Source organism: Melozone crissalis, unplaced genomic scaffold (genome assembly GCF_028551555.1).
Source record: "Melozone crissalis strain CALT ecotype California unplaced genomic scaffold, PUWL_Pcris_2 ptg000008l_1, whole genome shotgun sequence".
Taxonomy (NCBI): domain Eukaryota; kingdom Metazoa; phylum Chordata; class Aves; order Passeriformes; family Passerellidae; genus Melozone; species Melozone crissalis.
Window position 1 is genome coordinate 2577716 of NW_026535786.1, and position 143363 is coordinate 2721078.

General features: G+C 42.8%; 3 protein-coding genes across 9 annotated transcripts; 2 read left to right on the forward strand and 1 right to left on the reverse strand.

Annotated features, from left to right (window-relative positions):
• Positions 1-604: 604 nt before the first annotated feature.
• Positions 605-62770, forward strand: MTMR2 (myotubularin related protein 2). 2 transcript variants are annotated; one of them, XM_054269683.1, is made up of 15 exons: positions 605-674; positions 22233-22338; positions 37908-37983; positions 41130-41224; positions 41402-41512; positions 43509-43610; positions 44302-44385; positions 51166-51315; positions 52108-52296; positions 54343-54528; positions 55382-55588; positions 57144-57236; positions 58595-58708; positions 60118-60294; positions 61279-62770. In XM_054269683.1, the coding sequence occupies exons 3-15, from the start codon at positions 37938-37940 to the stop codon at positions 61438-61440; spliced, it is 1716 nt and encodes a 571-aa protein (XP_054125658.1). In that variant the 5' UTR covers positions 605-674; positions 22233-22338; positions 37908-37937; the 3' UTR covers positions 61441-62770. The 2 variants fall into 2 exon arrangements, with proteins under 2 accessions (XP_054125658.1, XP_054125657.1); XM_054269682.1 differs by lacking the exons at positions 605-674; positions 22233-22338; positions 37908-37983 and having other exon boundaries at positions 41142-41224; positions 41421-41512.
• A 2110-nt stretch (positions 62771-64880) lies between these two features.
• CEP57 (centrosomal protein 57) lies at positions 64881-86752 on the reverse strand. 2 transcript variants are annotated; one of them, XM_054269680.1, is made up of 11 exons: positions 86646-86752; positions 81333-81489; positions 78219-78398; positions 77780-77901; positions 76759-76875; positions 72234-72311; positions 70992-71096; positions 70757-70834; positions 70169-70410; positions 66616-66760; positions 64881-65246 (listed from the first exon to the last, which is right to left on the reverse strand). In XM_054269680.1, exons 1-11 carry the CDS (start codon positions 86685-86687, stop codon positions 65010-65012), a joined length of 1503 nt encoding a protein of 500 aa, XP_054125655.1. In that variant the 5' UTR covers positions 86688-86752; the 3' UTR covers positions 64881-65009. The 2 variants fall into 2 exon arrangements, with proteins under 2 accessions (XP_054125655.1, XP_054125656.1); XM_054269681.1 differs by lacking the exon at positions 72234-72311.
• Positions 86753-87403: 651 nt separating this feature from the next.
• FAM76B (family with sequence similarity 76 member B) lies at positions 87404-98925 on the forward strand. 5 transcript variants are annotated; one of them, XM_054269741.1, is made up of 10 exons: positions 87404-87516; positions 87629-87693; positions 88174-88228; positions 89727-89882; positions 90739-90935; positions 92876-92923; positions 93121-93201; positions 93875-94010; positions 96641-96742; positions 97365-98925. In XM_054269741.1, the coding sequence occupies exons 1-10, from the start codon at positions 87412-87414 to the stop codon at positions 97452-97454; spliced, it is 1035 nt and encodes a 344-aa protein (XP_054125716.1). In that variant the 5' UTR covers positions 87404-87411; the 3' UTR covers positions 97455-98925. The 5 variants fall into 5 exon arrangements, with proteins under 5 accessions (XP_054125716.1, XP_054125717.1, XP_054125719.1 ...); XM_054269742.1 differs by having other exon boundaries at positions 93878-94010; XM_054269744.1 differs by lacking the exon at positions 93121-93201.
• Positions 98926-143363: the final 44438 nt, after the last annotated feature.

Sequence of the window (143363 nt, forward strand, 5' to 3'; positions counted from 1 at the left end):
ACTGGGCATACCATGGCTCTTCCTGCAGAACACTTGATACCGAACTGTGCCTGCAAAGCCCTCGGGACACAGATCGCCGTGGATGCATTGGCGCTGTCCGTCGGGTAACTTCGCAGAGAATGTGACTGTGACCTGCCACCTTCCACAGCCCCTGCTCCACCCTCTCGAGGGACAGACTCAGTGAGGATCCTCGAGCAGACAGGGGCAATTACAAATGTGAGCAGCGCAACTGTTTTAACTGTGGGTACACAAGCCAGCTGGAAAGCCTAACGCAGGTGAGCTGACTTCAAGAGCGATGCTTGAGACAGACCACTTCTTTGCCCTTAGGAACGACCACAGTGCTCCGAGGATGGAACCCGGGAGCTGATATCTTCCCTCGGTTCTCAAGAGGACATAAAGAGGGATCGCGGCCCACCCCGCACCCTCACGACCCAAGCCCCGCTCCCGCAGCCGGCGGCGGCTCGGCCCCCTCAGCGCCCCGCCTCGGCCCGCCCCCCGCGCGGCACGCCGGGCCAGCATGGCCGCTTCCCGCCCCGCCGGGCGCCGGGGCTGAGGGACGCGGGGACAGCGCCCGCCGCGGGGCCGCCCGCCATGGAGGGCAGCTCCAGCTGCGAGAGCCTGGGCGCCGGGCGGGCGGCGGCGGCGCGGCCGCCCAGCGGCGATTCCCTGTCCAGGTACCGCCCGCCGCAGAGCCATCGCCCCCGCCCGCGGGGCTCGGCGGCCGGGGAGCACCGCGGGGCGTGGGGCAGAGGGAGGGAGCGGGGAGGGGCCGCCAGGGGAAAGGAAACCGTGGGGATGGAATTGTTGCTGTTTGCTCCCTCCGTGGGCAGGAGGCTCCTGCGCTTCCCCGCGGTCGGGTCCGTCCTGCTGGGGTGTACCTGCGCTGGGGGTGGCAGTGGGGTGACGGAGCAGGAAGGCAGGCGTGGGCTCTGCTCGGCTGCGGCACAGGCGCTCTCTCTTTCAGGCCTTTAAGCAGGGCAGGAGATGGTGCCTGCACCGGGGTCTCCGTAAATCCCTGCATAGGCAGAGGGCTGCCCATGCCCTTGGTACCTGCGATGGAGGGCTTTGGGAGATGGGCAGCACAGGTGAGCGGTGCTGGCAGGGCAGGCGCGGCACCCGTCTGGGAGCTGCCTTTCAGCCCGCTGCCATGCCATCGCCAGGCCTTGTCCTCTTCAGGAGCAAATTTCCTGTGATGTCTTGAACCTCTGTGGTTTTGCCATCATGTTTTTTTTCTGAGAGCCTGACTTTTCGGTCTCAATGGCTTGTAATGCCATATGGGTAATATTCAAGGTCCTTAAGCCGTGGAAGCTGTAAGGAGACTTGTGTTCTTCTCACCGTCCGTGAGCTACCAGTGCAATTTGAATTTAGTGACTGCAAGCACATCCTGCTTGGGCCTTGTGTTTGGTGGAGAGGGTTGCAGTAGGGTAGCAAAGGCAGGCACTGAGAGACTGATAGGGCTGGTGGAGTGGGAAGCCCTGGTGTTGTGCTAGAGCCCAGGAGCTGGATATTCAGATGGCTGCTGAAGGTCGTTCTGTCCCATTCTGGCTGCCCTTGCCATGCCCAGTTTGTAGGATCACTGGATAACTCTGGGTGAAGAGATCACAGCATCCCTGAGTCCAGTTTCCCACTCATACCAGAGACAGCTTTAAGATCAGATCTTTTACCCAGTTTGATCTTGAAAACCTACAAAGATGAAGTGCACACAGACTCTCTGGACAGCCCATTGGCATCTCCTGTATATCTTCCAGTGGCACTGGGGCTGCCTTTTTGGTCCCCCTAAAGCAGTCTCTCCCCAGTCTTTCCACACAGGCAGGGTGCTTATCCTTAGCTTAGCCCTGCTATCCCAGTGGTGCTTCCCTTTACTCCCTCTAGCTCCCTAGTGACTTTCCTGCCTTGTGAGGCTAATACCTGGATGAAGCATTCCAGCAATGCTCAACTGAAATCTGAGCAGAGGGAGGTCCTTCCCTGGATCTCCTGGTTCTGCCTCTGTTCTTAGAGCCCAGGGTGCTGGTGGCCACTGTTGCCAGCGTCTCAAAACTCCCTTGCTTGGCTATTAGCCAGCTGCTCCTCAGACAGGCAATGCCCAGTTTGCACTCGGGTTTCTTCATTCTTGTGTCCTTCATGACTCCTGACCCTCATTTCACCCTTCTTCATCAAATTCTTCTGTTCCCTGCTCTCTGTACTGGTTTTCTTGTGCAGTTCTACCAGTGCCCTGCCAGAACCTGCAGGCTTCTTTCCCCCTCACCTAACTGACCCAATATATTCTTCTTTTTATCTCTGCATCAGCTCAGGCAACTTGGACCCATCTGGAGGTCATTCACTGTAAGAGCCTGTGGACACTAAAGAGAGCTTAACTCAGAAGAGCCAGTGGCTACAAGGAAGCTCCTGTTGAGCCTCGCGGCAGCGTGCCCTGCACAAATGGAACCGTGGGGAAATTGAGATGATAAATCTGTTTCTGTTGAGCATGCACAAGGCTGTGTCCTCCAAGCCCAGACTCTTAACAGATTCCTTGGGATGTAAAAAAGGCTTATTCAAAAGCTTTCAGAATCTCAAGTCTCTGCTTGAACATCTAGAGCCCGTAGAAGAAAGCTAGCCAGTTGGGAGGGTTTAACGTACTCCAAACAAAATATAGGTATTTGAAATAGATTGATGCTTTTTATCTGTAATTATTAATAAAAATACCCTCATCTTGAGTTGGTGTACGCTGTGAAACTTTTTAGTTGAAATGGTTCAAGGTTAGGGCAAAATTACAAGAAAATAAAACCAGGGTCTTGTAATGAGAGATGGCTGGTGACCTTCAGAATGTTTGTTATCAGCTTCTCTTGCAGTGATGCATATGCACAAATAAATATTTGTGTGTGGATTGGACAGTAGATTGATTATCATCAGGGTTTTTTTCCATTAAAGCTGTATTGGTATTTGATTTTATACATCTGAATAATTCTGAAGTTAATTGGACTATTTGTATGCATTGAAATATTTAATCTCTATGACTGTGATCTAACAGCTAGACCAGCTTCAAATTGTAGCCTATGACACATTTTCACCAAATGATTTTGTTTAAAAAGAAGAAGTTAGCTTTGGGGATGATGTGAGGAACACAATGAATCATGAGGATGCTGTCATCAGTTTTGATAATTTATTTTATTTAAAAGGAACAAAAATCAAAAAATGACTCAGAGGTCACTCATCCCAGAATCACCATTACCTAGCCATGTGAGGCTGTACTGAGTTGTAGTTACTGAATTGTTTTATGCAAGATTTAGAAGACTTGGAAAGGTGCTAATATGAAATACAGCAGTGCATTCTTTAGGTTGTCTCAGCTCTTGGTTGGAAGTGTTATTATTTCTGGAGGTATTTAAGATCTAGCTCCTCAAGGAGACATGCTTGATAGAGTTTACTTATGCATAGGGCTGCTCACATTTGAATAAGTGTCCTGAAGAACATTGTAAGTTTGTCTTTTAATAAAGCACATGAAATATGGCAATAAGGGCATTTGACAGTGAAAGTTGCTTTGCTATTTTAGTAGATCCTAGTAATGTGCAGTACTTATGGTCCTTGAGGAAGATGCAGGAATAATTAAACAAATGTCACCTACTTTCTGTCCCAACTAGAAAAACATTTGAAAAACTCGTAATGAGACTTACAGTGTAGTTGTTTGTACAGGGTAAAAATGGCCAGCTCTCTGTGAAAATACCGAGTTAGTTTCAGATGAGCAGGTCACAGCTAATTAACTCAGCTGCCCTCATGGTTGTGCTGAAGCAGCTGTTCTGCTTTTCAAGGCTCAGCCGTCTCACCCAGAGCTGGCTTTGTGTGGCACAGCACCGCATTCTGCGGCTCTCTGTGGTTTCCAGAGAGAGGAAACCTGACCCTAAGAGGTCAGCACTTAGGGTGGACATTCCCCTTCCGTCCTGTCCTCATGGAAGACACATGACTATGAGCCAGTTACTCATAAAGAGCTGTTATGGTATTTGACCAGCAGCTTGCAAGGAGTGCTTGTGTGTCTGCAGTGTCTGTCCAGGAACAACCCGTGAGACAGAAGAAGGAGTGAGGTAAAACACTGATTCAAATGTTTGATGAGCTACAGTATGGTTATGTCCAGAAGAGCTAGCTTTTCTCAATGTTATGGACTGCTTTTATATCTCTAGAATGGCCTGAGGATCCTAGGTGAGTGAGTGATAAACACCGTTCAGCTGTGCTGGTTATTCAGATTTCTTCCAAGACCATTCTTAAAATGAATTTGTGGGTGGGTTTGTTGTATTGTCGTTTTTGCAGATTTGAGGTTGCATACGGACCATCTGACCTCTGGAATTCAAAGGGACAGCCAACAAAATTCTACCATGATCTTTTCCTTTTGTGAAAAGAAAGCCAGACAGAGTTGTGTATGACTTTAGCAGAACACATGACTTTAGGCAAAAAAGTGGTAGCAAACTTCTTATATTTACTTTCCATGAGAAGTGATTAGGCATTTTGTTCGTGCAGCCCATGTGGTTATGTTCTGTAGTTTCTGAATGAGCATACATCTCTCTGTATTCCTCAGAAAAAGAAAGCATATTAGAGTTCATTGTGAACAATGGTCTAGTAAGATACTAAGAGGCTTTCTCTTAGGTCTGCTGAAGATAAATTTGTGTTGCCTGTGGAAGAGTGTGGAGGTGATGGTATGGTTAAAAAACTGCTATAGGAGATGTCAGTGATATTTCAACATCAGTATAAAATTAGATAAAGATAAGGCAGTGGGTAGATATTTCCCAGCAGCATGACTGTGGCAGTGCTTGATGTCACGGCTCTCTTGGTTGCTTGTTATCACCTTTGTTCTGGTGTTTATCATCCACAGAGGTCTGCAGGCGCGGTGGATCCAATGCACTGCACGTTTGCTGAGGCATATGAGAGCAATCATGCTCCTTGTCTTTATGTTTGCAGGGATAAGTCTGAAAACATAAACTCGGTGTAAATCAGTGCAGCGAGGTCTGTTGAACCAGTAACTCCATGAGGTATGAACTCCCCCCTTGTCTCAAATAAGGCTCTGTCAATACCTGCTCTGATTTAAGGCTGTGTTGAAGGAATTCTTTCCCCATGGGTGAGAGTGATGCTGGAAGGAGTAGGGTCTGTGAGCTGTTGGCTGAGGAGGGCTTTAGCTGTAGCACCACATTGCTACCAGATGTGTGAGCTTTGCTGATTGAGTTGTTCTGTGATGAGTCATTGAAGTTAGAGTTTGAAAGGGAAGATTTTTGCCAGTTCTGGTGTTTGGTGAAATGCGAGTAGCTGTCTTTTTCCTCATGGGCTTTGAGAGCATTTCTTGCATTTGATTTCTTATAAGTGCAAAGCAAGGTTGTTATATTAAAGACAAGTACATTGCTGGCTGAGTGTTGAACTGGTTTTGCATCTCAGGAACTTGACACTAAGCCTACAAACAATTAGCGACTCCAGATGGGCTCATTATTATTGATTTTAATAAATGAGTGATAATTTCTAACACTTACTTGCAACTGAAGTCCATTCTGAGACAGGGTTGTTTTTTCTGGTGTACTGTGTATTGTGAAGAGAAATAGCAGTTCTGCCTTCATATAGATCTGTAAAATGAGGAGAATCTTTTCAATAGTCTCAGGGTTTGGTGCAGAAAATAATGAAAATAACATTTAGTGAAAAGGACTTCAGAGCTTTTAATTTATAGCAGTGAAGAGAAACCATTGCCTCTAAAGAATTCACAAATTATTTTTACTAGCAGTCCTTGCCATGCACATTTCTGCTTCTGCATTCAACAGAAACCATTTCTACTGGTCCTGGAGTGTGAGACCTTCAGCTTAAAAGTTTTCCTCTGTCTGGCACATGCACATCTCTTGGTCCCAGTTCTGACTGTTCAATAAAATGCTTTTTATTGATGACAAAAATATTTGGGTTTAAGCATATTTTCCATTTGAGAATATAAAATACAAATGACACCCACCTGTTCATTGTGTTGTAATTAAGGTTACGCTGGTGTTTAAAAGCCTCACAGGAACTTGCAGTATTGTAGTTCTAGCTGCTGTACAGATGGTGATGCTTTCTGTGTTGAGGAGATGTGGACCAGCTATTTAATTTATTTTGTGCCTTAGCCAGGACTACTCTATTTTTAATAATGCCTGGTGGGTAATTTTACTAATTTTACTAAGCTCTTGGAAGTGCAGTTGAGTACTGAGACTCCTTGCTAAGAGATTGGGCACAGTGTGAGAATGTCTAAGGATGAACTGAGAAGCTGCAGTGGAGACATGAGGCAGGATCTGACAACTGGCAAGGAGCGGAGCTGGGCTCAGAACACGACTCTCCTGGGTCCCATCAAGCACTGCCTTCTCTGAAGAGAGATGGTAATGCTGTGCTGACTAGCAGTCCCTTTGCTAGACAGCGCGGAGTTGTACACGTAGTTCCTTAACTACAGGCTATTTACAGCAGGGCTGCAATCACAGAACCTGAATTTGAAGATTGTGGATGACCTGACAGTGTCAAGTTCCACAATTCCTATCTGTTGCATGATTGTGCTCCTGATAGGTTAACACCTGTCTCGAACATATTTTGTTACCTATTTCTGATGTTTTATCATCTCCTTTCCTTTGCTAATTCTTTTACACCTCGTGTGTACAGGCAAGAACTGCATTTGGAAAGGTCATAATACCTCTTTAATGGCTCAGCAGATCAATTGTCCACATCTTCTTTTTCATTAATCTTTTCCTGATGACCTGCTTTAATGTTATTGGTTTTTCAGTTCTGAGGGTATCAGCAGTGTAAAACGAGACCTGATCCATACACCAAAGGGCTTTTGTTGACTCAGGAGCTGGACTTGGTCCTTGTGGGTCCCTTCCAGTTCAGGATATTCTGTGTTACCAGAAAGCTCAATCAAGGAAAACAAACAACAGGCCTTCATAAAAAATGAAGGAAACAGTCCAGAGGTCACCTTGATATATGGGTGTTATGTATAAGTGCAGTTGTAATACAGCACATGAAAAAGTCTTTTTAATTGTCCATGGGAATCCCATTCACCATGAGGGAAGAGTGTGACAGGAAGGGAATTAAGTGTTTGGTTTCTGGAGATGTCTGGGATAACCCAGGGAAGTGAGAATATAGAAGAGACACTGTCACAGTAATTACCCCATCTTCATTTTTAACTGAAAGAACATCTTGCTTTTTTATTGCCCCAGTACTGGGAGCTAATTGAAGAAAAAAATCAGTGAAAGACAACAACAAAAAAATCAGTGGAACTTTTCAAGTATTTGCTTTTCCCTTTCCTACCATCTGTAGTTACTTTTGCCAGAGAATGTTCTCACTCAGTAATTTTCCATTGATTTCAAGGTAGCTCTTTTTTTTTATTTCTCTCTTGCTTCTCTGCTGTGTGAATTCTTTGCCATTGCTTTCTAAACCCTGATAGATTTGATGAAGAGAAAGTGTTAGCAGTTTTTGAGTCCATAACCCCTTCAGGTGATTTTCTAGTAATTTTGTTAGCTCCTTACAAATGCTCCCACTTTACAGATCTGGCTTCTGTAGTCTTCTGGCCATGGCTCCAGAACCATTAATGCTAGGTCACCCAATGATTCAAATCTGGTCTGGGTCAGGTATGGGTGCGTGATTGTATTTCTGCTGAAGTATTTGGAAAACCAGCAGTTTATAGGGGTTTTTTTTCCTTTGTTCTGGGAAGACTGGCAACACCTGTTTAGAATAAAACAACATTTTTATCTGGAGTTATTTACTGTGATGTGAAGACTGCATGTCCAGACAGAGTGTTACACTCAAAACCTTGTTCACAGCCAAAAAGGCAGTGTGTTTTTATATTGCAAAGAATTTATTCTTAGCGTAGCTGAATTTTTGGAAGTCTAATCACGATTAATCCAGATGTAATTATTACAGAAAAATAAAGAATAATAATGCAGTTAAAACTGTTGTACCTTTAGTTCTTGGTTTCTATCCCTCTTCCTGGTGTTAGGTTCACCCCTGTTCTGCTCCTCTGGGTTCCAAGGCTGCTGATTTTATTGTGGTAGTAGTGGGTGCTAGAGCAAATTGTCAGCATCTGGAATGCTTTCTTGGGAAAGGTATGAGGTTCTTCATGTTGCTTTCTCTCCTTTCTTTTCTCTCTCTCTCTCTCTCTTTTTCTCTCTTTCTCTTTCCTGTACGACCCACCTGAGGTCATTTTGGTATATTTGGTAAAACAACTTTACACCTGATTCTTTTCTTCATTGGTCTGCAGTTCCACATTGCATCTGAGTTTTTGCTATGCATAGTTGCTTTTTTGTTATTAGATACAATTCCTTTGTTCTCTTTGTTATCTCTGAGGCCAGTTTTGTCCAGCTCCAGGTCTGCATTTCTTTGGTTGACCATTGGTGATTTGTTTATGGCCATGGTCTCAGGTGCCAAGCCTGTGCCCTGTTTCTCACCCTGTGCCTCTACTCTTCTCAAGTCCTCTGCTGTGATACCTCTCTCTCTACAAAGTTACATTGGTGGTAAACATTCTGTATAGAATAGCTGCTTTTTACTGTTGTCTGTGCAAAACTGTGGTTGTACCACACACAAACAAAAATAAAACAGAGGGGATACACATGCCTGACCAGTTACAGGAATTGTAGTCACACCTAAACCAGTTAAACCAAAGCTACAAGCAGGCCAAGAAAAGGCAAAGCAAAAATGACACATCCCAAGCCCTTGAAAATTCACTGCAAAGCTTATGGCCTATGAAGAACAATGGCAGTACTGAATGGCAGGGCCAAAGGTTAACCCAGCTATTTTTTTCTGTACAAAATCTAACTGCTGGAGTGAATATACCTGTGACCATTGCTTGGTGTTTTGTGATCAAAGTGTTTGTTGTGTTTCTACCCCGGTACAAAATGAACTGAAATATGAAACTGAGCTGAACCACACCCTCATTCATACCTTCTGCCTTTAGTGAAAATAAAGCAGTTGTGCTGCTTTTATTGCTTTTTTAATGAATCTTATTGTTGACTTCAGTTGATATCACTGCTCAGTGATCTACTCAAAGAGAAAGATTGCACTCATTGCTGGTAGGATTGCCTTCATGAACAGATTGAGCTAAATCTGCTCAGGAAAGGGCTGGAGGCTGGAGTGAGTTTGGTGCAGGTATGAGATTGAAGGGCCTGTCTGCCTGCTGTGGAGAGCCGATGCTGAAGGTAAGGGCAGGTCACTGGGACCTGTAGTACCAGAGATGAACTGCTGAAGGGGGACTGTCAGAATCAGTTGATTTAACCAGCAGATAGATACTTTTAACAAATCAAAGTTGATCAGCATCTCACTTGTAAGTAGAACTTCTCTGAAAAGAAATTAAAAATGTGGGATCTTCTGTTCATATTTTACCCAAGTTGACTTTTGGAGTAGACTGTTCCTGAAAATTCAGGCTGTGTCTTCCAGTCTTAGAATTGGTATCTCACTCCCACACAGCAAATGAGCCCCCACACCTTATGAGGGAGTGCTTCCCAAGTCTTTTTCCTCAAAGGTGAAGCAGCATGCTAACAGAGTAGTCATTAAACACTGGGGTGTGAGGAGGAGAATGTGGGGGGACTGGTGTGGATGTGTCCAGGGTTTGTGCCAGCAGAGCAGTCTTGGGTTTTCAGTATTCCCACCTGTTTGGGTACAGCATGTGCTGATGATCACTGTCTCCAGCACCACAGAAAGACAGAGTTCACCTTTTTTTGTTAAGACATACTCTGATTTTAGATTACACATTCAGATTCCACTTTCTGTTTCCACCTTTCATAGAGAAAAATACAGGCATCCTGCATGAGATTTTTCTCATCTGATTGGATCAATACAGAGTTCTGGTAGTTTCTAGGTTGGTGGTTTTTCTTTTTTTTTCTTATTTTTTTATTTTTGAAGACAATGAAAAAGAATCAGTTTTGTAGACAATGAGTCATCTCAGTTTCTCCACAGTGGCTCTAAGTAGAGCCTACAGTGAGTAATTCAGATGTGACCACCTACACAGAGCTCCCTCCCCATCATTGTGGTAAGGGCAAAGAGAGCATTGAATTTGGGTTGTTCTCAACTCCAAAAAAGGAAGGAGCTATTTCTTAACTCACAGCATCCCTCTTTTTTACATGCTAACTAAATATATTCGTAACTGAGAAGAGAGCAGAGATTTGTAGCCTGGTTTCCTAAGCCATATTTCTCCATGTATGTGTATATATTTGTCTAATTTGTCCACTGATAATTTTTCTAACATTTAGACAGTTTTAGCCATGTGTTACAGAGGAGTGAAAATAGTAACTTGTGACAAGTTTTGCTTTTAAGCAAAAATGGATATAGGAAGGGAGGGCACAGCAGTTTTTCCTTTACAGAAAAAGTTAGTTTGATTTGCAGCACAAGGGAATACCCAGATGAGAAGGATATCATGAATATGTGCATGAATATGTCTTGGACAAGGCTTCTCTCAAGTTGAAGAAATACATTAAATTCTGTTAATTTTGCATTTTCTTCTTCCCATTTGCTTTCTCTGGTGTCTGCAAAAGGCTGTGTTCAGTTAAACATGCAGCAAATACAAACTACTCTGCCACAAGACACTGATCTTCAGGAAACTAGGGTAGGATCTGGTTCAGATTGCTATATCTCCATTGGAAGCAGGTATCTAAAACCTCTCTACCCTCAGCAGAATCAATAAACTCCACAAGTAATTCAGTAGAGCACAGGTAAGGATCCACTCCAGGAAGGCTGAATAGCTGTCTCAACTCCGCTGCCTGGGTTCCCCTTGGCTTAGTAGAAGCAAACACACCCATGTTATCCACAAGCCAGAGGCAAACTATTCTGACCTCATTGATCCTACTCCCTTTGAGTTACTTGTTTTTTCACATACACTGATTTCTGCTTGAGGAAGCAGAAGTGGCAGGAGGAAGTGGCTGTGGGTGATCTTAGTTTAGCCCTCATTTCAGATGAATGAGAACTGATGAACAGAAAATCCTCAGATGAGTTTGCATAGTTTGTATTCCTCATTTCACTGCAAGGCAGAAGAATTAAAAGACTTTTGTTTTCAACATGTACCCTAGAACTTCTTCCTCATGTTGGGATGGAGCTTCTTGTATTTTAGTTTATGACCCTTGCTCCTCACCCTGTTGCTTGGCACTACCAAAGTGAGTCTGGCACCATCCCCTTGGCAGCCACCTTGGAGATACTGCTGAGATCCCTTCCCAGTCTTCACTCCTCACACCAGTGCTCTGTGTTTCTGGAAGCATCTTGTGTTGGCCTAGGTGGAATTTCAGGAAACAAAGCTGCTAAATTACTGAATACTTGTCTGACTTGAGCTTTGAGATTTTGCTAGGGACTAATTTCATGCAGGGGCTGAACTGTCAACAGAATAAAGTGTTCCCACTCTTTTTTTCTGAGCTGAATGTGGCAGAGCACATGGCTGTGTAGTGTCTGTGAAAGCTTAGCAAGGTGTTACAGTTTTGCTAGGTGATACAAGACTCTTCACATTGGCTATATTTATACATTCTTTCCTCCTTCTTTTGATTTTTCCCAGGATGGAACAAGTAATGTCATTGATTAGTAAATCACTGGTATTTTTAATTCCTGTGGGTGTTAGGTTTATTGGAGTGAGGGGTTGTGTGGTATGTGTTTTAAAGAAAATCAGAAAGTTTAACAATATGTGTTATATTCTAAATAAGGTGTTTCTTAAATAGGAACATAGGAAGGAAACTAAAGAAAAAACTGAGACAGCACATGAACTGTGAGAAGTACACATATTAATCTTAATTAAATGTGGTTAATCTAAACACAACTGGTTCTTAGTACATAGCTAGAAATTGAGGTGCTGCCAGAGTACAAATTGTAAAAGACAAGTTACATCTGTCTTTTTATTGAGTTCTTGTTTCTGTCTTAAGGTAAGTACTCATTAATATAATTCTTGTTTCTCTTTCTTTCCTTTAACAAGTTAATAGACTTTTCCTAAAAAATAAAAATTAACAAGAAAACAAAAGATTTGTTGTTCTTTGTTTCCATTTTTTTTTTTCTTTCTCCTTGCTTTCTGGTTCTCGACTAATTTTTGCAACTTGGCAAGGGAATGTCTGAATTTGCATCAAAATCCTGATAGTTTTTTACTTGTGTGTCTTTCTCAGGCTTGATAAGTTTTTAAAGCAAGGATGTCAATGTTTATAAGGTAGATATAAATATTGATTAACTGCAAGGGTGATTTTGAATTGTATGTAGGATTTCCATCATGGCTTTTGTCTTTATTCAAAGTACTTGTGGAGACAGTTAGGTGTTGCTGGCTCTCTTTCTCCTGTGGGATGCAGTGGGAAATGCAAATTTGCTCTGATATAGGAGATAGTAGCAGCACCACCCAGGTGTCTTAGTTCTGTGCCACAGGATGTCCTGAGCTCTAGAATCAGTGTTTTCCACTGGCAGGGCTAGCAGACAGTGGGTGTTCTTGTACCACCAGGTGACACCTGAAGCTGGGTTAGTGAGGTCCCGTTCTGCCACAGCAGTCATGCAGCGTGGAGATTCCCTTGGCTGAGACAGCTGCCTGGGCTGTCTGAGGGAGAAAGCTGCAGGTCAGGACATGTGCTGCTTCATCACAGCCCGGGAGATCTCTTGCCAGACGTCTTGTCAATCAGCCATCTCCCTGATGGCAGTCTGTCTGTCCCTGTGCAGCACTGCTTCAGCCATCTGAAGCCTGAGGTGCTGGAATGTCTCCACCTCAGCCATATTTTTTTGACCTAGAAACAGTTTTCTCAGGGCAGGCAAGATCTTCATTTCTAGTTTAGTCCTGCCCTCTGTAGCATGTGATATTTGAAAACAAAGGCTCTGGCTTCTTCTGAACAATACCAGAGATGCTAAAAAGAAGCATAGCAATAACCCAGTGTGCAGGAAGCCACAGAGAAGACCAGGTGAGAGTGCTGTTCTCGTAGACGACCTTGTTTATGTTGGCAGTAAACAGGGTTGTGTTTTGAACCTCTCTTCATCCTATATCTTGATTTATCTTCAATGCTGAGGGCCTGTGCTGGTGGTTGGAAACCCATAAGCTTTGGAGCAGAGACCCAGACCTTCCTCCCAAGGGCCAGGGCAGAGGCAGATGGACGGGGCTGCCTTTGCATTGTGTGCCACCTGGGGAACTTGGGATGCCTGCCACTCCCTGCCCAGACTCCTAATGCTGCAAGCAAAAGGGCTTGTGCTGGGCTGGATTTTGCAATCCAAACATTTCCATTAGGAACTGGAATCAGACCAAAATACTGGATTATCAGCCTGCTTTCAGAAGGTAGGAACTAACTTTGCACTGCCTGGATATGGGCTGAAATTAAATTGGTAGAGCAGAGTCAAAATGTCAGTTCCCTGTGGAAGTCTAACAACTTCTTGAATATTTCTTTTCTTCTTTTCTCTTGTAGCTGAGGATCATCCCATACCAGCTGGGAGCTTGTTAGAAACTGAACTTCGCTTTTGTTCCTCTCATGAATACAGATCATTTTGTAGTTATCTTTCTTGTGCTGATCAGAGAATATTGATCCAGGGGTCTCAGAGCTCTTGTCCTTCCTGGTTTTTACCTTCTGGACTTTTGACTCATGAGAGCATGATACTGTGGGCTCCTTGCTGTTATTAATTACATGGTGCATATTGGTTTGTCTTTGGGCGTTGGTCTTTATTCTTGGAATCTTGCAAATATTTTAAACAGTCAGCCTATTGTTCAGCAAGTGCTCTACACACACTGTGAGCCTTTTGTGAATTTCAGTTTAAAAAAAAAAATAAAAGAATGACTAATGGAGCACGAACGGTGCTTGTGACACTGTAGTCCATTGTGTAACTATTGAGAGCAAAATTTGCATTCCTAGAAAAGCTTGTTCACAGTCAAAATATAGGGCATTTTCTTTATGGCTCCTGGGAAAAGATGTACTGTGTATTCAGCTCAGGATGCTACTTGGAAGGATCAACTTTTCAAAAATGTCATTTTCCTCCCTTGGAACATTGAAGTCAGACTGAGACCCGGCTTTGCTTGACAACAAAAGTGACTTCTTCATTCAGGCAAGTGACATGGGGGACTATTTTAGGTCTGTCACATACATGCACCATGATTTGTTTGCTAAAATGGCTTCTCTTTTAGATGATGGTCAACTTTGACATTGGTGGCCCTTTTAAATAGTGAGAGTGCAGTATTATATAATATAAATATATATGCCAGAGGCAGCCTGGCAGTCTGTGCTTTTCTTTCCTTCAAAAGCATATTTGTTTATGGCTTTTAGTTCTTCCCCTCTGAGGTTGTCACAGGTCAAGCAGAAGTTGAACTGGGATCTTTAAATGTTTAGAAAAATTGTGAGTTCCAGTCAACTCACCTGAAACTAATAGCTGTCTGTCCTGCATGTGCCAAAAAGATGGTACTGGGTGCTCAGAGGGGTAAGCATCTTACATATGCTATAGGTAGTTTCCTGTGGCATTTGTTGTCTAGGTAGAATTAGTCTGTTTTATTTCACTGTGAAGAATTAAGATCCAGTCACTGCTCACTGGAGATACCACTCCTTTGTCAGTCAGTGAAATCTCTGGGAAAGGCATTGCCTTTTATAATGGGCACACGTGGTGCCAGTCACTGTGGGATTCCTGTTCTGGGAGGGATGGTGTTAAAATGTTAAACTTAGTTTGCAGCAGCAGAGTGGAAGCCAGCAGAGAGTGCCCAGCTCCTGCTGCAAGGCCCTGGTTCCAGCAAGATGCCAACAGAGTTTTCAAGTGCTTGCCTGGAGAGGGGTGTATGAGGGACTTCTGAGGACCCTTAGGGGTATGTGTGTATACACAGATAAGGACTATGGGGACCACTTAGCCTTAGCACAGATCCACAGAGAGCTGCTGCAAATGGGAGAGTCTGATGTGGGCAACAGCTGGGTGTTCCAGCCAGTTCAGCCAGTGCTGGCTGGGACAGAGTCATATTCATGGGGAACAAGCACTGGTTTGTCTCCCTCTGCTCTGATGTGACCCAGGAGGTTTTTCAGTATTAGCTTTTTCTTCTCTTGAAGGAACAGGAGTGTTGGAAGTGTTGGGGAGGGAGTGTTGTCAGTCTGAATTTGGGAAGTGAGTGAGGAGTGCTCAATACCTCTGGAGCATTACACATGTAAGAAAACTGCCCAAGCGCTACAAGTGCTTCTATTCATGGCCCTGCTGTAAATTCAGATCAATTGGACCCAGCCCTCTTGGCATCTGGAGCTTCAAATTAAATTGTATTTGCCACTCGTCATCATTAATTTGCAGTTTTCACCTTGATTAATTTTTAGGAATGTACATAATGAGAAAATTCTAAAAAACAGGAAGAGAGGAAATGGAAATTTGCCTTCTACAGTGTTTTTCTCATTTATGACCACTGTGTCTGAAACGGTATTGCTCAGTGGTGCATTTTGTCACCTGTTTTCTGTGTCAGTTCAGTGACTATTGAAACAAAATATTCTGTTTGATACAGAAGAAATGGTGTGAGCAGCTCATGCCAATTAGTGTCTGAGTAATTGGCACATCTTTGTGAGCAATGAAGCAGCTGCTTGTTGTACTGACAGAGATAGAATATTCATAAAGAAGGTGCTGGAAGAGTGACTTTTTCATCACTGACTACTGATTTTGGTTGTGTTATTTATAGGAGTGAGCCAGGTTAGTTTTTATGACATTGGTACAAAAAATAGGTGTCCTCATGTCCTGTGCATGTACTGCAACTCAAAGTGGGCATATTATCCAGAGATGTGTTTCCCTTCTGTTCCATGAATTTTTTGGAGTGTTACGGGTATGAAATTCATATGCATATTCCTGCCCCTGGATTTAGGAAGGGAACTTTAGGGATCAGAACTTAATCTTACATTCTTCCTTTTGATGTTCTCTAGTTTTGAGGTTTGCTTTTTTTTGGTTTTGGTGGTTTTTTTTGGTTTTTTTTTGGTTTTTTTTTTGGTTGGTTTTTTTGGGTTTTTTTTTGTTTTGGTTTTTTTTTGGTTTTTTTTATACAGTGTCTTACTTTGAAGCAAGACAAAAGTCTCTTTTTACCCCCTGCCACGGGCAGAGACATCTTCCCCTAGACCAGGTTGCTCAAAACCCCATCCAACCTGGCCTTGCACACTTCCAGGAATGGGACATCCACAATTTCTCTGGGCAACCTGTGCCAGTGTCTCACCACCCTCATCGTATCCAGTCCCTTTCTGCACAGGATTTACTTGTCTTTGGAAAGGTGTATAGAATTTATGTTTTTGCTGATCAGAAGTATAGTAGAATGACTATATGTATACTTCATGTTTTTGCTGAACAGAATGAGGCACACTTCTAAGAGCTTGCTCAGAAATGACCATTCTCAGTAATTACAGGCTGAGATGGTTTAGCCAGATCACACCTCATATTCATTTTGTGACTTCTGTCTAAGATTTTGCCAGAAGTTGTTTGGTTTTAAGTGACACATGAAATTGGTTGTTGTGACTTTTCTTCTTGAGTCACACAATATAAGAGAAGAGGTTGCATAGAGTGGTCATCCTTAGGCTGATGTTCACAGAAAGCTTTTCACAGAGATCACAGAGTAGGAGTTTTTCTTTCCTCTGGAGTGTGAAGACAGCTAAGTAAAATATCCCGGCTTTGTAGTATGAAGAATGTTGTATTAAGTTCCCAACAACAGGGGTGAAGATATAGATAGAGGAGCTCAGTCCTTCAGAAATGGTGCATCGGTCTGCATCAAGTTAAAGCTTCAGGGTTTCATGGTTTGATTCTGGCAGTTTCTTTGCATCTTTGTGCTTTACTACTACCTGACTTGGGTTCATTGTCGTGCTCAGATTCTCACAAGGTCAAAGCACCCTCTTCAGAAGCTTGTACTTGTGCTTTCTTCTTCCAGGGAAAACTATTGCTTCTCTGTGCTTGGAAAGAAAGAACTTCATATTCAAACTCCTAGTGTAACAGTTGCCGGAACAAATGGCAACTTATGAATTTTGTTTCTCTTCGTGGGCTTTCTTATACATCACTTTTTTTACATTGCAGGGAGGTTACCTTGTATCATTAATGGCAAATGCCATTTAATGATACCTTTTGAAGTGGCTTAAGACATTACCACGGGTTTCCCCCAAAATATTTCCCCTGCATGTTCATAGTTTAACAGGTCAGGTTTGTGCATCACAGATACTTCTGTTTGCAGCTCCTTTCCGTCTTTGTTGACACTTTAAGCTCAGCATGCTGGCATGCCTTCAATTCTGCTACGGGTGCAGTAATACCTTTCAATTGCCTGAACACGAACCACCGGAGGGCATCTGTCTGAGTCTGAATTATGTTTGAAAACCACCTGGCATATTGTGAGATAGTCCTAATAATAACAATGAACACTTTATCAGGAGTTGAGTCACTGTGCTCAGTTTCCAGTTTTTACTCTGACTAGTTGCATGTATGCATTCCTTGTAGCCAAAGGGTTACTACTGCGTGCAGACATTGTATAAGACCATTGTGCCGATAGCTCGCACTTGGACCATTTATCATTCCAAATCTGGCTATAAAGAAAAACATCTAAATAATAAAAATAATTGCCAAGATGAAAGATAGATCACTGTTAGTTGCACCCTAGACCTGTTTCCTGCTTCTGCATGGGGGAGGAATGAGGAGAGGAGCAAATAGGGATGGCAGTCACAGGAGTAAGGTCCTTTCCCTGAAGGTGCTTTTGACCTGTTGAAGGGGTCTCTTTTCATACTTAACACAGACATCCATCAACATGGACAAGAAAGAGCTGTCTGGGCCTGAAGCATGGGGAAGAGAAAAGCTCCAGGAGGTCCTTGGTCATCTCTGATTCCTCACAGGAGCTCACTTATTTTTCTATAGGCAGACTCAAAGTATTTTGTGAATCTGAGTATATGCTGTTTTCCAGAACCTTAATGAAGTTCAGAGCCAATACCATAATTTTGCATGTTTAAGTAGTATTGCAGATAGCAGTGACTGGCATAGCCCTAGTGATTTCTAACCCTGGCTCAGATCTGTCCAAACTTACCTGTGTTCTCAGATGTTTGTCAGGTGCCCCCCAACCCAGCACTTAATTGTGTCCGTCATGCCCTGGCCATCCCTCAGTCTGCTCTGTGTTGCCTTACTGGTGAGATTCAGCTGTTGGGGGTTTGTCCCTGTGAGAACAGAATGTCCTCAGTGGGGTCTTCATCACATGAAGCTGATGCCAGACGTACCCATCAGGCTGCCAAAAGTGCTGCACGAGACAGCTTTAACTTCACATTGGCAAAAGCTGGGATAATGTGCAGAAGCCATGGCAGAGGCACAACTAAATGATTTGCTTGATTTGATGCAGAGGGGCTGGTGGCAAAGCATGGAGGGAGCTCTTGTGTCCTCACTCTGAGTTTGTGTGCCGGTCCCAGGATACTCTCCTGTTCTCCCTTATCCAAAGGCATATGAAACTGTGGTTTGAGGATCTTTGCTGTTGTATTGGCAGCAAAGGGGAGCTAAGATTGACTAAACCACTGAAACTAATAAACTTCTCATGTGCATGCAGGGACATCAGATTAATTAGTTTGCTAAGCAGTGGAGCTGGAGCTGTGCAGCTGCCTGACAACGATAAGAGGAGGGAGCCGCAAACCAGCGGCCTTTCTGCTGTTCTGCTCCTTCTTTCCATCTCAGCCCCCTGGAAATGGCAGATGAGGAGAAGAGAGGTAGCGAGCCAAACATATGCAACCTATGCATCCTGTGCTGAGCTGCATAATCCAGGGGTGTTGTTTGCTGCGTCTGCAGGCATTGCTTCCCAAAGGCTCCTACTGCTGTCACTGGAGAGAGGCTTCTCTGGTGGTTTCTGCAGGAACACAGGGACATTGGTGTGGGGACCTTTTGAAAATCTACTTCTAAAATGCAAATGCTTTTGTTCTTTAACAGCCACTTGAAGCCAAGCATGATCAATAAACAGAAAACACAGTCACAGCTCAGACATGCTGTGTATTATCATTCTCCCCCTTTTTCCTTTTCTTTTTCTCTTGCATAATGCTGTTTGGCCCTTAGTTTGAAAGTGAAATTAGTTAGCAATTTCATAAAAATCTTTGGTTTATAATGATTAGAAAATCACTGCTTGTGTATTAAGCAGTCACTGGGAATGCATCTAGGCAGACAAGTTGTGTCAGCAGGAAAACTGGTGAAATGTTGATCCTTTTGTTAGCACTCTCCCTCCCTGGGAGCTGTTCAGAGCAAGTTAGACAGACAGCTCTTGGGAACTGTTTGGGTCTAGCTTGTCCTCGCTTTGGGGCAGAGACTAGCACGCTCCACTAAACCTGTCCAGTCTCTCCAGCTCCCTTTTCTTTCTCTAAAGGACATTAAATTTTTGATGGAAATGGTTCTGCCAGTAGGTTACTGTGATTTTGCTGTGGTTGCTTGGTTGAGCAAGCTGTCCTGCTTGGGGTACAGGGCCAGGTCAGCTGCTGGTGTGCCCTGGCTTAGGTACTTACACCTGTGCTAAAGGATTCGTAAACTCAGCAGAGCTGCTGGCCTTTAAAATGCATTTAAATACACAAAAGAGTGGGCCCTGAAAGGGGAGGCAGCTAGAAGGCTTCTGGAGGCTTACCCTCAGCCTCTGGCTCCCCGGCTGGAGCTGGTGTGGGAGAAGGCACGGTGGGGACCCAGGGACAGGAGTCAGGCTTGTCACCCAACAATAACAGCATCTACAGTGTCTGCTTGGTCTTCATTGATGACTTTTGAGTACCTTAAAGTACACTCTAAGTACCATTTCCTTGTAGGTTGCTGTACAGTAAATGGGTGCTGCTCTGTGGAATATTTAAATTCTTTTTTTTTTTTAACATGCTTTTAAAAATCAAGTTAATTAAATGGGTGCAAAGGCGAAGGTGAAGACTGACTGTGCAGAAACCAGGCTGAAAGCAGTTTCAAGGGAGCACATAAGGGGTCTGAGCTCATTTAAGGAGAGTAATGTAAAAATGTGGTTTAGTGCTAAGCCTAATTTAGCATGCCTGCAGGCTGCTGTGCGCAAAGTGTTTTCAGCCTTCCTCATCATCTCCAGATACAGATTCCTTCCCTCTCTGTGTGCTGCATCTGATGATTTATATAGCCATGTAATGAATCCAGTCAGCCTTGTTACCCAACAGAAGACTCTCTTCATGTTTATTAATAGTTTACTGCCCTGTCAGAGCGGCAGATTGAGCCGTGCATCCCATGATGCCTGTCCAGCACAATGGAGATGGCAGCAATGTGCACTCTGGGTCCGGAGGAGAGAGGAATGTGAGCAGCCCAGCAGCAGCAGCAGCAGCAGCAGCAGCTTTATATCAGATGTGTTGTAATGTGGAACTATACCCAGATACAGTGCTTATATGAGGCCTTTTCCTTCACAAGAATGGGAGGTTTTACAGATTTGGTTCTTGCTGTTTTGGTGTAAGATGATTTTCTGCCTGAACAGAGGCTGTGGGGTGGCTGGAGCATGAGTTGTACGCACAAGCCACTGGCCATCCGGAATTATGTGAGTTTACCTGGCAACACCACAGGAGTTGAGCACATTGGAAAGCTGAGTGACTGGCTGTTGAACCTTGTACAACAAGTGCATTCAGTGGAATTGTGCTAATCGATTGGCACACCAGTGTAATTTGTTTTAAATAACTTTTTACTGTTCCTAAAGGTTCCATTTTGAAGTTTCTACTTCTCAGAATGAAAGAGGTGCCAGTGCTCTTTAATTCTTGAACAGACAGGACTAACTCCCAGCAAGAGCCCAATTTTTCTGTGGTCCTTTTTGTTTTTAACACTCCCTGTGCAATACTTTGCCAAACTCCAAAGAATAGAAATAAAAATGGAACATTTTGGCCTTTTGGTGGCTGTTTATCAGGAGCAAAACAATTTTCAGACAATAACCAAATCTCCAGGCCCTTTGGAAGCTCAGATACAGCTATTTCTAGGTTGTCACATGTCTAATTAACATAAGTAGTAACAGTTAATACTCCTGGTGGTATTCTGCTTCAGCCAAGGCTAGGCTTCCAAGTCTGATAGCTGATCCTTAAGAGTATCTTTACACCCAGATAATACCTTTGTGGGGTTGGTAAGAATTAATTGGCACAGGTAGTATTTATCTCTGTACAGTGACTTCAGGAAGTAACATTGTACCTCATAGGATCTTTATTTGCAGCCATCTGGGGTTTTAAAAGCCTTGGTATCAAATACTCATTTTAAGCAATTAGGGTTCTAGGAGAGGTTGCAGCATAAAAATGCTGTAAAATATAAGCTTATTTTAATTGTTTACAGCTATATTAGGAAAACTGTATAGAAAATGAAAATTTTTGTTTTGCTTTGTTATTTAGAGAATTGCATTTTATATCACCAGAGACATATGCTGGGAGAGTCTTTTTATTCTCCTCAGCTTTGCATGCATCCTTGAAGAAGAAAAGTTGTGTGCAATGAAAAGAGTTTTAATCCTGAATTTCTTCCCCGCTGTACAGCTGCGGTCGGGGCTGTGCTGGCACGCGTTCAGGAGTCTGTCTGTTTTCATCTCCTTGCAGCGCACTAATATCTCCCATCTGAAGGGCTGAAATGGAGGCCCTTAGCTCTGTAATTTAGGATTTGATCCAGTGCTAAGGAAACTTCCCCATCCAACCATCCAGGAGCCAGTCTGACAGTCGCTCTCTCAGCACCTGAGCGGGGAGCAAAGCCCCTTTGCAGCTGCACACCCTGCACTCACAGACAGACCAAGATGTGCTGCCATCTCCACCCCGAATTTCCCGCAGCAGGGTCTAAGATGACTCGATCCTTAAAACAACTTAATCTTGGTGCAGTAACTAAATAACAAAATTGCAGCTCAAGCTGGTGCCTCTGAGGAGGGACTCCAAACAAAGGAAGCCCTGGGCTCTTATACCCTGCCAGTGTAAATGCAGGAAGGTCTGGGGTCACTGGCTCCTGCCGTGTCTCTGGGTGTCCGCTCACCTGGCCGGGCCACAGGTCCCCAGGCCCTTGGCTGTGCAAAGGGTTGGCAGTTCTGGCCTCTTGGCTCAGGCTCTCATCACACACAGCTCAACCTGCAGTTCCACTGCAGCTGCTCACCCAGCTTTGGGCACTGAGTGGGTTCCTCTGCGCAAGGTGGTGGCTGTGGTTAATGTTGGCTCAGTCAGAGCTGAGTTTTAGTAAAGAGTTGTGTACGCTTTGGTAATGCCTGGTAATGGCAAGTAGAACAGGTTCTCTTACAGCACTGCTGAGGGCTGAATAACTGAGAGTGGAAAGGGAGGAACAGTGGGAAATGCCTGATATGACTGTAAGAGAGTGGCTGGACTTGTCAGCTTTTGAACTTTCTCGAGCACAGTTTTGATACCCTCTGGTGTTTCTCTTTATAGCGCTTCCACGTCGCAGTCGGACCATTCCACTCACACCAAATCTGCTTCTGCTTTGTCGTCTGACTCCATCTCCACCTCAGCAGACAACTTCTCTCCAGATTTAAGGGTATGTTTTGTTTAAAAAAAAAAATACAAAAATGTGACCTCCTTCAGAGGACATCTTGCTTCTGTGAGTTTGCTATGGTAAAATAATGTCAGTTTTCAGTAATGCCAAAATGTATTTAGCCAAGTTACTGAAAGGACCTGAAGTCAAACAGGTGAAATTGAAGTTTAATCTCTACCATATGATATGCTTCTTTATAAAGTTGTTTAATCTTGGAAAAGCTGACTCTGCAATCCTCACTTGGAGGTGAATTTTCAAAGTTGCTCCATTTTCTTTTAGGTGCTTTAAGTAAATGAAATCCTCAACCTGTCAGTTGTATATACTTTTTCCTCCTTATGTATGTATGTATGTATGTTATGTGTATGTATGTATACATGAGGTGTTCAGTCTTGAGAGCTTCTGCCTGTTTGTAAACACTGAGTCCTTGGAAGTGCCTTCTTTCAGAGCAAGATTGTAATCTCCGAGCTGATAAAAATATTCTTCTGTCACAATGAATTGCTCTGACATAAAAAAGGTCCAAACAGGGCTCTTTTAAGTCTGCTATTAGATTAGTTAATTATAAATTCAGATTTCTAATTCGGTGTCACAGGAGTTTTGAAAGCTCTTTGTATGTTTCTCTTATGAAGCCAAGGGGTTTTTTGATATATATTAGCTCTAAAAAAAAAGTCCCTGAGTATAAAACTGTTGGTAGTGGTACATTGTACTAGCAACTTCTGCATTTCTCAGCTGTGGTTGAGAATCTTTGTAAAATGTAAACACAGTAAAATTGCATAAAAATCTCTGAGTACAAAGCTAATTCCTTTGACAAGCATGGTGATTTTTCATCCCATGAGTGCTTTCTCAGTCATCCATAATTAATAACTGAGAGTCCACCTGTTCATGACAAGTATATGAATGTTTCTTTCTAAAGGCAGCTTATTAGCCAATTTTAAGCTAAGATTTGGAATTAATCAGTAGTTCATGTGCATTCTATGATAGTTTGCACCTTTTGCCTATGGAGACAAATAGTTATCTTCTGAACACGCCTGGGTGTGGAAATTTGTAATATGTCTGAAGTTGTCCCTCTGTGAAGTTAGGGTATTCAGTCACTCTAACATACAGGAAATATCATTTTTAGGCTGAGGCTAAGTGGCTTGTTGATAAGAATAAGATTGCAAATTGTTGATGAATAAGATTACAAATTCTGCTACAGCTGTAACTGTATAATATTATGTTATATATATGATATTATTAAAAAAAATTAAACTTACTTAACTTACTTTCTTTTTTTTTTTGTTTTTACTGAAGTTTGCATATGTGGAATTCTTTTTTCAGTTTTGATGTCCAACTTGTTTTCTCACAGTTTCTGTGGCACTTGAGGACTACCTGTAGAAATAGAGGCCAAGCCAATATTTCCTTTTTAGAACTGAAGTTGTCTTCCCTTCTGGTGGTTAAGATGGCTCAACATGTTTTCTTTGCAATCCCGATTGTGTCTTGTGACTCTTTCCTCCCTTTTGTCACCTTATCTGTGTGAACTGTAAGCTGTCTGGACAGGGATTCCAGCTCTCCTCAGCTTGTCTGGTTTCCTGTTCAACAGAGCCTCTGTACTCACTAGCAATGAAAAACAGTGTCCACAGAGGAATGTTCACTCAGCTGCATGAGAGATTTTTTTTGAGCAGAAGATGCCTGTGTGTTCCTGGAGGCCATTAGGAGCCCATAATTTCATGCTGTGCCACAGTTCCTATAATGTGCAGGAGAGATTTCTTCACAGCCTGCCTGCTTTTTTATTTCTAAGCAATCTAAAGTTCTGCCTTGGTTGTAACAAATGCAGTTCCTCTTTCATTTTAGAGTAGTTTTTCAGGAGAGATGGTAAAGCAGAGGATTACTTATTTACAATAGTGTCACTGCAGGCTAAGTGTGAGCACCTGCTTCTGCTGGCTTCTTGCTCTTCACCTGCATCAATACTGTGTGAGCACAATTTGGCACACGTCTTCTGTGCTTCACCTGAAGCTCACTCTTGCAGAGGTGCTGTGAGTGGCTGCAGTGCACCTGTGTGTAGCTGTAAACCTGGGCCATTCCTTTACACTCCAGTGGCTGCTTGTCAGTGGTAGGCAGACCTGGAGAAAATGCATTCCCATGCTCCTACTTGTATTAGAGTATAGGGAGAAAGAGACAGTTTCCAATGCTATAGATTGACTTAATTCTCCTCGAGGAACTCATGCATTCATCATTTCACTCCTCATTCCTGGGAGTGTCTTATGCTGGAGAGCAGTTCTTGGGGGTGAGATGATCTGTTCTCTGCCTATGTACAGCCTGTCATGCTGGTATTGCCAGTGCAACTGCAGACCCACCAGCTGCCCTCTAATCATTGCTGTCAGTGCTGGTGTGTTACTGTTTGCTCCCTGGGCTTCCTCTTGCAGCCTGGTGCCAGCTCCCAAAGGGAACGGTTGTTATGAGTGATGGCCAGCTAATGCTGGTTTCTTTCAGGTCTTAAGTTGAGGACGATGAACATTCTTTCCCTTGTCATTCTTTGCCTGGGTTTCTTTGAATTGACATCTCTGTGAGAACTTGTGTTCCACAAGTTTTGAAAGTCAGTTCTATGAGAGATCTTTTCAAGGTCCTGATTATTTTTGCTGTTTTCTTTGAACTTTCTGAGACGTGGCCTTGCCTTGGATATTGCAGATGAGGCAGTACCATTAACTGATACAGTGGCACGAGCATGTTCTCTGCTCTAGCTCTTTCCTTACATGCCTGAGTATCTTGTGCAGCTTTCATTGGCACAAGACAGCATGAATTCCCAAGTGTTACTTAGATTTGAGTACTCAGGTACTGAGATTTGAGCTAAGCATCTCACTACTGTGGGACGAAAAGAGGTCCCATTTTGTTCCTGAAAGAATGTAAGAGAACAAGCCCTAAAGAGGGAACTGATGCATTTTGTGGTAACTGTGGTATGGGTAGCAAATGCCTGGGCTGTGCAATGTTCTCACAGGAAGGTGTGGAATCAGTTAGCTTTAAGAGGCTGAAAATAAACTTTTCAAGATTTTAATGTGGATATGCCAGTTATGGGATTATTCTCTTGTTGTATGTTTAAATTTTCCCTGCACAGAATTGCTATGTGGATTCATCACCACTCCTACCTCTATTTGGTTTCTGCCTCTGCGTGTGCATTGGCTCAAATTTAGGAATTAAATTTCTGTGGCGATGGAAAAACACTTTGTGATAGCTACAATTAGCACTCTCTTCTTCTGTGGGGAATTTTTAGAAGAATAGTGGGCGTCCATTGGGAGGAGGGAACCAGGGGAAGGACCCACCTAATTTCTTGTAGTCTGTGCCTGCAGTTTTCTTTGGGAGTGCAATTAACACTCTGTATGTGCACGCACATGTGTGTAATGAGGTAAATGAGACAGCCACTAGGGATTCCTACTGAATGCATGTGCAGTATTTTTCCTAAATCTTTCTCCAAAGTATTTAATAATGACCTTTATGAAGGTTTGTTGTTGTTTTGTTTTTTTTTTTTAATGTATATTGAGCATGTCGGTATCTGGAACTGAGATTAAATTGCCTTTCCAGTAGAAAGTTTACAGAATTTTCACTTCATAAACTAACTCTAAATAACTTTTGGCTGCTTCAGTTAGTTTCATAGGGAAAAAAAACCAAAAGAAAAAAAACCCAGCAAACCAAAACCCCAACAGAAACGCAACAAAGCACTCTTAGGTTCTCCTTCCACCCCCCTTCCTTCCCTTTGGATCTTAAATCCAAAACTGTTTAGAATTGATTTAGGGTATATATATCTTGGAGGGATTTTTTAGCAAATACCCTGCCATATGTTTTAACATAAGTTATAGGTCAGGCAAGAACAGAATTGAAGTAGTTGGAAGTGAAAATGGATTTGGAAATCCATAGATACTTTGTAATTTGGGTTGAGATGTTAACAACACCTTAAAGCCAACTTTACCAAAGGGATTGGAGTGTATAAATAGCAGTTACAGATCTGGGAAGTTGGTGGTTAATAAAATACAGTGAGTTTCTTGCTCCTAAGTCCTGTAGGCAGTATTTTCTCCTGTGCAAATGAGGAGACATGTCTGTGCATTTTATAGTACTTAAGTCTTCTTGCTGATGCTCTATCTTTTATCAGTAGGGATTTTCATTTTTAGGTAGCTGTTGCTTTATAGGATAATGCCTGAAGCTTACCATGTTCAAAGCTTTGAAATGGCCCTTATAAAAGGTTGGATCCTGTTCATTTGCAGTTGAGAAGCAGTGGATAAAGCCCTAGAGTCTGCTACCACTTCCCTTAAGAGCAGTACCTTTGCCTGATCATTTGTTAAGGCCTATTGTGTTTGCTTTTGGATTGCATGCAGCAAAAGCTTAAGCCAAACTCATATGTTGTTTTGTTTATATTGCTTCTTGCACCTAGAAAGAAGGAAACTGCAGCAGATCTGTGTCACCTGCCTAGTTGTGCAGCCTTCAGAAAAAGTGGTTTAAATCCTTGTTGTTAGCATTGTTGTTGCGACCACTAAACTGTTCTGCCCTTTAAGGGCAACGAGATCCACAATTCCTGATACTCCTCTGACTCCAGACAAAACAAGCATATGACCATTCATGACTGTTTGTTCCCTACATAATGATTTTCTTTAATATACAAGGAATTGGTGGATTTACAGTAAGTAGGTTAATGCATGAGGTGCAAGAATATTGTTGTAGCATTCCCAGGACTTGAAGGTTAGAAATGGGAAGAAACAGAGTGGCTTGTAACTTTAATTTATTCTCTATTATGTGTATGGTTAAAGACTGTAGACAAGCCCATGTGGTTTATTTTGTAAGATGCATAACTGGTGCATGACAAAAGGTGTATGAAGGAGTGTTTCCTTCCAAGACAGTAAATGGATACTGTTGCTGTCTCCTTAGGTTTCCTAGATTAAATCTGTTTGGGCAAGTCTGCATTGAAGCTAGCCAACCACAATTCCTTTACATTCAGTAGAAGGACATAGATCATTTATGATCTGATCTATCTCAGCTTTAAGGATATGTCCATGTTAGGTGAGAATGTAGTGGAGTTGAGCTAGAGAAGTCCTTGGTGCAGTTGTTGGGAGCATACTTTGAGGGGCTTCAAGTGATTTCTGTGGATCCCAGCTTTAACTGGACTCAAGTAAATGTGCAATTTTATCTGCTTTGAGGACCTAATGTATTTCTCTTCTGACTGTGGAGAGAGTGCAGAGTAGTATCTCCAGATATAGACTTGTAAAATAGAGGTAAATCCTGTCCCTCAGATGATATTGGGCAGGATTGATGGAAATGCCAGTCACTGACTTTGCCACCTTTGCTTTACTCTAGCTTTAGTACAAAGTAGCTTAGACTAGCTTTTTGTAGGACACGTATATTGTTAGTAGAAAAACATATTGAAGAAAGATGTTATTCCCCCCCCTCCATGCTTTGCTGTAAATCACTAAAACTAGCCTCAGTGAGCTTTTCCATTACTATCTCCCTGCCAATGCAGGAAGTGTGTCAGGCTTTGGTTATGTGTAACACATGTTCAACAAGAGCTGGGTTTAGAGAGTCACATAACATTTTAAACTCTGAGCACTCATTTAAGCAATGTTTTGCAGTTTTGATTTTAAGGGACTTTTCAGTTAGTGAGTGATGCTAGCTTGGAAGCTCTAAATCATGACAAAATCTCTGCCTAAGCTCCTCCATGCTGTTTGAAGACCTTCGGCCCTGTCAGTCAGCTCCGTGATAATATATAGAGATAAATATTCCTGTTTCAGACTAGCCCTTGACTCTTTGCATGCGGCTGCCTGCAAGCAGCAGTTGTTCATAGCAAATGCAAAGGTGTCTTCCATGCTGGGAGCTTTTCTTCCCGGTGCACTGGACTGTGACTGCTATTAAGTTACAGACTGTATTGCACAAGCCACCAGATGGTGAACATAATTGACCTGTGGTCACAAAACACTTGGCTAGATGTGAGCTGGTGATGCAGCAGTGAAATTGAGTAAACTGTTCATCTTTTTACTGTCACTGTATGAAGACTTGACTGTGTATTTCTCTGCATCATTGCTTAGTTCTGGTTCTCTTCTCACATGGAGGTGCACTTCACGTTTTCATGTGTCTGTACAGGAGTGGAAGCTATGCAGGCAGAAGTGGCCTTCACCTGACCTGCCAGTTGTATTTCCATAGGTCCCTTTGTACACAGGGACAAAGTCCAAGGGCCAAATCTAAGAACAGGCAGTGCTTTATGTTGTCAAAGGTGTCAAACAGAGGAACTTTAAGAGCAGCGGAAGAGAAGTAAGGAAGTGTTACAGGGAAACATATTTTAACTATCTCGAAATTCTGATTTTGACCATACGAATTGCATTTGTGTGCCTGGGGAAAATGGGCTTCCTTTCTTTGGAGCATTAAGCTGTTGATGAACAAAGGCACAAAGGACTGGCTCTGGAGAATGAATGATGCTCTTGTCCATAAGCATGGTCATATCAGGACAGCCCTGTCAGTGACTGGAATTTAGCCCCTGTCACATTTTTCAAGAACTCAAGTTTATAGTAAGTGCTGCATATTTCATAAGAATTATAGTAATTTTCATTTTGAAATATCCCAAGAGATGGAAGATCTCGATTCCCTCCTTGCACCTCTCCCCAGTAAGTCCTTTTTGCACCTCCCCCTTTCAAGGAAACAAACCCACAGAGTAGCCAACCTCTGGGTTGCAAAATATTGATTTCATGCAAATTAGATAGGGAAAAAAGCCAGATGCAGTCAGTTTTCTGTCTCCTTTACATGGAAATAATACTCCCCAAGTGCTCATCTAGTTAGAAAAGAGCAAAGACAGCAAACATTGCTAATTTTTCCTTTATAGAGGTACCTAAAGGCTTGAATGTGGAGTAACGCACAGAAATCTCTGGAAGCATTTATGATTGCCATCTATTAGGAATGGAAAGCTAAGGAGAATGAGCAAATGGCCTTCATATGTTCTCAAAAATATTTTCATCTCTTCGTAATTGACTGCCATATTTCTCCTAGCTACAAAGTACAAGAATGTTTTTGTTGAGTAAAACCAGGTAAGAGGTGGCTTCCCCCCCTGCCCCCTGTTAGTTATAGTTTTGTAAACTGAAGGACAGATCAGGCAGGAATGAACAAGCATGGTATTTAAAGGGAGTACATGGATTTGTGATTGCATGCAGTGCCTGCCAAGATTTGATTTTCTGTAGATGTTTTTGCACGGAATGAAACATCTTTGTTCCCTTCTGTATGATTGTTTGCTCATTATAAATATATAATTATCTGTATCAAACTGAAAAGTGAAATTCTCAGTAATGGAGGCAGTATTCTGTGACTTATTTTAGTTGGTAGAATTTATAACCCTGGTTTTGGTCAGCGTTTTTCTGTCACTTAAGACTATTGATATGAAATTCACTGAACTAGTTTAATGGTTTCCTTGAAACTTTTAATATTCTTTTTGCATGTAAGTTGTTTGTTAAACAAAATTCAGTAAAAATAAAGGATAGAGTCAAGCTAATGTGCTGTCCAAAGTTTTTGAGCAGCCCATGGAGAACAGAGGCGTTGTGGTTTGAGACGTATGTGGAACCCTTGGCAGTGAAGAAGGTTCTGTATTAAAAAATGTTGGATGTGTCTGAATAGATAATATCTGCAACCTTCTGTGCCAGGGAGCGTTGCTGAGTTGAGTCAATGACGACTTTCTGTCAGAGCCTAATGAGAGAATTGTCTTGAGGCACCAAGCCATACAAACTTGAAGAGACAAGCCAGCCGTGGTTGAACGAGTGGCCCTCAACAATGTGTTCCTTTGAGCTTCTGAGCTTTGCCTTGCAGTTGTGCAGTGAGGGCCCAGGAGATTCACCAGCCCAGGGAACCCAGAGAGGCTGTTCTTTGTCACTGGACATTTGGGTCTGAGTGGAGAAGAACATCATGGAAAAAACAAAGCAGAAAACCCCAGGGAAGCACTGCGTGGTGGCTGCTTCCTCCTGCAGAAGAGTCTCTTTATAGTACTTTAGGGACTGTATTTCTTTTTTTTAAATACAATAACCTTCAGCTTCTTTTTAAAGATTTTCAAGACAGTGGTAAGTAAGCAAGTGATTTCTCAAGGACTTTTATGCTTTCTCAAAATGTATATGGTAGGCAGAGATCACAGTTTGTGATTTGTTTTTTTTAGTTGTGTCGGGAAGGAGTAGTTAAAAGTAGTTGCAGTGTACTTTGTATGTTATTACTGTCTTTAGAGTAGTGTAATACGTGATCTGTTGTCAGAACATTTTTGATAACTTAAGAACTTCTTGTGTTTTGTTTTTTTTAACGAGCTAGGAGGCTGCTTTTGGCCAAGTGCTCTCTTAGGAGCTGAATGGGCTTGCTGAGGTCTTTCGACGGTATATTTGATTCTTTGTGTACTCTCCTGAAATGATCCATGTGTCCACGGTGTTTTGTCTTTTACCCTATGAACTTCTAATATCCCAAAGGAATAAGGCATAAAGCATTTCCCTGCAATTAATATCTTGCAGCTCTGAATGTCTCTAACATAGTTTTTCAAGCCATCTGGTCATAATCCTCAGAAAAGTCCCTGTGCCTCAGTCAGGCAGAGATATTTCTGTTCTTTCCCATAGTCTTTCTCCTGTGGTATTCTTGATGATTCAAAAATAATCAACAAAGTCCATTTACTTGCTTGATTTATGTTTTATTGAATTTCCAGTAGAATTCTTAGCACACAAATCTTCTCCAAGTACACTTGAAATAGCCATAAATGGCAGCTGAAATTCTCCTCAGTGTAGTGCAGTGTTTGCAGTCAAGTAAGCATGGCTTCTGTTCCATGGTCCTGATGGTTGAGCACTGAGAGGACAGAAGCACCTTAGCAGTGAAATGCTAGGAAAAATGTGCCCTTTTTCCTGTTGTAAGAAATGTCTCATTTAGAGAAGAAACCTGTCCACCTGTGAAAAACTGTCCTACAGAAGCATACTCATCTTGTTTCTGCACAGATCTGTGTCAGTTCTGCATCCTCTGTCAATGTCAGCTGGACAGAATTAGACCGCTGTGGGGATTTTTTTCTGGCATGAATGGAAAGAGCTTCTCTGTCTGTTTTGTTTCAGACATTTTTACACCATCCCTGGAATAATGATAAATCTTGATGCACCTGCTGTAGTGTCACTGTCCTTCATTGATTGACTGGTGGGAACAGCCATTAAAGAGGAAAGGGATGAAGTGGTAGGGCAATTCAGGGGAAGGAATAGGTGAACATGGTTTGAAACCCCCCAAAAGGCATTTAAAGCAGAGAAGCATTAGTTATGTAAGTGTATATGTTTTGCTATTAATTTACAAATAAAGTAACTAAGTTAATCAAATATGTAAAAGTAATCCTATGGCTAAGTCTTTGCAGGAAGGCTGACTTCCCTTATGTGGTTCTTTGTGACAGCAGACAAGAGCCAGCTCTGACACAAAAGCTGTCTTTTATACCTCAGCTAAGACAACCTGTCTTACAGGCTTTGGAGTCATGCTGTTTTAAATTAAATCCATGCAGTATTTGTATCTGACTTGGGCTCATTCCCTGCTGCCTCTCAGCACACAGCACATTTGTACTTCTCTGAAAACATAGGATAGAACTGCTCAGTTGTTGGGAATGTCCAGGAGATTGGGTTTTGCTATGCTGACCACAAGGAAGGACCAGAATTGGGATTTGCCCTTCCAGATCTGCGCTGACATTCCTTTACCCTAGTTCTTAGCCTTCAGTGGGAGGAAGGGTCCTTATCCTAAAGGTGCATCTCCTAGGTATCCTGCTTTCCACTGACTGCTACACAGTGCCTAGGAGGACCAGCACAGATCTCCAGTTTCAGGTGAAATTGTATTTCTGCAGCTTACTGACTACACTGCCTGTAAAGTTGCAAAAATGGTGATTAAGGAGGGCATTTAATCATTTTCCGTTTCTTGAGACAAAGACATTAAAAAAAAAAGGGAGCAAAGGAAAGTTTAGATATGTTAAGTACAACCAGAATATTCCCAGGTAGTCCTTTAAGTGTAAAGTATCAGAGAGATATTTTCCTATAGGAGATTAAACCTCGTACTTGGCTTTTGAGTTTCAATTCCATATTTGAAAAGATAGATTTTTTTAAACACTACTCATTCTCTCTGTGTGTTTTTGTACACTTACAACACATGCATTCCTGTCCCTGCAGCATGTCTTTCAGCTGTTGCTGCTGACCAGTGCGTGCTCACAAGGTAGACAGAGACAGGCCAAATCTGAGTTCAGGGGCTGCAGAAGCAAGGGGACTTGGTGTGTGTATAATATTTGTCTGTACAGGCTGGTTATATGTGTTTATGTCAAGGGACCAGTTAAGTGACCGCCCTCCTGCTGTAGGAAACAAAACAGGACTGTGTAGCTGGAGCAAAAGCAGTTCCCAGCTTGGAGAGCTTGTCTTCTCAGTAGATGGAGCAGACATGGGGAGAGGTTTTGGGGAAAGGAGTAATGCAGGAGCGAGGTGTTCATGCTGTCGGATTGAACGTGTCAAACCAGTGCTGTGGCTTTATGCACAACAACTCTGTTCAAAATGTGCAAAGTGACTTGGAGTGTGTAGGAGGTTACCAAGGAGAGATTAACTCAGAGGAAAGGAAAAAAATTACAAAAAAGGGTACATTTTAATATTGTCTAAGCCAAAAAAGATTCCTTTTGCTCATTTTTATTGTGATTCAGGATAGAATAATCTTTGCAGACTTATGAAAACTGTTACACAACAATTTGGTAACATAAGCCTCTCTCCCCTTAAGTTGTGTAAAGCCAAACAATCTGACCTTTGTGGGTTTCAGGACTCAAACATTCAGGAGAAAGTTACAAAAGAATAACTGGTAGATGGCTAGAAGAGACCTCAGGTGCTCTCCTCATGCATCTTCATTATCAGGAGGCTTGTGAAGTGTCCAGGGATAAAATGACTCTCTCCCTGGTTGGTTCAAGCTGCCCCCTCTCTCCTGCCTGGGTTTTGCTTGCCTTCACTCCTGCAGTCATACTCTAAGCTAGTCCTGGCAAAATGATCCAGGTTATGGGAAAACTTCCATTATAAAAGTCATAAAGCGGACCCTGGGCATCTTGAGTGAGCTGGACACTAAAGCAGTGACAGGAGGAGGCAGTCCTGGCTTGGCCTCAGGCAGCCCAGGACAGGATTGTCAGCCAGGCTGTGCAGCATCGCTGGCAGGCAAGCGCCTCCCCAGGCAGTACAGCAGGAAAGCACATCGGCTGTTTCCTTCATGGTCAGAAAGCAAACTCAGAATTTAGGGTGTCGTGTACCCTCTCAGATCTTTCTAGAACAGTGTTCAGTGGGGCACAGAGCTCTAAGACCTGTGCATAGAGTGTGCTTACCGCCCCTGTTGGCAGCAGCTGCTCAGGATGAGCTGTGTGAACAAATTGTGCAGGAACATCGTCCAGGAGAGGGATTTTTGTAGCAGCATGCTGGCTGCTGTGTTAGGAGGCAGTGTGAACATGTGGTTGGAGACACTTGCCAGAACTGCAGTACCCTGAAGCACAGCAGTCTTACCTTTTTAGCAGGTCCTAAGTATCTTTCCCTGACCCCATACAGGCAAGCAAAGGAGATCATTATTTTGTTGCTTAGATCTTGAGGTTGCCTCAACAGAACTGCAGTTTCCCTGCGTTAGGGGCAGTAGTTGGGAGGGCATGAGAGAGCTCTGCACCTTCAGCTAGGCATGACTGCTGGAGCTTACACAAGGTGGGATCCTGGAGTAGAGAAGTGGTTGTTGAATGTAGCAGTGTGGGTTTGTTCTGCCAAGTTGCTGCTTGAGCAGAGGACAAAGGTAGGTGGTGGCACAAAGTCCTCACACCCTCTGAGCTGAGCCAGGACATGTGTTTAGGTTCTAAGGTACTCCCATTCTCAGTCTCTTAGCTGTTTCATCTAGAGGGAGAGCTGCTGACAGGTGGGTTGGGTACATGATGTTACTTGGTAAAAGAAGACAGAAATAAAGGCTGTTCTGGTGTGTAACAGGACTTCATTCCTCCAGAGATTCAGTTACCAAGCATAACATTTTTGTGGGGAGAAGATAATGAAGACCGGGTTCGGCTTAGAGGCAAGGCAGAGTATTCCACTGGTTTTTGGTCATTGTATCTGTTTCTTACAGAAACCATCTTAGTGATGACTGTGATAGAAAGAGCCATGTGAAACTCTAAGTCATTGTGGTCCTATTCTTAAGTAATAATGATTTGCCCAGCACTGGCGTGTTCTGCATTGCAGATACCGAAGAATTCTTTGGTTTTAGTCCCACTGAACAATTTCAAAGGCTGAGGCACACGGAGGTGGCACATTTCAGCTGCAGGCATATGTGGTACCTGCCTGAGTAGCATTTATGTATCAGCAGCTGCTGTCCCCCCCTGCAGCCAGGCTGCCACAGTCGTGTCCCTGGCTCCATTCCCTGCTTCCTTGCCTTATTGGTGCTCTTAATTTAATTTTGTAAGGTTTGCAGAGGGCTAAATTTGGGCCCAAGAGTGTTATTTTTAGAGTCTTGAAAATAGGCTAATGTACAAAAAAAGATTTTTCTCACAGTTTAATGAACCGTTTTTGGATTTTGAGGGGGAGAGGAGGATTGGCAGTAAGATGGAAGGGCTTTTCATGTCACCTCCTTAGTCATGTAAGGCGCAAAGGGCCCATTTATGACACTGACGTAATCTCAGAGCTTCATGTGCTTTGTCCCATACCATTCTTTCTCCTTGATCTGTTTCCAAAACTCCTCTTCTCTTATCCACCCACTTTTCTTACCTGCTGGTGGTCCCTGTCCTTGGCTGGTGCTGCATATGTCTTCTCCTGCCTGCTGCTTGCATTTTCAGCCCCACACAGATTGTATTTCTCTGAATCAATTTTAAGGAGCCATTGATGGAAGTGTGTTTCAGGAAAATGCCTACCATTCATTTCTTGGTTTCTGCCAGGTTGGGTTTCAAGTGCCCAACTAGAGGCTCATTCAAAATCTGCTGCTGAGCAGACAGTGCAGCGACTGGCACAACAGAGAGAAGTGTTTGTCCTGGGCCTTCTGACCATGTCTGTCTCAGCCTCGTGGAAAGGATGGCAGTTTTCCAGGGGTTATGTGCTTGTACCTTTGAGATCACCATGGAGTCAGTGCTTTGTTACCTGAGACAGGTACTGTGCTGAAGTCACTTGAGGGGTGGTGAAAATAAGTTTAGTCCTCAAGACTGTAGCAAAACCCCCCCAGAATAGTAAGAGGGGAGGCAAGGAGGCTGACCTTGAGGTGCTGTGCTTCCAGGAAGCCAGCCATCTGCTGCCCTGGGTTAAAGTGAGCACAGGTTTGTATTGCTAACCCTTTCCTCTGATCCTGGGGACATTTCAGAGAAGTGTGAGTGAGCAGATGGATTTTATTAGACCTAGAAGAGACACTTTTTAAATTGAAAAGGCTTTCAACCTTGTCTTCAGAGAATGATGTTGACATGGAGATCCTTGTCTTTCATACTGCTAGCCTATTCCCTCCTTCTCTCCCCCACTTGCAGGACAGGGTTTAAAACCCACCTGAGCAGCACCCACCTCCGCCACCTCAGCAGATGTTTGTCATACCGAGTGCTTTCTATGTGTCTTACTTCATATTTGTTTTGGCTTGAGATAGAACCCAGTTTCCCAAATGTTTACTGCTGGACGTGCTCCCACTGACATCTGCAGGAGAGCAGTGAGTCCAGCTGTTGACCCAAGTGATCCTGGCAGCAGCTGCTGCCCGTGTGGGGTAGGGACCTTCTCAAAGAAGCTGTGATCATGTTCTGAATGCAGAGGGTATTTTCACTCATGTCCTTCCAAGATAAAAGGCCAAAAAGATGACCACCACTTATGGGCTGATTAGCCAGAAGCTTTCATCTCATTTATCATAATCCAGATGTTACCCTGCTAATTTCAGGGCTGTTACTCAAGCGCATAATTGGAGACACAGGAGTTGAGAGTGGGTCTACATCACAGGCTTTTGTCAGGGAGGCCCTCAGTCAGGGCTTTGATGGGGTGTGTGATCTTTGGCCAACACAGCTGTGCTGAAAATAAGTCCTCAACATCGATTTCTGCTCATTATACCAGCAAAACCTTATTTTTACTGATGTTGCTGCTGTGGGGGAAGAGAAGCTTCCTGGCAAGATACTGCCAGTGTGAGTTCTGTCAGTGGTGACCTCTCCTTACTCATCCTGTGGACCTCAGCCCAACTGCTCTGACAGCCTCCCTGGTAAGACCTGATCTAAGTGGGTGCAGTTGGGAGGTTTCTGTTACGAAGCCACGACTGTACTTGCTTTTATTATTAATTTTCTTAAAGAGTCTTTTGAATGCATTTTTTAAAATGTACATCTTGTTCTCAAGAAGGCTTTGATCTTGTTAATCTTTTCATCTATGCATCAATCTGTTGTGTGAAAATGCTGGAATGTGCTCTTATTGTGGCAAGGGCTTTCTTTGGGTTTGTTTCCAATTTTTTTTGCATGGTTTAGGGAATTTTTCTTCCCTGAGGCTCTCCCTCTGGCTTGATCCTACATGAAAGTTGACCACAGACGTGTCAGGTTCTAGAATGCCACTTTAGGCTATGTCTTTGAATTTTCTTTGCAGGGATTTCCTGATACCAATTTGAAGCAATTTTTTTTCCCCTTTCCTTGCATTATGATAAAAAAAACCCCATTTTTGGGTGAGCCTGCACATTCAGCTGTGAGCAGCAGCGAGCTCCCTCTGCCTGTCTTCAGCAGGTGGGACACACACCAGCCCTGAACTCAGAGTTTTGTGGTTGCTATATCATGAAGCAGTCTGGACTAACTTACCTGCTCTCTGTCTGTTTTAAGAGGTTGAGCAAACTCTACTGCTGAGGTTGTGGTCATTTGTCCAGTTCGAGACAGGGACAACATGATTAAATCCATCTGCATTTGGCCACACAGACTTAGCCTTAACCTTGGTCACTTATATTTGCATTTCTCTCCTAGTTCTTATAGATTTAGACCCCAGGTTATGCTTTCCTAGTTACAGCCATGCTTTCCTAAAATGCCCATCTGCTCATGATAGCAGCTGTTCTTGTGGAAACCTTTGTGTAAATGCAGTCATAGGTCTGAGAAGTCATGCTCTGTGGTATAACATGAACCCAAGAAAAGTGAAGAAGGGGTCATTTGGCAGCCAAAAATAAAGAAATCAAAACTGTACCTCCTCTACATACCTGTCAAAATAGTACCTTTGTAACTGAGTCAAGTCAGGACTTTTGCAGCTGTGGGACCCTCACTGAGCAGAGTGGAGTGACCAAGGTGTCCTTTTCAGTTTTCCTCTGTGTAAACTAGAAATTGCTCTGCTGAATATTGATGTCATTGTAGTAATCAGTGAGCACTTCAGCTGGGAGAGGAACGGATTCCTTTTGCTCTGTCCATAACTGTGCAGGAATTTGACTTGTGAAAGTGGCCTGGGCAAGAGGAGTTTGGAGCATGAAAGGACACCTTGGAAGTGTGCTGCCAAGGTACAGAGCCTGGTGTTGTCCTCTGAAGAGACCCTAGGCAGTACTTCAAGATCTTTGAATATTTGTTGTCCTTGATACTGTTGACCTGTAAGTGTAAACTTCTTGGTTTATGAAAACATAATGAATTTCTGTTTGTACTTGTGTCTTTTGCCTAGGTGCTGAGGGAGGCAAATAAATTGGCTGAAATGGAAGAGCCACCTTTGCTGCCAGGGGAAACCATTAAAGACATGGGTACGTGAAGAGGAAATTCCTTATTGTTTGCTGACAAACAGTAGAATATCCATAGAGCAAAATATCTTGGCAGTTACTGACCAACAACAGCACATTGCAGATGTTTTGGGAGCCATGATGAGATTGTTTCATTAATTGAGCAATTGCACAGCACATGGGCCAAGGTAACTGTGTCTTCTTTTAGCAGTAGCAAGTACAAAGCAATTCAACGCTCTTGCCGTGAGTGATGGGGTGTGAGTTGTAGAGCTCTGCATTTGCTGCCCCCTGAGAGGACATGGATCAACTGTTTCAGTTTGTCCTTGCCACAGGGTAACTTCCTAGGCTGACACAGCAGAACTATGTGTCAAATCTCTGTCATGGGCTCTAGGAAAGGATACACTGCTTCTGCAGGGACTTCACTGTGATGGGGGATGGGTTTTTTCTTTTTTTATCTGGAGGTTCTGACGTGCATCAGATTTGCTGATGCACTCCATTCTGAAGGCTTGAGTAAGCCTCTTGATTAATTTTCTGTGAAAGATTTTGCATTTGCTTTTTTAACATGTTGCCTTCCTCTTAAAATGGTAAGGAAGAGTGCAACTTCAGTCCTAAACATAAAAAATCAAAAAATGAAAACTGAAAATACTTCACAAAAAAAAATGCACCCATCAACAGCAATATAAAAACAAGGAAGAAAACCTCCAAGCAACCTGCCTCTATAATTAATCTTTTTCTCAACCTCTTTCCTCAGAGTCCTAAGGACTTTGAATTCATACTCTCACCATACACTGCAGACTGATATCTAACTCTCTCCACAAATGCTATTAGCTCTAACAGTGAGGCAGTATTTTGAAGGGTTCTTAGGGAATGGTTTAAGAGGTCAGAGTTACCAGTGCTTTATCTGATGGCAAATGGTGTGATGAGACACGTAAATCTATAAGACTGGATGGCTTTTGGAGTAGCCCAGACAGCAGCTGCCTGTTCCAGCAAGAAGCTAAAGGCAGCAAAAAGGAAATCTTTGTTATTCATCAGCAATAATTGTTTCCTGTTAAAAGTGTGAAGAAAGGCAAATGTAATTCTCCTTGTATTTTCCAGGGAAGGGAAGAAAAAATATTTTCAGCCAACCCAATAATCTAGGGTAAGATTGGCCTGTAAAAGACAGGAATTCCACAAGCAGGGGAATTAGTAAATGTGGTTTCCAGTTTCTTTCTCCCATATGTATTCTCTTATACATACCAAAGGCTGAGCTCATTAGGCTTTCCCGTGGTGATAGCACCACTACAACCTCTCTATTATACCTGGCATTCGTTCTCACAAACAGTGAAGCACTTTAATGCCTTGGAAATCCCTGTTTATCAAGTAGAGGCTGCTGAAATCATACAGCAGTGGCAGGGTGAAGGTCAGACAAGCCATGTGTGTAGGTACATTTGTATATGCGCAGTGTAATTAAGTAAAATTGTTTCCTTAGGAAACCAGGCTAATAAAATGCAAATGTGAAAGGTGGTGTGGCTTACGTGCTGGCAAGGCCAGTGTTTGAGATCGTGCCTGGGGTTCCTTACCTGGAAAACATTTTTCTAGCACCTTTCCTCTTTACCCAGAAATCCTGTTCCTTTTCAGATGTAAATGCATGCTTTTCTTATTAGTGGATTTTGCTGGGTTTTTTTTAAGCATTTCAAAATTACATTTTGAATAATGGGAACTCCAGTGGAAAAACTAGGCAGGCTGCCTTCACCCTTGTTATGCTTCCTGAGTCTGCTTTCAAACCTCTGTCAAACTAGCCTTTGAAAAGAAGTGATTAATAATTGGACACTAATGAAACACTTGGTTTAATTAGAAATGGCTATAAGCATTTTGTGTTTAATTGTCCTTCAAACAAATACATATAAATTTGTATAAATAAATAAATAATGGAATTACTAGCATGTTTATTATAGTTATGTATATTTTATTTCTTTTTAACCAGATATTGTGTGCTACATATTTTGCTGCAAATTAGTCACTTCTAAAGTTTTAAGGATCTTTCTCTACATCCAGATTTTAAGAGTCAATGAAGACAATGCAGAAGCAGAGCTGACTTGAGGATGATTTAGTTATATGAGTTGCCAGTGCCCTGGAATAAGGCAGACTTCTTCTCTCTCCCCCTCTGGGCTAAATCTCATGGGATAAAGGTAGAAGAAATTTAGGTTCCCATTCTGATCTCCCAGTAGCCTCACACCTCACGCTCATGGTGGCTGTCTCCTGGGTGGGAGGTGAGCCGTCCTCCTGACACAGCCCTTGCAAAATGAGTCCCCTAGGGCTTGGAGGCTTGAGGTTATTCAGATGGTCCAGGGAGTTTTTTCATGGATCTGGCACCTCAGTGGGTCTCCTCTGTGTTTTTGAGGGGTGTTATTACTTCTTGGTGATAGTGCAAACCATTGCCACAACACAACTGCTTCAGTGGCAGAAGAAGTGATAGGCAGCAGAGCTGGGGAGGCAACAACCTAAATCTTGACATTTTTAAGTGATATAAAACAGAAGGGCAGTTAGAGGTGTTTGCTGTGGAAAGCCAGCAGCACCTCTTTCCCTTTGCTGGAGCAAGTGAGAAATGTTTGAGGCCATTTAAGAAGGGGACTGTTTTGAGTCACCATCACTCAGGCTCAAAAATAATTGAATTGTGCAGAGTAACTTGATCGCTGACTTCAGACCTAAGATCACCAGCAGCTGGCTGCTACACAGATTCATGGCTCCTGCAAATCACTGTAGCTCTGCTGGCTTTAGCATGAGGGCCTTCATCCCAGGGCTGACTCCACATGCAAAGGTGTACAGAAGGACCCAAGCATCTGAAAAACCACACATATGATGTATGAGAACTGCCTTCTCCTGCCCCTGGTGGCACAAACCATCTTGGGCACAATCCTTAGCTTCTATGCACATTGTTGTCAGCTTCAAATGTGTGCATCCAGGCACGAGTGGTCTCCTCTTTTCATGCATGACATTCTCAGCTACTGGCAGTAAGAGCAAACAGTTTGCACTGAACACTGGCCTGTTGACACGGGTAGCAGTTTTGTGCAAATGTAGGATTCTGGGTGATGGTACTGTACAGCCCACAAATATTGTTGCTGGCATAATTTTTCTCCCATAAATTAACTGTGAAATTTACATTTTCTTTCCTTTTTTTTTTTTTTCTTAAGCTAAGGATGTTACTTACATCTGCCCCTTCACTGGAGCAATCAGAGGAACCCTTACTGTTACCAATTATAGACTGTATTTTAAAAGCATGGAACGGGTAAGCTTTTGAAATAATCTACTTTTGCTGCCGTTTCAATCTTTAGATCTGGGTGTTGTTTGAGAGTATTTCTGTGTGAAATGTGGCTCTTTGTTTGGGAATATAGACATAAGGGAGCAAGAGCTGGGGATTTTTCCCCCTCCCCTTTTTAAACTCACAAATTTCAACTGTCTACAGGACCCTCCTTTTGTCCTAGATGCATCTTTAGGTGTAATCAACAGAGTGGAGAAAATTGGTGGTGCTTCCAGTCGTGGTGAAAATTCCTATGGCCTGGAGATTGTGTGCAAGGTAAACTTTTATCTGTGTTTTACAATAGGGGAAAGGGAACATATATTTTTTAAAGGTTGTCTCTGTGGTACTGCAGGAAGTTCTGCAAAATGTTTCAGGCAGTATGACTTCACTGGTGTCAAAAACCATTATTTTAAAAGTAGTTTTCAGTATTCGCCAGCTCCACTCATTTGAGAAGAGATCCAAACCTTTTTTCAGGCTTTGTGCTGGGCAATAGTTTTCTTTGATCATGGAAGTATAGATCTGCATCCTCATTTCTCAGGGTTGCCCACCTGACTTATTCTAGGTAGACTCCAGTTACTGTGGATTTCAGTAGGCTTTTCATTTATTTGCATTTCAAGAGCAAGAAAGGGGCACTTCTCCCCCTAAATCATTAGCTCATGTCCTGCTGCAGTGCTTTGCCATGAGAGACTGGTGAGTAGCCATCAGTCCTCATCAGGGCTGTTCTTTCATTTCTTTCAAGGCAGTACATATTTCACATGTGCCTCTCAAGAACCCTTGGAATAACGGCAAATACAAAAATTAACGATTTGCCTCCTCATGTCTGCTTACTGTAGACCCACAAAGTAGATAAAACCACCATCTCTCCTCCTAAATCCCTATCTCTGGATGGCATGGCCCTTCTGCTTCCTTCAGTGAGCACATAGGAAGAGCTGGATTCAGAACCTTGTAAGTCTTGGGCTGTTTAGAGCTTGTCAGAGCCCCTCAATGCTAAAAGGATGTTGGATAAGAGCAGATGGAGGAATGAATAGGAATCCCAAAGTGCTCTGGTCACTGCTGTGATTTTGAGGCAGCAGGAAGCTAAGCAGACTGTCAAGCTGTGGGTGTGCTGAGTCAAGACCAGTTACTGCAATCTGTACCAAATAATCCAGCTGCTCCTTTGTCCTGTGAGAGTCATAATCCGCCCTGGCTAACACAGGGTGGGGTGCTTGTGCTGGCAAGCTAATTTGTTCCCTGTTTTGATCTGGATTCCTGGTCCTCAGCCATTTTGTCTGTAAGCACACTTGGTCAGGTTTGGAGTGAACTGTATCATTTCCCTTTATGGGAAGCTCAGGCACAAACTATAGGATGACCCTTTATTGCCTATTTATATATTTTAGCCTGCTTCACCAGGATATGCACAGCAGCTTAGTGTAATAACAGAGTGGTACAGGTGCAACTTATCTATCCTGAAAAGTTCTCTGTCTGAGACCAGCCATGTAATCCCTGTGAGGAAGCAAAGTCTTCAGCTGTTTATCTTGTTCTCTGACTTGCTCTACTATCTTCATGTACTTGAACTTGATAGCTCATTTCCTGTTGATGAGTTTTAGACTCTTTACTGCAAGCATTTAACTTGCAGGCTTGGCTGGAAAAACTTGGAGATGTTTTATTTAATTTCCAAATTTGGTTTTGTAGATGACTATGGAAAGGAGGTCCTGAATGACCCCTTTTTGTCTAAACTGTGCTGCTGTGCAAAGTGGAGGAGTTCTTGGTTTCAAGACATCCCCTTGAGTGCTCTGAGAGGTGGAAGCTTTGAAGGGAGATGGCATTGGATGCTTTGCACCCAGCTGGCTGTTCTTGGGGCCTCTATGTGCAGTAGCTCTGTGGAGGTACTTTGTTAGGCCATCCCCTCCAGTGGTCTTATGGCACTGCTTGGCATGAGAGCTCAGTGAGAGCCAAGGATGTCTGTCTCACAAAGTCCTGCTGGTCAAACATAGCTTCTTCCTGAGCAGGGCTCTCCCAAAGACTTTCAGCAGGTGGAGAGCTTCATGTGAAGGCAAGATGCTGTCGTCAGACACAGCTGTGCCCTCCCTCAGCTGCTCTGCTGTTGTTGGAGGCTGCAGACAACCCCCTCAACCAAACCCAACGTTGCAGCACAACATTGTTCAAAGTATTAAATCAGTGCTAGAGGGAGCATTGTCATGTGACCCCATTTTGAATTCTGGCTTTTGGATTTTCCTTGGATTTTGAAGTGCTTCAGAAATTTGCAACATGATTTCCCTCTTTTTTCCCCTAGGATATTCGAAACTTGCGGTTTGCTCATAAGCCTGAGGGGAGAACTAGACGATCTATATTTGAGAACCTAATGAAATATGCTTTTCCAGTTTCAAATAATCTGGTGAGTGTTTTCTCTTCAGCTTTTGCCAAAAGACACAGAGTAGCAGTAAGCTCTTTTGTTCTGTCCCATCTACTGAATACAGCATTTTTTGAGGGATGAGAAGTGCTGGTTTTCAAATCTGTTTTAAACTTAATTCTGTAGGAGTTTAGATCATATAGGAAACAGGAAAAATCTACTACAGTGCCTTCTTTCATGCATGGGGGATGACCTACTGATAAAGCCTTGTAACAGAGAGAAAGTACTCAAATAGAGGGAAAGTACTCAAATCACAGTGACATCCATCGGGGGTTCACAGCTAATGGTGACCGCAGTGCCCCAAATCTGGAATGCAGTCCCCATGTTCTCTAGTGTTATGACACTGCAATTGTTTCAAATGCTGGTTGAAAGGCTCTGGTTGTTAATCTGTAAGAGCATTCTTGCCTAAGTAGTTTTATCTTCTCTCCTTAATAACAAACTTCTTTTGTCTGTGAAGTACTAGCTAATAGCCAAGCAAGATCAGGGACATATTGGAAGGTATATTGTTGTACTAATGACCTGCTACAGTGAGAGTGTTAATCTTTTTTATAAAACCCTGAAAGAAAAGTGATGGTGGGGAAAAAGAAGGGTCAGTCATGAATTACTATTTGAGATATCAAACATTGTATAAATGGGCTCTGAGTGGGCTCTTAAAGGTAAATTTTCTTTCTTTCAGCCACTTTTTGCCTTTGAGTACAAAGAGGTTTTCCCAGAAAATGGATGGAAAGTGTATGACCCAACTTGGGAGTACAGAAGACAGGTGGGTATTGTGCCACATCCTTCCTCATCCTCTACTCTTCAGAAACAAGGGTCTGTGCAGTGATAAAATGACAGGTTACATGGAGCAGAGACTGATTCTGCTGAAAAATGCTGTGCAGGCTTGGTTGGGACGTTGTTTTTCACACTGCAGTGCTTGTTGAGAACAGTACAGCTTTAGAGATAGAGGCATCCACTGCTGGACATCAGCTCAGGTGGCAGAGAGCTGACTTCAGGCTCTACTAGAAAGCACTAATGCTCTGGCTTGGTGATCAGGTACTGCTGGCAGTGGGGAATGGAGGGTGCATGTTCCAGGTACATGCATCCCATTGTTGAGTTTCACATCTCAGTGCTTGCTTGTATTGGTTTTAATTCTTTTCCTGTCTGAAACTGCAACTTGGGAGGAAAAAAATTAGGTGTGGAATGCCTTCACTATCTTAGGCATGGGCAAGGCATCCCTTCTCAGCATAGGGATCAGCCTAGAGAGTACTGTTATTTACAGTTTAGTGTGTCCAGAGTAGACGGATCAAAGGTGTTAATGATTATGTAGTGACAGGCTGTGGATTAGGAATACTGTGCTGAAAATTTGAGTAGTCCTCTTTGGAGTAAAAGATGGGTGAATTTTGATTTTTTATAATGAAATCACTCCTGTCATAAAATTCTCAAGTAGAAAAACGAGCATGATTTGGTGGCACGTTTGCCCTGGATACAATAAGCTTCTGTCTCCTCCAGATCCCTCAGGATAAAACCACTTTTCTATTGTAAAATTAAGAAATGTTAAACCATTTCTTAAAAATCAAATCAAACAAAACCAGACCTCTGTCCCAGCCTAGTTATTCATCTGATTCCTGGAATCCAAAATCTGAGGATTCATTTTTCTAGTTCTAGCCTTCTAAAAGCTGGGCATGCCTTCTAAATTGGTTATCGAGGCCTGTCATTAACAGATGGGAGAGAGTGCTTCGCTGTTGGGGGTGATTTGTTCTCTCCTAAAATAGCTGCCTAAGATAGATTGCTGGCTTCTAGACTGCTAATGGGAAGTGAGATGTATCTTACTGTATCCTACTGAATGCTGCCTTCAGTGCAAAGGAGTGTATTTTGCAATGAGATGCCACAATCTAAAATCCTGGTCAAGACAAACTCCAATCGTTTGTAATCACTTTTTGACTAAGGTCAACTTGAACATAAGATCAGATAATGCAGCAATTATTGCTTTGTTTAGACTTTAGCTCCTTCTTGGTAGTTATTTTATGGGAAGATTTGCTTGTAGAGAAGGATTTGCAGCCCAAGCTATTTGAGCAAGACACTTCTTTGTAGGGCTGAAAATTTTGGAGTAACAACTAAAAGAATACCTGTGCTATCAAAATAATTTCCCCTGGAAAGCTCAGCATTCACTCAGCCAAGCATCAGTCAAAACAGGTGAAGTACAAAAGACATTTTTACAACACCTGGAAAGAGGAAATTAGATAATTTCAATGTAGATTATTCCACTTTCTAATTCCTGGCATGTCAGTTTTTATGATAGAAGCTCTTCTGTCCATATTAGTTTTTTTTCTGTCCATATTAGTTTTTTTTTTTAAGGTGCAACAAATCACCATATTGTGATTTGGTGCACCTTAAATTTGTCAGGAATTTGGTGACATGGTGAAAGAATACATGTGTTTGCATACCTGTGATTTGCAGCTCTTCGTGGCCTTTCTGGAAAGAAATGGGTGTAAGATGTGACACAGCTGAGGCACTGCTGCAGTGTGTACTTCTGCTGTGGCCTGCTTCTTTGTTGTTTAATTTTTTGTGAGTGGGAAGAACAAACTTGCCTGAGTGTTTCTATGTCAAGAAACCAGCGTCCAAGTGCCGAAGCCCGTGGTCATTTCCTTACAGTGTTAACTGCAAAAGCAAATTCTAAGCAGGATTTTTTGCAGCCACAGCCCTTCTGAGTTTTACCCATGATGGTCCACAGTCACTACCATTCCAGATCACACAATCCATCTGCTCCAGTTCCTTATCTTCAAAAGTGACCAACACCAGCTGCTGAAGAAGAAGCAAGCCATACTGCAGTAGATGTTTATGTTGTGATCTGGCCAGGAGGAGAATTTCATCCCTTTTGTTGGATTGATTTAGGTCCTGCAGCACGATGCTTTAAGTCCACTCCAAAACTTTTAGGTATTTCAGTCTGTTTATTTAATTCCAGTGTTTGTAACTATGGATGTTCAATTTATCTGTGTGAGTGTCATAGCCTTTTTTCTCAATCCAACCAGGTTCTGCTAAAGCAATAACAAATACTACAGTAAATCAGGATTATGTCTTGAAATGGCAGCAGGGATTCGTTAACAGTGAAACAAAACTGGCATCATCAAATCAGATAATGGGATTACCTGTCTCTGACTCTGTGAATTGTGATCAGAAATAGAAAAGCAGGACATGTGCACTGTCAGCAGGACCTTCTGGAATTGGTTTAGAAACTGTTAGAGAAGGGCTGGCCTAGGGCATCAGCAGCTCAGCAGGATGGCCAGGCATTAACTTGCTGTATCTTAGGCCAGGTCAGTCTTTTCCCTGTGGGAGCAGGGACATGTGGGGAGGGGAGTGGAGCAAAAGTACACTCCAACTACCAGGCATCCAGAAAAGACTTTTAGACCAGGATCCATGGTAATTTCTATGTCCACACTGGTAGACATGTCAAGTTTGAGGGTGCTATTGTTTATTTATTACAATTTTTATTAAAATTAATAGAAATATGTTGAGATCATAGCAATTGTAGCAATTAGGAAAGATACTCAGTAAACCCCTAACTTCCCCGTTAGCATTCTTGGGAAGGATGGAAATATGTAACTTATTAAAAATCTGTGATTGTGTAAAACTATGGGGAGTAATAAACAACCTGTAGAGAACAAAAGGAACTCAGAGAGGTTTGAGATTTAGTTGGTAAATGGAATCACATGTGGCAAATGAAATTTAAAACTGAAATTGCTCCCTGATTTTTATTACACATGGGCTGGCAGAATATAAAACAGAATTGCAAAGTGAATAAGACTCACTTGAAACCAAAAGTCCTTAAGATGCCTTTGGAGTAACTTAAAGCTTTATTTTCCTTAATAAGGTGGGGAGCATTTGGAAAATATTACAAGAGGTTGTGAAGTTGTGTGATGTTTCCCTACAAAAGTCATTCTTGTCTAATATCCTTTGCTCTGGTCATATCTACTGGGGAGCCACAGAGTAGGGCTGTGGTTGCTGCTTGTGGAGAAAACATGTAGAAACTAATATCTCAGAAGAACTGACCTGTTTTGGGGATTAAAGAGGTGCCCAGCATTAGTATACATGCAGAGTGGGAAAGGTAGAGCTTGGTAACATCATCCTCCAGAGGATTGTTGGGTGTAACTTGGGGAGCAAAATGAGGATTGAGTGTTAAATGTCCCGTGGTTTAACTGAGGTCCTGCTTATGCTGTATATGTCTCTGCTGCCGAACAGATCCCAGCTCTCTGGGGCTGAGTGGGCACAGCCTGGGCTCAGTAAATGGCAGAGGGACCAGTTTGGCTCTGCAGCTGCATCCTGTGCTGCCTGCTGCAGATCAAGGTGCACTTACATGTATAAGCTGAGAGTGGATCTCTGAGATCCACAGAGAGATGGATTCTCTCTCCGTAGAGAGGTGTGACTGCGTGTAACTACAGCAAGGAATTTTTTTTTTCCTGTCAGTGGAGGATCCTCTTGTGCTTAACCTTAACCATGTGGTTTGCAAGGTGGTGATGTCGGTGCTGTGCTGGATTTAAAAAACTGTGGCTTCAACAGTTTTTTCCTGCAAACAAATCTTCTGCAGCATCAAGTGTAGATCAAGTCATAACCAAATCCAAGTCATTACAGTAAGGCATGAAGGTCTTACCTAGAGGGAAACCAAGCCTAGTTTGTGTGTGTGGAGGACACAAAGGCTGTGTCTCTATGGTTAGATGATACAGCTGTAAGGAGTGTTCCCAAGCACAGGGGCAGGCTTCAGGCATAGCTACAGACCAGGCTGTTACTATCCATCTTTTGAGTGAGTGTGTTTGAGCATCTTCAGCCATGCACAAAGGTCCTGTGGTGCAAGTTAAGGATCACTAGTGGCTTTTTGGACAAAATATCCTGTTTGGAGGATAAATGAGTTTATTAGTACAGATGTGAGGTGTGTTGGTTCACCTGGGCTCAGTGAGAATGGTCATGGGTATTTTTAATTTATGACTGTACATGTGGCTTTGCTGCCTTCCTTAGTTTGCCCTCTGGCAGCCACCAGACATACGCATTCCCCTAGAATCAGGGGCTGCTAGCAGCATTAATTTACCTGAAGAAGACAGACCCATGCAGAAGTATCTGGTCACTAATGTGGACATGCCATGTGCCCTGGCAGCTTCAGGATGATCGCAGCCTGCTTCTAGGGAGGCATGCCCGAGTTCCTCCTGCAGGTGCACGGGCAGGTAGCATCCCGAGCCACTCCTTACCCTGCAGAGGCCAATTGAGTTACATCTGTAACAGTTTTGTTTCGTAGTGGGCTTTTGGGTGCTTACAACTTACCGGGAAGCAGTGAAATGCTTCTCAGATGAGGAAATACCAGTGTGCCTTATATTACGTTTAACTTTTTCTATTGATTCCAGCTGGAGAAAGGGCAAATCTGAAGGAGCACGAATAAATGCAGAAGCTACACTGCATTATGGCAAACATCCAGGGAAGATGCAAATTCAGCTTCTCTTCTAGCCCACTTGGCTTATTTCTGTTAGCTTCCAGTCCTTAGAGAAAGTCACGATCTGAATCCGAAGTGTTCTGGATGGTGCTGTGATTCAAGGTTCCTGGGCCAGGGAAAAGCAGACATTCCCCACGAGGCACAAGAAATTTGAATGCTGACACACGGCATCTTTTCTTTCTTTGGGAGCTCATCATGGACTTTTCAGGTCTGGGCTATTGAAGAGAAAAGATTTCCTTCAAATTTGTCAGTGTGGCAGCTGAAAGACCTAGAGTTTTGGGGAGCTTTAGAGCTCAGTTCTGGCCCAAGCAGTATGTTCTGAAGCCACTCTGTGAAGGAGGTGCTTTCCAGTGCCCGCTCCTTGGTCTTCTCCAAAGGCATTGGTAGAGCTGCTGGGTAAAATGAAAAGGAGCCTTTCTTTTGTGTAGCTGCTTGTTAGCTCCCATTTTTCTTGCCAGGACTGTGCTGACAGTGTAATTTTCATTCAGATTTGGGGGAGGTGAAATTTTCAGGAATTCCTTATGGATCATGTGCTTCTTAGGACAGGACTGAGAACTAATTAGCCATTAGTCCACTTCCAGGTAGTAAACAGATTGGTGACTGGCAATAATCTAGCTATTCCCTGGCTGATAGCAGAGCTGGTGGGCCCAGCAGACTCCATCCTTGCTGTGTACAGCAGGTAGACCTCTGAGCATGTTTTACCCATCAGTAAGCTTGAACTGTGCATACACACTGCTTGACGTCTGGTTCTGCCAATTCTCCAGCTTCAGACTGGGCCAAAAATAGCTTTCCTTCAGGCTTTTGGGGTGATCCTTGTAGTAACATTGCCTTCCCAGGGAGGGCCAAAGGACAGCAGTGGTTCACAGAGCAGAGTGTGTGACTGATACTAGACAGAAGGTCTGGCTTCCCCTCTGATTTCTGACCATGACCTCTTTTGGCAGCGTGACTCACCACTGGGATGGGAGACCGGCCGCAGTCTGTGTGGGTCAGCTGTAATTATCACAGCTCGTCTGACCCGTGTTAGATGTGCTGTTGATTTCCTGTGGGAGCTGTGACAGTGGTGATCAGTGTCCCACCACCCTGCTTTAAAATGGAGTACTGTTTATTAGAACAGAGGCATGTTTTGTGTAAGGAGTTGGTGTTCCCCTAAAACACACTCGGTGCTTCAGAGCCTGGCCATGTTTGCTGCAGCAGATGTGTCTTCCCCACAGAGATGCTTTGTGTCACTGCTCACCCCTGCTGCAGTAGGGGTCTGTTTAAATCTCTCCTTGCAGGCAGCTGCACCAGCCACTCCTTGTTGGTCTGTTCTCTCCCACCTTCAGCCACACCACGTCTGCAGGTTGTCAGGGCCATGCCCATTGTGCCTCAGGTGTTACTTGGAGATTGTTGTCTGGGAAGCTGTTGAGTGGCTTCCCCATGTGTGGAGATTCCTTGCTCTCCCAGCCCAAGTCCTCGGTTCAACCAGAGAGCTTAGTGTGATGGAAACATGGGAGTTGCACATCACATACAGTCATGCAGACAGAGACACACAATTGTTGAGCTTTTGGTGTTTTTTGAGGTTTCCACGGTTGTGCCACATACACTGAGCTAAGCCCAAATCAGGTTCATTTTTGGGGTGTTTTACTGCCTGTTCTCCCTTCTCCCCCTTCCCTCCATCCTGTCTGGTAACTCCACTTTGTATCCCCAGTTTTCACTCAACACATTTGAACTAAGTGCCATGAGGGGACTGAGTTGGTCACCCATTCTGTCCTGCTCCTGCCCCTCCTGTAAGCCCGTAATGAGACCGGGAGATATCTTAAAGTTGGGCTCAGGGTGACCATCTGTGTTGCTACATTTGTAGCCTCCACAATTCCTTTGCCATAGGTGACCCTGCCTGAAGCCCACTTTCCCTGCTCTTCAGTGACTTGAGCAAAACATCCACCTCTCTGGGAAGAGACATGAAATGCAAGTTACCAAGATAATGCATTCCCAGGTGCCAGCCCTAAATGACCTTCATTAACAAAAGTTGCCTTGAATTTCAGGTCTGGGGATTTGTCTGTGCTGAGGTCTCAGAGCAACTCGTTTGCTAAGCTGCATTTTCCTCTTTAGGGAATTCCCAATGAGAGCTGGAGGCTGACCAAGATTAACGAGCGCTACGAGCTGTGCGATACGTACCCTGCCATTCTAGCCGTGCCTGTAAACATTCCCGACGAGGAGTTAAAGAGAGTGGCATCCTTCAGGTCCAGAGGACGCATACCAGTGAGTGGGACAGAAGAAGCCACTTTGATGTGGTTTTGTTACACATAGCTTTGGGCAATAAGTAATACCAAGATCAGGCTGAGTCAATTCCAGGGAGCAAATAAACGGTCGGAAGATAATAAAAGTGACAACAACGTGTTTGAGGACATAGAAAACAACAGTATCTGCTGAAACTACTGTTGAGAAAGAGATGTAGACTAAACCAAAACTAGAAGATAAGATAATTTAGCGCAGCTCAGACCAAATCTCAGTTCAGTTCCTGGGAAACACAAGGCAGCCCTGTTTGGCTGTTTACAATTGTCTGGCCTACTCTGACTTTCAGGACAGAGAAATACGTAGTGATAGTCTTGATGAGAGCATTTATTTAATGAAATTAAGACAAAGCACATTGTTATGATGATTATTTCAGAGATAACTGAAAAGGTACTGGTTTACTCCTCAAGTCTATAGGAAATTCAGTCTGTTCTCAAAGTGCTTAACTTTTACATGGTGTAACATAAAGACATAGCCCACATACTGACTCACACAACAGCCAGAAAAAACAGTCTGCATCATATTTAAAAGTCAGACTCAAATAATTTGATCACCTTTTGTTTGTTCAAACTTTGGGAATGCCACCAGAATGAACAAAGACAGAAGGGTTCTTTCTTTCATTCAGTTGTGATGTAATAAAATCCAGCCTTCTGGACCTCCCCTGATAGAGAATCCCAGAGCAAGCCATTACAGGTAATTCATTCCATTAGTTTAATGAATCCCATTTTTCCTTTATTTATTTCCCATTTGTTTCTGAAGGTCTTGTCATGGATTCACCCAGAAAGCCAAGCAACGATCACGCGCTGCAGCCAGCCCATGGTGGGAGTGAGTGGCAAGCGGAGCAAGGAAGATGAAAAGTACCTTCAAGCCATCATGGATTCCAATGCCCAGTCCCATAAAATTTTCATATTTGATGCAAGGCCTAGTGTGAATGCTGTAGCCAATAAGGTTGGGTACTTTTTCCTCTGTCTAAATCTGGGAATGTAATAATTTAGAGCACATTTCCCACCACCATTTCATATTATTCTTAAGGATCACAAGGGTTTACCAGTGTAGAAGAAGTCTGAATGCAGTGATCTGATTCTCTAGACAGACTTTTATACCTTCACTGGTATCTGTAAGATATCAAGTGTGACTGCTGATGATCCATTACATTAATTTACAATGGGAAATGACATTGGAAAGGAAAAAAAATTGAAGTAGTACTGAGGTCAGACTCTAGCACCCTAGACCTTGTGTATCACCATTTTTCAATTCACATGGTTGAAAGACTGTTTCCTCTAACAGGGCTCAGAGCCCTGTCCAATCTGACCTTGAATGTTTCCAGGAATGAGACATCTACCACTGTTCTGGAAAACCTGCTCCAGTGTTTTACCACCCTTACTGTGAAAAAATTCTTCTTTATATCTAGTCTGAATCTATCCTCTATTACTTTCAAACCATTACCCCTTGTCCTATCACAACAGGCCCAACTAAAACATCTATCCCCATCTTTCTTATAAGCTTCTTTTAAGTACTGGAAGGCTGCTATAAGGTGTCTCCAGGACCTTCCCTTCTCAGCCTTTCTTCACAGGAGACGTGCTCCAGACCTCTGATCATCTTTGTGGATTTGATCCAACAGGACCTTGTCTTTCCTGTGCTGGTTCCCCAGAGCTGGACACAGCCCTGCAGGTGGGGTCTCAGCAGAGCAGAGCAGAGGGGCAGAATCCCCTCCCTGGCCCTGCTGCCCACAGTGCTTTGGATGCAGCCCAGGACAGGATTGGCTCTCTGGGCTGGGAGTGCCCGTGGCTGGGTCATGTCCAGCCTCTCAGCCACCAGCACCCCCCAGTCCTTTTGGGCAGGGCTGCTCTGACCTGTTCATCCCCAGCCTGAGCTGATGCAAGGGGTTACCCCAGGTGCAGCACCTTGCACTTGATCTTGTTAAACTTCATGGGGTTCCCATGGACCCACTTCCTGAGCTTGTCCAGGTCCCTCTGGATGGCACCCCATCCTTCAGGAGTGTCAGCTCCTGTACCACTCAGCTGGGTGTCATCTGCACACCTGATGAGAGTGCACTTGATCTTTTTGTTTGTGTCACTGATGAAGATATTAAAGAGCTCTAGTCCCAGTTCAGACTCCTCAGGGATGCCACTTGTCACTGCCTGGGCATTGAGCAATTGGCCACTACCCTCTGGATGTGATTATCCAATTTCTCATCCATCAGACTGTCTGTCCATTATCTCCAGTCTAGAAAGAAGGATGTTGTGGGGAGCTGTGGCTTTACAGAAGTCCAGGTAGATGACACCCGTAGCCCTTCCCTTGTCCGCTGCTGAAGTCTCTCCATCATGAAGGCCACTGGGCTGCTCAGGCAGGATTTGCCCTTGGTGAAGCTGTGCTGGCTATCCTGAATCACCTCCCTGTCCTCCACATGCCCTAGCATATCTTCTAGAAGGATCTGTTCCATGATCCTGCCAGGCACAGAGGTGAGGCTGACATTTCAGTAGTTCCCAGGGTCCATCATTCTACCCTTCTAAAAATTGTGTTCCATGCCATCACTTTAAGCTTTGTTTTAATGGTGGAGCTGCTTTGTTGCAGTAAAGATCTTTTTTTTTTTTTTTTTAATCTGCCTTTCCCACTACATAGGGAAGGCAATTAGTGTGTGGGTTATCCTCCTCTGTAATAGTATGGTAAATTTTTAAATGATAGATTAGCGAATGTAATGAGTTAACAGCTTGAATGAGGATAAATTATAATTACAGAGGAAAAGAAGGCTTGTAATGTGATATTCTTTGGTAAAAATTACAGCATTCATTAGGTATTGCAGAAGAGAGACACAAAGTGTGTGCCTGTACATGTTTGCTCCCAGCTGTAAGATAAAGCCAATGGTTTTTGCCTGCTTTAGATAGCCCAGCCACTGTAGTATTTTGTCAGCTGCTATTTGCTCAGGACAAATGACTGGGATAAAGTACAAAATATGGTTTTCCTAATGATTTGTATGTGAATTTTGTTCTTCAGGCTAAAGGAGGGGGCTATGAGAGTGAGGATGCCTATCAGAATGCAGAATTAGTGTTCCTGGACATTCACAACATTCATGTTATGAGAGAGTCGCTGAGAAAACTGAAAGAAATTGTGTATCCCAATATCGAGGAGACTCATTGGCTGTCTAATTTAGAGTCCACTCACTGGCTGGAGCATATCAAGGTATGCATGTCTGCATCCCCTGCACGTGGCTGAGCAACCACAAGTCCTTACCAGTCTGGGAAAGATATCCAGAGTCAGCTCCAGGGTTTTCAGTTCCTTGTTAATGTAAAGACTTATAATTTGTTTTCTATTTATAAGCATTTAAAACTGCGGTTCTTGGCGTGAGGAATCTTAAGGAGATGAAAAGAGGGACAAGGGAGGGGGCTGAAATACTGAAAGATGGTGTTTTGGAAGTGAGGGATGTTCCTGGGTGACATGTAACTGTGAAAGCTCTGCTTAGAACTCAGGAGTCACAGAGTTTCCAAGTTCTTGGCTCAGCTCCTTGACATCCTGGCATTATTGTGTGGGCCAGACAAGCAAATGCTGGGAATTTGGGGCCTCTCAGCCTTTCAGGAATCAAAGCAGAGTCAGAATAAGGAGGCAAAATACTTTGGCTTCTCCAGATGCTGGTTTTCAAATAATGTTCTTTTCTAAAAATGTCCAGCTTACATTGTTGCTCTGCTGATGCAGGCAGGGGTAGATCTGCACCTGGGGCAGCTGCAGGGTGATAGCCTTTCCTATCAGACACAACACACCCCTGCATTTAAATATTGATTTGTCCAAGGACTGAGTTTCATGCAAGGGTTCTTCTACAGTTGTGCCTACACTACACTTGAGATGTGTCGTCACCTTGCTGGGACAGAAAATGTGTTCACCAGTTTTGCCATCCTAGTTATAAAGTTGTTGGAACCAATTTACCATTCTCCTTGAGGCAAGCGGTGCCCTTGGTTTGTCCTGTGCTGTCACTAGCCATTTTTCATTTCTAGTTTCTGTTCCAAAGAGATTTTGTAATTTGTTTCTTTCCTTGTCCTAGCTCATTCTTGCTGGAGCCCTTCGGATTGCTGACAAAGTGGAGTCGGGGAAGACGTCGGTGGTGGTGCACTGCAGCGACGGCTGGGACCGCACGGCGCAGCTCACCTCGCTGGCCCTGCTCATGCTCGACGGCTACTACCGCACCATCCGCGGCTTCGAGGTGCTCGTGGAGAAGGAGTGGCTCAGCTTCGGCCACAGATTCCAGCTGGTGAGTCCCTAGCCATGGAGGGCACGGGACAGAAAGTTCTTGTCCCTCTTGAAGGATTTCAGAGGAGTTTAACATTTCCTGTGGGAAGTTTCCTGGCTGAACTCACTGAAGAGAGGTGATTGCTGATGTTATTGTTTTCTACCTATAATTCCATTCATCTCTTAACCTCCTTGGGATATATTGGTTAGATACAGGGAACAGGTGGTATTTAAATGTCTCAGGTGTCTGACTGATAATGTCATGTTCCCATGCTTAGGCTTAAACTAGCAGTGTGCTTTGGGTTCAGTGCTGGCATTTCTGCTGGCAGAGACCACTGGGCATTTTTTGTCTTTATTTCCACTTCAGTCCATTTTCTCAGGGTACTTGGGCACCATCATCTAAGAAATACTTTTGTATTGAAGAGGTTTGGGAATTTGTTTATAGCCTTGACCTCACATTTTCTTCAAGCACATTTTATTTTTGGAGAGGCTTCTAATTATTTAGGTGAAAGAGCAGCAGCTTGAGCCTGGACCAAGAGTAGTTTGTGGTTGTGCCCTAGCAGTTGGCAGAGAGGCAGCTTTGTGGGCTTGTGACACAGCAGTTTGTTATGGTTTGCTCTAATGGGAATTGAGAGAGCCTTTCAGTAGTATCCTTTCAGTCTTGTTCCCATTGTGTTTTGCTCGTAGCTGTTCTCTAGTGGTTGTTAATTTTGCAAGGGCTAGAACAAAGTCTGTGTGCAGCACTTGCAGTGGTGGGCTGCACTGTCAAATGCTCTGAGGAAGGTGGGGAAACTGAGGCACGAATGTGACTGAGGTTCTGCTGCAGCAAAACTTGTTATCTGGTATTTGAGCAATGAGTGTTTTAGCTTCTTCACTGTCTAGGCAAGGTAGATACCAACAGCAATTTCCTTTGGTGAGGGGAGAACAGTTTTAGGGATCTCTGTTACTTACAGGTTCTTGTTCTATCTTTGTGCAGTACTTGGGCTCCCAGGTAATATGTAATCATTAACGAGTACTGTGCTAGTTCTGAGGAGTCGTGCCTCACATGTGTTGGCCACATAGCACGGTCAGGGCTGGAGGCTGCCTCTGGGAGTGCTGTCATTGCTGCCTCTCTGGAGGTGGCAGGAGATGGGCTGGGCTGGTGTTTGTACAGCTCTTGGAAGCCGCGAGGTGTTGCGTGACGGGTATCGCCGCATGCCGTGCCTGTAGGTAGTGTTTGCATCCAGCACCCTCCACTACTGAAGTAGCCAGGACAACAGCTGCAACTGAAGCAAAAAGCATTCTCATTTTTCTTCCTTCTGAACTTTAGCTATTAACTGAAATCAGTGCCAGCATAGCATCTGGAGCCTCTACTCAAACAACTCTTGTTTTAACTTAGCATGAAAATATCCCCATAAAGAATTTTCACTTCAAAGACAAAGAGAGTAGCTGTCCTTTACTCCTTCACCCACTGATATGGACAAAGCAGTATCAGGACTCACTTGAAGTTTTTTAAAGCTGTTGGTAAAGGTTTAGGTGACTGAGAGCAGGCCCCACGAAGCCCTGTGTGACTCGTGTTCTTTGTCCTGCTGTTTCAGAGGGTCGGCCACGGGGACAAGAACCACGCGGACGCGGATCGCTCTCCCGTCTTCCTGCAGTTCATCGACTGCGTCTGGCAAATGACGAGACAGGTACACTGCTGGGTGGCACCCGTGTCCTCAGAGCCATGCACAGTGCACCAACACATTATCTGGTGTCTGGACACTGGAATGGTTTCCAAACTGACCTGTGCAGGCTCTCCTTCCTGGGCTTGTACTGTTGCTTCGATTGTGGCAGCAGGCTTTTTGGGAGTCTGTTTAGCACAGAGAAAGCACTTGCTAATGCAAGTCCCTAGCACAGTGGGTGTAACAGATCCCTGTTGCCCCTGCTCAAGCTGATCCTGTAACATGTTCCATTTTAACTTCTTCTGAAGGCAAATGTACTGCTCCCAATTCATAATGTCAGGTGCAGAGGTGAGTGCCTCACTTCAGACCTGGCATGGCAAAGGTACAATCCAGGAGAGATCCCCTGTGTCTGTGAGATTTTTCCCCAGGCACATGGAACCTGGAAGATTTTTTTTGATCTTCTGTGACACAAAAGTCAGCTATGATCAGGCAATTCATTGAAAAAAAGCTGGGCTCACCCTGGGTTAAACCAGGAGGAGTGGAAGAGAAGGATGGCACTATATATGGAAGAAAAGGATGCCACTGCATATGGCACTGTACCACATCGATGCAGGCTTTACCATCATCAAAAGTCACTTTCATTGTGGTCTCCTTGGATTGCTTCTACAGCTGGGCATCCTGACTTGCAGCTGATGAGGTCAGGATGTCACAACTGGGGCAGCCTGGGAAGAGGAGTGTGGTTGTGAGGGAGGAAGGCCTCCTGCTCTCCTCTCCCATCACCCCTGCATGTCTTTGCAGTTCACTGCATTTATTCTTATTGGCCCTCTGAGGAGCTTCAGTTGTCCCTGTCTCAGGTCAGATTGATTCTGCACAGAACTCAGCAACAAACATGGCCTGTGCCCATAGACCTTCTGCTCCTGCTGACCTCTGTCACCAGGTGCCTCCCTGCTGTTCCTCTGGGAAGTGCTGTGTTGGGCACCCAGGTTATTTCCATTTGGCCCTGGGAAATTTCCATTTTTTGAATGTATTTATTTCACGTGTGCCTTTTGTTCACAGTCAGGCTGCATGGCTTGTCATGAGGGACAGGCATAGCAGAGCAAGCTTCAGTTTTAAGCAGCACTGAGTGTACATAAACACAATGCTCCAACCCGTCAGACCTCTGGCTTTTGCTCAAAATTCTTCTGAACATGCAAAGCAGCTTTCCAAGAGGGAAACTCTTGCTCCTGGAAGGAGCAAATATGACCCTGAATATCCAGCCAGGCAGGGAACGGGGACAGATCCTGTTCTACAAATCAAGAAGCCAACTCCTTACCAAGACCACAGCATGAGAGAAAGTTTGTTTTCCTGTTTTAAAACCTAAAGTAATTTTCTATTTCTGTCTAAAGTTTCCTACAGCATTTGAGTTCAATGAGTACTTCCTGATCACCATCCTGGATCATCTGTACAGCTGTTTGTTTGGGACCTTCCTGTGCAGCAGTGAGCAGCAGAGAGTGAAGGAGGTAAGACAGCTTCTCCCCGAGATAAAAGCCTGTTCCTGATTGCTTTAGCTGGCCAGATATTGCTACAGAAGCTGGTTCCTCACTCAGAGATAGTTGTAGATGTGAGGCTGGAAATGCCAAGCCCCCTTCTCAATAGCTGGGACTTGGGGGATTTTCCTCTTTGCATAAACTGCTGTCTCTTGGAGGCTTCATGTTTCAGAGGAGCACCATCTCCTTTCTGGACACGCGGTCTACTTCCAGTTAGTCACTAGTGGTTGAATAGCTCCTGGTACTCCCAGGCAGTGGAAATGCAGCTTTGCTTTGGACTTCAGTTTACTGTGACCTTCTCTGTGGGAACTGGTGCTTTTTTGTCATGCCTTGTCTTGAGGTGATCCCTTTAGGGTGCTTTTAACTAGCTAGTGTGTGCTGTCATTCTGCACACAGAGGTTACAGCAAGTAACTGGTCTGTATGTGCGTTCTTGCTGTGCTTGCATCTTCCCAGGAGAGGACAACTCTCCTACTATTATTAAGGACATGCCTCTCTGTCCTGCCACAAGCCAGCTCTGCCCTGCAGTCTGGCCAAGGTTTGTTTGCCCAGGGAGGAGCGTAGAGAAGTGTTCATCCAGACCCAGTCTGGAATTAGGAGGAAAACAGTGGCACTCATTCTGTCTCACCTACCTAAAGATGAAGCATTCTGTCACCAAAGGCTGCAGCCTAACAGCAAGGAGGTACATGATGGCAGTGCTGTGTGGACCTGATGTGATTACACGTGATAGAAAATCAGTTAAAAAGAATCATAAAAACTAGATGGAAAATAACAGTGATAGCATTGTACTGTAGTGAAATCAGTGTCCCTGTTTCTCTGGAGTCCACAGTGATTCAATAATTGTCATTTCAAGGAAATAAAATCTGCATGCTGTTTGCACATGAGTTTTGTTTTTTTTTTAAAGGCCTCAGCCTAGTGAAGTACTTAATCTAGAAAGTACTTCAGCACTGGTTTCAGTGGGAGTATTCACAGGCATAATTATTCCACTAGATCAGGGCCTAAGTCAAATGTTTTCTTTTTTTCCTTTGCAATTAAATACTCCAGCAAGTCCTCCAGGAGCACTTCAGAGAAGTGAAGTTTAACTAAAGCACCAGGAGTTCACATGCCAGTGTCCCCTCGCTGTAGCAGTGGTGATTCCTGATCTGTGTTGACAGCTGGGTGGGTCAGAGGGGTTGTTCCGTGCCAGGGCATGTGTGCCTGCCTGCATCCATGTGCTCTGAGTACAATAACCACATCAAAAGAACAGTTTTGGGGTTGTTTTTTTAAAGCTACAAAAAACAGCCAGCTCCATATTAATGACAGGCATATGTCTATGCTGCTACAGTTTGTAGATAGCTGGGATTTGTACAGGAAATAAAGCCTCCTCCACCCCCTTCCCTTACAGAGCCTTCCAAAAAAGACTGTATCACTTTGGTCTTACATCAACAGCCAACTGGAAGACTTTACTAACCCCTTGTACGTGAGCTACTCCAACCATGTCCTGTATCCCGTGGCCAGCATGCGCCACCTCGAGCTGTGGGTCGGCTACTACATCCGCTGGAACCCCAGGATGAAGCCTCAGGTACGCCTCTTCCCGCTCCTGCTTCCCTCTCTGCTAGTGCCAGTACTGCTTCTTTGGAGGTCAAGAGCTTCAGGTAATGTACAAACTTATGCTTAAATCTGAAAACAAACACCTAAATTCAAATGCCAGCAAGAGCAAGCACCACCTTGAGCTGCCTAATGCAGGTGCCCAGCTGGACATCACCACCTTGTGAAATCTGCAGGAGCGGAAGATTCTCAGCAATCTGGGAGATTTCTTACTTAGAATGTGGGAAAAATTATCTGAGTTCTCTTTACAAAAGATCTTAAAACCCCTAAGACTTCTCTGAATGTGGGGTTCTATATAGGAATTTTGGGGCTGTATTTAAATTACTGGTGATGGGAACCTGTTGCTTGCTCTGGCTGCCTGAGGGACCCCAGCCAGCAGGGAAGGTGACCAGCAGGGAAGCTGGCTTGCCCAGGGCAGGCACCTCAGACTAGCAGTCTGAGCAAGACCCTGAATGCTGACATCACTTTTTAGTAGAAAGGGACAAAAAATCCCAATTGCTTCAGTGCCTGTCTGCAGGTAGCAGTTTTGCAGATCTGCAGCGTTAAAGACAGGAACCCAGCAAACACTTTGCAGTACTGACTGTTCGACAGTCAGAACTATGTGAAAATATTTAGAAGAATCTGGCTGGGTTTTTTCCTCCCAAGCCACTGAAATTATGTCCAGGCTGAGATGCCATGGCCAGTGCCCCCCGGAAATGTCAGAGATCAGAGTCTAGCAACTGTCATCTTTCAAAATACATACAGACTGTTTTGTTTAGCCACCATTGCACTGTGCATATTGGAGCCAAATGAGCAGCCAGGAGCCAGAGCAAGCATTTAGGTACCTGTGGGCTGGAGACTGATGACACTCATCTGCCTCCTTCCCCCATCGCTGTCTGTAAGGTCAGCAGCAGCTTTGTGCTTCAGCCTCCCTCTTCCACGCTCACCTGCCAGTGCTCAGCCACACATTTCCTTGCAGGAACCGGTTCACAATCGCTACAAGGAGCTTCTGGCCAAGCGGGCTGAGCTGCAGAAGAAAGTGGAGGAGCTGCAGAGAGAGATCACCAACCGTTCCACCTCATCCTCGGAGCGCGCCGGCTCTCCCGCGCAGTGCGTCGCTCCCGTACAGACAGTTGTATAACAGGGACTTGTTCTTGCTGACTACCTTCCCAGGACCGTGGGGGGCAGCTTTTCTGAAACCTCCTGGATTTCCAACGTGGTGCCTGGGAGATGCCAACTTATTTATTTATTTCTCTCCAGGGTAATTTATTAGTACTGTAGCACTAGAGAAAGCTTAAAGCAAAAACCAACACAGACAAGACCCCCTATGCAATTACCCTTCTCAGTGGCTAGCTTATATTGCACTTGCCACCTGCAAGAAGCCTGGAGCTTGCTCTTTGTTCACTGATGTGCTGGAAATCACTTGGCTTGAAAGAGTCTGTACACGAGCATGAAGTACTGTGGAGGAAAAACGTCTGCTCAGAAGTTTGAAAGGCCAAACCTGACTTTGTATTGGAGCCTCAGATGCAGCTGTGCCATCACACACCCTCCTGCACAGCAGAGTCAATGAGGGCGTTTGCCAGCACGCCTGGAAAGAAGCAACAGCAGTGTCTGAAACAAGTCATTCCCTTCACCTCAACCTAGGTCATAGGAAGCCATGCAAATGATGCCTTATTTAAAGAAAGGGCAGCTTCTCCCAATAAAACACTGCGGTAGAGGAATAACAATATAGGACATGATTTTGTGGGACAGTGTTTACTTCCATCTCTGCAACTTCAGAATCTCACTTATGGTTTACAGTGGGTGTGCCAGGATGCAACTTAAGGACCTGTATTTCAGAGGGGGAGCAGAGTGGGCTCCCCTGCCTTCCCACAGCTCCTCTGGCCTCCAGTGCCTCACAGTCATCAGGGGGAAAGGTAATGGAATACCAAGGGGCACATGTGAACTGCTGGAATCAGCCACTACATTTGCTTGGGTAAGCATAATCAGCAATTTTAATGCTTCTGTGCAGGGTTATTGTGGTGTACTTATGGTATTTCAGCTTTCTGCTAACTAATGGAAGCAACTGTGCATCAACCAAAGACGCCTTTCTGCCTGCATTGCAACTGCTGCTTTAGGTTTTTCTGGCAGACTGAACAGCTTAGCCATTTTCTAAACCCTACCTTTTTCCTCATAGTCTGCTTCAAGAATTGGTGTCACTCAACTAAACTCAAGCTGAAATTGAATTTTAATACAAAAATTTACTGTAGGGGATACAACACATACTTGGTGAAACCATGACTGCCCCTTTGCTCTTCCAAACAGGTAAGCACAGGGTTGCAGAGGAGGGCTCTTGGAGCAAAGGCAGTTCAGTATGTGCAAGGCTGCTTCTCCCCCTCTGCTGAGGAGCAGAAGTACTGCTTGGTGTGGGTTCCTGTGTTGCTCTTTTAGGATTGGATCCCAGACTGGTCACCTGCTTAATATACCTGTCAGCTGCTATTCCACTAGAGAGGGATTTTTGGGGGGAGCATAAGAGCAGGCCTATTCCCACCTAAGAAATGGCCTTTCAAAAGCCACATTCCTTCCAAGGCAGTTAGCAGTCACTTCCTCCTGCAGTCTCCAGTTCTGCCTGCTCTACTGCTGCAATCACCACTCCGACCACTCCGTGCTTACAGAGAAATCCAGGGCCACCTGGTGACAGGGTGAGTAACAGGCTGCACAGCATCACCATGGCTGTTAAGGGGTGGCCTGTCACAGAATGGTTCAAAACTGTAAAGAATCCACACAAAACACTTCCTCATTTGCTGTGAGGGCAGGTCTGCTCTTACCTACAATCACTATATAAGATGGTTTAAAGCATTATTCTGTATTAGCAAATTGACTATGTGTGTATATTTTGTTTCTTGATGAAGGCTGTTTGGTTTCCTTAACGCTAATAAAAACAGAAAAATGGATGAAGTTCCTGTGCTCTTGTTTTCAACTATGTGGTTTTTCAAAGGACTTGCAAGACATGCAGACATGAAATAAATAGCACTGCAAGTTCAGTGTGTGAAATCCAAACCTCTCTCATTCGCCTGCAGAGGGTCTTTCAAGTTGTTAATATTCAAACTCTGAGGCCTAGAATGACAGAAAACCAAGATTCATCTTTGGACAAGTTTCATTTACCCTGTACAGACCAGCACTTAGCTGTCAGCATTATAAAAACAGAGTCACAGAACGGTTTGAGTTGGAAAGCACCATCAAAGATCATCCAGTTCCAACCCCCCTGATTGGCAGAGACACATTCCACTAGACCAGTGCTCAAAGCCCCATCAAACCTGGCCTTGAATACTTTCAAGGACAGGGCTCTCTCCAGAGGTCCTTCCCAAGTAAAATGACCAAGTGTAAGTTTCAGCTACTGATTTTTCAGGACTCCCAGCATGAGCTGCTCTTTAAGTGGTTGCTGTCACTATACCTGGTTAGCAGCATCTAACAGCAGCTAACCCCTTATGTGCAAGGAGACAAGCTGGTTGGATCCCCTACAGGCAACAAACTCAACTCCCTTCTGCCTGTGTTGACCCTGCAGAATTCCCTGCCTGCTGAGCTACAGGCAAGGGTGGACTGCTCTGACTCTGCCCTTCCCTGCAGCTCTCATTCATCACCCTGACCAGGGAGAAGTCTCCTTGCCATAAAAAGCCAACTGGCTGTGGCACAGTGCTGCAGCAAACTCCCAGCTAATACAGAGGAAGTGCAGCTTTCCCACAATTCATTCAACAGGCAAGCTGGCTTTATTATTTTTCAACTGTATATACAGGTGATCTGGGTCTTCTATACATTCCATTGACAGGAAACTTTACATTATTAACATAATAAATAACATTTAATCAGCTGTGCAAGTCAGAGCACAAACTTCATTGCACTACTACCAAAGCTGATAGCTCATCAAAGCACATCCTTAAGTTAAAAGCAAGATGCCAGGACCAAATGGCACGATTGAGGCACTTGCAGTTTAAAACACCTGTGTGGTTTCTCTCACTCCTCTACCACCCAAAGCTGTCAGCTAGAGACAGGGTATTGCCCTCTACCCTACAGCATTTTCCTAAGGCAGGATTTCTGTAGAAAAATTTTCACTTGATCATTAAGCAATGTAATTCATAACCTACTTTGCTCCTTTTCTAAGCACTCAAACATCCACCCCCACTGATGCTAATGCAATGTAGCAGATCAAGAACCAGGGATGCCTTTTGAAGAGAGCCCCACAGAACACATTTGAAGGGGTGTACCTGTTCTCCCTCAGACACTCCCAGAGATGGAGCCATTGCAGCTGCACACAGAACAGAACTGACAAAAGCCCTCTACACCCAGGACTGCAGCACTGGTTTCACACAAGATGCATCCTGAGAGGCCTCCCAGATCAACAGCAGCAAATGGCATTGGCACATCACACACACCCCAAACCACGTACATGTGCAGTGCTTGGTGTGCTGGAACAAAACAGAAGGACTGCTGGAACCATAACACAGGGAACTGGGGGAACCCTACTGTTAAGATTCACTGGCCATGTACCTTGAAAATAGAATGTGATTTAAACTAGACCACAATATATACAATCAAATGCAGGGATGGAGAGCCAAGAGCCTGTAAGCCTATATTTCAAAAGTGTGCTTAGCATACAGTAGTCTCTTCCACACAGCAGGAAAGGCAGAATGTAAGTTTGGCCAGGATGCTTCAGGAACATCTCCTGCAGAAGAGTCAGTAGTCCCAGCTGACATCATCTTTCTGTAGAGAAGTCTGTATGGTCTGCATGTCTCTCAGCAACTGAAGATTTTTCCGACTCTTTTCTCCAGGCTTCACTTTGATGGGACCTGCATTCTTTCCTTTCGTGGTTACTGTAGTTGTTACTTTAACCTCACTGACTGGGAACTTGCTGTCTTTTATTTGTTTAGCAGAAGTCTTTCTGGGCTTGCATTCTCTCTTAAGTCTCTCTAGCTGAAAGAGAAACCCAAAGAAAAACATTAAGAAGTGATCTTCAGTTTTATGTTCAGCAATTCTTCCAATCAGCTGAAATATCCCACCACATATCTCACCCAGGTAAGCAAATGGTTGTTTCCAAGTCCCACTGAACAATAAATACTTTACTTTCCTTACAAAGCATTGTTATATTTGCATCTTTAGAGCTGTGTTTAGCTTACAGTGATGTACCTCCTCTCTAAAAATTGACATGTTCATTATGGGGGAACATTGCCATCAGGAATGTAACATAAAAAGAGGCAGATGAAGAAAGCTGATTTATCACTGTTACCATCCAGTGATCAGAAAAGAAAGCAAGAGCTTTTTACATACATACTACTAATTGTAATAGCTAGTCACTGTCAGAGATGTGGGTTTGAAAGAATACCAGAGCTCTGCTGAGGTGAAAAGGTGGTGCCCACACACAGCTCTGTAACATCACAGCATGTGAGTCAGTCTCAGTACTCCCCAGCAAAGACTGAAAGGGGAACTGGACAGTCTGAGGTTCAGGCACATTCATACACCCAAACCACACCACAGGTGGCTTCTGTAGCTCCCTCACTGCAGGTGGTCATGCTCTCTTCTTCTAGCTGACAGCATGCAACAATTTTCCTAAACCCCAGCTCCTAAAACTTTTGCCAACAGCACATGCAGCATCATTACTGCTGAGAACTACAGCACATCTCTGCAGCAGTTCCTCTGAAGATCACAGGATATCAAAAGTGAGTAATGCTTCTAACAGCAAGTATTTCACAGGTCCATTCTGGATGTCAGGTCTCAGCATGTGTTTTGTGTATAAGTTACATCAGGTGAGGCTTGAATCGTGGTTTGTATGAACTGAACCAGATTAAATACATGGGGTTAAGCTCTTTGGAAGAAATTCACTAAAATTAATGAAGACAAAAGAAAACAGGAAATCAGTATGTTTTATAGCTTTGAATGAAAAGGCTACACAATCCAAAACATTCTGAAAGTTATAAAATAGGCAAAACAGGTATTTTGAGTCTTAAAAGATGCAAATCCAAATATAAATAGGTCATTTAGTCCAAGTGAATGGAAACTGTTCAGCAATGTTCAAGAGACAAGAGCAATGTAAAATGCAATGTGAGAACAGATGCAAAAGCCCTGTCCAGGACAGTGAAGAGTGTGCACAAGGGTGACAGAAAGGATGTTTTTGCAAAAATACTGGGATGGATGGAGGTATGCAGACTAACTTTGGGACATCAAAGGTAGAATTAACTCTAGTTATTTCTGCTTTATGCAATTGCTGCTAGATTAGGATATAACATAAACTCCTACTTAAGTCAGCAACTCTACATAAGTATGATCACAGGCAAAAGAGACTCACCTGCAAACGATGCTTCCGAACTTTGCTGATTTGGTCTGCCTTTGCTTCCATCCTTTCCACTAGTGCATCCAGCTCCTTCTCCAGCTCTTCCCTCACTGCAGCACTTGGGGCCTCCAGGATGAGCTTTGACAGCTGCTGGTGATCACTAGCACACAATTCAGACAGAACAAGCTTGCATCAGTTTCCACTGGCTTCTATATCATGTACCCAGTTCAGAAATAACACTTCTAGGAAACCATAGCACCAGCAGCCAGACATGTTCAGCACACCATAACAAACCAGTAAGAACAGTTTTGCTGGTTTGCAGCATTATTACAGTAGCACATTGTAGTGACAGGCTGCTGCAACACTGATAACTTAAGTAGCTTCCAACTACAAGATGCATATTCAAAATGACCACATAACCATTTGAGAGCTTGATCTCAGCACTCACTCAGTTAATATTTTGTGTATTTGTGCCTACTGCAGCTGTGCAGTACAGTAACAATTCACGTTCTGTTAACCAGGACAAGCACAATACCCAGCAAAGCTATCCTCTAATGGACTATTTGTCCAGATCCTGCTTTTGGCTAGGATAGAGTTTTCATTTTTAGTAGCTGTTACATTGCTGCATTTTGGATTCAGTACAAAAATAATGTTGATAACACTGATGTTTTCATTGTTGCTCAGCAGTGTATAAGCCTAAGCCAAGGGCTTTTCAGTGTCTTAGCCTAAGCAAGGGCTTTTCAGTGTCTCCTGCTATGCTAGGGAGCAGGGGCACAAGAAGCTGAGACAGGGAGATACCTGGGATAGCTGATTCAAACTGGCCAAAGGGTTATTCCATACCACAGAACATCGTGCCCAGTATTATAGACCAGGGGGAGTTAGCCATGAGGGGACAATTGCTGCTGGGGATGAGCATCTGTCAGCAGGTGGTGAACAACTGTACTGTGCATCACGTGATTTTTTACCTTTGATTTTATCTCTCTCCCTTTTTCATTACATTTTACTTTATTTCAGTTACTAACCTGTCCTTGTTTCAGCCCCTGGCTTTTTCCTTTTCCTAATTTCCCTCCCCATCCCACCAGAGCAGAGGGCAGGAAAGCAGCTGCATGGTGCTTAGCCACCAGCCAGGGTTAAACCAAGACAGTATTTTCTGGCACCCAACATGGCCCGTGAGGGGTGAATGGCAGGTCTGACCAGAGTGTGTGAAGACAAATCTTTTCTAGGCACCGTTGCATTGGTTTAGTGGTGGCAGGTAGCAATGCTGGTTCATGGTGCCGCGGAATCCCTGCCCGTGACATTCCCGGGGAACGGGAGCCATCTCCTGGGGAATCCGTGTAACTACACCTTGCTCCTTCCCGGCTCGGCAGCCAAGCACAGGGGAGACCCGGTCCCACACCTTCCCTGCTGCTCCGGGCTAATTACAGCAGCCTTGGAGAACACGCAATATCCCGCCCAAGCTCAAACCAGCGTGGTCCCAGTGCTAGGATCAGCATGGTGCTGAAGGGGGTGCAAATCAGGGCAGGATTTGTGTCTGGGGGCAGTGAGTGAGCAGCTCATGGGACTGAGTTGCTGGTCAAACCACAGCAGAGAAAGCTTCCTTGTGCACTAAAGACGGGCTAGTGAGGCTACACACCACAGGGAATCCCGAGTTTCTCCTCTGGGACCATAGGGAGAACATCAAGGGGGATGGAAAACCTGTGCCTCAACCCTAGAGGCACAGGTATGCAAATTGCAGGCAAAAAACAAGCACAAAAAGGAATTCGTCCAGGGAAGTTGCTGCTTAAGTCTTCAATGGGCAGCTCCCAGACAGAGTGGCAGGGCCGATGTTATTCCTGATCCTATGGAAAAGAATTCTAATTCTCTTTTACAGGAAATGGAGAATCCTAGGACCAGTATTAGAGGAGGACAACCAGGTTACTGGACTGTGTGGCTCAGATGGCCTGGGCACATCAGCCTCACGGGAGCACAAGGCTTGAGCAGACCCTGGTGCAGTGCACCCTAATGCCATCAAGCTGTACAGGGGCAGAACCCACTTGTATTTCTGGAGTGACAGGGACATCCCAACAGCTGATGGTCTCAGAGGCTGAAACCAGCCTGACAAAATGACTGGCAGAAGCACCCCACTGTGACTGGCCCAGAGGCTCTGTGCACCCTTGGCAGAGACTGTCTTGGCCATTTTAAGGACTCAACGGGGTGGGCTCTCCACATAGCTGCCATGGAGACAAAGGAAATGAAGCATCTGTGTACCCTGCCTTGTCTCTCAGAGAACCCTTCTGATGTGGTGCTGCTGAAGGTCAAAGAACAAGAGGTGACAGAATGATTTGGGTTGGAAGGGACCTTAAAAATCACTGAGTTCCAAACTCCTTTGCGCGGGGGCATAGCATAAGCAGGGCCATTTTCAACTGGCTGCCCAGAGCCTCATCCAACCTGACATTTATGTCTCCAGGAATGAGAATCCACACCTTCCCTGAACAACCTGTTCCAGTGCCTCACCATCCTCACAGTAAAGAATTTCTTCCTAATATCTCATCTAGGTCTACCCTCTTTCAGTTTAAAGCCATTACCCTCAGGCAAACACTATATACCCTTGTAAAAAGTCCCTCTATTGTAGCCTCCTCTGAAAGGCCCCCAGTGAGGTCTCTCTGGAGCCTTCTCTTCTCCAGGCTGAACAAGCCCAGCTCTCAGCCTGTCTTCAAAGGAAAGGTGCCTTCTGATTGTCTTTGTTGGCCTCCTCTGGACTCACTCAAGCAGTCCCACATCCTTCTTGGGTAGGGGGTTCCAGAGCTGGACACAGCCCTGCAGGTGGGGTCTCAGCAGAGCAGAGCAGAGGGGCAGAATCCCCTCCCTGGCCCTGCTGCCCATGCTGCTCTGGATGCAGCCCAGGACATGTGTGGCTTCCTGGGCTGGGAGTGCCCACGGCTGGGCCATGTCCAGCCTCTCAGCCACCAGCACCCCCAAGTCACTTCAGCCATTAGCTACCCACCCACCACCTTTTCCTGCCCTGAAAGACTGCCCTGACAGCTGAGTCCAAAGTCATGGACTACGTTAACTCAATGGCCTAGTAAAGGGATAGTCCATAGACTACAGAATGGTATCTGTGTGTACCTACATCAAAAGGCTGGAAAGGTGATGGTGGTTATCTGGGACGTACTGGAAAGTGTGGGGCTTGGGCAGGATGTAACTGGTACAGTGTAAGGGGTGAATCCTGCCCATCCCAACACAGGGGAAGGCCAGGTGTGGGGGCTGTGAGTGGCAGCAGGGTCCTGTGCTGGCTGGCTCCACACCTCAACAGTCCACTGCACTGGGGCTGTGAGCACACTTCTCCCTCACCTCTTCTGAAATCAATACTGCTGCACATAAGCACAGGGCTGGTGTTCAAACTGTTTAGCAGAGACTCTAACTGCAAGGACAATTGACAGCCCCTGCAGTCAGCAAGACAAAGATTACATTCAAGAGATTTCCTAAATTAAGAACTTTCTCAGGCAAAACCTTCCAAGTTCAAAGCAACAAGGCAAAAATATGAAACATTGGCATTCATAATCTGCAGAAGAAAATACGCCACACTCACAAACTCATCTGTCCAAATTCATCTTGTAAAGTCATCAACACTTCTGAGAGCTCTTCCTGAGACGAGGACGAGTCCATTGTCAGGGATGGCCTTCTGCTTTTGCAGGCAGGATGACCAGAGCTGGTGGGTTTGGCTGGAGGATCGTTCAGCACATGCCTGTTACACAAAGCTTTGCTGTGATGTTTCATCAGGTGCAGCACATGCTGCACGTTGGCACAAACCGAATGACTGGGACTGGTAGACTGAAAGGAAAGAGATTTCTGTTAAATAGGATTATCAACAACTTGGTAATACTGGAGAGCATTCAAAAGCAGTGCCACTTTTGTTTTGCTGACAAGAATGTAATTTTTGTTTGAATTAATATGCAGTAACAAGAACATCTTGTCAAGCAGCATAGTGCAGGCCTATTTTTGGTAATACCAGCTCAGCTAGTTGTCAATATCCAACAAGTACTTCAAAGACAAACTGTATGAAAAGTGTCAAAGAAAATTAAGTGATCTGACCACTGGGTGTCAGAAGTGCACCAACCCAAAGTCCCTTAAGGAGCTGCACCTACTGGGCTCTAAGCTTTGGAATTAATCAGCTCACCTTCCCAGCCACAAAGGGTACATCATCCAGACACAACCTGTAGTGGGGCTGCACAGTGGAATGTCTGACAAAGCATTTCTGGAAAGAAAGAAGAGAAAGTATTTAGCAAAAATTCTAATACAGCCAAAACCCTTTCCCTTTACTTTGTAGTAAAAGAGGCAATCAGCTCCCTGATCACATGTACACAACCTTATTTAACTCCTCAGTAACTGCCCTTCTCTTCCCCATATCTTACCTTCTCTGGCTGCTTAGCTTTTTTCCTGGGTTGCCTTACTTTTGGAGAAAGCAGTGGTGATGCTGCTTGAATCAGTAGTCTGTTGGTTTCCAGGCCTGTCTGAAGCTACAATTGAGGGAATAAGGGGAGTTACTGAAAATATATTAATAAATAATCAGAGACAGTGCAAGCAGAGCACCGCAAGAATTTTTAAAGCATAGGCTTTCCAGAAGCAAGGGCTGCAAATTTTTAGGGTATTTTTGCAGTCAAAGGCCAACTTAAACATTAAATACTTCCTCTGTTAGCACTACTAATCAGTAATCCTAGTAAATTAGAGAATTAGCCTTAGTCCATTAGTACCATGCAGGCAAGTGCCAAAACATCAGCTGTGCTTTACACTTGGCAAGGAATTGGGGAGCTCAAGCCACACAACTGTGATCAATTGATCCCATGACATATAGTTACTAGGCAACTACTCCTTCTGTTCTATTAAATATGACAGTAAGAAAAACCTACAAACAAACAAACAAAAACCACCTAAATAAACAAACTAACCACCAAACCAGCTGTTGAAAGAGTTAAGGTTAGAACTTCCTGTCCACACTGAGAATCCTAACACACTTTGCTGTTCAAGAGGCAGATACTGCATGGCTTTAGAAATTGTGCCCTGAAGAAGCATTCACAGCACAGTTTTTCATTATTAATTTGAGGTACCCCTTTCCCCATCACACCAGACTTACGGCCAAGGTTAATGTTAGAGCCTGACGCATTACCTCCATAATCCTCCAGCATACAATGAATGCTTAATGAACAGCACACTTTCAGGTTAGAAGATCCAGCATCCTTAAGGGCTCATAATCAAGAGTATGTTGCCTCTTTTTTGCTTTCCTGTACAGCATTTTAGTTACAATTATGAACAAGGGGGCCCATTTGTTGACTTTAATGTATTGAAAGGTTGCCATGCATACTCAATTTTGGATTAGTCTGAATTTCTACTCCTCTTCTCCAACTTTTAGTAAAGAAGTCAAAGTTGCAGTGCACATGTGGTGATAGGTTTCCAAAAAGCTCAGAAAACTTCAGAACATTTAGTACCTCAGGCAGAAGGAAAAACAAAAAAAGAAGGAAAAAAAGACTAAAACCAGGATTCACAAGTCTGTGAGGCATATGGGGGGCACTCTCAGTAAGCTTAGCTAGAAAGTTGATAAAAAGGAAAAGAGCTAATTACAGTGCATACCAGTACAAAAGAAATTTCCTGTTGGTTACCTCAGCTGCTTTTTCCTGAACAAGCTTCCTTGCATGTTCTTCCTCATAAAGCTTCTGTTCCAGCTCTTTCATTTTTTTCTAGTCAAAGTTAAATCAAAATAATAGTGTTACTAATGAAACCATTATTTTTTCTTCCTGAAGCCTACAATATTGAGCTTGCACAAAACCGTGAGTTCATCTTACAACTTAAGGCTAAATGGAGACTTGAGCATTAGAATGACTGCTGATGCTTTGCCTGTACAGGCATAAATACAGCAGTCAAAAGCTTATGCTTATCATTTAAATTGATCTTGCTATTCTTACTTTCACAATGGGTATCTGAACTCAGGTCACAGCCAAACACACACAGCAATACACAAGGCCCTTTCTCTTCAATTGTAAAAACACCCTAGACAGTAGGTTGCTTTGTGTACATGATCCTCCAAGATTCTGCACTACAAAAGAGCTAACAAAGACAGGTCATTATAAGGCAACAGAAGACTTGCTTTATTTAGACCACTAATGGTATTTTTGCTAAAATCTGTAACTTACACTCTTACAAGAAAAGAATTTTTGAACATCTAGCCACCTTCCTAGTAAATGAGGAAAGGTTGTATGATGCCCCTGAGATACCTTTAAATAAAACTGAAGTAATTTCATCTTTTAATCACAAAAACTTTAAGACCACTTTTGAAAGTCTTTTTCAAATGAAAAGGTTAACAGGGAAAGCACACATCTCTTTGTAAACCTCCAACAAGATGAAAACATTGTTTAAACAAGATACACTGAAATTCCCAATGTGAAAGTTATCAAATAACTTTCTGGCTTTATACAGCAGTGAAAAACAACCTGGAGCTCCAGTCTCCAAAACAATTTCCCTTCTCTTCCCCCAAAGACTGATAATTCACAGAGCCACTAATCAAACTTGAGGCAGAAAAGCATGTTATACAGAGTGACAGCTGTGTTTGCACACTTGTTTGTTTATAAACCCACTACATAGAGGTACTAAATATTTCAGTTCTGCTTTACTTAAGCATTAACTGCAAGAATAATGTAATGAGCTGTTATACAAAGGTGTTAAAAGGCAAAAGCCTGGATAAACATTGAGGACAAAGGCACTATATATAGGAACCAACTTTTTCTTTTGAATGAAAGAATCATTCTGATGAATTTTTTTCATTCAAAACAAAGGTATTCCAGGTAACTTAAAATCATCTTCTGCCCTTTACAGTTATTGGCACAACTCTTTGTATTTTTGTGGTCAGTCTCAAAGCCCTTTTATTAACCTTTTAAGTCTGACAGAATTTTTAGTATGAAAGTACTAAGGAAAACATTCTGTTTAAACTAAAGATTGACATGAAGCTGGGCCAAGGCTTTTATTCTGAAATGAATGTTCCCTCAGCTACCTGTTCAGCTGCAGGGTGCAGCTCAAACTACACAGCAAGAATGTATCTTACTCTATCATCTGTGACAAATCCTGTTAGAAATTATATATCCAACTTATATACCTAAATATTAAATATTTAGATTCCCTAAATATTTTTTGTTGTTTATAGCAGAAAGTATTATGCAGATTACTGGACTGTCACTGAGAGGCCACAGAGCCAAGCAAACAGCCCCTGCCCAGCAGTGCTGCCCATCATGTAAGACAGCACTGCAAAGGCAGCAAGCAGGCTGCAGGTCAGCACTGGGCTGCCTGAACACCCACTCAAGCACCAGGAGCCACTGCAAAAAACTTTATTGACAAAATAGAAAAAAAATATTTCAATGTCTATTTTTGACCTGTTTTCTAACAGAAAATGAATTTCATGCAACCACCTACCCAGAGAATCCCAGAATCACAGGGTGGTTTAGGTTGAAAGGGACCTCTCCACTAAACCAGGTGGTTGAGAGCCTTCTCCAAACTCATCTCGAATGTTTCCAGGAACAGGGCATCTGCCATCTCTGCAGACAATCTGTTCCAGTGTTTTGCCCAAGCCACAGAATTGGGGGAGTGTGGTTTTAATCTCACTGTCGGCATTAAGATCAATTACTATAAACTCCACACACACATTCAAATTCGGGCCATAAACAAGACCACAGTCCAAACTGCACTTTTAGGGAACAGCCACGTTTCTTACTCTATCTCCAGACACAGACACGTTCAGATCTTCTCAGTCAACTGTCCAGAGAGTGCACTGCAGGACTACAGTTGAACTAAAGATGCCTCAAAAGCATTTCCAGGGTAAGTACTCCACATAAAAAGCAATCTCAGCATTTCTTTTTCACAGCCACTACTGACATTAGTGAATTACTTGAAGACAATACTTATAGGGCTAGTAGTTCTCTGGGGAGATTAAATGCTCTCAGTAAGACCCTCACACAACCTGTGCTCTGGCACTGTCTGAACAGAGGCAGGATACATCTCTGCTCACTCATGAGCCATCACCTCACCACTTGCCATCCATTTCAGCACACCATGTATGAAACAGTCTCTCTTATTTCTTGCTTCAAATTCAACTTGAAAATGTTCCTACAATCTTGCCACAACTACAGCGAAGATCAAAGAGGGAACAGATGCAACACTTCTGAGTAGAGAGTGCAGGCACTCTTTGAAGATATTCAGCTAATACCTATCACACAGATGCTCACACACAAACACAGCTTATAACCACAGAGGCAGGCAGACCTGACAACCAGAAAATGGCTCATAACTACATAATGATGACAAGAAAAATGAATTCACATCACAGCTTAATCCACATTTATTTTAGGTCCTGGAATTGCTTCAAAATTGTGTGAATTTAACACTCAAATCCTCTAAAACATATTTAATTGTGGCAGCTACTAATTCCTAAAGATAAAGAATCAAAGACCTCTGGTTTGATCCAGAAGAGAACACAAAAAGAACCATAAGGTTGAAATTATTTTCGCTAGCCAAGCACAGAAAGACAAGCAACCCAGTCTCACCAAACTTCAGCTACTACCAGTCAAAAACCTAGTAAAACTCTTTCAGAGGGAATGCCAGCTGCTGAACATGTTATTTCAACTCCAGTCCTGGAGGAAGTCACTGCTACTTTCAGAGTACAAAACCCAGCAGACTCCTATTTTTCTTTTTACAAGTGTTTGGCCTAAGTAAACAATGCAGCCACTTGTACTTTACAACTGCAGCTCACCACAACAGGGTGTCAAGACCTTAAAAAGCTGCTTTGGCTCAGGGACTTCCAAGAAGAGTTGCAGCATCTAAGTTTCCTGCAGCAAGCCAAGCAGCTAAAGATTTACTACCAAACATCATCTTATGTACTTCTGGAGAAACACCATCTATTTCACCACCTGAAGTAAGGGCTGGTGTACAAAGTGGGAAGCCCGTGATTTTGACAGAATCCAGAACTGCCAACCTCAATATTACAATCTGATCATGGGGTATCTGGTCCTTTTTGGGGGAATAGGGGAGAAATCTGCAGAAGGAAGCCTCTCCCTGGTTAAGCCCTCAGTAGTTTCCAGGCTTGGGAGACGTGTGGTGTCTCTTACAGTATCAGAAAGAGGTATGTGGATGAGCATCAGAGGCCAGCACCACAGAGGGTGCACAGAGATGTATGGGGTTTGTGTGGTAGCTATGGGGCTACAGGGGTGGCTTCTCTGAGGAGCTGCCAGAAACCTCCCCATGCCAACAGAGCCAATGCCAGCTGGCTCCAAGACAGATCCACCACTGGCCAATGCTGAGCCCAACATCAATGGCAGTAGCACCTCCCTACAGACAGGGAGGGGGAAAAAACCTGTGGGGAGCTGCTGCCAGAAGCAAGGAGTGAGAATGTTTGAAAGCAGAAGCCTTGCAGACCCTAAGGTCAACAAGGGAGGGGGAGAAGGTACTCCAGGTGCCAGAGCAGAGATTCCCTTGCAGCCCATGGTGAGACTGAGTCTAATTTCTCACCATAAAATTAGAAAAATTATAAAACTTCAAGGGTGAACCCACCACAACAGAATATGACCAAACACAGTCACATAGAGTTTGTAGAAGCTACTGATCCAAACAGAGCCCTGAGAAGGCAGACTGACTCCAACCCACAGGGAGTCACCCAGTGCTAGAGGCCTTGCAACATGAGAGCACAGCAGTCTGCACACAAAATAACTAGTAATAATTGTGTTTCTTAAGGAGGGCTAAGAGGAAAAAATCCCATCAAATTCATACAAGTCAGGGTGAATCTCAATAATAACAGGAAATAACTATTAGCATTCAGTAGGATGGAAAGCAAGTCAAGATCTTAGGAATGGCTGCAATCTTACAATGCCTAGGCATCAACTAAGTACAAAAGAGGATCACCAAAAGACTGTTAAGGCATAATTAAAATCCAACTCTTGCAATGCAGTGCCCCAAAGCCTACCTGGACATGTACACTTGCAGCAATAACTTCAAGTTTCCACAACCCATCAGCTTAAAACAAAGTTTAGTTGCTGTCTTACTCTAAAGCACTAAGTTTTGCTCAGCTCTGCTATTGCCATAAGCTATGAAGTACAGATTACAATAAACAAGATACATATGATACAGTATCCAAGACAAATGCCAGACCTCTGCTGTGGACTGCATTGCAGTTAGTCTGTTGTACTCTTTTTCCAGCATATCCAGCTTTTCCAATTTCGACTGAACATGCGATTGGTCAAGAAGCCGATCTCTCACCAAGGAGCCCTCGAATGGAGAAGTGAAAAGAAAGACAATTATAAGCACAAGAAAACAAGATCATCTATAGCAAGCATCTGTGTAACATCTTTGTGTCTGGAGCACTAAGGAGATCCATAAACAGTCCAAAGGAACTACTAATTCCTCCGTGCAATTTTAGATGGTGGGACAATCAGGGAAAAAACTGCACCACTGGTCCACCAATGTTGGGAAGCCAGACATTTAACCACATCTGAGAGGGGATTCTGCAGTCTCTCCTTCCTCCCAGCTCAAAATATTAAAAAAAAATTATGCAGAAATTAGAAATAACTCTCTTGATTTTTTTTTCCTTCTATTTAACAGACTGAAATAGAATAGCCACAGAGACCAGTGAGCAGACAGCTCTAGGTGACCCATATGCTTATAAAACAAAATTCAAGTTCATTTTAGATATAGGCAAAATCATCATCACTGATGATTGGGAATAATTGGGTGATGATGGGAAATAGAAATTTTACTGCTATTTCTACAGAATCAGTACTTCAGGCCCAGTTTAACAAGAGCAGTGCTAGTAAAGACAATCCCCAAAGGCCTGAAGACTGTAAACACAAAAGGGAGGTTGTTTCCCAGTGGCACACAGGTATAGAACTGAAGGATAAGGATGAGCCACTGCAGTGAGCCAATCATGCAGAAGCAAACAATTCATATTAATGCCAGAGCCTGCTACTGCCTTAGAAACAGGTGAATAAAGAAAATACCAGGGTCATGAGAAGACTGGGAAATTTAAGTAGGGAAGCTATCCATACCTAAGAATATGAAGGCCAGCTGAAGTAGACACCCACACTTAAAAGTATAAAAATTACAGTAACTATGAAAAATCATGACATAATTAATTGACTTTTATGATTTAACCGAGATAGCTTTGGGAACACACCTGTTTCTCCAAGAGATGCGACTTCTCATTTTCCGCATGCTGGATCATATGTCTCATGTAGTCCAGCTGTTTCTCTAGAAGTCTGCATCGAGACTCAGCAGCTGCCAGCTGAGAAGTCAGTTCTGAAGATAACAGAAGGCAGAAAGTAGAAATCATGCCTTGCTTGTTTCTGGGATTTTTTTTTTGTTGTTGTTTTCAGGACAGTTTCAAAACAAACAAGAAAAGGACCATCTAAGAAACTTACATATTATGCTGAATGAACTTTTGTATAAAAACCCCTAAAATTAAGAATGCCTTAAAATTCTTTCTTTGTAATTCCCCAAGTCACCCCATTAAAAGATACTGAACAAAGTAAATTAAAATTAGTTTATGCATTTATAGGAATAAAGCTTCATCCACATCAATGTTCTGTAGTATCTATAGACACTTTGCAAACAACCTTGATTTTTCTTTGACACTTCAGTCTTGTCCCGTTCTTTGTGCTGCATTTGTTCACTCAGCATTTTTTTAAAGTTTGCTGTTTCCCTGCTGAGGTGTTTCACATTCTCCTCTGCCTCAAACCGTTCCAACTCCAGTTGATGAATTTTCTCCTGGAGATTCTTCAGAGCAGAAAATATTGCTGCAATTGAACAAGTACCTTTTGTTAGATACCATTAAATCACCACTTCAATACAACATAAAACTTGAAATGTTATTATAAAAGCATGTTATGTAAGAAGGTCAGAGTGTTCCTTAGCAGCATCCAAGAGTCTTTCCAGGGATTAGGACCTATTTCCCTTTAAACCATAACTGATTCTAAAGCTAGTCTCAAACAGATAGATGCCATTAGTGCACAACCTTCACCCGACACATTTAGGAAAGATACAACTATTTCCCAGAACAAGGCATATAAATGTGTCAACTGAGAACAAACAGAGTATCCTCTGACCCTTTATCAAAAGGAAGTGAAAAGTCTCAGATAGTGAAAACAGCAGCAACTCTCCATATTAATATTATTCCTACCACAACAAATACACAAACAGTGTTCCCATGAATGGCCACACAGCACTATAAAGGTTAACAATGAGAAGAGCTATAAAAGTGCTTATAAATAAGCAGACTTCTCTTTTAATTCTTCTGGTTTTTGTGTTCCCCTCCTCCATCTACAAACATACATCTCTTTAGTGCTGAACCATTTTGCCTTTCTGCTGCACTCCCAGCTTTAGCAGTCAGTAAACAAAGCCTTTCTATATTCTTCACCACAAAAAGAAAAGCAGCTATAATAGAACACGCATCACCCTGCAATTAGACCATCTGCTGGTAATCTGATGTATTACCTGTCTCTTAGCTGGCTGTTTAATTCCATGAAGGGAACCATAACCATAAGCCCTTTCCCCTGTACAGTGCTGCTGAAGTTAAACATAAGAACATCTGTACACACAGCTCAAATAGCAGACTAATCTGCAAGGCCACATTAGCCTACTCTTTTGTGCTTAAATCCACTCCAGAGAAAGAATGTACCTGTAATATAGCATGCTTGAGCACTTAAAGAGTTGGGACTGCATATTGGTTTATCCATCAGATAACACAAAAAAATGAAAAATATTATCAAATCTTGAAGCGAGTAAGAGCACATGAGAGTATCACACCAATGCAAGCCTGTTAAGTACATAAGAAGTAGCAGGAGCAGTCACAGTTAAGGGGAAGTTATTGACAATTTGGCCCTATTTGCAATATCAGAATCACCAATTGCACCCTCTTCTGTATTTACTGTTCCTTGGATTCACTTGAAATGGGCATAGCTGAAACAATGAACAGGTTTGTTACTATTATTGTTAAAGGCTACATTGAAATCTCAGTATATACACAATAATGACTAGCAAAACACAGTAATGAAGCAACTCAAGCAGTGAATAGATGAAGGTGAAACCCAACAGAGCAATTATTATTCAATCACATTGGAGTATTAAAGCCAACTGTGCGTGCTGACACACATATACAACACAAAGACATTAAACCCAAAATAAACAGAATTTACTATACTCAATTTCAGGATTTTTCAATAAGATTTATTTAATATGGGGAATGGGAAGAGCAATGAGGACCCTCAAGAACAACCAAATCAATTTTGCCACTTGAAATTAATTCCCACATCCTTAAATTTACTAAAATATACACCACAGAACATTTCTGCATTTTTAAAAGCTATGCAAAAAGAGAAACATACTGGATCATCCATGCGTTGGATTAAATTTTCAGTACATACCCACATTCACTTGCACTTCATTTAAGCATTTTTTGGAAATAAAAAATTTGCTAGTTTCTAAAACAGGATAGGATATAATTTATCAGATTGTCTTCCACCACCCATCCTTATTTCAGAGGAGGCAGAGTCACTGTTAGAAAAAAAATTGCCAAGTGAAAACTTGGAAGTCAAAACTTTATTGCTAATGCAACATGCAGCACACTCTACAAAAATACACCTGCATCAGTAATTCATAAGGAAGCTCTTTCCTGCACATCCAATTTTTCATCTGTAAAGATTGTTTTAGTTTTGTGTCAACAGCACTCTCAAAACTGATGGCCTTGAGAGTACACTCTGCATTTTAAATAGTGCTGCAAGAACTGAGATTTCATCTTTAAGGTCATTAACACACAAGTCTCTAGTAACTCAGACATGAATTGTGTTTTGGAGCAGACACTTGAGGCTATCCTCCTGATTTTTTACTTAGTTTTGGGTAATATTAGGATTCATCCTAAGCATTTCTCACTTTTCTCCATAAGGAAAAAAATATCAAGCAGTTCATAGTTTTATCCTCCATAACACTCCAATCTTACAGGGAGCATTTCTGCAATGACCCTGAGCCAAACAGCTCTTCAAAGGATCAGTCCTGCTCTGTCTCCCAACTCCTCATGATGCACCCTGCATGTACCCCAAGGCAGCTCTGCAGTAAGTCTCACTACATGACAAGCTAATTCACTAAAACAACAGAAAACTAACCAAGAATAGTTTTATTGTTCATGTCCAGCATGGAAAGGAGAAGGAATGGCCTAGAAACAAGAAGAATAAATGGGAGTAAAATTGGCTCCATTTTTTGGTGTTGTGAGCTCTCAGTTCAGCACTTTGCTGAAGCCTTCTCCATATCCTTTAAGTCTTCACTGAAAAGATAAATACAACACCTCCTTCATCCATGACAAGCCTTCCAACTTTAACAGGACCAAACCTCTTCCTTTTCTCCAAGCCATTCTGGGGACTAAAATTTCCTTGTTTCTAACTCAGGAGAGGAAGACTGAAGAAGGGACACAAGACCTGAATAGTTCATGAATTTGTACTGACAGACAATTTTACAAATCTCTACTACCAAAGAGGAGAGTATTTCTCCATTTGTAAGGTGACCTTCATCAACAGGTGCTCTTTGGAAAGAGAAGTGCCAAGGACCTACAAAACATCACTGGACATCACTGGGAATTGATAAAAGCATAAAAAGACTGCAACCTTCATAGGTGTGGAAGGCATACAGTATTCTACCACAATTTGGAAACATGTAGGAAAACAACTTTGCTGAACTATTACCTCTGCTGTGGCTTTCAGGATATGGAACTACTGGTTTCTGTGAGGAACGCTGTAGATCTGAATTAATAAATGGCTTGTGCTTTGGATATTCTATAAATGAAGCTGAGGAGAGTCCATCTGTGGCTGATGTAGAGCTCTGAGTGTTACGCAGATCATCCTGAAAACAAAAGAAAGCTGTTATTCAGCACATTTGTTTCTTTGTCACAACAACAAAAATAAAGAAAAGTAAGTGTCGCTATAAGACACGAAACAACACGACACAAATGCACAGCTCTTTCCAAGGTGAAAAAAGGATCTTTATTTTTCTGACTTCAACATTTATAGATTTCCAAAAGTGACAGTAGATTGGAGGGTGAAAGTGCCACCTCTCCAATGACACTGGACAAACCAACAGTCCATCAAATTTCTCCTCCTCCATAAAAGGATGTAAAACAATAAGTTATATACAAAAAGCGTGTGAAAAAGTTCATTACAAGAATGTAAACATCAGAAGGCTTAGAAAATTTAAAAAATCAGGGTAACAAGTAGGATTCTATCAGATGATGTGTAGAAGGACTCCTACAGGAGACTCGTATCTCAAAAGCTGTACTTCCTTCTTTATAGACTAAGGATGTGTCATTTTACATGCAACTCCCCTCCACTAAAAACTGTATCAAACAGAAGAATGTCTTTCCCATACTAGTTTCTGATTTAGCCTTTTTCTTTTCCATTTACTTGTACTGTCTACTACTTATTAGAAGAAGGCAACCCACAACCAGTTGGAAAACAACCACCTTCTTAATTACTGGTTCCATTTACTGCACAAGATACTGCACTAAGGTGGCCAAACCTGGTAAGGCACACCCAGGCCCGTGGTCCTGCGCCCCGATGTAACACAAGGGCTCACTGACTGCACATGGGGCACAGGACACTCTGCAGCTGGGAAGGTGAGCTTACAGTCCCAATCCTTCCAACTCCACTTGCTTATAGTCATTCTCCTTATCTTTCCATTAGCAGGTGGAACTTCACAAGACACATCCAGATGAGTTTATGCTACAGGTGATTAGGGGTATCAGCAGTGGAAAACCAGGAGATCACAGCCAGGAAAGAACTCCTGCCTCTAAGCAGTGATGGACTCTAAAATCAGCTTCAGACTGTTCTGGAAAACGCGGCTATAGAAATCACGGATTTCCCAGCAGTCTGCACCAATTTTGCAAACACCTGCTGTGCTTTGGATGTTGCAATGACCTGAAAGGAAAACCTAGCTGGGAAGATGCCCTTCTAAATAGAGGAAACATGGCAGAATTGTGTGTTTAGGGTTTTGACTCAAAAACTGGCCTAAGGTTTACAATCTGTATATACAAATTAAACAAAATGCTTATTTTTAACTTCTGTCAACTGCACCCATCACTAAACATCTCAGTGATAGAATTGGAAAGCACCCTAAGAGAGGTGGGCTGCAGGCAGATGTAAAGCTCCCACAGCTTCCCTGTCCATGAGTAAGTAAAAGGAGCAATTGCAGATCTTGGCAGGGTGTTTTTATGCTTTGCATACCAATCATTAGGAGCACATCATGACCAAAATTAAAATACAGAAAGTATTAAGTATCTCATAGCAAATTACACAATAGTCCAAAATGCATTACAAGGAGCCAAATATGGGGAAAAATTAAGAAAAAATTTAAGTTATTTAAAGTCCATACACAGCTGATTTCCTCTTATAAACACAGTGATTCATTGTGAGCAAGAAAATTAGGATCTTAACTACTCTGTGTGTATCAATTGGTGTTTCTAAGCACAGTTTTATGACTGCTTTGCAGTTTGTGTTTATAACATTTTCCCACACAACATAATGGCTGTTCTCAAAATAACTGCATTTGCACATGCATTTTCTACCACAGAAAGCAAATTGAAACACTAACTCCTAATTAAGAATATTTTAATAAAACTATTTTTACAGGTGTTTTATGCATAAACACACTGTTTCACACTCAGCAGCCTCACAAGCCTAAGCAGAGCACATGAATCCATCTGATCAAAAGCCTGTTAGGTGCTAACATCAAAAATGGCATCAGCATTACAGGATACGGCATTGATGAGCACAGGATACCAAGACCAAATGATGGAGTGAAAATGAACCAAGCAAAACACAGCACTTGTGCAGCAGGCAGTACAGGAACAGCAGCAACAAAAGCCTCAGCAACCCAAACAGCAGCTATCGATTCAAATATCAATATCCTGTCTGCTACTGATTCAAACCAAAGGTGCTCCATCAAACAGACAAAGCAAAAAGGTAATCAGCCTGAAGCCAAAGTAGGGCTGACAGCATCACAATCCTTCTAGATGTCACTATCATCTTTTATGTCTTTACAGGTAAACTCTTGTCTGAGAATTAAATGTAACTGCATAAAAACACCAAAGTAAAGGAATTCTCCTGTTTGATTTTGCTGCCATTAGTAACATCTTTCTAGCCAACAGCAGACTAGCTGAAAGAAAAAGCTGGTGTACTCAAAGCCCTGGAGCACCAAAGTCACACGAAGCAAAGCAAATCGAGGCTCTTGTCTATTACATGTCTTCTAAATTCCACCTGGATGCAGGCAATAGGCACTAATTTGAACAGTCAGTAATAGCAACTTGCAATAATAATTTGATTAGTGTAGTAGTCAGTAAGATATCTGCTTCAAATAGCTACTGAGAAAAATTGTGCTGGAATATGATCTGTTACATAGGTAATCATTCTTTTTCAGCCTAAATAATAATTTGCTACCACATATGTTTTTCTTACCTATTTTTAAGCAAAAGAGTGGCTTATTTTCAGTTTCATAAATAGCAACTTTAAATAATTTGACTGAATACTTTGGGAAAGTTTATAAAACAGTATCAAGGAATTTCCCTTCACAAAGCTCAAACATCACAGTGATTCTCTGCTCTTCTCCCCTATCTCTCAAGTCATTAAAAATCACTGAAATTTGTTCCTGCTCTTGGAAGATCTCACACGGAGTATCATGCTCGATGCCCAGGAAAATTGTGAAAAATAAAAGAAAAAATCAGGAAACTCTATATATTTGTTCTGAATCTCAGCTACGTCATGTTTGCTAACTACATCTCCTTTCTTTCAGGGCACTCCTCATAGTCTTCTGTAATCCCCACTAAAGCCTCAGAGTAGTAAATGAAGAAGCTTAACAGTTCCACAAAGAGCCAAGTGCACCGTGTTACATAACAGTGAGCTGAGTGTGTTTTATCTGCACAGGTCAGAGAACACTGCCTTCCAAAACTCACTGCTTCCACCCCTGCATATCAGCTGCCTACTCACGCAGAAAGAAGGGAATATGGAATACACAAACCAGAGATAACACATCACCAGCACAGGGACCTCCCGAAGCTCTCAAAGGCTAAACACAGTGGGAGGGGGAAAAAAGACAAGCTCATACAGAAAGTTTTTTAAAAAAGGATTAAATTAGAATGGGTGCTACTGCAAGTTCTCATCTGGGTGCTCACAACCAAAAAACAAAGAGAAAAAAAAGATTAATACCTGGCAAGGCTTTAAGTGACACACAGTGGTCTTTGCACATGGTTTAAAAAAAAAAGGCCAGGAAAATTACATAGGGAACGAGAAAAAATATCCCAAAATAATGAGATACTGAATGTAGTGATTATAGAACACCTGAGTACCCAGTTATTCAAACTTTCATAGCCATTTTGGAGGGACAGTCTCAATTGGCAGAACACCCTCCCTCCTTACTGCAGTACTAGGAAAGTGGGGAAGGAAGGACAGCCCCTATCACCCACAGGCCAAATTAAGTGCTGGCTGTGCCTCCCTGATACAGGCTGATTCAGGAGCATTTTACATTTCAATATCATCCCATAAAAAAAAGTTAACTTAGTGAAGCAATTACATCAAATGGGGAGGAAAAAATGTCTGCCATAGAGTGCCAGACATATTAAAAGCAACTACTTTGAAAGTTTAGAAAAGTATAGAGTTTTTTGTTTCTTTTTTTGAACACACAGAGAAAATCTACAGTGGGCAACTTTTACCCCAAAAAGTTTTGGTTTTTTTTTTGCTAACTAAATTGATTAAGCAGCCTACATTTACCTACTGAAGACTAAAACGAGTCTTCTGACAGAGTTTCCATGCTAGAAACAAAAGTAGAAATAAGGGTTCTCATATTCCCCTTGCTGGCCCAGGTGTAAGTATGGGAGCACTTACTGCAGGGCAGGAGTCACAAAAGACAGAGCCCCACGATGGGTGCTCACCACCCAGCCAGTGAGACCCCAAACCATGCATCCCCCAACAGTGACCTCGCACTCCCTGCAGCCCATCCTAGTGCAGCCTTCTCCCCATCTCTGCTCCTCCAAAGCACGTGTAAGACACCGTTTCTCATGCAAAAAAAGCCAAAACAACTAAAAACAACTAAAAACACAGCTTATTCCAGAAAGCTGCAAACACCACGCCAAAACTCCAAACAAGAACCCCGACTGGGACCTGTTTGAGGTGCCAACCTGGCGGGCACAGGGAGCACTCCATGAGCCCAGCCCAGGCTCCCTCCCGTGTCGCCTGCCGCCAGCCGAGCCACGTGTCCCGGGCTCCTCCACACCCAGCGCCCTCCCGGGAGCAACGCGGGCCGGGAATCCCGCTTCCCGGCGGGAATGTGGGTGCTGACCTGTCCCGGCCCGCCAGGCGCTCCTGCACTCGCCCAAGGGCACGGGCACCGACTAAAGCAAAAGCTCGGCTTAAGGCAGCGCTTCCAGGCAGCAAAGAGAAACACCCAAGGCGCGGGCACCGCCAGCTCTGCCCCGGGAGCTGCGGGCGGGCCCGGCACGGCACGGACTAGACCCGCCTGCAGCTGTGTGCAAAGCCAGGGCATGCCTGGGGACAAACCAAAGCCAGCATTTCATTCCCATTCCCTTACAAACAGCATCTCCAGACACCGATATGGGGACAGCAAGATACTCAATAGCAGAGCATCTTTTTTTCCGTCGCTTCAGAAAACACATGTGAATGCATCATAGGTTTACACGCACATATATATAGATATCTACACACACACACGCACGTGTGTATACACACATGTATATACACACACATACATACGTAAACACACGAATGAATAAATACATATATACACACACAGACACGTACACACACATATAAACACCTATATACACGTATAGATACACACACACACATCATCTAACAGACAACCCAGCTTCCACAGCCTGTACAGCTCCCGGCACGCAAGCCGCCGGCCCCGCACTGCCCGGCCGCTACCCCTCGGATCTCACAAGCTGCCCGCCCGTGCAGCTCCTCACCGCGGGGACGCACTGCGAGCCTCACCGTGAGCGGATAGCCGCTCCCAGCTGCCGCCATGTCGGCCATAAGGGAGCCCGCTCAGCCCATGTCACTTTAAGGCTCGGCACTCGCGCGGCGGCTCGCTGGCTCGCTTGACTGCTATCCCAGCCTGCCAATGAGAAGGGAGGACTGGGTGTAAGGCCCGCCCCCTCTCCATCTCAGAATTGATTGACGTGGCACTTGTCCAATAAAAGAAGAGCGAGGGCGCCGCTCAGCCAATCGAGAGGTACCGGCGGCGGGCGGGCCCCTGAAGCCAGCGGCGCAGGCGGGGGGCGGCGCGTGGGCACGCGCGGAGGGAGGAGGGCGGAAGAGGCCGGCCTTTGTCAGAGGGAGCCCCCGCGCCTCGGCCAATCGCAGCGCAGGGGCGCCGCCGCCGCCCGGCGCAGGGCAGGGCGCCCGCGGCGGGATTGGCGGCGGCGGGGCCGGCGGGGGCGGCGATTGGGCGGCGGCGTTCGAAGGCAGGTTTGGCGCGGGGCGGCGATTGGCTGCGCGGGCGCAGCGCGAGCCCGGGCCCGGGGCGGAGGGAGGGAAGGGCGGGGGGCGCGCGCGGGGTGACGCCGCTGCCGCCGACACAAGGGGGACGCGGGCGGGCGGCGCGCGGGGCCCAGGGCGGCACCGGCGGCAGCGGCACCGGGACGGCGGCGGCGGCGGCCCCGGCTCCTCCTCGGCGGCCCCGGCGGCCGCTCCGTCCCTCGCCCCGGCGGCACCTCCCCATTCCCCTCCCTCGGCCCGCCCGTGTCCGCCCCGCCGGATGGCGGCGGCGGGCGCGGCGGCCGCCCCGGCGCTGTATGCGTGCACCAAGTGCAACCAGCGGTACCCGTTCGAGGAGCTCTCGCAGGGCCAGCAGCTGTGCAAGGTGCGGCGGCGGCGGCGGGGCGGCCCCGGCCGGGGCTGTTGGCGGGGCGGCGGGCGGGGGCGGAGCGCGGGCCGGGGCCCGGCCGGGCAGTAACGCGGCGCTTCCCCCGCAGGAGTGCCGCATCGCCCACCCCATCGTGAAGTGCACCTACTGCCGCTCCGAGTTCCAGCAAGAGAGGTACGGAGAGCGCTGCTCGGGGCCCCGCGGCTGCGGGAGCTGGGCCTGGCCGCTCCGGGAAAGCGGGCTGAGGGGGATCTCATCAATGCTTATAAATATCTCCGAGGCCGGTGCCAAGGGGATGGCGCCAGGCTCTTTTCGCTGGTGCCCAGTGACGGGACGGGGAGCCGTGGCCATAAACTAAACCAGGAGATGTTTCACCTCCACATGAGGAAGAACTTATTTACACTGAGGGTGCAGAGCACTGGAACAGGCTGCCCAGGGAGGTGATGGGCTCTCCCTCTCTGGAGACACTCAGCATTTGCCTGCACACGTTCCTGTGTCACCTGCTCTAGGTGACTCTGCCTTGGCAGGGGGATTGGACCCGAGGTCCCTTCCAACCCAACTTTTCTGATTCCTTTTCCAACTAATTGCATGGGGAGGAATATCAAAGTGTGTGTTCGTCACCTAATTCAATGTTGTTCCATTTTATCTCTTTAGCAAAACCAACACAATATGCAAGAAATGTGCCCAAAACGTGAAGCAGTTTGGAACGGTGAGTAGTTACTTGGTTCTTTATGCTGAAGTTGAGCTTGTTTGTGCTTCAAACCAAAAACAAAGTTCTCTTGCAACTAATCCTCTTATTTTCTTTTGAGAAAAACAAACCCAAAACCAGGCCCACACTATAGATTGCCATCCAGAAAAGTGATGGAAAAGCCTGAGATCTCTTTATTTCCTCTGTGGGTTACCATTTCTTTTCCCAAATTGAAATCCCTTTGGGTTATATATAGCTTAACAGTTAAGAATAATTTCAATATAGCTATTTGTAACAAAGCAATGTTATTTCATGCCAGACACGGTAAGTTATTCCTTGCATATTCTCATAAGCACATGCTTCGTGGCAGGAACACCATTAGCTCTCCTTGTTCTTAATGAGTGGTAAATATGAAAATCTAGTAATACCACATACTTCATATTATGTAAGTCTTCAAAAATGCATGTTAATCATGTTGACCTAATAAGTAGAAAAGATTTTGAGTATTATCTGCATCCCTGTTTCTTTGCATTTTCTCGTATTGAATTTTAGCTTCAGTTCTGTTGGAAAAATGAATTTTTCTATTGTGTGAATGCACACATTGTATCTGAGCTGCCCTGCAGATAGGGGTTTTGGGAGGTATCAAGATAATCTTGTTGTGAAACAAAGAAGCCATGACTTTCGGATACTTGACATAAACCATATTAGTTGAAATTCAACTTATTTGAGAAACATAATAGCTGTTGGTATGTAGTCAGGCACTTTGTGAATGTGTATGTAAACTGAACAAAGAAATGCTTTCAAAAGCTTAAAATGTAGCAAAATGAATTGCAGAACAGAGCCATCAATGACTTTATCAGTGGTTCATCAAACAGAACTGCACTGAAGATAATCAGCCACTTTTAACCTATGAAAACTGACATCAGTTTTCTTTTTCAGCACTCTATAAAAGTTGATAACCTGACATGATAGTTCAGACTAAATAGACCTGAACTTGGCTTTTGTTTGGTGGTGGGGCTTTTTTGGTTTAAGTTTCCTGCAGAATTGCAGGGATTAGGATACTAATCTTGGAACTGTAGGGTTATTGAATCCCTGAGCTGTGCAAAGGAGAAGGATGCCATCAGAAACTTCCAATCTAAAAAAAAAAATCACTTGGTTACTCTTCTTTCAGAGTTCTGTGAGTAATTTCTTAAGTAGCATAGTAAAACTGAGAGAAATTGTCAACATATTTAAAAACATAAAAAGCAGTAAGTATAGAGATTAGTAACCAGATAGATGTGTGTGTTTCTTTTATTGTGTTTGGGTTTTCATGGAAAGTCCAGGCTGGTTTTAACCTTTGAAGAAGCATCATTTTAGAGGAAAGGTTTGGCACTGAAGATAGAAATGGTAGGGAAAAGGTTCTTTAAGGTAGGTTATTTGAAGCCCTACTGGTTTTGAGGCATCATCGTGTGAATTGAAATACCTGTGTTCATTACTGCAAATACAAATGTATTGACTTCAGTTCAACTTTTTTTTTCAGCCCAAGCCTTGTCAGTATTGTAACATTATTGCAGCATTTATTGGCACAAAATGCCAGCGTTGCACCAACTCAGAGAAGAAGTATGGCCCGCCCCAGACCTGTGAGCAGTGCAAACAGCAATGTGCTTTTGATCGAAAAGAGGAGGGAAGAAGGAAGGTAGGCTTTGTTCCACATCTCTCATGGCTTAGGCTGACAATAGTGTTCCTCTTTCAGAAGAGAAAGATTAACAGGAATGTATCTGAAGGTCTCTAATACTGGATTAAAGTTGCTTATCTGTGCTTTATAATATTTGAATTAAGTTTTGTAACTTGCAATTGTTATTTTAGCTACTGAGCTAACTTTTAATTAAATCACTCTTTCTAAAAATAGGAATTAGTTTTAGCAGACATTTGTAGCTGGGGAACAGCAGTTAAGCAGCTCAACAGTTTCTTGTTTTGATATTTATTTTACTTTTATTTTCCTATCAATTGGATCTCGTGTATGTTCATAACTTGAATCTGTCACTTTACCTCTTCTTATTTGCCTGCTTTGCCTTTTAAGTAGAGCACCAGAGAGGTAGACTGTTCTGAGCAGCCCTTTGTGTTCTGTTTTGTTAAATAGCTTTGGTGAGTGTCGCTTTCTCATTCCAGGAGGTGCTGAGAAAATGACCTCAAAAGCCTCTTGACTGAACACAAGAATAATGCTGTTTTTACAGAAGAATTTACTTGTTACAAGTAGCACGTTGTAAAAAAGACTCGTCCTTTTTTAAAGTTATTGTTATTTCTGCAATGTAGAGCAGGTCCAAAAATTGCTAGCACTCTTTGTAGCATAACTTTAAATGACAAGAGGAATAAGATTCACTTTACTAAAAGAAACTTGCATATATTGGAGATACAATAGTGATGTTTCTTACCAAAGATGTCTATTTTTCCAAAGATAATGGATGAAGTGAAATAAAATCTCCTTGCAAATATTGAGTACATCTCTCTAATGCAATGTACTTGGAAATAAAACCTGAATTATTTCTCAAAAGGTTGATGGAAAGTTGTTGTGTTGGCTCTGCACGCTGTCCTACAAGAGAGTGCTACAGAAGACAAAAGAACAGAGAAAGAGCCTGGGATCTTCACATTCTAACTCCTCATCCTCATCTCTTACTGAGAAAGACCAGCATCATTCAAAACACCACCACCATCACCACCATCATCATCGTCACAGCAGCAGTCATCATAAGTAAGTATTTCAAAAATTGAAATGGGTGTTGGTAGCTCTTCATCCTCTGTGTTCTGTTTGTACTGAGATAGTGAGAAAAACTATTTAAAACATGGTGTCAAAAGCAGTAGCAGAACATTGTTCTTCGTGGTCTTTCAAAATCCTTGGATTCTTAAAGTTTGAGTGAAGGTGGTTCATTAAAAAAAAGGAATTCTTGGTGATTGTCAACCTAGTTGATGTTAGAATCTGTAACAGGTCTAGGAAGAAGGCTCATGGAATGGCTACAGAAATGAGTTTCTTGAGGGCAAACTTGTATTTGGTTTCTATGCAGCAACTGCTGAGTGGTACCTGCATTTGCCAAAGTTGTGTATTAGCAGTGAGAATCCTCATCCTGACTTGCTGCAGCCTGACTTATTTGTGTACAAATAGTCAAAATGAAGAGGAGAAGCAGAAACAGCAGTGTGGGATTGCCTTCAGTCTAGGACCAGTTTGTACCTCTTTGCCAGCTTTTATAACCAGGTCTTGCTGGAGAAGGCAGTTTGGGAGTTATGATACAGACATAGGGACATAAGACTGTCAGTTCAGTTACTGTCACTCTAATAACATTTCACAGAGTTTTATCCCATTTTCTGCAGCTTTTCTCAACACATCATCTCTTACCATGGCATAAACAGCATACCAGCCTTAATGTACATATCAAATTTATTTAGTCATAAACTCCAGAATTCATTTGGGATTTTGTACTGCTATAATAGTAGTCATGATTCTTATTTTCATTGATAGATTTGTGGCAGCATAACTTCAGAACTGCTTACTTCTTGTGTTTGATAGTAAATACTGTGTCTGCAATGGTAATGACCTTGATCCCAGACACACAGACACTTTCCTTCTAAACTTCACCTTTCTAGTGCTTATAATTTTTCATCTTGTCTGAAACTTGCCTAAGTGTAAATTAAAGATAGAGGCAAAATAAGATGAAATTATATTGGTAATGAGTAAAAGAGAAAGACCCATACTTTCACTTTAAAAAAGTGAAAATATTTGGCATTTTAGGAATTTGAAGAAAACAATTTTTCTCATCTATGCATTGAGTTATTGTACTGTTCCTGTTCTTTCAAATCTCTGAGGAAAATTGAATTACAGAAAGTTAGATCTAATTTAATGCATTTGGCACAGGTACAGTAGGGATTAAATTAAAAAATAAGCTCTTTACTACTGGAAAGAGCTTCTGATATACTCAAGACTTATAGCAGTACTCATATCAATACAAATGTCAATGCTCCTGGTTTCCCACCTTTTTTTTCTGTAGACTGCCATGGGTCCCTTGCTTCTGGTCCGATTAATATGACTCCTTTTCCCTGTCCATTTCAGTTATTGTTAAGATCAGACAATAGAGACAATGAGGTAGAAATACAGTTTCTTGGAGCTATTTCACTCAGTGCAATCTACTTCATTCTACCATTGCTATATCAGTGTTCATTATTAGTTCCTTTTGAAATGATTGAAAGCAATTGGTTACAACTGAGAAGGAGTTATTTTCAGGGATCCAAATTTAACTTTACTCTTATGGCACCAAATGAGCACCATTTCAGGCAGTGTTCATATGGCAGTATGGGAATTCCAGGAGAGCTGCTTTAGACCAGCTGGCTGAGTACAAGATTAGCAAGAAAAAGTTCACAAAAACTGGGAGGTATCAGCAAAAATGTTTGGCCATCAGTCTTGAGGTCTACCCCTTGTGACTTGTAATAGTGTAGCTATTTAGCCAAGAAGTAATTTTATAGCATCCTGACATACTAAAGAATGGTCAGGAACTCTAGTGTCCAACTGAAAATTCATAACTGCTCACCATATTGGGAAAAAAGAAGTGGGGAGGGATTTTTCTCAAGTACAGATACCATTCACATAAACTTACAAATAATGGCGTGTTTGATCAGTTACCAAGTACATTTCACGTATTTCAGAATCAGCAATCTGAGTCCAGAACAAGATCAGGGACTATGGAAACAGAGGTAAATATGATATTATTTATTAATTTTCTTTTAATTTGTCTTGCAGTTTTCATTTAAAGAATTTCTTTTATCTTGCATTTCTGGCTAGTCTCTAGCATTCCACTTAGGAGCATGAGTTAGTTTTTACATGTACCAAATGGTGATACTAGAGAGTTACATAGTATGAGGCTTTAGGTTTACATTTTGTTTGATTTCAGCCATAAATCCTCTGCAGCTATTCAGAATGAAACTCCAAAGAAAAAACCCAAACTGGAATCCAAGCCATCAAATGGAGATAGGTAAAGTTACATTTTTGTAAAGCTGAGCCATTTTAACCAAAGAGAGCACTGATTTGTGGCCAGTTGCCTTTCTTTGTTTGTCCGAAGAATGAGGGATGTGAAACTTGTGTCCGGCCAGATGGATTATTGGGTGGCATCTGAGTGCTGTCAGTCAATTAAGTTACTTTATTAGCAGAAAAGTAGCACTCTTTTCCTGCTTTTGTTGGGGGAAAAATTAAACAAAGCTAATGTACAAGGTAACAGTTATCAACCCAATGGTGTTCCCTCACATTGGGAAATTGTTCTATCAGTTAGATGCAGGGTAGAACCTGCTGCTTTAAGCTGACCCAGTATCTAGACAATGCTGTTGAACTTTAATGTGGGAGACTGAATCTTTATTCTGTCTCTGGCCAAATGGTCAGAATAGTTAAAAATTAAAAGTGGCTGCTTCAGTCAAAAGGTATTTGTCCCCCTCAAAGCTAATACTGAATTATATTTCTGCAGGTGTATGTAATGTGTGCCATTAGTAAGGTAATTTGCCAGTTGCATCCATTTCTGTCAGGTACATACTTTTTTTGCATTAGTCCTTAAGGATGTTTATGGAATTATTAATTATCAAATTTATCAAAGTTTTTTAAAAGTGTTTTTCTTTTTTCTTTTGATGCTGTAAGTAACTATTGGTTTTCACTTTTAGTAGCTCTATAAATCAGTCTGCAGACAGTGGAGGAACTGACAACTTTGTCCTCATAAGTCAACTGAAAGAAGAAGTAATGTCACTTAAACGTCTTCTGCAGCAAAGAGATCAGACTATTTTAGAGAAAGATAAAAAGGTAAAAATTACACCTGCCTAATCAGAACTTTATAATTTTGTTTTCTGATTTGTTGTCTCCTAAAAATGTCAAAACAATAAGATAAAACAACAACAGTCAGATACAACTGTTTTGTATAGCAACTAATCAGATCTTAACATCTAAAGAAGAACTTATGCACTCTTGTATCATGAATATATTTTGTCTCCTAAGTCAAAGAGTAATTCATCTTACCTCTCTTCAGCCATGAAGAAGTTAGCCTGTTACTCAGGCTGCATGCCACAGGTCATGGATAAAGTGCCAGACAGTTTGAGCATGTTTTACATGCTCTTAACTGAGTCATGGCAAAGAGTAGTAACCATTCTGAGTTTAGCATAGTTTTTATTTAGTTTTAAACTGAAGCAATGCTAGCCATAATAAGTTGATGTCCAAATTTCCATTTGCAGTGTATGAAAATTTAGTGGTTTGTTTTTATAGGATTGGTAACTATGTGTACTATGAGTTGTCAAGTCTTTGTGGGTAGTCAGAGACCAGAAGAAAAGCTTGGATTAAGTGCCTGTCAGTCAACAAAAGTTGAGTGAAATTGTCAGGCCCAAGTGGCTTCAGCAGAACTCTTACAGAAGGTATTCACCCTTCCAACAAACTAATGACTAGCAAGAAAAGAGGAATAACAACAAATACACACTTTGATTTGCATTTGTTTTATTTCTCTGTCATCTGAATAACTAGATGCTTTTAGGACACTGTAGCAGTGGCTCTAGAATGTCTGTTCAGGATTTAGTAGGTTATGGAATTATATTCCAAACAAATGTATTATATTTTCAAGTAAAATTTTGATTGTGAATCCATGATGGCCTACCAAACATTGATGGTTAAGAAAGACTCATTCATACTGAAAGGAAAATGCTTACACTGTTAAACCATAGTTCAGTATCTTCATTTCTACACATAGTTGTGTTTTGTAAAGGATATTGATCCTATTTTCATTTATGTCACTGTTAAAATATACCTAGTATTGGAAGTACTTGCTATTTCAAGCCTTTAAGTGTTTAATGTGAAAGAGCTGAACAGTCTGTCCTGGATTCTTTTTAGGTATTTTCTTCAAAGGGCAGACATTAGGCCCTGATCTTTCTCTTATATAGCTAGGAGAAGACCATGAGTTGGTAGGAAGTTCACTTATCAGTTTTTATTTTCAATCTACTGGGCAAAGCTAACAAAAGTGGTAGGTAAACAAATGTCACCTCCTTCTGCATAACCACTGCAGTGACTTGTTTTATGCTGTTTCCATAGGGAGAGCATCTATTGAGTTTAATATCCCCACTGCTAAAACTGTTTGACTTCAGGGTCTTTGAACTTGGTCTCCTTCAGGCACGAAGTCCTCACTTTCAGAATGTCACTTACTTTTTCAGCTGCTGCAGGGAAGACAAAAGCTGAACACATTATGCAGTGTTTGCATTGCTGAAAACGAACATACTGCAGGTGTTTTTCACTGTGAGATAGGAGACATGTACTGGGTGAAAAGCCTGAGCCATTCCTGTGGGAGATTGCTGTTAAGGCTGTGTCTCAAGATTTGTGAAGGGACAGCATTTGAACAGTTTTGAATGCTCCAAAAGTAAAACCTGTGAATTGTATTGCGTGGCAACAAAAAACAGCTCAGTACACCATCTTTACAGATAATACTTATTCATCACTTTCTGTTCTGAGTCAAGGTATCAGCCACGTCATTATCAGTGTTTATTGTGTGCAGTAGTAGCCTTGTTTGTCTTTCTGCACAAAACGGTAATGAGAAACCACAACATTACTGTGAGGCCCTGAGACTTCATTTTTAGGACAGAGCCACAGTTTGCTGAATGTTCACAGGTAGTTTGCTCGCCTAGTTGCATACTTCACTGTGGTGCAGCACTACACTAGTTTTTTATATTTAGTGTGAGCTATGTGGGTTTGCACCAGATGCCTTGAGCAGCAGTGTGTGTTCAGGGAGTTCTGTACCATCATAGCAACATACCTGCACATGGCCTTTGATTGACTGTTCTTTTGAACAATGTCTGTTTCACTACATGTGATTAACCACATACTAAGGCTGGCAATTGCAGTCTTGGTAGTCACTTTAGGAGGATATGCTCTGGTTTGTTATGGCAGGCATCTTTGCTAGCAAAGAGGCTTCATTTCCTAATAAATCTGGAATGTATACATTGTATATATTTTTCCTTCTGCTTAGGACAAAATGTAGCATAAAAGGACACAAAAACATCCTTTTTATTGTCTTGGTAGGAAAGATTTTTTGGGTGTTACCACACCTTATAACTGAGAGATGTAACTGATGATTGTGGTAAGCATCTCACAGCTAAAAGAACAGCAAACTATAAATCACCAGTCTTGTATTTGAATTTTTTTTTTGTTGAGATTTAGCATATTTTATACAAAATTCTGAGCCAATAGTATGGCTCTATGACTATAGTTGCTTTCTGCATATAAAATAGGTATATAGATTTTTCAAACTGCTTCTCAAGTGCTGAACTGTCAATACTGCAATAGTAAATAAATACAGCGTTTCCTGGGATTCCCGAGCCTTCACTAAAGATTTCACATATTGACTAGAAGATGTGTCCTGTTGCAGTTCAGGGAATTTTCATAGGATCTGTGTTTTTCAGTTGACAGAATTGAAGGCAGATTTCCAGTACCAAGAGTCTAACTTGAGGACAAAGATGAACAGTATGGAGAAAGCTCACAAGGAAACTGTGGAACAGTTGCAGGTGCGTAATTGCTTATCAATGCTTGGGAAATACTTCAGATGGAATCATATATTTAGGCTGTTCAGTGTGTTCACTCCAATGCAGTAGTACCAAATTCATGAATGGTCATTGCTATGCTTAACTTTGGATGCATTGTGCAGCAATTCTGGAGTCAACAGTTTCCATATGAGTTAAACTCACTCTTTGAACTTAAAAAGGTAAAGCCTTACCTCATGTGCTTTCTCAAAGTTTATTTTTTGTGTCTGTTCTCTGACAATTTATCAGTTATCATTGGGCTATGGATCTGATTTAAGCACTCAGCATTAACACATTGGCAGCTAGATGTCTCTTGTTAAAGTATAATTTATCAGGAGGAAAGCCTGAATTAGTTGCCTTACAAATCACAGACTGAGCAGACAATCAGTGCAATAGTGGATATACTAAATGTTGCAGTATAGGGGGTGTGATTACTTTCTCTGTTGAAGACAGAATATGCATATCAAGAAACATATACACTTCTTTGAAAAGTGATCATTACCTTCTCTGAATATTCTTAGCCTGTATATTTTCAGAATTTGTTCATAAATGCAAAGCACATGACACTACTATTTCAGTAACATACTTTTTTTAATCTGTGTTGCAGGCCAAAAACAGAGAACTGCTCAAACAGGTCGCAGCATTGTCCAAGGGTAAAAAGTTTGATAAAAGTGGGAGTATCCTCACATCTCCTTGAGGAACTGGTTCTTCGTGGGGTTTGCTACTCAATGTACATTTGAGTAATTCTGTGAAGCCCTTAAAATCCTGTGTAGTGGAAAAAATATTTTTGCACACCAGATTAGTTGGCATGTTTCCTACATGTTTTTATAATTAATATGCAGCATTTTTTAGTTACTGTTCAGATTAAATACTTCAACTGGCTTGAAGAATGTTTTTATTTTTTTGATATTGGAAACCTTTTGCCAGCAATAGTATTAAACAATTGCATAGAGAACATAGCAGTGCTCTCTCTGAAAGGACAACATGCAATAACAAACTAGGTGTACTTTTTACAAAGTAGCAACTGAGTCTTTTAAACTACAATGATGTCAGCCAAAAGTTCATGAATCTGCAGTGACACTGAACACTGGCTTCTGGCAACCGTTCTTTTACTTTGTATGAAAATATAAATTTGGAATGGAAATCATGGTGCTCTCAAGTGGAACTGAAAAGAGGCTTATATGTATGTGTAAATACGGCTGTAACGGTTATATTCTTTGTTATAACAAGTAATTAGTGTTTTACCTTCTTGTGATAGGGACTGACTGAAAGATTATCTATTGTACAGTAACAGAGGCAGTGTGGTTTTTGTAAGATTTACTGTAGACTTTTCTTGCAAGTGCCTTTCTCCAACTGTTTATTTATAGGAATGTTGGTATTTTGTACATAAGGTTTTTATGTTTTAAAAATCATGTTTAATAAATGTTTTATGTAAATATAAATGTGTGTACAGAGGAATCTGAAACAAAGATCAAAGTGGCTAGTGCAGTGCTCGAGGCAGCATTAAGAGCTGGCTAGCTGATTGATGGACAGTGGGTATTGGCTTTAGATAACCTTTGTAGCTTGTGTCTGTGAGGTGTAGAATTTTATTAGTGCTGCTTATGCCAAACACTTCCTGAACAAAAAACCAATTTTTTTTTTTTTGCCACACTGGAGTTTTGTGGTTTGTTTATACATTTTTCCCATTTGGCACAGCACTAATTTTAATTCCATAGCAGACATTGTACTCCAATGTTACATCCTTTGATAGTGATACACAGTCAAAGTTTTAATTGCGTTTATTTCCCATTGTCTGGTTTAATGTACTTGGTTGTAACTTATGGTGATTCTTCTTAATGAATTACAAGATTCATATCCCCCACTGAAGATGCACACTGAGAAAAGAGTAGCCAAAACTGAAATTAATTAAGGGAAGTCTTGAAATTAATTAAGGGAACGGATGTGGTGTCATAGGGTGGGTTTTAATGTTTTGGGTGGATTTTCATTCTAAATTACATCAGTTTAAGGTTAGCTCTGCTCCTAATGGACATGAGTCATATTCAGAAATTTCTATTAAACAATAATTTAGTATACCCCAAGGTATCTGTTCAGGAAGGTAAGTTATGAATCAGCATAAAAGGAAGTAGACTTACATGGGTAAAGGTTTAAGTAAGCTCTGGATACTGACTGGTAACAGGGTACTGGATCAACTGGATACTGTTGATATTTCAGCAAGCTTAATTGTGTAGAAACAGCTACTACACATTTTTAATTGAAGAACAAAAGTCTATAGACCCTTGGCTGTTCACCCAGGTACTGATCTATGAACACTTTCTCAATAGTTCAAATGAGCTCCAGCAGCGACAGACTACTGAAAAATATGAAAAATTTAATCTATCTTGTTTCGTATAGTATATGTGTATTTTTATACCCTAAAATCAACTTTGTAAGTTTATGAAAACTCCTCTTTAAACATATTAAACTAGGATAGAGAATGCTGCTATCTTTGGGGTTGTTATTAATTTTTTTAGTATACAAATTTATGACTTTTATTAATTCAGATTTAATATTTGGGTCATTTTTTTCCATTTTGATGGTGACCCATACTCAGTGAAATGAGTTTTAAAATACAGAAATGCATAGCAAAATTAAGTGTTTGAATTAAGATTACTTAATGATATCAGTTCAAGCTGCAGTCAGGACATTTTAAAGAAACAAGCAGAAGTTCTGTATTAGAGGTAATTGACTTCATAAATCCCAGTCAGAAGAATTTTTAGGGGTTTCAGAGTGTTTATTTCTAATTAAATACCTGTGGGTTTTCTTACATAATCTCATTTTTAACATTAATTTTTTAAAGTCCTTAATTAGCCAACTGAATCCCAGTCCTGAGAATCGTGTTCTGGAGCAGTAGATGGTTGACATAATAAACTGATGTTCTTTAAACGTGGATCTGCGAGGAGATTGTTGTACTGTATTGTGCTTTTTAGCCTGTTTCCAGATGTTGATTAGCATTGACCAGTAATGGCCATTTTGGCTCAAGTTATTTATGTATTTTAAGCCTGTGAATATTGCAGCCCCCTTTTAGATAGTTTGTCCAAATCCATGTTCTGCAGTGAAGCTGTTCAGCTGTCCACATGTATAGATAATTGAAATCCTGTACTGGCACACATCTGACCGTTGACATTTTGTACCTTTTCTAAATCCAATGTTTCACAATAAAATCTTGTCAAAACATTCATCTGTCTTTTAAAAATTATTCAAAAATCCATATTTTGTGTTAATCTTTCATGCTACATTACTCACTAAAAGTCTGTAGTCAAAAAATGGGCAGAATTTAATATTTCAATTTCTGTTAAGATTAGGCACCTTGGGCTGTCTACAGATTGTAACAAACTACAGCTACAGATTACTTTGTCTCATGAAAATATTTTTGTTTTCTACAACAGAATTATAATATATAGAAATATTTTCCTATCAAGAAGAAAAACACATGAAGTGACATTGATAATTTCTTTGTTTCCTTTCTTGTGTCTGCAGGAGTTAGGTGCCCACAGCAGCATCCTGCTGGCTGTCAGTCACAGTGGCTCCTAGTGTTTAGAGCACTGGCCCTGCAGATTGTAAATCTCATTTTATATTTTTCTCAGCAGTCAGACTTCGTCCTTCCCCTATCCAGAAGAATACTTCTCATTCAAGAATTAAAGTTAAAAACAGAAACAAACAAAAAAACCACCCACCCCCCAAAAAAAACCAAAAAACCAAAACAACCAAAAAAACCAGGTCCAACAAGAGAGTAAGATTCTCTATCAAGTCAAGGCAATTACTTGAGAGGATCTTTGAGTTCCAGAGCATCTCAAAACTGTTGATACTTTGTGTTAGGTATATTAATGATCTAATGCAGGATTGCTCTCAGACTCATTTTAATGCAAACTGGCAGCAGCAGCTTTGAAGCCATTTATTTTTAAAGCTGAGAGCAAGTCAAAATTAGGTGTGGTATACTTATTTTAGGTGTGGCTTTCATGTGACCCATGGAAAATGTGTGTAACCGGCCATGTAACCAATTGTCTCCTGAAAAGATATTTGCATCATTTGAAGCAAATTTCGTTAAAGAAGATTTAAACTGATACAACCTGTGTATAGGTATTCAGGCAGTTCTTTATGGTCTTTAGTACCTTCAAAAGTTCAGAATCCACACTGATTTTTATGAAAACACTGATGTTTATGATTATAAACTATAGCTTTTGAAATGGAGTAACAGCTTTTCTTGTCATTTTATTAATTCAAATGATTACTAAAATATTGGTACTACAATAGAATACACATTTTCTGACATATTATGTGCAATTGCTTTAGCTTTCCTAGTGGAAGAGGTATTGATACTGCTGAGGTACAGAAATTACTTCTGTTGAGCCTCACAGGAGAAGTAAGGGGGTATTGGACAGGGGGATTGTTGAGGTGAATGGAGATGTTTGTGCTGCTCCTGGAGAAAGGAGGAGGGTAATGGAGATGTCAGGGCTAATGGGGAAGAGAGACCTCTGAGAAACCATGTTACTTGTTTATTGAATGTAGTGAATCACACAGCTGGGTTTTTTTAAGAGATGCTTGTTTTCTATATCTGTAAAATGCAGCGTTGCTTATGGGAGATTTTTGGTTTTGTTGGTGTTTGTTTTTAGCAATACTAGAGCCCAGGTTTTAGAAATGAACAGAATAAACTGCTTGATTAAATTGAGATACAAAGATGTAACATTCACCTTTTAAGCAGTTAGTCATAACTGTGTAAATCAAAAAAACCAGGTAAAACTACAACAGGCCACTGCATACCATAACCCCCGCTGGGTAATGGTGCAAGTTTCACTATACAACTCCAAGTGACTATCTCTCTATTCTCACACATTAGACAGAAATTGTCCTTGAAGGTATGTCACTCAGCAGCACATGAATCATTGACATTTTCCCTTGCTGTAACCTAAACAGAAAACAAGTCTGGGGTTGTCTGTTTGCCTTTGGAAATGTTCATTGTAGTACACTGGCGCTGTTCTAACTGACCCTGTTGCTCCTGGCAATTTCTCTTCAGTATATCTCCTGGTGAGTAAAGGTAATTTTGCGTTTTGACTGAAGTAGTCAGTCATGTGCCATGGATGCTGATGTGCTAGGCAAGCCAGGGGACAGTAGACATTCGTTTGTGAAGTGTTCATTTTCCTTCTGTCTGCTAAGGGTTTCCGACTTTGGAGTACTTGGTAAGTACATTCATTTTTAATTGTCAGTTGGAAAATAGGCCTTCCAGCTTCTGCAGAATACTGAAGGCTAAAGTTAAAACCACATCACCTTTGCAAACAAAAGGTCAGTACTGGAAGTGTAAGCAGGAGACTTCTTTTATAGGGTCTTCTTTTGACTGCAGGTTTGTGGACAAACAAAAATAGACTGGACTAACAAATAGGTGAGAGTTTAGACCCCCAGGCAATCTTACTACGGGTTGGGTCAGAGGAATGTGATGTATTCCTGCTATGGCTACTGTGGGTATTAGAATTTGCAAATTGATTTTTCCCAAATTGATTTTTACCTCCTGTTGTAATGCCTCTCCTACTTTTTCAGTACCTTAGAGCAACGTGTTTTGAACTGAGTGCTGAAAACTCATGTTTTCCCTTATTTGAATCAGCAGATAAATCTGTTTTGCTGTATTTCAGTAAAATGTGTGAGGCATTCACAATTTGTCCTTTATCAGATGCAACAACTTATGTCTTTAGTTTTATTTATAGAGGTTCCTTGGGAAACTTTTTACAACCTTCCAAAAACGGGAAGAGCTGTAAAGCTGTATTATCTGGAATAACAGCTTTATTATCTGGAATAACAGCTTTTTTTGTTTGCTGAAAGGCAAACAATTAATTCAAGCTGACTCCCCTGAAGCAGTCTAGTAGTGCTCACACAACCTATTGCTGTGCTGTAGTTGCTCTGCATGTTACAAAACACAACCAGGAACAGTAATTTCAATCATTCTTTCAAGATCTACAAGGATTTGCTTGCTGGTCACTTACGTGACAGAGTGCATCATTCAATGAAGTTACTATAGGCAAAAAGCCTTTGTCATACAATCATGGAGTTTAAGCTACAAAACTTGGATTGTGGAGATCCAACCATTAACCCAGCCAAGTCCACCACCAATCCATGTCCCTAGGTACAAAATGTACACATTCTCTGAACACTTTGAGGGATGGTGATTCCACCATTTGCCTAGGTAGCCTGTTCCAATTCTTGACAACCATTTCCATGAGGAAATGTTTCTTAATAACCAATATAAACCACCCCAGTGCAATTGAAGGCCATTTTCTTTTGTCCTATCACTTGTTATCTGGGAGAAGAGACTGACTCTCACCTCACTAAAACCTCCTTTAAGGCAGTTCTAGAGAGCAGTATTTCCCTGCCAGTCCTCCTTTTCTCCAGGCTGAACACCCCCAGGTCCCTCAGCTGTTCCTCACCAGACTTGTTCTCCAGACCCTTCCCCAGCTCCATTGCCCTTCTCTGGACACACTCCCCTCCCTGTCCTTCTTGCACTGAGGGGCCCAGAACTGAGCACAAGATTTGAGGTGAGGCCTCACCAGTGCCCAGTACAGGGGGACAGTCCCTGCCCTGCTCCTGCTGGCCACACCATTGCTGATCCAGGCCAGGATGCCGTCGGCCTTCTTGGCCACCTGGGCACTGCTGGCTCATGTTCAGCTGCTGTTGTCCAGCACTCCCAGGCCTTTCCAGCTGTGACCCACGCACAGGCCCTGGCACCTGGCCCTGTTGAACCTTTTATAATTATCCTCAACCCATCAATCCAATCTGTTCAGCTCCCTCTGCAAACTATTCTTGCCCTCCAGCAGATCAACAATCACACTTGGTGTTGCCTGCAAGCTGGCTGAGGGCCCTCAATCCCTTTCCCCAAATCACTGATAAAGACAGACATTCAACAGGAGTGGCCCAGTACTGATCCCTGGGGAGCCCCACTTGTGACCGGCTGCCAGCTGGATGTAACTGTGTTCGTCACCACTCTCTGAACTTGACCATCCAGCTGGCTTTTTATCCACTGAGCAGCAACTGTCCAAGCCATGAGCAACCAGCTTGTCCAGGAGAATGTAATGGGAAATGGTGTCAAAGGCTTTACTAAAGTCCAGACAGACAATATCCACAGCCTTTGCCTTATCTGCTAAGTGGGTCAGCATATAAGGAGATCAGGTTGGTCAAGCAGGACCTGCCTTTCCTAAATTCGTGCTGCTTGGGCCTTGTCCCCTGGTTTTCCTGCACGTGCCATGTGGTGCACACACAGTGATCTGCTCCATGGCCTTCCCCATCCCTGAGGTAGGTTTCATGATCACTGTGCACAAGATCATGTGCACAGGGCCTCCAACTATCTTATAACATCTGCAAAAGTTGAGTGAGCACTTGATACCTCCTCTTACTGGAATGGCATGGTGCTAGTTTGCATAGAAAACAAATTGCCTTCCAACATGCATTTGAAAATTATTTCTTCATTCTTTCATTAAAGATACTCTAATCTTTTTCCAGTCATAAATATGTTCCAGTTTTTAAGGTGTGATTGGTACAGTGGTTTTTTTCCTTTTAGTTGGCTCTAAAGGTAGTGATATGTGAAGATTTTTTTAAAGCAATCACACTGTTGGATCATGTTTATCGAAACTGATGGAATGCATCTCTCCCCTTACTTCCTGATGTTAAATATATTAAGGGAAAATAGAGCTAAATAGGATGGCTGCCTACCTAAGATTAGCCACTAGATGCTGCTTAAACCCCACAGTGTATGGTTCTGCTTTCTGTGCAGCAGCCAGCGCCCACAGTGGGTAGCTGTTCCTGTTCAACACCGAGGCTAAAATGAGAATATCCTAAATGTTGAAATATAGTACTTTGGAATGCTTTTTCTATGTGAGGATGACTGCGCAGTGGAACAAGTTCCCTAGCTGGTGGTAAAGTCTCCATCCATGGGGATTCTCAAAAGCTACCCAGTCATGATCTTGGGCAACTGGCTCCAGGTGGCCTTGCTTGAGCAACAGGATTGGGCCAGATGACCTCCAGAGGATACTCCCAACCTCAGCTGTCCTGTAATTCTAAAACAGGTTTCCTTCATCTATTAGAATACAGTATTTTATAATGAAAAAAAAATAGGTAAGCAACATTTTGATGTGTTCAGTTTTCCCTCACAGTGTTCAGTTCATTTGAATAGAACAGAAAAAAAGCCCAACATTTTTTGTAGTAGCCATTCACCTGCTAGGCAGAGTGCTGCACTAGGGAAACATACCAAATTATATGTATGATTGTTACATAATCGTCAAGATAGTTTGCTGAGCTTGGAAAAGGAATAGCTTTGCATGAAGAAGCATTTCTAAAAGTTATTTTTAGTAGCAAATTTCAAGTAAACAGAGCTAGGAGAAGTAACTTCCCATCTATTTCTTTCCTGTTAATCTGTTGCCAACATGATATAATTATCATACTATGCAAAGTCAGAAACAAGTCTGTTTGAAAATAGTAAAGTTCCCAAGAGTACTTATCTTGCTGTCCAGTTCTCTAAAGCCCTTTTGCTTTGCTTTACTTTTTGTTAAGAGACAGCATTCTAAGTAAGTTTGGTGTGGAGCATGTAGGACCTCAGGAGTATGTGTGGTGCTGCTTTCCCTTTATCCAGAGATACCTCTTACCTTTTGTCAGGTGCCCATGGCTGAAGTACAGTTGTAGATCACTTTCAGTCTGAAAGTGATCTTTCTTGTCAGCCAAATCCCAAGTGCTGTTCTTCTCAAACATCTTCTGCTTTGTTAAATCTCGGTTTGGCTGTGTATCAAAATCCTAAGTCAAGAGTCAGAAAAGCAGCATTTTGGAAACTGTTGGGGTTTTTATTTTATCTTTGCACAACATTTATATTATTATATATTTTGAGTTATTAATTCATTTGAAAAAGCAAACTCACAGTACAGAGTAACTCTTCACATATTTCCTTGTGTCAGGAGAATAGTCGTCCACTTGAAAAGCAATGCAGCTTTCTTTTTGACTCGCTATCATGAGGACATTTGCATCTATTTTCCTGAAAAGTATCCTTGCAACAACTCACTCAATATTGCTCCTGAGGCATACAGAAACCATAGCAAAAATCAGATACCATCTTAATCCATTCATAATTCTGTCATAGACAACATTTTAAGTTAAGTAAACTAGGTGATAGTGTCGGAAAAAAATACATAAGCTATTGAGATAATTTTAAAAAGCAGTAAATATGAATTTTATAGTGATTCAGAATGCACTCATGAGCTTGATTCTACTGTCAAGATTGCTATCGGGCTGATAAACATGCTTGATCTTATAAAGGCAAAAAAATGAGTATGCTTTAGAAAACAGAACAAAAACATGCTTTTCATTCTTCGACTATAGTTAGGAACACAGATATTGATATATTATTTACTAAAATAGATTTGAGCTTATAAAAACAGTAATTTATGTAGTCTAAAAATATCTCTGCTTCTTCAGTAGAACATGAAAGAATTTTTTTGGTAGTTGACGGAAAATCATTTCTTGAGAGATAAGTTTTCTCTTTAAACCCATTGGAAGTTTCCTCTAGCCTAACTTCAGTTTCTTAAATCTCACTAGAGTTGTAACTGTAGTTGCATTTTCTGGCCAAAAAGTCCATAAATCAATCTGTTTTATCTCAATTTCTGTGATGATTTTTCTTCATTAATACATTCATTGGCTTAGGATTTAAAGACTGTGACTCTGCCCTCAAGGATCAGTGTATACAAAGATTCTCCTAGTACTTTTATTCAATTACACCACTTTGTTGCTAATTAGCACCATTGACTTTTCCTCTTCACAGTAAGATTTGTTCTTCCAGGAGTCAATAAATTAGTCACTGTACATCTGAGGTGGGGGGGAAGGGCCATCAGCTCCTTGATGTAAAATACATTTCCAGCTGTTTTTCTAGTGCTGTTTTTTACCAGCAGTAAAAATGCCCAGATTTTGGGTGCTGGCAGCAGTGAAAGTGCTGTTCCGGCCCACCCTGGAGTGAATCTGTTCTCCAGTTCATCCCACGCCCTGGGATGGCTGAGATCCAGCCCATGTCCACCTGCAGCCATTCTCCAGGAGGCTGGCAGAGGTTGTTCCCATGGAGCCACCACACGTTACCTCTCAGCGGAGCACAGGCCTTTGTGACTGGCAGCACTGCACAGCCCAGGAGGCTTCAGCACTCCCTGCTGCAGCAAGGGCTCTGTTTGCTTAGACCCAGAATTGCTGGGTGCTCACCCTGCCGGGGTTCCCTCTCTCAGTCCCTTTGAAGGGCTGCTAGAAGGTGGGCTGCCAGTCCCACTAAAACCATTACTGATGGCCGCTCAGAAGATGGAAGCCTTGAGAGGGGAAATCTATGAGGCAATGAAGATCGTGGGCCCCTGAGGAGTAGACCTCAAGTTGCTCAGAGTACAACTTTGTTAGCTTGTTTAAGATCAAGCTGAGATGTTTTCAATGACCAGTTACACCACAATGAACATCTCTGGCACTTGGGGCCATTCACACTGCCCACCAGGGGCACAGTCAGGCTGTGCTTCCCATCAAGTCACCAGAGAGCAATTTAGAATAAAAAGAGTTTTCATTTTTGTCCTCTGGATGAGCCTATTTTACAGCATTGTATATGGGTCTTACTCCCTAACAGAGGAAGTGTGAATGCTCTTAGAGTAGCTTTTCCTAAAAAGGCCTCTGTTTAACTTAGTTCTTAGGGTTTTGTTGCACATGCAAATTCTGGCCAGAGTATGCTAATGTATATTGCCTCCTATATCCAAGTGGGAAATGCTTGCTTCTTTTCATTTTCCCAGACTTTCAAGATGCAATTGCACTCATTGATGCAATTTTGAGGCTTACAGGCAGAATTCTATGCCCTGCTGACCCTACAATAATGTTGCTAAATAGACCTGAGAGAGGAAAATACAGCAAGAAGTGAGTAGCTCTAATTTATATAAATTATATATATAATTTATATAAAACATAATTATGTAGGATACATCATAATATTATACAATACAATGTATTGTATAATACATAATGTATCGTATAATATTTTTTATTTAGAATATAAATATATTTTCATATCTCTATAAAATGCCTTGTTATTTGTCTTTTCTCTTGCCTAGTGCAAAGCTGATGGGATCAGTAGCGTGGGTCCTAGTCATGCCTTCTATCCTTTTATAGACTTATTTTCTCTTAAAAGCAGGGCATCTCTTTGTATTCAGCCCACCTTGGATCACTTGGTAGAGATCAGTAGGATTGTTCTTTGGTTTGAAACATAAATGGGTGGACTAGGGAGTGGTTTGTGGTTTGGTTTTGAAGTTGTTGTTTTGGGTTTATTTTGTAAATACCTCTTTTCCAAATACAAACCTGTCATCCAATGCCAGGTCTCCATTCCTTTGCGTGGGTGGGAAGGGACTGCAACTTGTTTATTCCCCTGACCTCTGCAACAAACCTCACATTTATGACAGTTCCCACTCAGCACTTCCAAAGCAACCCCTTGATAATCTTCCCCAGGACACCTCCACCTCCTGTTAGGGTGAAAATTGGCAAATACTGTGAGGGCTGATATCTCAATGCACCAGCAACTGCTTAGGTAAAGTGGCAGATACACATGAATAGTCTACCTAAGAGAATGAACACTCCTCAAATTAACATTTTACAGTCAGCAGCAGCCCAAACCAATCTCAGAACTGTAGTATGGTAAAAAATCCATAAGGCAACCCCAAAACAGAGAGAATGCAGGCTAACCACTGGCACATGTAGTAAAGAGATATAATTTCCTAAGTGCTCAAAGCATGGCTGTGTCACAGTTAATTCATACCTTTGTTTTTAATGGGGCTTTTAGTGGATGCATCACACTGTTTCCCACTTGGTCTATTCTCTTTACCCCTCCATACTTTCCATGATTGCATTAACTTGTTTTCAGTCTAAGAAGCAGAAGTGAGCAACTTTTTGTTGCTGCTCTGCAGCTGCTGAGTGTGATGCTGTGGCCCTAAATAACACAAATTCAGAATCAGGGTATTAGCTAGTAGCCAAGCTTGGTACTTTGGAGCATTTCTGCTTTCTGCTCTGCGATACAAAACATCATATGTGTTCTGCAGTAGTAGCATATTTCCAGCCATCTGTAATTGCCTCCTACTTGCATATGCTTAGTCACTGCATACAAACACACACCTTCTGCTGAACTTTGGTAAAACTCATTATGTTTTTAGCCATATGGTATTCTACAAAGGCTCTTTTTGACAATACTAGAACCCAGTGGTCCTAAATTAACCCCAAGGAGGCCAGGGGAGATAATTTAAACAAACCATTGTCGTAAGTATTTACTTTCTCGTGTGATCCAGTGACATTTTGACAGAACTTTTGTTGTCATCCCTTTTGCCAAGTAAATGGAAACATATTAGTATGAAAAACAAATAACAAATTTATTACTGTTAGAGCTGAAATAACATCACAGGAATACTCTAAACCAACACAATTTAATAACTCTTTTATTCCCCAGTGTTTTTAATATGTCTTAAAAGACCCTTCATGCTATTGGTAAATTAATACTTATCAAAATTGAGAAGTACTCAAAGGTGTAATTAACCGTTCCCCCGTATCACCAGCTGGAACCCAAATTGGTTGTCTGTTGTAATCTTGTCTCTGAGTCTGGGATGGAGCTAAATGGCAGGTTGGTGTACTTTGGGAAACCTATGTCTCCTGAACAGATGGCTTCCTGGGATTCCAATCAACACACAGAAGTGGGCAATCTTATCCTGAAGCAGCCATGAAATTGGGATGATGTTAGTCTTCTAACAAAAATTAGTAGTATTTGGGGAGGGAGAACATGTCTTGGAAGGTTGTCTTACTTCCTGCCAAGACAGGATCCCAGAAGAGGAAACCAGATACTGATAGCCAAGGTATTTTTTTTACTTAATCACAACTATCTGGAAATCCAAGAGGAGTGAAAAATGTCAGGCTGCAGACTGTCTTAAGGATTTAAGGATCTTTTCTCTCTCACAGTTTGATAGCATGAAGCTTTTTAAAAGAACTTCCTTTCACCCTGAATTACTTTTTTATAATTTCTATATTTTTTCCAACCTATGCCATTTTATAACAGCTGAACTATTCCTGACATTTCAATCTATGTTGTTGATAAGCTCTTCCAGTCCCGTTCCTATAGGGCTGAGATTGCAGAGGGCTGTAGTGCCAGCTACACAATCACAACTGCAGTCCTGGGGTATCCTGAGAGAACATTATGAGATCACTGCTGTGTAATCTTGCTCCTCTTTCCTCCTTCTGGCATTAGAATAAATAGCCAAGTCCACAATTGGTTCTGTCAAAGAGTGCAAAGAGGCTTAGTAACCTGATTAAGAATTTATAGTACCTGTTCATGACAAAGAGGACATCTATTGCTGCTTGCTGTTCCTGTTTGATCTGCATCCTGGCTTTGTGAGAAAGATCCAGCTTGTTGCCAATATCCAGAATGAATTGGCAGACTTCTCCAGGAGAGCACCACGCATCCTTCTAGAGGAAGAATATTATTGCATGCCACATCTTGCAGGCTGAACTAAATTCTATAGGAAAAAAAATGAATCCCTGTCAAATTACAACCACTTCACAAGACAGAATTTTAGAAGCAGGAAGATCATCTAGTTCCAGATCCCTGTCATGGGCAGGGAGGGACACCTTTGAGTAGATCAGACTGCTCCAAGCCCCATCCATGCTTCATGCAACAAATGGGTTTAACAGGCAGAAGTATGTGGCCCTGACACCTGGGGAAAAGCAGCTGTAATTCAGTGACTGGTGAGCCTGGCTGGCTGCACTGGGTTGGAGCTGGTGCTGGCACAGGAAACCTGGGAGCATCCTGGCTGGCTGTGTGGGGAGACAAGCTCAACCCCCATCAGTGGTGCAAATCTGGATCTGTTTGTTCTTTTGATGAACTCTCCAACTTTCCTTCAGTTCTCTATCCAGGAAAATAGCTCTGCCCTATGAAAATACCTTAAGCAGCATTAGATGGTCAAACACAAAACTATTGGGAAACACTGAAGCACTTAACTGGATGAATGGAGAATGTTCTAGTTAAGATCTAAATTTTAGGTTGGTGTTTATATAAAACACTGCAATTATGTTGTGAATTGATTAAAATACAAGTCCTTCAGGAAGAACAAGAGCAAAACATCTTGTCTCTACATTGGGGCTTTAAAAGTAATTCTTCGGATGAAAAATAATAAATGCCTTTTGTAAAGCAACAATATAATCAGCTGGATAAAATAATGAGCTGTTTTGAGAAATTATCAATGGACAAAGCAACCCTAAGGGAGAAGAGGCATTAATTAACAGAGAAATGAATGCCATGCATGACAGCAGAAGGAGTTTCTGCTTATCCCTCTCTAGGTTTGTATTCATGAATTGCACCTCAGTTTGGCTGTGGATATTAATTTTGATTTTGCTTTCACATAGTGAGACTAGAAAAGCACAAGGATAAGACAAAGAGAACAGACAGTATTGGAACAAAGCCCCAGTAGTTCCAGATGTTTTAGTAAAATACAGGTCCTTATACTTGATAGCTACATGGACTGAGAAGGAAATTAAATAGATCTCAGTAAATATCTGACATTAGATGCAGGAAAAGAAAGAAATTAGAGAGGCTTTAAAAACATGGCTGAACTACCTGCGGAATGCTGGTTGTTAGACACATGCTTATTTTCTTTGTCTTAAATCTTATATATTGCAAATAAGATTTGAGCTTGACACTGCATCACTTTTAGGAGAGATAGATTGTCATCCTGGTTCCTCCACCAGCCTTCTCAGGACTTCTCCTCTGCTTTTAGTTTCCCATTTACAGATGGAATTCAGATTACTTTTCCCCATGCTCTTTTTGTCTTCCTTGATTGTTTGGACTAAAGATGCTCACAGTTTTTCATTTTCTCCTTTTTCTTTTGGTTTTCTTCTGTTCATTGTGGAGAGTAAGAGGAGGATGCTTATCCCCTCCTCTCCCAGGGTGGGTTGTGGAGGAGGTGTTTCCAAACAGCCTCTAGGAGCAGGATAATAGGTGCAGGCTGAAGGGTCCTATGGAGGCAGGATTATAGCTGTAGGAAGGATCAGTGGTTACAAAGGAGCTGGGGTAGAAGAAAGAGAAGCAGCAGAAAGAATCTTGTTCTTTCCAGCATATGTATGTGTCCGGTCTCACTTCTGCCCTTCCCAGTGCCTCCCACTCTGGCTTTGGTTGACCCAGGCCAAGAGATTGTGTTTGATTTTCTTAAAAGGCATAATTGGCCCACCTTTGCCTGCTTGTGTAATTATAGACCTGAATGATTAGAGTTTACTGCAGGGATGACTAACATCATGCCCTGAAGTCTCTGATAGAGGTAAGATTTGCATGTATAGAAAAACTTTCCTGTTCTTATTATCTGTGTATGTGTGAATGTTGGTCTTATAAAAAATGGTGGTGGTGTAGTAAGAGCAGTTCTGGAATCTGCTTCATGTCCCACTGGGTAAAGGCATGCTAACTTAATTCCAAATGAAATGCACTTTCTTTGTGCTAGTTTTCTGTGGTCGTCTTGATTTAGCTGGTGTCTATCCTTCCCTTGCCTGTGAGCATTGCACAACAGATTTGCTATCATCCTTGATTTCCTGATTCCAAAGCACTGGCACCATTTAAGTTAACACACTGATATCTTACAAGGGATAAGCTGTGCACATAAGCTGTGTGCATAAGATGTGTACATCTCTAGAAGTAGGTCAACGAGATCAGAAGAAAATGGAAGCACCAACACAACTTTTCTTTCCTTTAAAGTGTTTATCATCTGCTTTTCTCTATTTCATCATATTTTACCATTCTTTGCAAAGCAGTTATTTGGCATTTCTTTGTATTTGCAAGTGTGCAGAGTTAATTTTGCTTGGGTATTAATGTTTTGAGTCTGTGCTGGCAGTTTACATTATGTGTATCTATGCCAATACCACTAATGGCTCATGGTTTCCAGCATTTCAGTGACTGCTCTCAGGACACTCTTTTTCCCAGATAGGCCAAGGATTTGCATGTTTCTATGCCTTCTGGGCACTTGAAGTTGTTATGTACAGTCTAGAAAAATGAAGATCATTTTCCTTTCAGAGACTGAGACAAAAGGGAAAATACTTCAAACTTACCAAAATGTTGATGAAACCTAGAATCCTAGAACACCCTGAGTTGGCAGGGGCCCACAAGGATCATCAAGTCCAATACCAACCACTGGCCCAGAAGCTTATTTGAAAAATGGCTCTAAATTAGCTCAGCATGCTTTTTCTCGCCCCAAATATTCAATTTCTGCTTCTAGCCATTAGGACAGGCACAGGAGGCTAAATTAGTCCATTGAGAGAAGCCATTAGAAGGCTTTTCCATTCTTTCTGTCCGACCTGAGTCTTCAAAACAAGCAGGCCTTTTCTTCAGAGGCAGATTTTACCCAGCAAGAGTCACTGTCTTGTCCCACTGTGCAACCACGGGTTTCTCACAGAGCCAGGTCCCCATAACGATATTTATAAGCTCTTCCACCTCTAACATAAGAGTTTTCTCTCCATGTTTTCTTGGGTTGTTTTCTCCCTACTCCTTTACCTGTGCACTGCTGAGTAAGTTGCCTTAGACAGTCCAGTGCCTGAGACACTTTGCACACCTGGCAGTTCTGATGGATGGCTCTGGAACATGCTGGCCCCCCAAGCCTTGTCCAGATGTTGCTGTTCTGCCTGGTAATTGTCACTGCTGTGGTCCTCCAGGCACTTGCTGCTCAGTTTTGGCAAAGCAAGGTACATACTTCTCTGTCCTTTTAATTTTCAATTGTTCTCTGAAATTTTTAAATTCCATTTGATACAGAGCTCAACTTTCCCACATATCATGTAATTGTTTGTAATCATGTTAATGTGTATGGAAGTTACAGCTGTTTCTATTGCAGGACTTTGAGTCATGCATGTGTTTACCAGAATTTAGTTTATTGTTCTTTTTTGTTTCCTGCTTTTCTTAAACTTGAAATCTGATCTTAAATCTTCCAAGAATCTTTTCATCTCCAAGATAATAGATTTTGCAATTAGTCATGAAATTACCAGCATAATGCACTTACTGGAATTGTATGGAAATTATGTTCTGCTATTTGAGTGTTTTCCTTGCAGGTGTCTGAAAAGTATGCTGATCTCATTTATACTTGCCTAAATTGCTTAAATACAGAAAGATTATGCTGAAGGCAGAGGAGAAAACTGTACTCTTAAATTCATGTGTTTAGGATAAGAATCTGAGCCCACCTTGTTTGAACTTTAATCTTCTTTTTTGGAGTGGAAGGAGTCACTTCCCTGTACAGTGATGATTAATAATTCATACATCCCAAAACAGAAAATACATTTGAACAAAAGCAGTCCTCACTCTTGCTATTATGTTTTTTAGAGGTGATAATTTGTTTCAAAATTATTTCTTTCTCATAATGCATGCCTGCCATGGGAACCATTACAGAAAGAACTTTGTTACTGCAAAATAGCATGATTAGATGCTGATACTTACTGAGTACTTTGTTTGCATATTAAAAAAAAGTTGATTTCCACTACAATCCTGCACACCCTGAACTTTGTGTGAAAAATGATGTTTGTTTTCTTGGAAAATTACATTGTCATTACAGCCATTTTAGAGCTAATTTCTTTCTTCCTGACACTCCTATCAGAAAGTGCAGAAGAATCTTCCAATGAGTGCCTTATCTCTCTGTTATCTTGAGACTTCAGGTTTCGTGGAGCAGCAGTCCTTTAAGTGTTTTTAAAAGTCTGTGCCTGTCTTTTATTTGGAAAAACACTTCAAACACTTGTGATAATAGCATCACAGGCCAGGCTCATAGGCTAAAGGATCAGTTTTGAACAATAGATAGAAGCACAGAATTTAAAAGTATCCCTGCATATGGAAATGGAGCAAAATGCCTCTTCATATATGTTCACAAATGGTGTGGAGATGATTACGTAGATCGGGTGAGCTGTGGAAGAGGATGCAGGCAGAGCGCTCTCAATCACTGCTAGTATAGCAGCCCATTTATGTCAACAAGTCAAACCAGAAGGATTGCATGAAGTTAATTGTTCATGGGTCTTTACTCTGCCAATCTGTTGCTTAAAGCTTCTCCTTCTGCCAGAATTTTATTTCTGTTTCATCCATGCCTCTCATCTTCTTACAGCAACCATCCTTTATGGCTTGCTGGTGGCATCAGCCTTGACATGTCATTTGTGTCATTTGTCCTCACCTCCCAGAAATCACCTTTGCCTGCTCCTACATTCTTTCTATCCATGTGGCCTCTGCCTGGTTTTCATGGATGTCCTTCCATGGCCATGGGCTGAGTACAAGGCTGTGGATAGGTGTTGACTAGTAAAATAGTTTTATATTTTTATTTATATTTGTGCTTCATTACACCACTAAGACTGTATATTGTCTGAAGCAGAGGTAGTTATCATATACTTTCAAGTTTGCTTTTCCTTTTGTCAATCCTACACTCCTTGTCTGTGGGCCAGACCTCTGGAAGCAGTCACTGTGTAGTGTAGACTTCTCAATTCAGCAAAGCACTTGGCCATATGATTACCTTAAAGCATCTACTTAAGACATATGCTTATGTGCTTTGATGATTGCTTTGCCAATTTCTGTGTCTTGCTGGGAAAAGTTACAACAATAATGTGCCAAGAACTTGACTATTAGGCAGTCCTTAATGAATATACCAACCTGAAACATTTGCTTTTCCAAATAAACTTTTGCTATACCTTCTCCTTTTTTTGCATGGAATTTCATAACAAGGAGATTTAAGTGATTATTAACTGCTTCACTTAGTTATGCCACCTAATAATCACGTGACAGATCTCTATGTAATTGCAAAGGAATCAACTGCAGAGAAAGACAATCAAGGATGGAGAAATAATAAAGTGAGATGACTTTTCCACTATGATTGACATCACTCCAGCACAGCCAGTGCCAAACCCATGTAAACCAAGGAGAATCCAAACAACATTATTTAGAATTTTGGAGTCCAAGTCCAACAAATGTGCAGATTTTGTTCCAGAAAAGACATATAGAATGCAAGTATTTCCATCAGAAGATACTGCAGGAAGAGAAAGAAATTAACTTTATCCACTTGCTTACAGAGAGGAAGAAAGTGAGATGAAATTTCCATTTTTTCCTTTGCACGGGTTACCTGTGGGGCTAAGTTGGAGGGAGTGTTGTGCTCTTGATGAAAGGCTGGATCCTCACTCAAGCCCTGCTCCTGCTAAATTCACTTCCACTGGAGAATACTGATGATGCTTCCTCCCTTTTTCCCATGACCCAGCCGACAGAACAAAGCAATGATAAAGAACAGGTCCCTAACATTTTTCAGTCCAGACTGGCTGCTACTTGTCACTGTTGTGGGACAAGGGAGCAGGCAGAGTCAGCTGGGCCCTGTGAAGAGCCTCGTGCCACAGCTGTTTCTGGGATCATTCCTCTAGCTCAGAGGAAAATGGATATTTTTGTCTTTCACTGATCTTTGCTCCAACAAGCAATGCTCCAAATGAACAGCAAAAGTAAAATGCTCATCTTAAGATTAGGTTCTCCCCAATGCATGGGAAAGAAATCAACAAAAGGAAAGTAGTGGAGCATCACTTAGAATATTATCCTCCCCAGAATATCTGATGGAAAACAGAATCCCCTGGTCATACAAACTAAGTCAAGCAAGGGCAAACATCAAATGCAGGAGGAAAAAAGGAATTATGTCATCATGACAGACCTGAATACTGGCAGGTACTCTTCCATGGTGGTGATTGCCTAGAGCAATATATGGTGGTGTGACAGGAGTGTTGGACGTCCTGGTAGCACATTTAAGGAAGGCAATGCAATGAGTCTTGGTGTTATAAGTGCCTGCAGACCCTAAAAGGAATCTGTGGACAAGGAATAAACCACTGGATGCCTGGATTTTATTACCTAGGAAGCATCAGTTTTCCCTAAGGTCTTTAAATTGTATTTTTGTAGAAAATGTGAGGAAATTAGGTGCAAAAGGTCTTGCAACAGAGGTGACTAAGCAGCTTTCACTCACGGAAATGGTGAAAAAGGTGTGCAAGAGAAGATTAAATTGTAAAATTCAGCAAAGGTACAGAATTTGGCATTAAATCTAGGAAAATGTTTTTTTTTTTAAATTCTCTGTCACAAGAGTGCTAATTCTGAGAAGTCCTCTGAGGTGACATTCAACCTCCTCCATACTGTGTACAGATTTAGGAGTGCTGGGGAGGTCTGTATCAGAAATCAGTGCGGTGATTCACTCGAGTTGCAAAACTGCACTCTTTTCTTTTCTTTAGGATGCACGCAGCACCCCACTGCTACAATCTCTCTCACACATTGACCCAATACAGACCTTCCCAAAGATGTAGTTCAGTTTCCCAGGGTGGATCAGAAAAAAAATCTGAAAGGTCCAAAAAACTGAGTATGATAATGAGTTGGGCCCAAGGTAAGATAACCAACCTGCATCCCCTGATTGACCTGGTTGGACACTGGGCATCTGAAGGTTCCTTTCCAGGTGCTGCCAGTTATGGAGAAGACTTGCCCTCATGTATAGCAAGCCCTCCAGAGAACATCTTGGTTTTCAATATGGCTCTGAGCTCTTTCTGGAAGGCCTGGTCAGGGCACCTTGCAAAGGGCAAGACCTAGGAAATTCTGCAAGCTGTTCCCCATTGAAGAGGAGAAAGCTTGAAAGCCCTCTTCTGTTCGGGGTGTTTGAGACCTTGATGTTTCTGCCTTGCAAACATCTGGCATGTAGCAGGTGCTTTGGGATATCATGTTTCTTGCAGGTGGCCTGCAAGGCTTGAATCCAAGATGGGAACCCTGAAACCTAACCTAGGTTTCTCAGATGCTTGCTCAGTAAATAAGAGAGAAATCAGAATAGCAGGATGAATGCTGGCAGAAACATGGCTGGGCTGCCTAAAAAGCAGACTGGCCAGCAGATCAAGGGAGGGGATTCTCCTCCTCTGCTCTGGTGACACCGCACCTGGAGTGCTGTGTTCAGCTCTGGGGCCCCCAGCACAAGAGGGATGTAGACCTTTTGCAGTGAATCCAGAGGAGGTCTCAGACTTGATCAGAGGGCTGGAGCCCTCTGATGAACTCTGTCAGGGCTGTCCTCCAGTGAGGACAGGCTGAGAGAATTTGGTTTGTTCGATCTGGAGAATGGAAGGCTCCAGAGAAGGACAAATTAAGCCCTTTCAGTACTTAAGGGTGGCCTATAAGAAAGATGGGGGTCAAGGAGAATATTTTCACTCTCTTAACTACAAGATTAGTCTGCAGGAAGAGTATGGAGCAGGGTTTTCCTTCCCTGGAGATTGATGATGCTTTGGTGCCCTGTTTAAGTGCAGGTATTTTGCTGTATCTCAGAACCCTGGTTTTGCTCATTCACCTTATTCTCCTATATTATGATGATTTGGGATGAGAAATTTGCTTTCACCTCAGATTGCCAATGGCTTGGGGGAGAAGAGTTGCTTTCCTCTACAGTATGAGGTATTCTGTGTTGAGAAGAGCTGGCCTGATTTTTTATGTAACACACCCCTGCCTTTGGAGGGACACACCATTTGTTTCTCCTGCCACCTCACTCTGGCCAATGAGTCCTGACTTTTCACTAGGACTAAAATTTGCTGGCATTGGTTTGCTCCATGGCTTGCAGTGTGGCTTGCAGCATGGGGAGCACACAGCAGCTGTGATTGATGGGTCAGGGAGGTGTGGGTGTGATTACACCCATGCAAGAGCCATCACAGGGAGCTGAGCTCCATAACAGGCTGCAGGACTGATCCATTCCCAGGCTACACAAGAAATTCATGCTGCTGCCACTTCTCCCTGCACATCTCCATAGCTGCTTTTTGCCCAGGAAGACAGCAGTCTGTCTCTCTATAGTACGAAGCTCACATTGGAAACCTGAGTGAACAAAAAAATATTTCCTAGCGAAGAGATTTCTCTGGAAGGTTTCTGACAGAGAAATATGAAGGTAAAACCCTGAAGTCATGTCTTTACTGAAAAATAATCTTGTCTGCTGATAGTAGCTGCATAAACCTACTTAAATTAGAGAACAGTGAAGCATCTTTATTTTTCTCTCTTTCATAACAGAACATTTAGCCCCCCCATAATTTCCAAGTGAGTCACTGAAACAGAGCAGCTTTCGAAGGAACCACCGTGAAGTTTTCAGCAAGTGAAAGCAGCCAAAAAATGAGATAAGGCTGAGGCATTTTGTGCTCATAACACAGTCAAGCACCTCAGTCCAGTCAGCTTTTGTTCATGTTGTGTTCATGTGGGAGACTATAAAACATAGTGTGGTTTTATTGATTGAATGAAACAGGAGGCTTTAGAAATATACACAGGCTCTAAGCCTCTTAGCTCATAATTTTATTTACTTCAAAAATATTTCTTCTTAAAAGTGCACAGCTATTAGCTGGCTTGGTCAAAACACATTACCAGTCTGCAGAAATTTAAGAAGAAAACATTGATAATTTTTGAGCAAATAACTGAATGTGAATAAGTGTGGTGAATACTTCATCCTTGTACTTTCTGTATCAAAATTGTACATCTCTTTAAAACAAATTATTTAATAACTCCAGTGAAGATTTATACCACAATGTATAATAAAAAAAAAATAGAGCCGTTTGCCATGTTTTAGCCTGCAGTTTAGATTTTATAGTTTTACCTTGCCTTTTAAATCCTATAATCTTTACAGCAGGAAAAGATTCCTCAGCATGCTTTGAATGCCCACCTGTGTGAGAACAGATCCAAATCTCACTTAAAATTAGCGTGAACAATTTCAATATCTTTGGTGTTCTAGGGAAGAGACCCTCACACTAAGAATATGATGCTCAAGCTAGTTCATCTTGCATGTCTTTATAGAGATAACGGCATGATCAGTAGCAAGGAATCTTATTTTGGCTGGTGTTGGAACAGCTCTGTGAGTGCCCTGAGAAAGGCAGAGTCTTAGTGCCTACCTGCCAGAAAGAGCAGGGGCTGCAGAAGCGCTGCAAAGGCTCTGATGAAAGGTGTTAACAGCATCATCTCCCTCTTGATTGCTATGGAAAGCTTAAGTGTATCCTTACATGGTTAGGCTGATGGCTCTTTTTTGAAGAACATCGTGTGAGCAGAGTTAAAGAAGCCCTTTGAAATGTTCTAACCAGAGCCTCATCTCTCATGAAATGAGACAACTGCAACAATTGTACATCTCATGGCCACCAAAAAGGGCATCTTGTCTCTTTTTTTGTCTTCTCCCTTGCTTCTGTACCTATGGCACTGAGTGTCACCCTGCAAACAGCCAAATTAGATTGTTGAGCAACCCCAAAAAATCCACTGCTTTTTTTTGGATTAGTTCTTTACCAATTTCCTGAGCTGGTTTAGCTCACAGAGGATTTGCATGAATGCTCAATGGGACTGTGGGGTTGGAGGCATGAACCTGTGGAGCATATCAGTTTACCTCCAGAGATACAAGGCAAAGACTCATGCTTGAAGACTTCTCTTTTTCCAGCTATTTTGATTAGTCTGGATACAAGATGATACCTCTCCCTACAAACTTGTGTGCTTTATCCTTCGACCATCACAACTGCAATATGACTGCTCAATAATGCACACAGCAATCCCTTTAGTCATTAAAGGAAATCCCCAGGAGCCATCCTGGACTGAATAACCTCTGTGAAGCCCTCTGGAAAGGCTCCTTATTACGTGGAGTGGACAATAAAGGGAAATGAGGTTTATGTTTGCTTATCCAAAAGGCCAGGGAGAGTTCATAGATTATTCTTTGCACAGATAAGCTAGATGTAATGTAAACATTCCTCACTGGAAAGTATCTGCTGTTTGTTTTCCTAACTTTAACCATGTGGCTAGCAAAAGCAGAATAAATGAAATAAAAGACAGGCATTTTCATAATAAAAAGCCAGTGTCTTTGAAAACTCATGTTACTGTTCCCTGAAAAAAATTTAAAAATTAGAGTTGTCTTTTTTACTCAGTGCATGAAACATATACTGATATGACTGCAAACCTTTCTTGTAAGTGAAAAGTGGTGAGTTTACAAGACTGGCCAAATAGATATTCTTCATTACACTAGAGCAGAGCAACCTGCTCACTTTAGTTAAAACACAGCTCAATGTCCTTTATTTGGACAATACTGAAGTTATAATGGGTTTTCAATGAAAGTAATAGATATTTGTCCATAGGGGAGCTGGAGGATTGGAGGGAAATGTTCTAATGCTTTCCAATTCATATAGAAAATGCAAAAATCCCTGGTGAATATAAATTAGCGTAGCATGTCTCTTAAAAATCTCACCCACTACCCATCTGTATCTCTAGGTTCATAAATATTTGAGGAAAAAAAATCTCTCTGTCCTCTCCACCAAAGCTGTTCACAGATTATTTCAAATCAACTTGCGATTAATTAGGTTTCTCTTCACTGTCTTTCAAATGGGAGTAAACTTAACAATTTATATCACCAAAGTCTCAGCTCTCCACAGTCTGTTGTCCTACTCCACCTGTGTATTGGAGAGCTAACAAGTGTGGGTTTTCACAATTAATCCTCCTTGATAAAACTCTTCACTCCCAAAAATAAAACTTTAATTTCTCTTTTTTCATCAAAAATTGCAGCACGTTGTAGAAGAGTTGGGAAGACAGGGCTGGATGAGGGATGAGAGGACTGACCCCAGAAGGAAGACCTGGCTGCTGGAGCTGCTCTGATGCAGTGATATTTGTGATAGCTGCCGTTTCTATGGCAACGTGACAGCGTGATTTACCACAGCGACAGGGAGAGCAAAGGCAAAGCTTTTGTTTCACTTCAGTGTCATCAGCTATTTGTTGATACTGGGGAGGAGGGAGGGACAAGTCCTATGGCTTCCAGTTAAGCACATTACTGACGTCTTAAATTTAAAGAGAAGTCAGTAAAGGGGACCATGGTGCTCAGGTCTCCCTTCTGTGCCCCTGGAGCTTGCGCACCCTTGCTGACACAGCACTCAGTTCCCTACAACCAGGGCACAGCAGACCTCTCTGGGCACACCACAGCACCCATCCATGTCCAGCTCAGGAGAGGGGCTCAGCCAGGGCACCGAGCAGAGCCAGGGCAGCTGCTGGCTCAGCCTGTGCTCTGGGCTGGCTCTCTGGACAGGGGCTGCAGGCTGCAGGACAGATGGGTCACCAGCTCAGGGTGCCTTCTGGAGTGTGTCAGCAGAGCAGCGCCTAGGAGTGCCAGTGAGCAGGAGGAACTGCAAAATTCTGGGCAAGTCCAGTAACAAACTCTTACTTACAAACTTTATAACATTAAGGTAGAGGAAGGTTCTTGGGAGGTTTTAAAATATAGCCATTTTGGTTAGAAATGCAACAATATAAAAGCACCAAAAAATCACTTAAGAAAACATATCAGGGAGAAGAAAGAAAATTATAAGAGTGGAAAGATACATAGTCACTAGCCATGGATCACATGACCAGACTGCATTGGTTGAAATGATGGCCTTGATCCATCAGGGATCCATGGCCTTTCCCTAGGCAGAAAGACAAAACAATTTCCAGAGCTCCAAGCCCTGGCGGGTACAGGGCCCCTGTGCTATCTTGGTTCTTCCAGGCTACCAAGGTTAAGAACAACTCTTTGAGACACATTTTCATGGAAAAAGTACAACTACTGCCAGGTCTTGATCCATCAGGGGTGGGGGAAACCCACAAAACACGAAGTCTGGTGGCTTTTTATTTATCTTCAGGCTCAGTGGGAATGTCCAGTTACCTCCTCTAGGGAGTTGTACACTGGATGATGTAATGCTGTGGATCACAGGACACTTCAGGGGTCTTTGACACCTTCTAAGACGCACAGCTGCCTGTTACATGTAGCTGAGTCAATTTTTGCCCACCAGAAGGGATGAATGCCTTCAGGCTGAACATCCTGGTACTTCTCTGGTGGGGAGTTTCCACAGCTGAGCCACTGGTGTAAGGACTTTGGCATGATAAAAAGCACTACCTCACTTTGAAGAATTTGCATCTTCTCAGCCTCTTCCATATATTTTTCAACACCCAGCTGTAGCCTCTGGTGGTGGGTGTGCACCCCTCTGCACCCTGCTGATTGTTTGAGCCATTAACCATTAACAATCTAGTCAGTCACTGATGCCTTAATCTTTTTTTTTTTCTGTGTAAGTAACATGTATATCATCAATAAATAGCTTTGCTGGAATGACAGAAAGCTTGGGAATAATTATAGGGAAGAACTTTCCTCTTTACCTTCTTTCTACCTTGCAATTATGGAAGAGTGTTTATCTATTCTTCTTCTAATCTGTGCCAGTTCTTATTCCACAAAAATAAGTGGTGTGTGCTGCTGGAGTGCATCTGTAAAACAAAATTAGCAAAGAGGACACAGATGTTGCTTTCCATTCTCTTTTTAGCCATACAAATTATAAACAATGTCTCTTTATATTAAGATACACTGTTCTGTCTCATATTGGTTTTAGAGCTGATTCTTTCAGTATGTTTTCTGCCTGGAGCAGCCTGTTCTTGCTTAAATATCCCCACAACTGTGCTCCATCTGAAAACAATGTTGCTTTCACATTCAGTGCACATATCTCAAATCCATGTGTATATTGCCGAGCCACTGTGAGGACAGAAGAATTAATAACATTGTAAAGGGTCACAAAAAATGAACAGCACATTTCTCACCGAAGTCCACACTGAGTCATCAAGTGTACTTTGGCTTGTGCATAATGAGGTAACAGGTAGCAGCCCCCAGAGCAAAAGTGCCTTCACTGCTGTGACCTTACTTTGTTCACATTAATGGAGAGTCTGAGAGCTGATGAAGTTGAGTTGTTTTTCACTAATACTTTATTGCAAAGAATTCTCTTCTACTGGAATACGTGATATTCAAAAGCCTTAATGCAGATTCCATAGCATAGAGATTTTAAACATTTTTTTTTGTCCAAGATCAAAAGAAATTATCCATACTTCTGGTATCATCTTTTATAACATGGATATGGCATTCTGACTTCTGTCAAATTTTGATTTGCTTGACTGTGGCTGATCTACAGATAAAATGATATATTTAAGGTGAGTGCTTTTTTTCCTTAAAAAAATTATAACTAGTTCACATTGGCTTTAATTTAAATTACATGCTCCCACCAAACATATGTTTTAGGACAAATATATTATTTTAAGGCAAACAGTGTTAAGATCATTCCTCTCAGCCTCCGAGTAGACATCAACAGATAACAGCACAACAACAGTGTGTGAGCATGGGGGAGGGGGTGCTAGAATTGCCCCAAACTGGAAGAAGTTTATCATGAAACTGTGAACAGCTGTTGTTGAGGCTCGTTCTGAGCAGAAGAATGCACCTCCTGATGTTTCTGCTCATTCAGAACATTTCTGTGCCACATGGGGTCCATCACGCTGACTGCTTTGCCTATGGGCTCCGTGGCTAGTAAGACAGAGCAAGCTTTATGTTGAACAGTGAGATGTCCTGAGTCAGCATGTCATATGCAATAAAAAATTATGGGCTTGAGTGGCAAAAATTAATTTAGGATACTACAGATTGCCGATAAGAATTTCCTTCAACAGCGACATCATACAAAAAAATTATCATCCTGCTTGATCATTTGCTTGTTGGTTGTTGTTTTAATCTGGGGAGCAGGATTAATTATTTGGGACTTTGACATGATATATAGTGGGACTTGAACTGGAATTTTTAGACTTTTTGGGGGAATCATATTGCACTTTGGGGTTTTTGCGAGGGCATCAGCCTGTAACAGATCTTAGAGTCCAGTCTCATGTTTGGGAAAGAGATTGACTGAGATTGAAGAGATTAACTGAGAATTGGCCAGAGGCAAACAATAATCTTCTTGATGGACTGTGATGGATTTTTCTGTGTTATTAATGTTGAAGTTACTGCAACAGAAAAACCTGCAATCATGAATAATTTTGGAGAAAAGTTTAATTTTACCTTTCCACTTGTAAGCAGCATACTTCAGTTGTAAAATTGCAGAAAACACTTTAAAGGAGATCATAACCCGAGAGTACTTTCAACTTCATTTTTTGAAGTGCAAGACTTGTTTCTCTGCACGCCCTATGATTTCTCTCCAAGTTTGGCAAGACAAAGACCCAAAGCAGCCATTTTATAACCAACAGCCGCCTCTTCCTAGTCCAGCTGGCAAGCACCTTCACCTCTGCCTTTCTACTTTTTTTATTGCTGATAGGTTTTGTCTCATTATGTCTCCTGAAAACAATTAGAGAGTTGTCAGATGGCAGCCCTTCCAGTTTGTGTTGGGGCTGGACTCTGGTGAAAGATCAAACCATTTCCAATCATCCCCTCTCACATATAGCCTTCCTTTAAAACAGACATCAAAAAATAATCCAATGCAGGCAAGACATTTGCAGCAGGCTCATATGAAGGAGCACTCATTATGTCTGTGTGTGTGTGTGTGTGTGTGTGTGTGTGAGAGAGAGAGAGAGAGAGAGAGAGAAAGAGAGAGTTTATATAGGTCTCTTCATGAGGAGAGAACAGGAGCTGGAAGAAGTCCAACTGATGCCTTGTGCATCTTGTGGTTTAGTTAGTTCCTTCCCCTGGGTCTTCCTCCTGTCTCTCTTTTACTTCATTTCCATCTCTAAGCCTTATGCTTTTCCAGCTTCTGTCATATGGTAGAAGCTGAGAAAGCATAAGGCTTAGAGATTTTCACTTTTCACTTTCACTGCCAACCTTTGGCTGAGATGTGCTGTGCCTCAGAATCACCCATCCTTCTACATCAACTCTCGAGGAAGCTGAAATGACTGCTCCCACACAAACATCTGTCTTGCAGCCATCTGGAGACAGGGGAGAGATGGCACCAGCCACAGCTCTCTGAAAGCGATGGGTTCATAGACAAGGGTACTGAAAGCAGTGGAACAGCACAGAACAGGGCTTGCAAATATTTCATCACAGCAGCATGAGGTACTGCTCTCCTTTGTCAAGACCAGGCATTTGTCACTTGCTTAGAACAGTTTATCAAAAAACAGCAACTGAGCTTTTTCCATTGCATAGCTCAGCCCAATGTCATGGCCAGCGTTTTATTGCCACTTATTTTTTTTAGCATTAGGAGTTAGCAACTAAAAAGTAGGGTTTTAATATACAGATATGGGACCCGAGAAGCATGTTCAATGCCTGCCTCTGTGCAGATTTCCAAGATCAAGCTTTTTAAGGAGATGTGTCCAGGTCCTTAACTTTTTTCCATATTTTGTTTCATCAGCTGGGATAAAACCTGCAGTCCTACTGAGGCTTTAGCACCAACTTCAGCACAGAGAGGGTTTAATTTTCTGTGTGTCTAAACCACAGCTGAACATCTGGAAAATAGGGGACTTTTCATTCCTATTTTGTTTTTCAGATCATCAATTATTCAAGGCATTTTCTTACTAATACAGCAAAAGCCTGCCCCAGCTCAGTCCACAAGGGAAGAGATTGTTATTAATGCTACTCCTGACAGCCTGACAAAAAGAACACTTAACACTTGAGGTAATGAAGAGGTGACAACAGGTGGATATTTCAGCTTGCTCAACGCTGAAATTTTCAAAAAGTGTAGAAGAATCATTCCCTAAATACTCATTTTGTTCAGCAAGTGAATTGGAAGGATAAGAGCAAAATCTGACCTGTGTGTGTGGGCATACAGGCACGCACACACATGGACATACAGGCCTGTAATCTGTTTGCAGTACCATAATGAGGCAACCTCCTGGAGCTGAGCTCTCTTGAGATCCTCAGGGGAAATACTGACTCTGCCCTTTCCAATCTGCTGAGAAGAAACATTTCATTTTTGAGTCCTGCTCAGTGAAAGGGCTGATAGCAGCTGTACTGAAGAGCCTGCCTTTTGAATAAACACTGACTTGCTTATCCAAAAGGCAGTAAAATCACCTTTGGTTTGATGGATTCAGCTGCAACAATGAGTAATGAGTTGAAAAATAACATTGCACAGACCTGTCAAGGCACCTCTGCATGATCAGACTCAGCATTACACAAGTTGACAGCAGTCTGTGGTGGGAAGTTACCCACTGACAAACTTTTTCAAACCAAGTCAGCTCCTGGCTCATATAATACAAGTTACAATTGTCTCCCTTAATCCTCTCTGAGAGTGGTTTATCTGTAAACCATTGGAAGGGCTTCTTGAGCTTTTTCAGCTTTGATCTGCACATTATGACAGCTGTGACCTGGGCTGTGTGGAAGCTGTGGCTTGCAGGGGTGCAGACAGGCTCAGCACAGCCCATCTGTCCTGGCTGGGAGGTGCTGGTTGGGGTTCAGGGGCACTGCTGAGCTGGCTGCTGTGGTAGCACCCAGCGTGGGCTGAGGCACTCCAACCACACCATGGGCACAATGGTGGCGCTTCAAACAACACCTGACTCTTATTTTTGACTTGCCCTTCTCTCCAGGGCAGAATGTGGTAAATGGCTGCCTCTCTCCACAGCCAAAACCAGCAAGCCCAGAAGCAGGACAGCATTTGCACATCTCTCATAGACCTATATGAAATGCTGCTATGGCTGTGCTGCAGCTCACATGGATTGCAGGGGGGAGGATAATTTTCCCTGGCTGCTGCTGTGCTGCAGAATAACATGAACAAGGCCCTTCTGGGCTCTGGGCTGGATCCTGCTGGCCTGTGCTGAGGCAGCTGAGCTGGGGCAGTCCAGCCCAGTGAGGGGCCAAAGCTCTCAGGGCTGCTGCAGCATCAGGAAGTTGTGGCTGTGCTTCCACCAGCTGTGTGCAGCCAGGGACAGACAGTGTTGGGCTGTGCCCTGCTGGTCACCATCCCCATCCTTGCTCTGCTCCTCTGCCTGGGTGCCACAGGACAGTACCACGCTGGGGAGGGCACTGCCCTGTCCCTCACCATTGCCCTTGGAGCCCAGCTGGCCTGTCCTCTGCTGTCAGGGTGCAGTTTGGGTGGAAACACTCTTTTCCTTTTTAAAAACACAGCACAGTTCCTTATGAGCCTGCCAAGCAGGTGTGGGTGAAAAGCAAGGCTGTGCTGTAGACATGACTGCAGCATGCACCCAGGCTCCTGGCAACAGGCCCTGGCATGTGTCCTGACCAGAGGAGCAAAGCAAACAGGGACTTGGAGAAGGCTTGTGTGCCTGCCTGTGAACTGATCTCCTTTCCCAACTGCAGAAAAATATGCAAAGACCAGAAAGCTGACTCAATAAAAAAGTATTGCCTCTGTCTATAAAGCATGCCTTGTCTAGGTCCTTAAACTATCAAGGCTACAACAATATTATCAATAAATGCACCTGTATTTCACTGGATACACATTTAATAAAAAATCCTTTTTATTTTGTGAGAGTTTCCTCCCTGCAGTGCACGAAAAGTAATTCAAAACAGAGTCAGGAATAATGGGATACAGTCTGTGCAGAAAAGCCAAGGTGACCCATTACATAATCTTTAAAACCTCAGAAAATTAGACCTTTCTTTTGCCTTGTGAGGGCTGAAGCCCTGATGACCTGATCCCTAATATAGATAACACATGTGAGAAGCGTGAACATGACTTAAATTGATGATGGCACTCCAGGTTAGGCTGTGCTGAAACATGCTAGGGCCCTGTGCAGTTGTAGATTATAGAAGCTTATGTGATGATTATTGTCTGTTATAAACATACATGGATGTGTTAAATGTGTTACACATGTTACAGAAAGTATCACAGATAGATGCAAGCCATTGCTGCAGGTAAACTATTGACCCCTTAGCCTTTGTAAAAAACCACCAGTAGCAGCTCTTTAGAAGTGAACATACCATGAAGAGTGACCCAGTTTGCCCTAGGATGAGGATGTTCTCACTGCACTTGTTTCAGATTAATTCTCTGTATCTGTCAGCATATTTCAATGCTTGCTCACCGGTTGTCCTATTAGCAGCCACCTAAACCTTTTGTGCTTTCCTACTTGTTTTTGAGGGGGAGGATAATTTTCACTTGGCTTTACTGCAATGTCCCAGAAATACCCCCACTATCTATGTGCAGTCACACAGAGCTAGTCTGCAGGGCTGTGTGTACAGAACAGAAGGCAGCGCGGGGCAGGAACCTCCCGGCACCTCTGGGCAAGGTGGAGCAGGTGCCAGGAGGAGCTGCCCGCTGGCTCACCTCCCAGGAGCAGGGCTCTCTGCAGGCAGTGTGACAGCAGGCAGAGGAGCACCAGCATGGCCAGCACTGAGACTGTCCTTCCTCCAGCTCCCAGGCACTGCTTGTGCACAGGCTCTCTTATACTGGCTGAGAAGCAGTTCCTGGACTCTCCTTTCCTGAGAAATCCCACCTCTGCCCAGCCCATTACTGGTCTGCATTCTTGGGTTCCATCTTATTTAAGCCTGGTCTGGTCCCAGCATCCTGGGAGCCATCAGAGTGTACCATGTGATGGGGGAGCTGTGGGTTCAAGTGCCCCAGACACTTTAGAGTTTGCATCTCCGGCTTCCTGGGGGTGTTTTGTAAAACATGCTGTGAAAAAACCCTGTCTCCATATTCTCAGATGGACTACAGGAAATGAAGATGCTCAGCCTCATCAACAAATCTGAAGAAATGAGAGATTTCAGAAACAACACACTACTGAGCAATGCTGCTTGCCTGAATCTTTGTTCAGTGTGTCAACTCTCATTTGGAGTTGCTGAACTTTAGGATCTCCCTCTCGTGTACTGGTAAGAGACATGATTGTACGTCCAAATACTGGGGTGCCTGTATCAGCTCTAGAAATCATTTGTGTGCTTAAAGCTTTAATGCTGCCATAAGCATTCACCTTCATTGACTTTTACATGAAGGGCAAACAGAGATCTATCCCCAGTCCCAGCTCCCTCCCCATCAGCCTGTCTCCCCACTTAATGGAGAACTCAGGACAATATTTTGTATTCCCCTGGGATCCTCTTAAACACTGGTGACCTCTTCCTTGGGGTCCAGCTAAAGCATCTCAGTGGTTGACACAGGAGCCCAGGTTCTGAAGCTAGCCCTGCCTCAGGTGAGGCCAGAATATCTCCCATGGTCCCTACCAAGCTGCATTTTTCCCTCTGATCAATGAAGAAATGCCCATAGGCTGATTTAAACACAGAAATTATACTGGGGACACACCGTGACCTGCACTGTAATGTCAAAGAAAAGCCCAGATAAAAGTTTATCTGTGCTTCTGAGATTAAGGTCCAAGTTCTTTCTTTATTGTCACAAAACCCAAGAGCACTGTCAGACAAATCCTGCTATGTAGGATATCAACATTATCACTGACAATTATGTCACAAAGGCACGACTGATAAGGAAATGCCCAGCTTCCACTCAAGTATTGATTGCCATTTATTTATTCTGGATATGACAGTTTATTTGGAGTAACTTGGTTTTTCTGGTTACCTGATAGACAATAAAACCCTCACCACTTTATTTTCTTTGCTTTTGAAGTATTTGTAATCAAAACTTGCATAAAGCAAATAGCCCTCACAGCTGTTAGATCTGTGCACATGCAAAAAAATGTTAAAATAAAAAAAAATTTTTCAAAGTGCCCTACACATCCCAGATGTGGGCTGAGAAAAGGGGTAGGATCAGCACCAAATTTAACTTGTCCTGCCTCCTCCCTGGGAAATATCTGTCAGGGACCCACACCTGTGTGCAGTAACATAGTGCTCATGCACATACCCCTGTTTGTCAAAGCTGAAGCAAGGTGGCAGGAGATGCCATCTCTCCGGCCATTCCAAGGTTCAGAGATTAACAACCACACCTTGAAATCCCATCTTCTCATGAGCCAGGCAGCCAGTCAGGATCCTGGAGCATGCTTTCATGTGTGGTCAGCATGCAAGTCTGATTTATGAGCGAGGGCTGCATTTTGATCACAGATGCCTGCCTGGTTTTGACAGCACGCTCTCACTGCGGTTTAAATGAAAGATGACTGCTATGTTATACTGCTGGTAACCAGGAAAACAGAGGTAGAATGTGAAGTGATCAAGAGACAGAAGTTATCTCTGCTACAAAATCCTGTCTGGCAGGCTCATGGGATGCTATCATCCACTGGGGATTTAAATCCAACACCATGCTGGGGCAGGAGCCAGTACTGAGGTCCCTCTAGGAAGCAGAGGGCAAAGCAAACAGGCAGCCTGGCAGCCTTTCCTCAATGAGCACAAGGAGGCATGTTGTAGAGATGTTTTTTAACAAAGAAAGAGTGAGAGATCTGAGGCAGAAAAACCAAGTTTTGCAAACCAGTACAGTGTGTCCTAAGAAGCAGTAAACATCATTAAGACGATTTAATGATTTTGCATGTGTACATGCTACCTTCCTTCTGGCCAGACTGTAACCATGTGGCTCCCATGTTCCTACAAGAAACTGGGCACTACTCTGTCTTTTGCATCCATCCTTCTCATGGTTTTTTTCCCTTCAGTTTCCAGCCAGTGTGCGCTTTCTTCCCCCTCCCTCTAAAAGAGTCTCCATAAGAGCTTTCTGACTCTACAGCCGTAAACATAGAAGTAAGAGATGGTCTCAGAGTAGAGATAAGAGGTCCCACAGAATGCTCCAGCTCCAGCAAGGTTATAAATAGTTATCTTGCTAAAGATGTTCCCAAAGACTTGCTCAGCATGATAACACAAGGCTGAAAGCCAAGGGTGAGATAATACAGTAATTACTTTACCAACACAATAGCTGAGCCAAATGAAGAATGCAAAGCAAAACTCTTAAAATTAAAACTGTTCATAGAACTTCAGAGGGTTCTGATCAGGATGGGAAGACATGTTTGCCCACTGTCTCACTATACCTCCATCACAATGACCCTCTTCTCATCAGGGAGGCAGGTTACTAAATGCCCAGGAGAGCCACCTCAGCATCAGGGAGGGGAAGGAACAGCTTGTTCAACCCTCACCCTCATCTAGTCTTTGGATACTAAGCATTGATACCCTTGGGACAGCAGGAAAATGGTACCTGGATTGTGTCTTAGGCCTGATGCTGCTGTGCCTTTGTGGGGTTTGTTTTGGTTTTTTCTCTTCCTCATATTTCTACAGGTGTGTTGGACAGAGTCATCACTTTGTAGTGGTTTTGGGTGGGCCCTGCAATGAGCAGGAGAATCATTCCATGCTCTTGTGTACAGAGTTCATGTCCTCATGAGGTGAAGATTGTCATCCTCTGGTCATACAATCTAAAGTAGAATTGTGTCAATTGATAGCAACTGCAGGTCTGACCCACGGCTTACACCTAACCTTAGTGTTTGGAAAAGTAGGGGCTCGATGGGCTCCTCTGGATTTCTAATTCTTCTCCAGCAGATAATGGCCCACCTGCTATGCAGTCTGTATTCTTAAGCGTTCTAGTATGAAAGATCAGATAGGAAGATAAAACATAAATTAACTTATGGACCTGCACAGGGGTTTTTTTTCCAATGTAGGATTCACCTCAGGTGGGCATCAAGGAATTTGTTATTTCATCTAGATGCTCAAATTATATATTCCCTTGTCTGAGTCCTCTGCAAAACATGAACCTCTAGGTGTGCTTCAGCCATACACACACTTTGTCCTTGCTCCTTGCAGCTCCTCTCCTGAGCCATTCCCCCAGAACAGTCTGGTTGAAGAGGCTGGATCCAACCTCTGTTGTTGGCCTGGGGTGTGATCCCATCCCTGTGCTTCTGGACTGGGATGTGAACATTGATCCTGGAGGTGGGAAGCACAGGTCTGAGGCTGTAGGTTTCCACCCACAGCCCAGCATGCCCAAGCTGCCCAATGACAGAGGGGGAAGCTGAGGGATGCACATGGATTCCAGTCTCCTTTGGAATCTGTGCACTGGGAAGTTTTGGGACTGACCAAACAGGTGAGGGGACATCAGTAATGGTGCTTTAGGGTCTCACCTGGGGTACAGGACAGTACTTTGTCCCAACATCAGGCCTGTGCCCATCTCCACAGGGCGTTTCTTCATTCTCCATTTTCTCCTCTCCCATGAGCCATTCTAGGCAATATTTAATCCAAGGTCCTTAGCAAAGAAGAGTGAAATGAGAGCAGCCTGAGAAGGCACCAGGTGGTTGGAAGATGGACGTTCCTACTATTTTTGAATGTATCCCCTGTGTTTCCATATTTTCCTCTGTGCCTTTTACTAGAGGAAGGTTACATTCTCCTGCTGCTCCCTCTGCTCCGGTGCTCCTCATCAAGGCTCTGCAGAACTGGACTGGCTTTGCTTAGGGCATCATCACTCAAAAATCCCCAGGGGCTGATGAGACATTTCCAGGTATAATGTTACTTGTTGTTCAAGTTTTAGCACTCAAATTCCCAGCAATGTGGGAAGGATTAAAAAAAAAGTAACAACTGAAAATGTTTTTCTGTTTGCTTTAAAGATGTTTTCAAAAATGGGGTGTAGGAGTTATTTTGCTCACACTGAGTGGGTGCTGGAAAATGGTGCCAACAGCTGAATTTTGAAAGACAACTGAGAAAGACGAAAGGGGTCATTGGTCAAGTCAGCAAGGAAGAGGCAGCAGTGAGTGGGAGAGAGTCTGGCCACATCTTGGCTGTGCGGGCTGAAGGCAATGCAGATGTTTTGTTGTGCTATGCAGGAAAACAGGATCTGGATGTGACACAACTGCTGGGAGGGAAAGCAAATGAAGACTCAACCAAGCTAAGACTCAGGTCTGAATGCAGGTTTTAGAATAACAAGAGGAAAGAAGGGACAGGATGAGACTAAAGAGGGAAGGTGCTGCTTGCCTTTTCTCTGTGGATAACAGCAGTATCAAATCTCCCTTATGCCTTACACCTATCCCACATATCTGTTATGGATTGGTACATGAAGGTGTTCATGGCACTCTGGTACCCAATTCCCACTGAGCTTTGAAGTAACATGGATGCTCAGCTGTCACAAAGTGACCTTGGGAAATCTCATCCAATGTATGGGGGGAAAAAAACCCCCAACCTCTTCAGTTGCACCTTCAAAGGATGTGCAATGCTCACTGGCACCAGTCTGGGACATAAGCTGAGAGCTGACTCAGGAAGGAGGTTACCTCCTCCTGTATGACTTCACAGCCTTCAGAAGCCACTGGGTGTTTCTTGAGCGACTCACATCCACCCAACCAAGTGTGGTGGGAAGACAGAATGGGGAAGATCACTGGGAAAATTATCTACTTGCAGAAATTTATCAATATGACACACTGTGGTTAGAAACATCTCTGAAACATGCTCTCTTCAGATGAATCAGAGGAAAATTCAAAACAAAACAACACAGCAGAGACAAGGCTGGGATTTATTTTTTTAACAGTGTTTATAACACAGAAATATCCAGTAGTTCTAGGAGCTTTATCTCACACTGAATTGCATACAGAAATTCATACAGTTACCCTATAGCTTATAAAGTACAAAGCCGACACTCAAGGAGAAGAGTGAGATTTGAAAATGCTCTTGAAATTTATAAAGCAGAGCTTCCCCTGTTTCAGAGGGGCACATGTCCTTGGGTGACACAAGTGTTTTGTGAGGATCCTGTTCTAAATGATTTCTGCGGAGGGATTCATAAGTTACATGAGAGGTTGGGTTTAGTCTTCCCCAGCTCTTCCATTCCCATTAAGGGCCTTATCCATCATAGTCTGAACAAGTCTTGCCCATGCAGTGTCAGTCACAGCCTTCTTGAAGATCACCATAACTCTGTACAGGCTGGCAGAGTCTTAGAAAAAGCAAAAGAATAAGTCAAGCTTGCCAAATTCTCACAAGCCCTCAGGCCATCCAGGGCCTTCAGCAAGACAGTTGTGCCAAGTCAGCACCTTGTACTTTCAAAACACTGGAGACCGGGTAGAAATCCAATCCATATGAATGTTTTATGAGGAATATTGCACTGGTAAAATGCACAGATGTGATATAAATTTAAAATTGGACCTTGCTTGGAGGCTGTGCAACATGGCTGCTGGCATCTCATCAGGTCTGATGTGGGAGCAGGGCTTGTTCACTCCGGCCCCCACCCTTCCCTTTGCCTGGTAAAATGGCCTTTTCCCAAGCATTGCTCAGCCTGTGGAGTGGGGCTGCAGTGAATGCATGGCATGTTTGCATCTTTTGCCTCTCAGTCAGAGGAAAGGCCCACGGGAAGGTGTTGTGTGCCCAGCAATCTGGAACCTTGCTGGAATGGACTGAGGCAACAGCCTGCATCCATCAGCACCGATGGCTGTGGGCAAGGATGAGACTCTTCCTAGAGAGTGGTCCTGACCTGCATCCTGAGCCCTGTGCTGATGTACAGCTTCTCCATGCACAGGCAACTTCAGCATTTCAGCTTTCTCACCATTCCCAATGAAAACCTTGTTTCAAAGGCTGAGAGCCTATTTTGGTAGGCAACACAGTTACAGGCTGTACCTGTCAGCTCATCCAGACCCTGTCCTGGCCAGATTAATGGGTGTAGTGGTAGATGACAATACACTCTGGCTCCAGGGAAGAGAACCTTGCTCCTTTGTACATCAGCCAATATGCTTCTGGAATGATCTCTATGAAATAAGCGGGTAACAAGGACCAGCTCTGCACAGGAGCAAGCCTTCCCCACAAAGTGGGGTAATTCATTGTTTAGCACAGAAATTGCCTCCAATGAACTGCACTGTGTATGACCAAAACCAAAATTGAGAGTTTTCTCTGGCTGGTGCCATAGAGTTTTAAAGGAAGTGCAGCCTTGCTCAGATGAACCCTCTGTGCTTGAATTGTCTTGTGGAGTTTCAGCAGAGGGGCAATAACAAATGGGCCGGTTTCTGGCACCAAGGACTGATCCTTTCAAGAAGCATGAGTTTGTGAGAGGGCATTTTAGAGTACCCAAAGTAGTATCCAGTTATTCAAATATTGGCACAGAAGGAAGCTCACTATATCCTTTCCACAAAATTTCAGTGTTTCCTTCATCTGTGCTGGTGCCTCACTCCTCCAGGGAGGCTTCACAAAGGGCCTCAAAGTCAGGTTTTCAATTCAGGTCCATCTAAAGGGTAACAGCCAAAATCCAGCATCTGCTGCAAATTTTGAATATGCAGTTAGCACAACTTGCCATGTATCCAACATCCTGCAGAGGAAATTTTGCAGACACATATGAGGAAATAAAAGGGAATGGATTAAAGTTTATAGTGTGAACGAACAGGATTCAGGGTCAAGCAATTTTAGCACTCAGAAGCTGCAAAAGGAAACATTCCTTATGTTCTTCTGGTCCTTCCTGCCTACTGATCATACTCATTTGGGGCTGGCTCAGTAAATAAAAGTTGTGAAGCATGAATCCAATGTTGCCTGAGGTGTCTGCAACTCCCTGTCACACTGACACTTAACAGCCACCTCTGGTTGTAGTCTCACTTCTCTCGAAGAAGCATAAATTTCAAAGAAGCATTAATCTGCCTCTGGCCTCTCCCTGTCCCAGTCCCACACCCTCTTCTTCAGCAGGCTGTCAGGAGCAAGCAAACATAGGATGGGGGTTGGGAAGCAGCAGCTTATAAAATAAAGATATGGAAACACTGTTGTGTAGTATTTAATATTTTTATTTCCTCTTTAATTGAAGACTGAATGATGCTGGATTTTGCTTGGGGAGGTAGTTAAAACAGCATAGCTTTTAACAAACATGACGCCCAGCCAGAAGGGCTCAGCTCTTCTAAGCAGGGAAGGTTTGGTGTCAGTATTTGTTGAATCATCATTAGGAACTAAAGGTGCCTTATTTGCAATGCATTAAGCAAGGCAGTGTTAGTGCTACACTGATCTTTCAGCATCAGAAAGGAGAAATGATAAAGTGTCATTAAATCATATGGTCTGGCAGAGGAAAGTTGACAAAGAGCAGCTTTGTGAGGAATGTGCAGTGACTGGATCTGTAAGGAGAGCAAACACAAAATGAACCTGAAGAGGTGTGCCAGAGCATCCCCACACACATCTGCACAAGTAGAGCTGCTTGGGACACCTCTGAAAGCTGTGTCCCTAGATGTAGCACAGGATCTAAGTGACACCCATGCCCTTTGGAAGCAGTTGCTACAGATGAGATGGGGATGCCCTATAGCATCTCAAATGGGTTTAGAATAGGATCCTCAATGTCAAGATTGGAAATGGATAGCCATACAGTAGAGGCTTGAGGTGTCACCCTAAATGTTAAAGAATCATAGAATATCTTGAGTTGGAAGGGACCCACAAGGATCATGAAGTTCAATTCCTGGCTCTGCACAGGACAACTCCAAAAGTCACACTACATGCCTGAGAATGTTGTTGATACACTTGTTGAATTCTGGCAGGCTCAGTGCCATGATTCAGGATCCTGTTCCAGTACCTGAAGACCCTCTGGGTAAAGAAACTTTTCTTAATATCCAACACAAACTTTCCCTGACATAATGCCATAAACGTGTTTAGGTCCTAATCCATAATCTCTCTCTGATATTTGCACGGGCACTCGCTGCTGCAGGCCAGAGGTGCCTTTTGCCAAGAAACTGGAATATTCTCTGGTGTAAAAGACATTGTGTAATTGGTGTAAACGAAATTCAAAGAGTTTGAATTTTGCATACTTCTGGTACATTGATATAGCTACACACATTTGGCATGCAGTTGCTTCTTAAGGAAGTAAAGCAAACACGTGCTTGTCTACCCCAGCCTCTGTGTTTACCCAGCCCTGAATCCGACAGCACAGCCAGACACTCACTCTGCTGGGGTATTTCCTTTCTGAAGGGATGGCAGAGGAAGGCCATGCTTAATCTGCTCTGTGATGTGAGCTGTGGCACATGCTGGCCTGCAGGGTCTGAGCCTGACTATTGCGTATTTCTCCACTGCAGCCTGAAAACTCAGATTTCCTTGGTGAAAATAAATGGAGGGAAAAGGAGGATTCTTATCTTGATACAATTTCAGAATAAAATCAAAGCAGACACCTAGATCCAGGAAAGCATTGCCATCTTCAAACTGTGCCTGTACAAACAAGGGTTTGAAGATTGCCACCTGCACTGTGTCTGTACCCATCTGCCAGCTATGGGCACTGCAAAACAGGCCAGGTCTCATACCCTTCTTCTCACCACAGGAGGAGCTGTGCTGTCTAATAACTTAGGAAATCTGACTTTTCCTTTTCTGGTATAACTTCTGACCCATTGTATGACATTAGCTGAGCTATGGAGGTGCTCCGGAACTCATTCTCTCATTTCAAAAAATAAGATTACAATAGCTACTGTGTACACATCAGAAGGGGGCTGTAAAGGTGGAGCTTCTGCTGCGACACAGACTTGTGCTCAGAATATTGCTTGATACATTCACAAGTATGATTTTAGGACACATTTCTGTGGGTTAGAAACTCAAATCAGCACATCCAGTTCTGTAGTCCCCAATCCTGGCTGTGAAAACTACAAATCTTCATCTTGCAAAAAGAGTACAGCCAAAGGGAAGAGCTGTTTGATTAAACAACTCCTGTCTCAAGCACCAAATATATCACACACATGCAAACAGATCCTGAGCCCAGACCTTGGGAGCCAGTTGCCCAGATGCCTTTGAGGATCTAGGCCTAAGGGCTCATTCCAACCAGCTGAAGTCAATGGGACTGTCCCTATATTTAAGTTTTCGCTGGATGACAGCCAAAGGCTCAGCATCTTGCAGAACTGGCTCTCATGATGTTGCATTCCTTAATAGCTGGGAAAGAGAGCAAAGCAATGTATAGCAGAAAGTGTCCATCCATATTAGTGGGTATTAGTGAGCACTTTTAAAGGCCTAATCTATGTAAAAATGTTTTCACCCCACCATCAGCAACTTCCCAGCAAAGGCAGGAATTTCCCACGGCTGACGTGCCCTGAGCAAACAGAAGGGCTGGGACTAAGAGCTGGATAATGAGCTGGGAGGGCAGGCGCTCCTGTGCCATGCGGGGCAGCTGCCTTGTGTGGCAGCGATGGGGCTCCGTGGAGCCACCTGGAGAACAGACCTGCCTTTAAAAGTGCAGAGGGTGAGGGTTTCAGCCCTGCCTTTTTAATTTTAAACAGCGATGCCTGTGGCTTTACAGCTTCATGCAAAGGCAGGCAGACAAACTGAAGTATGAAAGGAGCCTTATTAAAACACGCCATACATTATGTATGAACTTGAACTCTTCCTGACCTCTGTAGTCCTGGATCCGCCCCAATCCATAAACAGCTCGGTCCAAATTTTATGCTGCTGTAGTAATTTGAATAAAATCACAAGCTGTTTTTTTTCAAGGCAGTATACCCAAGTAAGAAAACTCAGGGTGCCACTTTTTACACAGATGTCTGTCTCGGAGAAGTACCTCGCTGAGTACCATAGCTGGATGTTAGCAGTCACCTGTAGCTACAAGCCCTCTGTAAACCAAAGCACAGTCCCCTTCCAAACAAGCTGTTAAAATTTTTTCATTGCCATTCTCTAGAAAAATTATATTTAGAATGGCAAATGTATAATGGCAGTTAGAGCTGGCTGAGATATTCAGCCTGAATACATGATCCGGTACATCAAGCTCTTCCTCAAACCACAGATTCTTTAATCTGATCTCAATTTTTTGTAAAATGCTCATATTCTCATGTTTAGCATTGTGGGGTTGATTTGGTTCTTTTGCTGAACAGCACATAAGCAGACTGAGCCACAAGGTTGTTTGCCTGCTTGTCAGCTCAGCTCTTTGCTTCTCCTGGCATAGGGCAGGTCACCCAGCCCACAAATTGCTGCTCTTTTCTTCCCTGATTCTCAGCCTTACATGTTTCATGTCTGAAACGTTATTCTGGTTTCAGTGCAAAATATCTTCATTAATATGCAAATAGACATTGGATGGAAGGGAGGCACCTGGCTTCTCCTTGGAGCTGCTCAGAGCCCCCCAGAGCTCCTGGTGCCAAATTCCTGCACATCCCTTCTGCAGGTAAGTAGGTGGCTGTGAGCGCACTAAATACAAGACCAGCACTGTGTTGTGGACTCTCTGATGAGTCTCTTCAGCCATAAATACTTCTCTGAAGGGCAAATGTTTGATGGATATTGGCCTCAGAAAGTTAAAAGAGGAGTCTGGGTTAACTGGGATGGATTTCACAGGTGGTTTGCAAAACCTTCCCAGTGAGTCTCAAGCCCATCAGCAAAGCCATGTGATCAGTGCAGAAACAGTTTGTGCCCCAGACCTTGTCCCCAGATGAAAGGCTGTGACTGCAAAGTGAAAGAGAAATACTAACTTGTGTTACCCGGAGACAAAGAGAGGAAGCCTCCAAGAGAACTCTGAAAATTCAATTAAATTGGAGGCATCATTCACACAGAAACATTTTGAATGCAAATTAAGGCTCTTTGGCAAGTTCTAAACTTCTGAGATATTGATTGATTCTTTAATTTTTTTTAGCAAATTAATAACATTTCAGTGGTGAAGCGTAAAAGGTAATTTTCAAGTTTGTGTGTTATGAAGTGGAGCCTGCAAAAACAAAATATAAAGTGTCTCTGGAAATAACTATCACAACTGTGATAATTGCTAGCAGTGGCTGTAATTCCCAGTAGCTGGCTGCACTCAGCTTTACATGAAATTGATTTGACTTGGCATTTACTTTTTGACCAGGGCTCAGGTGATTTGAATCCAGGTTCAAATTAAATATGGTTTCCCCAGTTAAGATGAAGCAATGTATCAAATGCCTACGGGAAAGGAACAGAAGGGAATTGGAAAGCACTTTGTTCAAACTTTTAATTATTTTACCTCATTCACAGTCTGAGTGGCACAAGGATATGTTTTTGTTTGATCACATCAAACTTTCAGAGCACTATTCTTTTTTCTGCTACAGCCAGCACACTGCTTACACAGCACGGAGCTTTTTTCCCCTGACATTCACAGATGTGAACTCTGATCCTCGTGCTTCAGAGCTGGAGGCTGATACCAAAAGAAAAAAATCCCCAAGTATTCATTTCTTTGCCTGCAAACCCAGATCCTGAAGCACCACGGCAGCTCCCAGCCTCTGCCCCAACATCATTGCAGGCTTCATTCAAAGTGCTTGCCTGGTAGAAAGCACTGTTCTTGACCTCCAGATGCTGAGTTTCCACTGAGCAAAACACCAAGTTCTGCTTACACATTTCCTGTGAATAATTCAGTTCTGTGTAATGCCCATGAACGTGTCAGGGTTGTCTTTCTGGGAGGTTTCCTCACAACCTCGCTGGCCCTGCTGAGCAGCCTGCACTGCTCCTTGGCCTCTCAGCCTCATGGAAATCCCAACAGGCTCAAGGCAAGGGCTGTCTCACCCTTCCTGCAGCTTCACGGGGGAGCTCTGATGCCTTAACTTTTAGCTTTCATATTTTTTAGATTCTGTACTGCCTTAGTGTGTGATTCTGAACTTCACATAAAGTGTTAGGAAGTTCTCCTCACAGTTTAGTCAGACAAAACAATCCTTTTCCAGCCTGAGAATCAAGGACACCATTGCAGCTTCGGGCCCAAAAGTGTAAACAACAGCGAATTGAGGAAAGCAATCCAGGAGGACGGGACTTCATAACCTAAAGCTGTAATTGGACAATTAACCCCAATATGGAAATGGACTAAAACTAGTAAAAGTGTGAAAACTCATGACTTGCTGTCCATCTTGTGTCCATCTTATGTGAAGCCACAGCCAGGCTCTTGTACTACCCAAGGTGTATCCTTTGAAGGCCTTTTAAATAAATACCTACTTTATTCCTGTAACTCTGTCTAGCCTCTGTTGCAGGCCAGCCTCTCCAGGCATCAGCTCAATGGCAGGACATGGCTCCTTCTCACCTCTCCATCGGGCTGAAGTTGTTCTGAGAACTGCTCTCTTTTGGCACAGTTTGGGAAATTGCCTTTAGGAGGCACAACACAAGTAAGAACATGGAAGTGAGCTCTAAGCAGGTGAGAGCCAGACAGCACCCCAAAGAAAGGGGTCTGCACCCACCCTGGCTCCCTTACTTAGTAAAGGAGACAGGCAAGCAGCTCCTCTGGTCTCTGCTCCCCAAGAGGAGAGCAATGCTGAAGGAGACTGAGAAGGTCAAAGGCAGCCCCTGCACCACAGGCATCCTCTACCCCTCTGCATGTGGCAGCAGAGATGGGGAACAGACCACTTGACCACTTTCCAATGCTGTCTCTGTCAGAGGGACTGTCAATGTGGCTCTTTCTTGCTGCTGGTAAAATTGCAGATTGAGTTCACAACATCATCCCTTTTCTGGCACAGGGAAGAGGGGCTTTTCACTCTGGCTAAGCTGGACCTCAGTGCCAGCCTCCCTGAGCTTTACCCTCTTGTGCATAAAGCAGGAGTGAAGCCAGAGCTAGGCAGAAAATAATACAGTCAAGGCCTCCATGAGTAGGAAGAGTCCTGATCATCAGAACTATTTTTGGAGGGATCATTTCACTTTATCCCCCTTACCCCTCTGATGGTGGAGAACAGAGCCAAACACCCAGAGGGAGAAAAGATGATAAAAGGGTTTTCATTTCTGCAGGGAGGAGGGACCATTATCAGAGTCACAGAAAGAAGATCAAAAAGAGCTACACAAAGCAGAGGGGCAGGCTCTTTCAATCCAGAGGAATTCATTGTGAGCCAGCAAAATACCTTAATAACAAATGTCTAAGCCTCCTATGTATGTTAATTATATCCCACCAAATGATTATTCATCAGCTTGTCTTGTCAAAGCATTAGGAATCGGAGATACACGTTCAAATTTTGGGGATCTGTGATAAACTGGGTGAAGAAAAAAACTGAGTAGCTGTGCCAGGGGGACTCAGTAGGTGTCCCAGATGTAGTGACAAAATGATCTGAGCAAGGACAGAACCACTAGTGCCACTTTCCCTCACCCAGGAGAGCGCTGGTGAGAAGCTGTGTGCAAAATCTGCTCAGCCTGTAGCTGCACGTCTCCTGTGTGCACAGGCAGCCAGTCCACGAGGATGTCAGCCCTGCAATCAGTATGGTTTTCATCAACAGGAACAAAGACATGTGAACAGCTACTGGCAAGCGGCCAAAACTTTCCCCCATCACATTTTTCACAGTCATTTTGAATATGACCTCAAGAAGACCTGTTTGTTTTGCCATAAAAGGCAAAGGGTCTAATCCTAGGCAGTTTTGTGCTGATGCCTCTAGTTTTGCAGGCATAAAGGCTTCTGCTTGAAGGCATTAGTAGAAAAAAGGGAGTCAAGATTGGTTATGTCCTGGTTCTTCACAGGATAAGGAGAAAATTACACATAGACCCAAGAAGGAAGTGTGGTACTTAATACATCAGCACTTGCTAATAAATGCAACACAGGCTTAGATATTAGAAATGTGTGTGTGAGAGAGCATGTCTGGTGACAAGAGAAACACAGTGTAATTTATTAGTGGTGATTGGCACAACTGACTGCTCTTTGCCACTGGAGAAAGTAAGAAATTGCTCCACTTGCAGTTCTTGCCACTTGACACATGGAATAAGCTTGGAAACTCCCAGTCAGTCAAGAGGTATGCATTGTTTCTGAAACAATGGTGCTTCATAGCTAACACCCAGTTCAGGACCACTTCAATTCATTACACTGGGTCTACAGGCCTCATCCTGCAGTCAAGAGAGACTGGTCCTCAAAGGACTTCAAAGCCTCTAAGCTTGCAAGTGAGGATCTATAACATGCATTTTTGCCAGCTCTATCCCTTAATTGCTAGGTATCCCGAATAATTTTCCTTCACTTGAATGTGTGGGGGTTTTTTCCCTCCCTTTTCCACTCTTATATTCTTGTTCAAAATGTAAGTTCCTTGGAGTTTACATCTAACACAAGATGAGAGTTTCTGAGAGAAATAAGTAAAGTCTATGGTTCAGTGCCAAGCAAAAAGTCCCTTCCCTAAAGGGAGGTTCACTGATATTGCAAA

What these genes read in the sequence shown, in the direction of transcription:
- MTMR2 (XM_054269683.1), top strand. Translation starts at nt 37,938, where the DNA reads ATGGAAGAGCCACCTTTGCTGCCAGGGGAAACCATTAAAGACATGG. An exon ending in GGAAACCATTAAAGACATGG is followed by an intron (nt 37,984 to 41,129) that starts GTACGTGAAGAG and finishes TTTTTTCTTAAG; the next exon opens with CTAAGGATGTTACTTACATC. An exon ending in TGAATGCTGTAGCCAATAAG is followed by an intron (nt 52,297 to 54,342) that starts GTTGGGTACTTT and finishes TTTGTTCTTCAG; the next exon opens with GCTAAAGGAGGGGGCTATGA.
- CEP57 (XM_054269680.1), bottom strand. Translation starts at nt 86,687, where the DNA reads ATGGCCGACATGGCGGCAGCTGGGAGCGGCTATCCGCTCACG. An exon ending in AAGCTAAGCAGCCAGAGAAG is followed by an intron (nt 70,835 to 70,991) that starts GTAAGATATGGG and finishes CTTTCTTTCCAG; the next exon opens with AAATGCTTTGTCAGACATTC. An exon ending in TTCGGAAGCATCGTTTGCAG is followed by an intron (nt 65,247 to 66,615) that starts GTGAGTCTCTTT and finishes TTTCTCTTTCAG; the next exon opens with CTAGAGAGACTTAAGAGAGA.
- FAM76B (XM_054269741.1), top strand. Translation starts at nt 87,412, where the DNA reads ATGGCGGCGGCGGGCGCGGCGGCCGCCCCGGCGCTGTATGCGTGCACC. An exon ending in AAGAGGAGGGAAGAAGGAAG is followed by an intron (nt 89,883 to 90,738) that starts GTAGGCTTTGTT and finishes ATTTCTCAAAAG; the next exon opens with GTTGATGGAAAGTTGTTGTG. An exon ending in CACAGCAGCAGTCATCATAA is followed by an intron (nt 90,936 to 92,875) that starts GTAAGTATTTCA and finishes CACGTATTTCAG; the next exon opens with AATCAGCAATCTGAGTCCAG.